Source organism: Vitis vinifera, chromosome 4 (assembly GCF_030704535.1).
Source record: "Vitis vinifera cultivar Pinot Noir 40024 chromosome 4, ASM3070453v1".
NCBI lineage: Eukaryota > Viridiplantae > Streptophyta > Magnoliopsida > Vitales > Vitaceae > Vitis > Vitis vinifera.
In genome coordinates, this window is record NC_081808.1 from 17,241,122 (window position 1) to 17,385,300 (window position 144,179).

At 36.2% G+C, this 144,179-nt stretch overlaps 3 protein-coding genes and 1 long non-coding RNA gene across 6 annotated transcripts; 3 read left to right on the plus strand and 1 right to left on the minus strand.

Annotated features, from left to right (window-relative positions):
* Nucleotides 1–5,313: 5,313 nt before the first annotated feature.
* On the minus strand, nt 5,314–46,151 carry LOC104879150 (uncharacterized). Of its 2 annotated transcripts, XM_010650975.3 has the most exons (9): nt 46,018–46,151; nt 44,170–44,441; nt 30,844–30,945; nt 29,981–30,751; nt 8,113–8,171; nt 7,694–8,016; nt 7,371–7,504; nt 7,173–7,286; nt 5,314–7,010 (listed from the first exon to the last, which is right to left on the minus strand). In XM_010650975.3, the coding sequence occupies exons 2-9, from the start codon at nt 44,350–44,352 to the stop codon at nt 5,700–5,702; spliced, it is 2,997 nt and encodes a 998-aa protein (XP_010649277.1). In that variant the 5' UTR covers nt 44,353–44,441; nt 46,018–46,151; the 3' UTR covers nt 5,314–5,699. The 2 variants fall into 2 exon arrangements, with proteins under 2 accessions (XP_010649277.1, XP_010649276.1); XM_010650974.3 differs by having other exon boundaries at nt 7,173–7,504.
* A 13,165-nt stretch (nt 46,152–59,316) lies between these two features.
* LOC100264986 (sterol 3-beta-glucosyltransferase UGT80A2) lies at nt 59,317–115,938 on the plus strand. Of its 2 annotated transcripts, none has more exons than XM_010650972.3 (14): nt 59,317–59,649; nt 60,921–61,093; nt 62,191–62,427; nt 74,478–74,589; nt 76,265–76,435; nt 89,479–89,542; nt 89,789–89,846; nt 89,951–90,128; nt 111,207–111,343; nt 112,117–112,219; nt 112,315–112,418; nt 114,232–114,279; nt 114,369–114,518; nt 115,591–115,938. In XM_010650972.3, exons 1-14 carry the CDS (start codon nt 59,484–59,486, stop codon nt 115,753–115,755), a joined length of 1,866 nt encoding a protein of 621 aa, XP_010649274.1. In that variant the 5' UTR covers nt 59,317–59,483; the 3' UTR covers nt 115,756–115,938. The 2 variants fall into 2 exon arrangements, with proteins under 2 accessions (XP_010649274.1, XP_019075069.1); XM_019219524.2 differs by having other exon boundaries at nt 59,543–59,649; nt 60,934–61,093.
* Nucleotides 115,939–125,054: 9,116 nt separating this feature from the next.
* Nucleotides 125,055–125,606, plus strand: LOC100247842 (phenylacetaldehyde synthase-like). Its single transcript, XM_002273811.2, has one exon. It carries the CDS (start codon nt 125,055–125,057, stop codon nt 125,604–125,606), a length of 552 nt encoding a protein of 183 aa, XP_002273847.2.
* A 16,462-nt stretch (nt 125,607–142,068) lies between these two features.
* On the plus strand, nt 142,069–142,569 carry LOC132253590 (uncharacterized). The gene is made up of 3 exons (XR_009465452.1): nt 142,069–142,185; nt 142,299–142,374; nt 142,481–142,569. It is a non-coding gene; the product is annotated as an uncharacterized LOC132253590 (long non-coding RNA).
* Nucleotides 142,570–144,179: the final 1,610 nt, after the last annotated feature.

The following is a 144,179-nucleotide window of genomic DNA, read 5'->3' on the forward strand; positions in this document are numbered from 1 at the left end:
ATTTTATTTATTTTAAAAGGGAAAACAAAATAAGAAAAAAAAACCTTGTGTGACTCTTAAAGAAAAAAAAAAGTCTGTGAAAAACCGAGTCTGGATTCGAGGGTCAGGTTACCTATTGGGAAGGTACGGTAGTGAGCCATAACACCCCCCTAAACCTGTATACATACGATCTCTACTAAACGAATTAAGGAAATTGTGGTAATTAATTAATTAATTAATCATGAATACCAAGAAAAAAAAAATCACACAAATGAATACGTACAAGTAGTGAAAATCAATATACATAAAATAATGGTGAAATTTAATTACAAGAATACACCAAATAAATAACAAGAAGATTATGCAAAATGATTTATTGAAATAAAAAAAAAAGATATTTTTTTCAAGAAATTTCAAATGATTTTATTAAAAACAATTTTGAATTAATGATTTCAATTTATTTATTCACAAATATTTTCTTCAATTGATTGATTCAATTTCATTTGTATTCAACTTTCAATTACACTTATTATTGTTAAAAAAAATATTAAAAAAAATCTCAATTTGACAATAAAAAGATTGTTACTTACTTTTACTAGAAAAAGAATGAATTTTTACAACTTTGTTTACAAAAATATTTCAATTTGATTTTATTCGAAGGGAATTAATTTCTTTACAAAGAAATAATTTTCAATCCAATTTTATCAAGAAAAATGATTTCTACAACTTCAATTTGCAAAAATGAATTTTATTCTATTCTTAAAAAAAAAAAATTAAATCCTCTATTTCTAAAATTTACCTTTAATCCCATTTTAATTAAGGAAAAAGAATTTATCTAAAAAGCATTTTTTTGGACAATTTTATTAAAAAACAATTTTTTTGAATTTTATTACAAACAATTTTCTAGATTTTCCTAAAAACACTTTTTTGAATTTTTATTAAAAAAACACTTTCTTTTATTAAAAAGAATAATTTTTGAACTATTATTTTATTAAAACATGTTTACTAAATTGTTCTCTTATTTAAACAAAATTTCTGGTTTGTTTGATATCCAATTTTGTACACAATAACTAAATATATACAAATAAATATTTACAAAAACTAATAAAAATAAAATCAAATAATAGTGGGAAATAAAGCTTGTACCCAAACAAACTTATAACAAGCTCAATATCTTCCTACAACTTTTCAATTCTCACTTTCTTCCATGAAATTTCATGCACCATGTGTCTTAAATTCGTACTCAACCAATTAAATTGCAGAATGGATCCATACAGAAACAAAAATAACCCAAAATGTAAATATCCAGAGATGTACAAAATCTCAAACAAATATTCAAACCTAAATTCAAATTTCAAATTTGTTCAATAAATTTTGTTAATTAAAATGAGCCCAAATTACTATAGGTCTTAGCCCAAAATATCCAAATTAATAATCAAAATATAAACACAATCAACCAAACCTAAAATTTGATAAATTAAAATAAATTCTACTAGGCCTAAATTTAATATTCCATGATTCAAGTCTAATTTAATATACATCACAATTGTCCCATGTCCAAATTAAATAGTTCAAATTGGTCAAGCTCATATCAATTATTCAAGTCATCCAACAAATTTCACCCACATTGTGGGTCCAAAATTCATATCAATTAACAAGTCCACATTAATAATAATACACATAGCCAAAGGAAATAATGTCTCAAGCCTAATCCAATAAGCCCAAATAAATAACCAATAAGCAATAGGCCTATGTCCAAATAAGATAAACAATATGCAATTGACATAATCCAAATATCCCAAATTAATCACCAAATGCAATATATCTACAAATCCAAATTCTATATAAAAAAACAATACATTGTAGAGATCAAGAATTTATTATAATAAGAAAATAAAAACACGTAAATAATAAATAAGGAAATGAAAAGTTACCAAATTTCAAAGAAGAGAAGAGAGTAGCAGTGGAGGTGTGAAGGGGGGTTGCTGGAAGTGGCGCCAACAATTGGCCGATAATAAGCCAACAAATGGAGCGGTGTAGTGGGTTTGGGTGGAGAGAAAGAAAAATAAGAAAAATAAAAAAAAAATTAAAAGGAAAGAGAGAAAATGGAGAAAAATGAGGGAAGGGGAGATGGTGCGTGCTAAAGATGGGTAGATGGGGAGGAAGAAGGGAAAGGAAAGAGAAAAAAAACGAGAAATGGGAAGAAAAAAAATGAAAAATCAAGAAGAAAAAAAAAGGAAAAGAAGAAGAGATGAGAGGGGGGAATGGGGGAAGTGTGGCAGTGGCAAGTGGTCATGGAGTGTGGGGAGGGAGTCGAGATGAAGTAATAATGGAGGGGAAAAAAACGAAGAGAGGAAAGTAGAGAAAAAATAATATAAAAAAATCAAAAAAGAGAAGTTGGAGGGGAGTATGGGGAGTGACTTAGACTTGCAGGAGAAGGGAATGGGTAAGGGGAGTAGGTGGAGTGGGTAGGATGATGAGAAAGAGGGAGAGAGAGGAGAGAGAAAATAAAATAAAAATATAATATAATATAATAATAACAAATAAAAATAAAACAATTTACAAAATAATAAAAACTAATAATTAAAGGGTGTAAGTGGGCCAAACAATTTAGATGTAATCGGGATTTAAATCTAAAGATAAAATTGAGCTCAATATCAATGTGAAAATAAAATTGGGACAAATTTTTGGGTCTACACATCCCTTGCCTTACCCATGTCAACCATGCACCACCATGATTGTTTTAATCTAATTAATGCAACGACACCTCATATCGTGTTCAAGTCCTTTTGGTTGCAACAATGAGCCATGACATTATGCACTTGACTTGTCATTCTTAAGCACTGAGGCATGGCACCTTTGTGTCATGCATCAATCATGTGTCTAAGTTAGCAATATTGTTGTGGCCTTGACATGTCGTGCCTTAATGTCGCAACATGCCATGGCATTGGACCTATGGCCTATGTAGCCACCTTAGTGCACAATGTTGAGTGCCCTCGTGCCAACATCAAGGAAAGAGAGGCTACACCACACCTTATGCCATTATGGCCACGGATTACACACCACACATGTTATGAAGCCCATATGTGCTTGTTAGCAAGCTCATTCATGTGTCATGGCCATACCCAAGGCCATGACTTAGTGGCCCCTTAGTGCAACTAAGGCCTTGCCTTGGTGCCCTCCTTAAGTCATCAAACCCCCTCCCCTTAAAGATCATTTTAGGTCATTTTGGATGTTTTTGGAGGAGATATCAATCATGCTTGAGGAGGAATAGCATATTTATTTATTAATTAATTAAATAAATCCCAATGAGCATCACATTATGTCTAACCTGCTATTGTGTGTGTGGCCAAGCGTGTGACTTATTGTTATGCACTTGGGTTGGGCATGTAGGTTGGTGCTTGTGCGCATGAGCCCACCAATGCACAAGTTGTTGCTTGTGCCGCTTGTGCACGTGGACATGTGTGCGACTTGTGCATGTGAACGTGTGTATGGCCTATGCACATAGGCATGTGCACAACCTATGCGTAACTTATGCATGCAGCCTATGGACGCAAGTGTGTGCATGGCCTATGCATGCCATGCGCTATTGCTAGCCTTAGTGTTGCCCCAACTAGTAATACTTCTCCTTTGCCTCCGAACCTCCAATCCCACCTTACTTCCTTCTTAAGGCCCCCATGGGTGCAAGGCCTACCCATAAAGGCTCTAGTGTCGTTGTCTGAGTCAAGAGGCTAATAGTTCCTTACTTCCACAAGATACAAATTTCTAATTTTGTCATTTTTAGATACTTCTTTTCAGACATATTACCAATATTAAGTAGCAGTAAAAAATTTGTATCTATTTTTCATGATATTATGTATATATGGATAAGATATATCATGGTGAAATCTTCGAAGAAAATTGTGAGTTCCACCAAGGAATCTAATAAGTAAGATTTAAAGTAAGTGTTTATATAATCTTCTTATGAAGAACTTAATTCTTTTGGCATAAGAACAATTGAGAAAGGGGCTTTTAGGTAAGAGGCAATGATACTTTAAATACATGAGTCAATCCTTTTAGTAAGCACCTATGACACTAAGAGGGTGTTTGATAAAAACTTAATACTTATTATTTAATAACTTGATTTTTAAGTTAAACCATTTTTAAATTATTGACTTAAAACTGCCCGCTTATTTTTTACTTTTAGTATAAAGGTTTTTTTGGTAAAATTTAACTTAAGGTTCATACTAAATGATCAAATTAACATATATATCTTCATTAGTTTTAACTAATATTTATTATCATTAATTTTAACTAATTTTATTTTCTTTAATCTTAAACAATAAATTTGTTTATAAAATATTTATATTTAAAGTATTATATATACATATCATAATCACAAAATATTTATTATAAAAAATGAATTATGGATGTAGAGGCATGATTGTAAAATATACCACATTAGATATGGACAAATGATGCAAAATAAATAAATAAATAAAAATAAAAAATAAAAATGGAGATTAAAGATAAATTAACTATTTTGATGTAATACTTGAATTTATTTTTAACTTTAAATCCCAGTATTAAATTATTTTATCAAACATATTTAATCTACTAAGATCAAGTTATTAAATCATATTAAGGAGAGATTTTCAAGCACCCATGCGACATTTGAAATGACATTTACATCACTTCAAGCCTTATAATCTTTAGAATGTCACATTCACTCTTATCTTTTGGAACCAATGTTCTCTATATTCCTGTAAAGTTTCAATCAATCAGTCAATCTATGGAAGTTACTGACTTTGGAGATCTTGAGCTTTTACATGATAGTCTGGGTGGACAGTACAATTTTCTACATGTTTAATACTCCCCCTGTATTCTTTAAACATCAGTCCAAGCACTCAGTTACTGCAAATCCTCTTTTTCTGCTAATGATCTCCATAATCTATGGAATACTTTCAAATCAACAATCACTAAAAACCCCAAGTTAAGCCACTGCTTGAAGGAGTTTTTCGAGTTTGATTTCAGTCGGAATGATTATGCTTGCACAATCTTTAATTGTTTAAGTGCCACATAGTTGCTTAGGTCATAGGAAAAACCTACCTGCACAATCTCAAGTTGTCTAAGTGTTGCACAGGCTGCTTACATATAGTAATAAAGCTGCAATTTTAGCACCCAGAAACAAAGACAAATAGTCACTAATTAGGTAGATTACAGGAATCTATCACCTTAATCAGAAAACCTGAATCAAACCCCATTATAAACAGGTAGAAGCTCATCTTATTTGAGGTGAAACAATCACACATGGAGCAACTATGTGGAAACCCAGGAAACTATCATTGGAACAATGATTGAAATCCATGCAAAAAAGCATGGTACAAGATCAATAAGCAAGATAAAATGTACAGATAGTATTAAGAATAATTGAAGATTAATAGGGAGGGTGATAATGAACCTCCAGGCTTCAGCCTTTCTCGAGAATATCAGTTTGTCACTAAGATCTCTAAGTTTGATGGAAAATCCATAGAGTTGGCCATGGATTCCGCTTTCATAACACTGCAAGATATTTCAGTTTGACATCGCCATCGACATGAATGACTCCAAGCACAGTAACAAAAGTTGGAAACATCCCAAAGTTGCATCTAACAAAGAACTATAGAACTGTACAGCAGGTAAATATACCTACCTTTCTACATATTTGCCAGAATTTTATTGCAGAAGCCCTTCCATTAAAGCTAAGGCCTAGCACTATGATCATCAGATATCGTCTCTTCAGAAGATGCATCACTATCGATGATGATTAAGTTGCCTGGTTTATTGCCTCCACATGAGCACTTGCTGCTTGGTTCAGCTGTTCCAAGCCTTGTTCCTGATGTGAAGTTCGTGTAATGGGCATCACTAGATGGCTGTAGATCATTCATTCTTAAATCACCAAACCTGCTATTCATTCTGCCCCTTGGCCCACTATGCAGCTCGATAGGGTTCGAATAATTTTGGGTAACTCGGTACATCCCTGAATGAGCTCCTGATGAACCAACAGTAGGCAGAGGTGGCTCTGCCAGCCTTGGAGGAGGGGTGGTAATCGCTTCTCTGAGCCAGTGGGGTAAGTTGCCCTTTGCTGCAAAACTAGTTGAGGGGCCATCAGTCAATAAAGATTCGTCTCTTAGCATGGCTTTGCTTTCCATATGGTTGAACAAACCCCTATCATACTTCCCTTTACAATCTGAAAAAAGGTTTCTCCTTGGGTTTCTACCAGATCTCTGAAGCTGTTTGGCTCCATTTTTCTGAATATTGGCCGAGCTCAATGGTGACCTCTTTGGGACATTACCCTCCTTCTGGACATACAAATCTCCAAGTGATAGTTGAGTTTCATCCATTAAATTCTCTCTGTGGATTCCTGTTCTAGGATGCAGGAAGCCGCTGTTCCTGTTTGAAGAAACATCTGGTGGTTTTCTGAGCTTTACTTGTGATTCAAGCATACCATTCAAAAGTTTGGACTGTTCCACTTCCCACTGCTCAGCCAGGTCGCTTGCCACCCTCCATGGTGAGAAGTGCAATTTTGGGTCCCTTAACATGGCATCCCAATTGTCCCTTCCATGTCTCCTGACACCTATCCATAGAAAATCCAACTCCTCTTCTGGCCACAGGGTAGTATGCTGCTCAAACTTATCAGAACAACTGCCACGGCCCTTCAATGCTCTTGCTCTAGCTTCAATGCTCTCAAGCATCAATCTGTGCCTCAACAATGACATCTGACTCGTTGAAGACTTGGCCGCTGCATCTGGAATCATTTCCATGGTTTTAATGCTTAAATTTGGCAATGGGAATGTGGCGGGGCAGCTCTTGGAGTCTCGTCCTGCATTTTTAGGATCTGTTGGCAGAGACAAACCTAGAAAGTGTGGAGATCTGGTTGGAGTCTGTTTTGATTGAACAGTATCGCCTCCTAACCGAAGACTTGTTCTTTCTCTGGAACCTGGATAGACAGTCTCCTCCAGCTGTGTACTAGCCATGCAAACCATATCAATGGTTTTGTCTTCCGAGAACAACTGCTGACAAAATACTACATTATATCTCCAAAAAAACAATAAATAATAACACTTCCATACTAAAACAAGACTAATGAATACCAATATGGTCTACCCATTTAAGAAAGTATCACAACAGAATAACCAACAAAAGTGACATCTTTGGGCTGTGATACTACCTACCTGGAGACATTTATTCTTCGACATAATGGCCATGGGGAACAGAGGAGAACCTTTTCCATAATCTTTACTGTTGGCACCAACTTCTTCCATGGAAGTATGTGTATTTCCAAAAACCTGTAGATGGTGGATGGATGAAGTTTCTCCAACTTTCTCATTTATGGTTTGCAACAAATCCAATGCATGAACCGAAGGAGAAACCTGCTCTAAAACAGTAGAATGGCTTCTGCTTGTCGAGTCCAAGGAGCCCCGAAGAGTGTCTGATGCAGCGTGAACAAGTTGTTTTTGGGGACTTGAATCCAAGGTAACATTGCAGTCCATTGTGCCACACGAGTCTGTCATATCAGTTAATAGAAAATAATTAAGTGGAAATGTATGTCAAGAATCTGCATTTATGGTACAATTGGGTAAGATGGGTTCGAACCCACAATCTCATTGTTGCAGCACAAAAGGTCTAACTAAGGGAGCTACTGGCTCAAACCTGAGTTGAACATGTTTACATGATCTGAGTAAACAAAAATTACCAGGAGGAACAGATAGATCCAAGTAGAGTAGGGAGTCTCCATCTCTTGTAATATTATCAGGTTTTGTTGTTGCTTTCATTTGAGATTCTTCTCCAATGGAAGCCTGAGCTATAGGTGACATTGGCTGTTTATCCTTAACTGTTGCCTCACTATCAGGATCTTGATCTGCACCTTTTGAAGAGGTTTCCAAACAATTTTTCAGGGGATCCTCTTGGAAATTCATGGCAAGGTTGGAGCTCTGATCGAGTACTTGTTCAGTTACATGTGAGGTGTCTCCAAATGTGCATCCCCCATTAGATGAGTCTTCTCCCTTAAATTTCACACTAATAGAATAAAGTAATTGCATGATTAGAATAAATATTATATTACTCAAATATTATAGTCTTGACTATAAAGGAGTTTAGTTAATGTGAGAATACATCTCAATTCCTGGAGCAAATCCAGAATGAGCACTTTTTGAATCAACATCTTCTTCATCCTGTCACAGAACCGATAAAATGATCAATACCAATTACATAGACAGTGATCCCCATCAAATAGGTGTCACATTTACTTGTGGAATGAGCTAGCCTCTTCAGAAAAATCAAGTATTCACAAGGTAAAGTAACAATTCAATAACAGTAAACGCCGATTTAGCCATAGCCAAATTAGATAGGCCCTACTCAACCAAGAAACAAAGGGTCTGTTAGGTAATTGTTCTTGAAAACAAAAAACGGTTTCTTAAATTAGAAAAAAAGTTTGGCAGACTTCTGATAGAAGTTTTTTCATAATTTATTCTGAAAATAGGTTGTTTTTTAGAACAAATTTAAAGTGTTTTCAGTTGTTTTTTGCATAGCACACTACACAACAATTGAAAGGATGAAGAATCATCATACATCAGTGTACAACAACTTAATAAAGAATAAGCCAAGAAAATTGTTTTTCATATTTCAGCTCCCAAACAGAATTTTATTCTTCAAAATGATTGAGAACTGTTTTTTGAAAACATTGCCAAATAGTCAATATATCGTTTTCCGGCTTTATCATCTTACTTAGATGAATAGCACCAATGACTAACCACATAATCGAGATCTTACTGTAGTATCACTTTCAAGATCAATACTTCACCCTTTAGAACTAACATCAACATTCAAAGGAATGGATTTCTAGAAGAAAGACAGTCGAAAAGGAAAAGACACCACTAAAATGCTTAAATTGTTCCAATTTTTTATAATATTTTAAAATGTATCCATCTGGTTCTATCTTGTCTGAGATTTTTCTCTTAAAGTGCACTCCAAAACTGATTAAGCACATCATTGTTTCAAATCACAACACACCTTAGAGCCTTTTCACATATCTAAAATGTTCGAACTTAAAACATTTTTCAATGTGCCCAATAAACTTACAAAAGCCCAGAAATTGACCATCAAAAGATTTGGAACAAAGCACTAACCTACATAAACAGGATAAGACAGGAACCATTATTAGAGGAGGAATTTTGAGTGCTCAAGGATAAAAATCACCTAAAGTACTTAACAGTTCAGGGATTTATTAATTAATAGGCCATAGTAATTAACAAAACCCTCTGATCAGACTGCTGATATAATTTCAGATTTTCATTTTCCCTCATCACATCAAAAGAGTGACTGATTCCTAATGACACATGATAATGGAAATGCTGTTATAGTTTCTGTTATCAGTTTAAAACGATGAGGTGATGCATGTCATTCATACTTTATCTTATCAGCTCAATAGTGCCCATTTACTACGATGCTTGAATACAAAGCTGGCCATTCAATGCCTACTTGGCTTTTAAATGTTGTTTCTGGGATTTGTTTTACCTACAGTCAAAGGACTTATTCATCAAAAAGAATTAGAACTTGAACTGTAGCTTAATCAGAAATGAACCTACTAATTTATTAAGTCAAAAGAATTTAAATAATAATAATAATAGTAACCTTAACAGACTACAGATTTTAAAGTCAAATATAAGATCCTTAGAGAAGAGGTTGGAGAAGCTAAAAGATGGTCCTTGCCACCAAGGATGAAAATATCGGTTTTGACAAATATATTGGTAACTTGATTTTATGAATATATCGGAAAATATTTTGACACAAAATATAGGTAGACGAAAATTGATAAACAAAAAATTATAAAAATGTTGAGAAAAACTCCAAAAATGATAAAAATAATAATAATAATAATACTTACATTGAATTGTTTTAATAAAGAAATTGATATATATTGAAGGATATAAAAGAATGATGATATATAGACATTTTTTTATTGAAAAATGCTGATAATTTTATTTATAAATTTACATTTTTTTTTTGTATTTAACTATTCTATAAAAGATATAATAAAATAACTAAAATTAATTTATATATATAAAGAGAGAGAGATATACAATTTTATGTGCATTTGTAACAATGAAGCAAACTTGCTTAGGTGGCAAAGGCAGCTCACATCATTCTTTGGGTCTCTGGTTCAAAACTTGCACTTTCATGTTTTTGGTAATTTATTTAAATGGTTAGTGTACCCCAAGTGCAATCATGACGGATGAAAGACTTAGGAGTCTGTGTGATATTGGGCCTAGGCATGACTAAGAATTAGGCCAAAGCCCCCTACTGGGTTTAAATATTTTGAGGGAAAAGTGGATGAAAATTGTGGCTAACATACCCTAAGTGGAATCATGATTGATGAAAGACTTGTGTGATATTGGACCTAAGCATGACTAAGAATTAGGTTGAAGCCCAGTATTGGGTTTAAGCATTTTGAGGGAAAAGTGGATGAAAATTGTGGTTGACATGTAATGTTGTGGGCGAAAAAATCGTTGATATATCCAAAATATCAATGCAATATTGAAATTTCACCCATAAATCAGTGATAAAAGGGGAAAAATGTGAAAAATCTCTCATTCAAAATTTCGAAGGTGTTTGTCATGTCAAGGTAGCCCAACACACGAAATATTGATGATATATATATATATTTTAACCGAGGAACCTTTCACGATCAAACCCTTAGAACTCTCCATGGAGACCCAAACCTTGAGATGTTGACCACCCCGCAACAACCAGCATTGGTTAAATTCAAGGTATCATCAATGGCAAGATTCAAACCCAAGACCATGTGCCACTTGCTAGGACCACACTTCCCGATGTTCGCCCTAACCAATTGGGCTACCCTGATAGGTACAAAATATCGATGATATTTTGTTGATAAATCATGATATTTTGCCAATAAATCGCGACATTTTCATCCATGCTTGCCAATAATGGAAGGGGATTTAGTGACAGTTCTTGGGCAGTTAAACATAGAAGTCTAGAAAAGGATCATGAAGATATGACCATTGAGTGAGCAGGATTGTGGAGCTTACTCAAGTTTTGGCCTTCTCTATCTCAACAAATCAAGATGCTAAAAAGCTAGCTAAGAGAAAAACAATTTCTCTTGTTGAACTTCATTGTGGATCTCATACTGCCTTTCATTTTAAAAGACCAATCCTTAGGTTCGAAAGCCTAGGACATTTTTAAGGGGAGCTTTAGATCTTGTTTGGCAATTGTTTTTGAAAGCAGTTTTTTATTCTCTAAAACCAAAAAAAACCAAAAAAAATGGGAAAACACATTTAGCAACTACAAAATTGTTTTCTGTTTTATGTTCTTTAAAATAGAAAATAAAGTGTTTTCAAATAACATCTTTTATTTGGTTTCAATTATTTTCACTTGTTTTTTGAGAGTTATTTTAAAAAATAATTATACAAACATGTAGAATGATTAAAAAGAAAGCACTAGATATAAAATTATTTTTAAAAGCATTAAAAATAGGTCAAAAACTTTCAAGTTCCCAAGCAAACTTTTGTTCTACAAAACATCATAGAACAATTTTCAAAAATTATTCTAAAAAATTGTTTTTCAGAACTGTTTTCAAAACCAATTACCAAATAGGGCCTTACCTTTTTTTTTTTTGGTTGTGCATATTTTCTTTTCCGCACTTCTCACCTTTTGTTTGTATATTCTTTTATTACTCAATAGTCAATACAGTTACCACTACAGTCTCTTGTTACAACTGAAAAAAAAAAAAAAAAAAATACTACATGATCTTTGATTAAAAAAATTAAATAGTTGAGGAAAATCCATCCCCATTTATGATGAGGATCCCCATAAAACACAAAAGTCAAGAAAAAAGAACTAATCTTTAAAACTGAAAGCTTCATATTGTTATTAATTTTGCTCATTCCAAATAAAGAGGGCAATATAGAGTCACTCTCCACATAATCTTGTCATCCCCATTGCCTACATTTGGCCATTTATGGTGAATAATATCAAACACAGGCCAAAGGTATCATGCAGCTGATCCTAAAAGAGCAAACAAAAACACTCAGAGCTCACAGATCACTGAACTCTGAAGCAGTAAATGATCCACTGATTCAGCATCCCTTGTGCATATACAACACTCATTTGTAATAGTAGCCCAATTCCTACTTTTCAAGGGTCCACTGTAGATCACTATTCTTGCTTCATTAGAATTTTTCTATCATGGGACCATACCCATTATGACATCACTTCAAAATCTTCTTTGGATCTTACTTCTTACCAGCTGTACCTCAATTCTAGCATAATGTCCAAAACTTATCATTTCAAATAATGATTTCAATTTATTCTGCTGTATCCAAGTGATTTGTTTTATTAGCAAGCAAAAAATATATTAACAATGCCTATCAAAAGAGCCCACCATGGTACATGGGTCATATACAAGGGCATCAAAAGACAAAAATAAAAAAGAGAAAAATGCCGAAAACCCCTACCCTTACAAAGAGGCCAACCAATCAACAAAGTCTACCATAGGCATTGTCTCTTTAGTTAAGCGCACCCTTACCCACTCCAAACAGATACACAAGAGGGAGGAGTTTAGTGCTTGATCCATTTGTTCCACATCTTCAAACAGTCCAAAATAAGCACAAGGCAGCAGTCTTCCATTCTTTATTTCTCTTTCTTTTTTTTTTCTTTTTTTTTTTTTTTTTTGATAGGCAAAAGAGCAATATATTATAAGCGTCAAAAAAGGCAACACAAAGTATACAAGGAGGATACAAGTGTGCAACAAAGCAAAGAACAAGAAAGAAAAACAAAAAATACTCCCTCCCCTTACATGCAGCTTAACCAATCGACAATATCCAACATGGACATGGACCCAACCTCTAAGCCCCCTTTGGTCCACCCTAAATAGTTACACAAAACAGGATTTAAGCTCTTGATCTAATAACTCAACATTTTGAAATACTCTTCTATTTCTCTATTTCCAAATGGTGTAATACAAACATAAAGGAGCAATTTTCCATGCTTTCTTCCTCTTCTTTCCAATAAAACGACCTTGCCAACTTAATAATGTTGCTTTCACTAAGGATTGCAATACCCAAACAACTCCAAAAGATCCATGCCATCTTAAGAGGGTCCCTTTAATTGAAGATTGCATCACCCAAACGAAGAGAACTAGTTGCAACAAAATTCCTTTTTTGGTGCAATAAAGCAGGTGGTCCATGAATTCTTCCCCATCTTTGCACAAAAACCATCTATTCACCAAAGGTCTAACCTCTCTTTTTTAACTGATCTATTGCAAGGATCCTATCCCAGGCTGCTTCACATGTAAGGAATCTCACTTTCATTAACACCCCAATTTGCTAACCCAGGTTCTTCTTTATAGAACTGATGTTTAAAATATAAGTTTGGAATTACAACTAGTAACAACTGAATCCTTATTATCACATAACTTCAGAAAATCTCATTCTCCTCTAACAATCTGTAATCTATACCACAACAAATAGACCAAATGACCCTGAATTAGCTGAAACCTAGCTCCTGAAATATTGAAGTATCATTTTTTAAAGACAAACAAAAAAAATATGTTAACACCACCTAACAAAAAGCGCACCAAAGTCCATAAGATGTATTGAGGTAGAACAACCCTAGAATGGTTGTTTACAATGAAAGAAGTGAGCTAGGATTTCAATCTTTTATGGTTCAAGGAGAGTAACAAAGAATGAAAATCATGGCAGAAAAGAAAAGCATAATAAAATATAGAAGGAAAAAAAAAAAGGATAAAGAAGAGAGAAAACTTAGAATCTCACTAAGGCCTTCTATGTGTCTCATCTAGAAAAAAAAAATCAATGGTGTTTCAAAGAATTGTAAGGTATGCAAAGAAAAGCTTAATATTATGGATTATCAATACTACATTAATCCCCTTTTGTGTCAATTAGCCTTATTTATAAACTTTAGAAACCCTTGGATTTGAATAAACTGATGAAAAAAGTAGACATAACTTATGTAGTGACTAATTAGGACTCTTAATTGTTTACTAAAACTATTCAATCTTCTAAAAAAAAATAATAATAAAAAAAAAAAGAAACTTTTTTAGAATTAGAGACTTAATTTATAAGACTTCTTGCAATAAAATTTCTAATAAAGAAGACTTCTAGAATTTAAGGACTCAAAATAGAAACTTTAGTATAAAAATTTTATTTTAGAAAATAAAAGATATAGAATTTCTTTTTAAGAAGAATTCTAAAAATTCCCTACATCTAAATAAAACTCATATATTGATAACTAACTAATTATGACTTTAGAGAACCTAAAAAAATTGCAAAATTATCTAAATACCCCTTGTAAAGTAATTTAGGATTTTTTTCATTCTTTCATTTCTTTCTAGAGTAGATCTTGGAGATTCATCCTCATCATGTATATAAAGGACACCAAGAGCTAAAGCAATAAAAAGGGAAAAAGGGAAAAAGGGCATTAACAAAAAAATAAAGCCCTTCCATGAAGATCCCAATCAATCTATGAAATCTATCATGGTTAAGGAACCCCCATCTATGTATCTTCCAACCCACAACAAAAATGAAATATTAGCAAATCATTTGAAAAACAAATCCTAGATAGAAAAATGAAATGTAGGGAACCTTCATTTTCAATTCCAAAGAAAGGTGGACTAAAAGATTCAAAAGATTTCAAACCCATTAGCTTGGTAGTCACTAGAGGTAAGAGATTCTGCACATGATCAGAGTCTTGCTAAGGTTTTGAGAGTATGGGAGTGAGGGACTCCCATGGAGTTCCAAAGGGAGGTAAGAGCTGGTTTGCTGTTGAATCTAAGTCATTCGAAATATCCATTGAAGAGGTCAAAGGAAGGCTAAGAGGAACTATCTGGGAAAGGAGTAAAGGTCTCTCCTCTTGGATAAGATTTGGGGAAAAAGGTTTAAGCCTTCTGTTGGAAGGTGTGGAAGCTTGGTGTAGAGGAGAGTCTAACTCGAAGCTTTTAAAAGTTTGGGATGAAGGAGCAAGAAAATTCAGACTAGAATGTCGCTCTAATGTGGCTGGGAGATTTCTGCTCTGCTCGGTCAGAGATGTGGAAAGGAAAAAGTTCTGTCTAGTTTTTCCTGAGGGAAGTGGCTTAGTAGGGGGATGGTTCTTGCTGGCTAAGAATCTGAGGGCTCTTGGGGTCTCTTCCACAGAAGAGAGGAATAGCTACCAGAGTGTGTCATCCATGGGTAAGGAGGAGAGCAATGTCAACACTTCAGAGAAAGAGTCAGGTTCGTATGCAGAAGTAGTTAAAGGGAAGAAAGGTATGTCAGTGGAGTCTATGAGGGTGCACCTAGGGGAAAAGGAAATAATGTGCAGGGAGGAACAGCTTGGGCGTTGTCTGGTGGGTTGTTTCGGTGGTAGTCCTGTGTCTATCCCGTCACTGCCTTCTTTGAAGAGATGGGCGTATGAGGTTTGGCGACTGAAAGGGGAGTTAAGAATATTCAGGTTGGGTGGGGCCCTGGTGCTGTTTGAGTTTCAAAACAAATGGGAAGCTGATATGGTGCTTCTTAGAGGGAGCAGACATTTTAAGGACAGAGAATTTTTATTGCAAAGGTGGGGACGGGTAGTGGGGTGCACTTGGAAAGAGAGCCATACTAAGGAAGTGTGGGTAAGAGTGGTAGGACTTCCTCTTCATCTTTGGAGTAGGGAGGTTTTCAAGCGTATTGGAGATTGTTGTGGGGGGTTTGTAGCTGTGGATGAGGAAACGGCCCTCTTCTCTCAGCTGCAGTGGGCTCGGATTTTGGTTAAAGACTCGGGAATGAAATGGCCTGGATCGATGGAGGTGGAGGCGGGTAACTCTAGATGGGAGATTTGCTTGTGGTGGGAAGCCATACCGCGGGTGTTGCAGGCTGGGTTAGGCTCTAGGATGCAGAGGAGAAGTGAGTGGGAGGTTAGGGATGAAGGTGGGGGAGCCTCACGCGCTGAATCTAGAGTACGGGAGCCCAAAGCTGATTTTCAAAAAAGGGAGGCTGAAGTGAAGGTGGCGTGTGGCAGTGTAAGTGGGAAGGCTGGCAGAGAATGGGGCAGGAAGGTTGTTGACCCTACAGTGGGCTGTTCAGGGAGTGGGCCTGGGCCCAAGACTGGCAGTGGGGCTTTTTTAAAGGGAGAGGGAGGGCCGTTTTCAAAGGAAGTCATGGGTTGGGCTGAGGGCCCGTCTCACTTTTGCCCCAATTTGTCGGGCTGGACTAAGGGGCTTGAGGAGCCTTGTGGGCTTTTTAAGCCTGAGGCCCATTTGGACCTTTTAAGGGAGCCCGTCCCTTCTAGGGCTTCCCCCGAGTCTGTCGGGACCCTTGCGGAGCTGGAGTAGGAGCTTTTGGTCGTGAGTTGCGCCGGCGACATGGAGCCATCCCTCGGCCATCGGAAGCCCACTGATGACGAGCTTTTGAACGAGGCTTCCAGGTACCCCCGTAACCTCAAATTCCCTAATTTCTCTTTGGGGTGTGGGGTTTCTTCTCTTTCTCCTCCTTTCTTGGGGTCGGATGGTGCTGTGGTGGGGAAGGTGGGGGGGATCAGTGGTATGTTTGGGGCCGTGGAAGAAGAAAGGAGCAGGGACTCTACGCGTGAAGAGTGGCTGGCAGACCTCTCGGTCCACGAAGATGGGAACATGTCTCCGCGAGCGTCGGGTGATGAGGCAAGGGGGCCCGATTTAGCCATTGTTCCTTTTGGAGGGGTTTTAGAAAGCCCATTAGTGGAGACGATGGCCCTTCAGGTGGAAGTGGGGGACGGAGAGGAAGAATGGAGCTCCAGCTGCCTTGCAAAATTTAGTCACTGCTTGGGCATGCCAACAGTTGGGTTTGAGGAGGAAATCCTATACCTGTTGAGGAGAATGAGGGGGAGAATTGAAAAGAAAAATCAGGGCAGGGAGAATAAAAAGACAAAGTCTTCGGTCACAAAATCCAGCAGGGAATTAAAGAAGCTGGAATGGACAGTAAGCTATAAAAGGGCTAAGTTGGCTTCCAATGAAGGCAAGTTTGAAGGGGCTTCAGGATCAGGGATTAAATGAAGATAAAGATATTATCTTGGAATGTTAGAGGGGCAAATGATAATGAAAAGAGGAAAATCATTAAGTCTGTAATAAAATCCAACAAGGTGGACGTGGTGTGCTTGCAGGAGACCAAAATCAAGGATATGAGTATGGGGATTGTTCGTAGTCTTGGGGTGGGAAGACATATTGACTGGAGAGCAATTAACTCTAAGGGGGCAGCTGGAGGTGTTCTGGTGTTTTGGGACAACAGAGTGGTTGATCTGTTGGAGGTGGAAGAAGGGATATTTTCAGTGTCTTGTCTGTTCAAGAATTGTATGGATGGGATGAGGTGGGTATTCACTGGAGTTTATGGGCCGGTGTGCAGAAGGGATAGAGAGGTTTTTTGGGAGGAGCTTGGGTCAATAAAAGGGTTATGGAGTGATCCTTGGTGTGTGGGGGGAGACTTTAACATGATCAGATACCCGGAAGAGCGTAGGAGGGGGGGTGAGTTATCTGCTTCAATGAGGAGATTTACTGAAGTGGTAGAGGATTTGGAGCTAAGGGACTACCCCTTACAGGGGGGTCTCTTTACTTGGCGAGGGGGGTTAAACAACCAGTTTCAATCTAGGCTCGACAGGTTCTTAGTTACAGATGAGTGGGATAGAATGTTCAATGGAGCCAAGCAGGGGATTCTTGCTAGACCAGTCTCTGATCATTTTCCTATCCTATTGGAGGGTGGAGGTTTGAAGAGGGGTCCATCACCATTCAGATTTGAGAATATGTGGTTGGAGGAAAGGGGGTTCATGGATCAGTTGAAGAGGTGGTGGGGCAGCTTATATTTTACTGGGTCTTTTAGCTTTGTCCTGGATGCAAAATTAAGAGCATTGAAAGGGCTTTTAAAGACTTGGAACAAAGAAGTTTTTGGGGCAATTGAGACTAAGAAGAGAGAAGCTCTTAACCAGGTGGCGCACTGGGATGCAGTGGAGAATCATTCAACTCTGAGTCTGGAGGATTGTGAAGCAAGGAAGGAGGCTAAGGAGGCTTATAAGACATGGGTGTTGAGGGAAGAAATTTCTTGGAGACAGAGATCAAGGGAATTGTGGTTGAAGGAGGGGGACAACAATACCAAATTCTTTCATAGGATGGCGAACGCGCATAGCAGAAGGAACTGGTTGTCAAGGCTGAAAGTGGATGATTGTTGGCATACGGAGGAGTTAGATTTAAAAAATAGTGTGGTGGGTGCTTTTAATAATCTGTACACTGAAGAAGGAGGATGGCGCCCTGGTGTTGAGGGGCTGCCCTTCTTGAGATTAGACAGTTGTGAGGCTGTGGGGCTGGAAATCCCCTTTACGGAAGGGGAGGTGTACGTGGCTCTTTCAGATCTAGGCAAGGATAAAGCCCCCGGCCCGGATGGCTTCACCATGGCCTTCTGGTCGTTCAGTTGGGATTTAGTAAAGGCTGAAATAATGGGATTCTTCAAGGAATTTTATGAGAGGGGCAAATTTGTAAAATCTCTTAATGCAACTTTCCTTGTACTAGTCCCAAAGAGGGGAGGAGCTGAAGATTTGAAAGATTTCAGGCCCATCAGCCTTGTAGGCAACCTCTACAAGTTGCTGGTCAAGGTGTTGGCCAATAGAATTAAAAAGGTGATGGGGAAAGTGATCTCAGAGTCTCAAAATGCCTTTGTGGAGGGTAGACAGATTTTGGATGCAGTGCTGATCGCAAACGAGGCTGTGGACTCAAGGTTGAAAGACAATGTGGGAGGGGTGTTATGCAAGTTGGATATAGAGAAGGCTTATGACCGTGTTAGCTGGAGTTTTTTGTTGGCGGTTCTTAAAGAGATGGGGTTTGGAGAGAGATGGATAAAGTGGATTGATTGGTGCATTTCCACAGTGAAATTTTCCGTGTTAGTTAATGGGTCTCCATCCGGTTTTTTCCAAAGTTCGAGGAGGCTAAGACAAGGTGATCCCCTCTCCCCTTATTTGTTTGTGATCGCCATGGAGGTTTTTAGTAGTATGATGAGAAGGGCTATTAGTGGGGGCTACTTATCTGGGTGGAAAGTGAGTGGTGGGAGGGATGAGGGGATGCATATATCACATTTGTTGTTTGCTGATGATATGAAGAATTTCTGAACTCCTTTATTGATTCAATTCGGTACACACCATACACATATATATACACCAATGACTGAATAAGAAAAAATCAATCTAGCTTAATTCTCTCCTAAAATTAGGAAACTGAATCATAAGGAAATATCCTAAATGATCTCTCCTTTTTTATTCCTAAAATACTATCCTAAATTAAAACACCTAACTTTGGCATTATTTCAACACTCCCCCTCAAGCTGGAGAATATATATCATATAATCCCAGCTTGCAAGTTAAGTCTTCGAAGTTAGGCCTAGGTAAAGCTTTGGTGAGGATGTCCGCGGTTTGGTGCTTGGTAGGAACATAGTTCAATTTAACCGTCTCACTAGTCACCTTCTCTGTGATGAAGTGTCTGTCAATCTCAACATGCTTGGTCCTGTCATGATGCACGGGGTTCTTTGCTATGCTTATAGCTGCCTGATTATCACACATCATCAGAATTGGAGATGAACTCGTTTGTCCCAGTTCACTAAGAACCCTTTTTATCCAAATCCCTTCACAGATTCCCTGTGCAAGAGCTCTATACTCAGCTTCTGCACTACTTCTGGCTACAACTGATTGCTTCTTACTCCTCCAGGTAACAAGATTTCCCCAGACAAAAGAACAATATCCAGAAGTGGACCGCCTGTCAATGATGTTTCCTGCCCAATCCGCATCTGAGTATACTTCAGTGTCACGGTTCTCTGTCTTTCTGAAGAATAGACCTTTTCCTGGTGTCATTTTTAAATATCTAAGAATCCTGTAGACTGCTTCCATGTGTTCCTCAGTGGGGCTGTGCATGAATTGACTTACAGCACTCACTGCAAAGCCAATATCTGGCCGAGTATGTGAGAGATAAATCAAGCGCCCGACAAGTCGCTGATATCTCCCCCTGTCTACCGGTGTACTTTCTTTCTCGATACCAAGTTTCTTCTGACTATCCATAGGAGTATCAATTGGTTTGCATCCAAGCATACCGGTCTCCTTAAGAAGATCGAGTATGTATTTTCTTTGAGAGACTACAATTCCCTTCCTTGATCTAGCCACTTCCATACCAAGGAAATATTTCAAATTTCCAAGGTCTTTAACTTCAAACTCTTCTGACAAATACTTCTTCAAATTCTGTAATTCCTCCATATCATTCCCAGATAGAATAATATCATCGACATAGACTATCAATATGGCCATTTTCCCGGTATGAGACTTCTTGACAAATAGAGTATGATCAGCCTGACCTTGTTTGTAGCCCAGCTTCAGGACTGCTTTTGTGAATCTATCAAACCAGGCTCGGGGAGATTGTTTAAGGCCGTACAAGGATTTTTGGAGTTTGCAAACCTGATTCTTTGCCATACTTTCTTCGAAACCAGGTGGTATTTCCATGTAGACTTCCTCTTCTAGGTCATCATTTAGAAACGCATTTTTTATGTCCAGTTGTTGCAAGCACCAATCTTGATTGACAGCCAATGAGAGAAGAATCCTGATAGTGTTCAGTTTTGCAACAGGAGCAAAAGTCTCCTGATAGTCTATCCCATAGGATTGTGTAAACCCTCTAGCTACCAAACGAGCCTTGAATCTCTCGACTGATCCATCTGCTTTGTATTTTATGGTGAAAATCCACTTGCACCCCACAGGCCTCTTCCCAACCGGCAAATCTGTGATAGTCCACGTCTCATTCTTCTCAAGTGCATCAATCTCATCTTGTACTGCCTTCTTCCATTCTGAAATTTTTAATGCCTCTTGTATTGTGTTGGGAACCTGGGTATCATCAAGAGAAGTAGCAAATGCTCTATAAGATGGTGATACCCCTTCATACGTAACATAATTTCCAATTAGATGATCTGTACATCTCCTAACACCCTTCCTCAATGCAATCGGCAGAGTAGAATCATCAATGCTAGGAATTAACACCTCTCCAGCCCTATCCTCACCTATGTTCTCTTCAGGAAGACTTGAATTGGAGTCAATATATTGGCCACATGTTGACTGTGATCCGTGCTCTAATTCCTGTCTTTTCCTCCTCCTGATGTAAACTTGTAAGTTCTCATTAGCAAGTTGTGAGGCTGTAGGTTGAATAGGCATGGGAGACTGGATGGTCACGGGAGAAGGAACATTTGTGTGCTTGGCTGGCTGGACTGATGACGGCATGGGTGTGGACAACTCAGTGGGCGGGAATTGGGAAGGATTTGGTGACTCTGAGTGAACAGAAGGTACACCCTCAAGACGAGACTCCCAAACTTGATGTTCATTCATGCTCTCCCCCTGAACATGAAATTTGGGATAGAAGAAGACATGTTCAAAGAAAGAGACGTCCATGGTGGTGTAAAATCTTTTGTTGGTTGGAGAATAGCATTTGTACCCTTTTTGGGTTGGAGAATACCCTAGGAAAATGCACTTATTTGCTCGAGGAGCAAATTTGCTACGATTTTGAGGATACACATGAACGAATGCCGTGCAACCAAATACTTTGAGTGGTAAATCAGAAGAGGCGACACGGGTGTGAGGAAATTGTTTTAAGAAAAGTTGACGTGGGGATTGAAAGGTAAGCACTCTGGATGGCATACGGTTAATCAAATAGGTAGCTGTGAGAATAGCTTCCCCCCAGAAATAGTTTGGAACATTAGAGGAAAACATAAGGCACCGGGCAACCTCCAAGAGATGTCTATTCTTGCGTTCAGCCACCCCATTTTGTTGTGGGGTGTCAACGCAAGAACTTATGTGGATAATGCCATGATTTTGAAGATAAGTACTGAGACTACAAGTAAAGTATTCCTTTGCATTATCTGACTTGAGGACTTGAATTTTGGAATTGAATTGGTTTTGAACCATAAGATTGAAGGTTTGAAAAATGTGCCCAACCTCTGACTTTTCTTTCATAAGGAAAACCCATGTTACCCGAGTATGATCATCAACGAATGTCACAAACCATCGAGTGCCAGAAATATTTTTTATCCGGGAGGGACCCCACACATCACTATGAACTAGAGAGAAAACAGTCGAAGGTTTGTATGGGATTTGAGGATATACTGTTCGAGTATGCTTTGCAAACTGACAAATTTCACAGTGATAAGATGCTGGATTTTTATTGATAAATAATTTGGGAAACAATTTTGCAAGGTAAACAAAGCTGGGATGACCAAGGCGATAGTGTAACATTATAATCTCACTATCTTTATTGACCTTAGAATTTGACACAGAATTGAAAGACTCTAACATACTCTGAGACTGTACGCAACTTGCTTGAGAGACTTGGTTTGAGAATTGGCCACATGAGAGGAGGTAGAGCCCGGAACACAGTTCAGCACTGCCAATCATCTTCCCCGATTTCAAGTCCTGAAAAACACACGAGTTTGGATAGAATTTAGTAACACATTGGAGATCACGAGCCAATTTGCTAATGGACAAAAGATTACAATCCAAGTTTGGAACATGGAAGACAGAGTCAAGAAATAAGTCTTTAGTAAGTTTTATAGAACCTGTCCCGGCAATTTTTGACTTTGAACCATCAGCAATATGGACGAATGAATGACCATTACTTGGCTTGTAATTTTGAAGAATGGCAGCATCTCCTGTCATGTGATCAGAAGCACCTGTGTCCACTATCCACGGCTTCATTCTTCCTTGACTAGCAGTGAGGGCTATCCCGGTAGTACTGCCACTGCCAACTTGGCTCAATAGTTTCTGTAGCATCTCCATCTGCTCTTTATTGAATGGACTCGGCTCGGGAACAGATGTGCTCTCAGAGTTGGCAGCCACGTGTGCTCTGCCATCTCTGTCAGACCGTGGCTTTGGTTTCCAATCAGCCGGTTTGCCATGAAGCTTCCAGCAAGCCTCCTTATAATGGCCTGGTTTCTTACAATAATCACACCAAGGCCTATCTCGTTTCTGACGATCTCCACCATTACTATTAAATGACCGAGCAGCAAGGGCAGAGCCATCCAATGTTGGGGCAGGTTGCTCTTTGGATCCCATCATCACTTTCTTTCTACTTTCTTCACGCCTAACCTCTGAAAAAGCCTCCCTGAGACTTGGAAGGGGTTTAATGCCCATGATTCGGCCTCTAACATCATCCAATTCCCTGTTTAGTCCTAGGAAGAACTTGAACAGTCTCTTTTGTTCCACAATTTGCCTGTATGTTGCTGCATCATCCGAACATTTCCATGAGTGAGTCTCGAATAAGTCAAGTTGCTGCCAATACCTTGTGAGTGTGTTGTAATACTGAGTAACTGACTGCTCTCCTTGGCGGAAGTCATGTAGGGCTGATTCCACCTGAAAAAGTTCTGAAGTATTTTCAGAACTTGAGTAAGTTTCTTTGGCTGCATCCCATATGTCCTTTGCAGTCCCAAACAGCAAGAAATTTTCTCCTATGTCATTGTTCATGGAATTGATAAGCCATGACATGATCATGCTGTTTTCAATCTTCCACTTCCTGAAACCCGGTTCTGTAGTTTCTAGCATGGCTGCTTCTCCAGTGAGGTACTCATCCTTTCCTTTACCGCAAATGAACAGCAACACAGATTGTGACCACTGTAAATAGTTATGGCCATTTAATTTGTGTCCTGTGATGAGAATAGGAGATGAATCATTGCCACCAAGGTTTGGAATTTCAAATCTGCCCCCTGATTCTGGTGACGTGACGCTGGATACTTGTGATGATGCCATTCCATATTTTGTCATGGACCGGAAAGGTAGAAGAACACTTCCCAAGGCACGTGCAGGGATTGGAGTTGAGAAAAAAATAGCCGGAGGACGCCGGAAAAACTGATCGAAGTGCCCACGGAAGCAAAAGAACCCCAAAAGAGGCACGTGCAGGGCTCGGATGGCAAAACAGGTAAGAAGGGTGGCTGGTCGGTGTCAGACGAGCTTGGAGGAGGAAGCGCGTCGCCGGAAAGTGGCTCACGCGCCCTCACGCGCCGGCGCGTGAGTTGCAGTCGCCGGCCGGAAAAAGCGCGCGTGGACGGCGCGTGGATGGGTTTCTGGTTCCGGTGATTTGGGACAAATTGGAGATCTCCTCCAGGCGCTCCTTGCGGTGTAGAAAAAAACCGTTGCCAGAAAGTTCGCCGGAAGTTGGCCGGAAAAGTTGCCGGCGGTGAATGTTTTCTGACGACGATTAGACCGACCGGAAAGTGTTTTCTCCCTTGACTCTGAGAATAGGGACTGATGACCGGAATGAGAGATGGCCAGAGAGAGAGATGGTCGGAATGAGAGATGGCCAGAGAGATTTGGCCGGAAGGGATTAGGGTTTCAGAAAACTGGCTCTGATACCATGAAGAATTTCTGAACTCCTTTATTGATTCAATTCGGTACACACCATACACATATATATACACCAATGACTGAATAAGAAAAAATCAATCTAGCTTAATTCTCTCCTAAAATTAGGAAACTGAATCATAAGGAAATATCCTAAATGATCTCTCCTTTTTTATTCCTAAAATACTATCCTAAATTAAAACACCTAACTTTGGCATTATTTCAACAGATACGTTGGTTTTTTGTGAGGACTCTTCAGACGAGATGACTTATCTAAGTTGGCTTCTCATGTGGTTTGAGGCGTGTTCGGGTTTGAGGATTAACTTAGAGAAGAGTGAGATGATCCCGGTTGGTAGGGTGCGAAATATAGAGGGTTTGGCTCTGGAGTTGGGGTGTAAAGTGGGAGGGATTCCTTCTAGTTATTTGGGAATGCCCCTAGGGGCAGCTTTCAACTCTTTGGCGGTGTGGGATGGGGTTGAAGAGCGCTTTCGTAGAAGGCTTGCTATGTGGAAGAGGCAGCACATATCTAAAGGGGGTAGACTCACCTTAATCAGAAGCACTATGTCCAGTATGCCTATTTATTTGATGTCTCTCTTTCATTTGCCTAGAAAAGTAAGGTTGAGATTGGAGAAAATTCAAAGGGATTTTCTGTGGGGTGGGGGAACTTTAGCCCATAAACCTCACCTTGTAAGATGGAACTTGGTATGTTTGGAGAAAAGAAAAGGTGGTCTAGGGGTGAGAAATTTATCTTTGATGAATAACGCCCTTTTGTATAAGTGGAATTGGAGGTTTGCTAATGAGAGAGATGCGTTGTGGAGAAGTGTAATTAGCCTTAAGTATGGCATAGAGGAGGGGGGCTGGTGTACTCGGGATGTGATGGGAAGAAATGGAGTTGGGCTTTGGAAAGCAATTAGGAAGAAGTGGGGGTTGTTTGATGGCAGGGTAGCTTTCCATTTGGGTAATGGGCAAAGAGTGAAATTTTGGAAAGACAAGTGGTGCGGTGATGGGCCTCTTTGTGAGTCCTTCCCATCTCTTTTTTCCATGTCCATGTCGAAGAATGCTTGGGTTTCGGAGGTGTGGAATCTGGTTGGTGATGGGATTGGTTGGACTCCTCTCTTTGCAAGGGCGTTTAACGATTGGGAGATTGATTTGGTGGAGCGGTTGTTGCAGAAGATCCAAGCTTTCAGGGTTCAAAGGGAGGAGGAAGATAGAGTGATATGGACAGCTTCAAAGGATGGGGCTTTCTCAGTTAGATCCCTTTATTCTATGATGGAGCCGGGGGGTCTTTCTTTGTTCCCTAGTGAAAGAATTTGGAGGACAAGAGTGCCTCCCAAGGTAGCTTTCTTTGCTTGGGAGGCTTCTTGGGGTAAAGTTTTAACACAGGAGCAACTTCAAAGGAGGGGGTTCTCTTTGGCAAACAGGTGCTTTCTCTGTTTATCTGAAGAAGAAACAGTGGATCATCTCCTACTGCATTGTGTCAAGACGCGGGTCCTATGGAACCTCCTTTTCTCTCTTTTTGGTATATCTTGGACTCTCTCGTGTACAGTGAAGACAACCCTTCTTGGGTGGAATGGAGGGTTTGTGGGAAAAAGACGCAAGAAGGCTTGGCAAATGGCGCCGTTATGTATTTTTTGGTCAGTTTGGAAGGAGAGAAATAGGTTAGCGTTTGGGGATGAGGACCTTTCGCTTCAAAGGTTGAAATATTCTTTTGTATGTAATCTTTGGTTTTGGGTCAAGGGTTCCCTAGCAGAGAGTCATTCTTCTCTTGTAAGTTTTGTAGACTGGATAGGTTCCTAGTTAGGAAAGGTGGTGCGTATACTCCCTGTATACTTAGAGGGCACCGGTTTTTGGTGTTTCCTCTTTTCGATTAATATACTTCTTTTACTTATCAAAAAAAAAATATATTCAAGAAAGTAGTAGGTAAAGTGATATCCAAGCCTTAGAATACCTTTGTGAAATGTAGACAATTGTAGAAGAGGTACTTAGTGAAAATGAGGCTATTCTTTCAAGATTAAAGAGTTCCATTGATGGTGTGATCTATAAGCTAGATTAAGAAGGCCATGACCATGTCAAGTAGGGCTTCCACTTAGCAATCTATTGCAAGATGGGTTTTGGTTAAAAGTGAATTGGTTAGTCAAGTGGTGCATCACTATCACAATATTCTCTATTTTGATGAATGGAAGCCTTATTGGTTTCTTTTTTATTTCAAAGAGTCTAAGGCAGCAAGGTCCTCTCTCTCCTTATTTGTTCATTTTGATGATGGAGGCCTTCAATAATTCAATTGCCTCTTGAAAAGGGCTAGGGAGGAAGGATTCATCTTAAGCTTTAAGGTGCAAGGGATAGGTGGAAAGGGGGTGGATGTGTTCCACCTTTTGTTCGTACACAATTCCATTATCTTTTGTGGTGCATGCTAAGAGTAACTAATATATATGAGCCAAATCCTATGTGGTTTAAGGCAATTTTTGGGCTGAAAATTAATATGGAGAAGAGTGAGCTAATCCTAGTGGGAAGGATGCCTAATTGTGAGGAATTGGCTTCTTTATTAGGGTGCAATGTGGGCAGCTTCCCTCCATCTATTTGGGTCCTTCTTAAGCTACTTCCTGAAAGTCATCAATGGTTTGAGACGTGGTAAAAGAAAGATTCTTAAGAAGTTGGCTTTGCATAGTTAAAATTTGTGGTATGGGTCATTGACTTGGGTTGTCTTGAGGTACATCGATATTGGGCAATACATAAAATATCCTAGTTTAAAAGCTTAAGAATTCTAAAAAAATTATAAAAATTATCATAAATATAAATACAATTAAATAGATTAAAATTAATAAAATAAACTTCTATTATATATAACATTATTTAAATAGTGATAACTGATAAAAACATGCCTTTGAAATGATTTATAATAATATTACGAATTTAAACTTTTTTATTTAATTACCTCATAACAAATATTTTTTATTTCAAAAAGATGAAAATGATAAAAAGGAATGCATTTTTTAACAAATTTATTTAAATTAAATATTTCAAAAATTAAAAATATTTTCAGGTATTAAAAAATAAACATCATTTTTCCCATCAAATATATTCTAAAGAAATTATAAAAAAATAAGAATTTTTATTTGAATGAGCATATTTAAAAAATAAATATGTTTTTTTAATACCTCTATCCATTAATTTCCAATATTTATATTAATATCAATATCCTACTTATTTTATATAAACCCAAATATCTATTATTCAATTCATGTAATCCCAATTTCCATCAAATTCCCATCATCCATTTACATACTAATACCAATTAAATACTCCTTATCCATTTAAAGAAACATAACCATAATATATTCATTTAAACCCATATACCAATATACCCAATCAAACGCCTTTATCCTTCCATGTACAAAACCCATACCCATTTCACCTCTCAATAGACAACTCCATGTTTCTTCTCCAAGATTTTATATATATATGGGTAAATAATTATTGTATTATCAAATGTTTCTTCTCCAAGCTTTGAAGGCTCTAAACTAAACAATGTGAGGATGCAAAAACTAAGTCTGAAGGATGAAGATGCAAACAAAAGGTCCCAACTCTCCTTCTAAAGTTCTTCATTTTGTGGATTTTAATTTTATCCTCTTCTCCAGTCTTTGCTCTCTAACATCATTGTTTTCTCCATCACCTGTCACCCGAATAGCTCAATATCAGCAAGATCTCAAAGTCATCTTGGAATTGCTCAATGATTCACACCGAGACTACCAAGTCATACCAAAGTTGGTCGAGATTTTGAACCTTGTCACTTTGTGGAAGAGGCAATATTTTTTAAAGAGTAGGAAACTTAATCTAATTAAGCATACCCCATCAAGCTTCCTAATTTACTTCATATCCTCATTTGTTATTCCAAGGAAGATACATTTGAGACTTCAAAAAATTCAAAGAGACTTTCTTTGGGGGAAGGGGATCCTGTGAAAACAAAACCTCACTTTGTGAATTGGTCTATTCTATGTATGTCCAAGAAAAAGGGTGTATTGAGCATTAGAGACTTATTTATCCTTAACAAGAGCCTTCTTAACACGTGGTATTGAAGGTTTGCCTCAAAAAGGGAGTCTTCGTGGAAGTAGGGTCATCATTATGAAGTTTAGGGAAGAAATATGCAACTAGTGTTCTAATGTCAAGAGGGATGGGTACGTGGTAAGGTTGTGGAAAGTTATGAGGATGGGATGACTTCAAGAGTAGAACTTGCATTGTAGTGGCCAATGGCAGGAGAGTAAAGTTCTAGAATGACATTCAATATGGTGATTCAACATTCAGTGCAACCTTTCCATCACTTTTTGCATTACCTCTACAAAGTATGCTTGAGCTGAGGAGACGTGGGATGAGGTCTCCATTGAGGGCTTCTTTTTTTTTTTTTTTTGATGGGAAACGACAAAAGAGATATATTGATAGCAAAAAAAAGTACAAGAGAAGGATGAGGAATCCTCCCACCAAAGAAAATCTAAACTACAAGAATACAAAAACAAGAATATACAATGTAAAAATAAACAAACTCTCTGGGTTAGTCTCCATTGAGGGCTTTGGAGACCTCGTCTCTTAAGTTGCCTCCATGATTGGGAGCTAGCTAGTGCAAAAGCTTTCCTTTTAAGGTTTCAAGAGAAGTCAATGGGGAGGGAAGCAGAGGCTAGGCTCTTTTTGTTTGCATGGGTAGTTACTTAGGGGAAGATGACTTCAAATTAATTTAAAAGATGTTGGGCTTTGGCAAATAGATGTTATCTATACAAGAGTGAAGAAGAATCACACTCTTCTTTATTGCACTATAACAAGGACTTTGTGACAATTGAATTTTTCTTTGTTTAGCGTAGAATGGGTTGCTGCCTTCTACACTTACGAGACTTTTAAGTTGGCAAGGGATTTTTATGGGAAAGAAAAGAAGAAATGCATGGAGGGCTGCTCCTTTATGCTTTTTTTGGGCCATTTGGAAGGAGAAAAATTGCAAATCATTTGAAAATATAGAGCAATTGGATCAGGCTTTCAAAAGCTTGTTCTTGTGTTCCCTTTTCTTTGAGGATTTAATTTCTATACTAGATTTTACTCATTGATGAGGAGCTGCAAGACATGAGGGGGTGTTCTTTTGTCTCTCATGCCATTTGGTAGTCTTTGTATACTTCCCATATACCTTAGTGTACCACTTTTTGTTAGGCACTGTTAATACATTTTTTTTTATTTTCTATATGAGCATTTGCTATGGTTTTCTTTTCTTCCTAAACTTCTTCCCAGAAACTCAATAGTGCTTGCTTGAATACTGAAGTCACTAGATACTCCCATTAGCAATGTCCTCGTCCTAGTCTCCTCTGTTTGCTTTTAAGCCACGAAAACGAAATAAATATGTAATACTAAACAGTACTGTACAAAACATAGCATGCAAATAGAGCAAACAAAAAAAAAAGTAAAAGGATTTTTTTTTAAAGAGTATGAATCTTGTGTAAGGTAAATTCCATAGCCTATCACAAACTAATAAAGACATGCCATAAATTTAATTAGAATGTCTTTTGTTTTCTTCTTATCAAGTGACAAAAGATTAACTGCACAATTTCAGTAACCTGCCCAGAAACCTTTCAAGAGAAGGAAAGAAACATACTTGGTCATGAGTGTGACAAGATAAATGCTTCATATTGGTGTTGGGACCCTCCCCTGGTAGCTTCAAATCTGCTGAATGAGCTACTGAAAATCCTTTCTGTGAAGTTGCTTCAGACAAACAGGGAATACCATATGAAGAGTCATTCAATTTGGTAATTAATGAACTTTTCTGCCCAACCAGAAACTTTCTTTCTGCATTTGTACTATCCACATCCCTTTTCCTTTTGGATCTTCGACTGAAAGTAAGCAATGGGGTGGTTACCTTGGCTTGTGTAAGTGAATCAACAAATACTTTACTAGACTTATCTTTAGCTTGTGAATCAGAGCCTTCCATATTTAATGTTTTTGATGCAGCTGTGACTGCACAGCCATAGCTGCACTTCCTTCCATAGGAGGATTTTAAGCCAAGGGTTTCCAAATTCTTTTCAGAGTTCATCCCAACAGAGCAAGAAAGTAAATTCCCTTCAGCAAATCCATCATTGCATGCAGAGCCAGAGTTCACATATGAACACGAGCCTCTCTGAATGTGACTGAACTTCTTAACAAAAGATAGATCTGTAGGTAATGATTCTACCATATCCTTTCTAGAGGTACCCTTGCCTGGACTCCTTATTAGAGCCAATTTATGAGAGTCACATGTCACCTCTCTTGTATCAGAACCTTCTACCTGTTTCTTAGCCTTATTCCTACCAGATTCTTGGACAAGCTGTGATGTTGAAGAATCATGCTCTTTTATGCAACTGGAACACAACCTTTTCCCATGTTGCATATGCTGAGAGAGGAGATCATCATATTATCACATCATCAACTAAATATAAATGCCAAAAAGAGTATGTTCTTCACTTCTATTAAAATTTGGGGTACCTTGAGGGAGGAATTAAGGCATTGAAGATGATTTGATTGAAGACAGCTATCACACTGCAGCGTGTTGTCCCCAACACCACAAACAACACATTCAAGCCATATCTGCATGTAAGGTTGAACAATGAGCAGAAATAGGGGAAATAACTAGGAATTTTACAGGCATGTAGAAGTTGTCAAAAAAGAAAATCAGAAGATGCATCTTGACAAAAGTTAAACTCATAATCAAAACAACAAAAGATTGCAATCAACTTTTTTTAAAGGGATTTCAATCATTTATTTGAATGCTGATATTTGATGAGCCTGATTAAAGTAACCTCAATTTTATGCCAATGCTAAATTAGACAAAAAGAAAAGCAAAATACAGAATGTAAAGCATGGCAAGAAAACTGATAAGGGTACATGTCGCATGCACATATAAAAGACAAAATAAAGCCAATTGCCTATGCAAAATTCCCAAAGCCTATGAAAAATGAATGCTTGGAAACCCTGTCAAATTGAGCACCAAAGCTCAAGTTCCCATTGCATTGAAAGAGACCCATTAAACTGCTAAATTCTTAAAGAAAGATTTTTCTCCAACGGACACAGATACTGACAATTATTTAATATCTGTTGAGAGAGAGAGAGAGAAAGGAGAAAAACCTTATTCACATTCATTGTAATCTCTACTTACAATTGAGAGATATATATATACAAGGCTAGGAGTCCTAACTACCATACATGTGACCTATATTAACAAGGAAAGATAGTATACTATACATACATTATATTCAACACTCCCCCTCAAGCTGGAGCATATACGTCATATGCACCAAGCTTATTACAAATATATTTAATCCTAGGACCTCTGAGAGATTTAGTGAAGATGTCTGCTAGTTGATCATTTGAATTGACAAAACTTGTAGCAACACATCCTGATGCGATCTTCTCTCTAATGAAATGACAGTCAACTTCAATATGCTTGGTCCTTTCATGAAAGACTGGATTGGATGCAATATGTAATGCGGCCTGGTTATCACAGATGAGTTTCATCTGTTCATCCTTTCCAAATCTCAACTCCTGAAGAAGATGTCTCAACCATATGAGTTCACATGTTGCCAAAGCCATAGCTCGATACTCGGCTTCAGCGCTAGATCTGGCCACTACATCTTGTTTCTTACTCTTCCAAGATATTAGATTACCTCCAATAAAAACACAGTACCCTGAAGTGGAACGTCTATCTGTGGGTGAGCCAGCCCAATCTGCATCTGTGTAACCAACAACTTGAGTATGACCTCTGTTCTCGTACAATACACCTTGGCCTGGTGTACTTTTGATATATCGAAGAATACGGATTACGGCATCCCAATGGCTATCACATGGTGACTGTAGGAATTGACTAACAACACTCACAGGAAAAGAAATGTCTGGACGAGTAATGGTGAGATAGTTCAATTTACCTACGAGCCGTCGATATCTCCCGGGGTCTCCTAAAGGCTCCCCCTGTCCTGGTACAAGTTTGACATTCGGATCCATAGGTGTGTCTACCGGTTTACAGTCTAACATACCGGTTTCTTCCAGGATGTCTAAAGCATACTTCCTTTGGGAAAGGACCACACCAGAACTGGATCGAGCTATCTCAATTCCCAAGAAATACTTGAGTTTCCCCAAGTCTTTGGTCTGAAAGTGGGTAAAAAGATGTTGCTTTAGTTTCTGAATACCATCCTGATCACTGCCTGTAATGACGATGTCGTCCACATAAACAACCAGATAAATACACTGCCCCAAGGAGTTATGATGATAAAAAACTGAATGGTCTGCTGTACTGCGAAGCATGCCAAACTCTTGAACAACAGAACTAAAACGGCTAAACCATGCTCGAGGAGATTGTTTCAAGCCATATAGAGAGCGGCGTAACCTGCACACTAAACCAGACTCCCCCTGAGCAACAAAACCAGGAGGTTGCTCCATATAAACTTCCTCAGCAAGATCACCATGAAGGAAGGCATTTTTAATATCCAACTGATAAAGAGGCCAAGAACACATAGCAGCCATGGACAGAAGCAAGCGAACAGAAGCAATCTTGGCAACAGGGGAGAATGTGTCACCATAATCAGAACCATAAACTTGAGTATAGCCTTTAGCAACTAAGCGGGCCTTAAGGCGATCAACCTGACCATCAGGACCAACCTTAACTGCATAAACCCAACGACAACCAACTGTAGATTTACCAGAGGGTAAAACAACAAGATCCCAAGTGCCATTAGAGTGCAGAGCAGCCATTTCATCCACCATTGCCTGTCGCCAGCCTGGATGGGAAAGAGCTTCATGGGTGCTCTTTGGAAGAGAAACAGAGGATATAGCAGAAACAAAAGCAGAATAGGGTGAAGATAATCGATGATAACTCAAAAAATTGTAAATAGGATGAGGATTACGAGTAGAGCGAATACCTTTCCGAACAGCAATGGGTAAGTCATTAGGAGAAGGCAGAGCCGGGGCAGGTGAAGCCGAAGGGATAGGGAGTGAGTCAGCAGGTGCCTCAGGAAAAGGGAGAGGAGCAACGACACGAGGGCGACGATGATAAACCTGAAGTGGTCGAGGGGGCATAGCATCAGGTGGGGAGACAATGGGAATGGGCAAGACTTCAGAAACAGGAAGAGACTCAGAAGTGGTGGAAAAGAATGGTGAGTCCTCAAAGAAGGTGACATCAGCGGAGATAAAGTACCGATGAGTCTCAAGGGAATAACAACGATAACCCTTCTGAAGTCTGGAATATCCCAAGAAGAGGCACTTCATGGCTTTGGCGGAAAGCTTGTCCTGTCCAGGAGTGAGAATATGAACAAAGCAAGTACAACCAAAGACACGAGGAGGAAGGAAATAAAGTGGTTGGTCAGGGAAAAGAAGGGAGTGAGGAATCTGATCGTGTAAGACAGAGGAGGGCATACGATTAATCAAATAACAAGCGGTAAGAACAGCATCCCCCCAAAAACGAAAAGGAACATGATTATGGAGGAGGAGAGTACGAGCTGTCTCAACAAGATGTCTATTCTTGCGTTCAGCTACCCCATTTTGTTGAGGAGTATGAGCACAAGAAGACTGATGAAGAATCCCATGATGAGACATAAACGAAGTAAATTGGGCTGAAAAATATTCCCTGGCATTGTCACTGCGTAACACACGAATAGAAATATTGAACTGGATTTGGATTTCAGTATAAAATTTCTGGAAAATAGAGAATAACTCAGCTCGATTTTTCATTAAGAATAACCAAGTACATCGAGAATAGTCATCAATGAAAGTGACAAAATACTGAAATCCTAAAGTAGACGCAGTCCGACAAGGACCCCAAACATCAGTGTGGACAAGCTCAAAAGGAGACTTTGCCCGATTATTCAAACGCTTTGGGAACGAGACACGAGTATGTTTCCCAAGCTGACATGACTCACACGGAAGCGACGACAAAGTGGAAAAACGAGGAACCATCTTCTGGAACTTGGAGAGACTAGGGTGGCCCAGACGATTGTGAATGAGGAGAGGAGCATCAGTGGAAATGCAAACTGCAGGAGATGAATCTGAGGTGAGGTGATAGAGGCCTTGAGACTCACGTCCTATGCCAATCGTCTTCCCCGTACTCCGGTCCTGCAAGGTCACAAATTTATCAGAAAAGGTAATAGAGCAATTAAGAGTACGAGTGATTTTGCTGATGGAAATAAGATTAAAAGGACATTCAGGAGTATAAAGGACAGAAGTGAGAGGTAGAGAAGGCAAAGGAAGGGCCAAACCAATACCTTTAGCCACAGTTTGAGAACCATTAGCTAAGGTAACAGTAGGTAAATCAGAGGTAGTAGTAATAGAGGAGAAAAGATCCTTATTACCAGATAGGTGATCAGATGCTCCAGAATCTAGAATCCAGGGTCCAAGAGAAGATGTGTGGGTAAGGCAGGCAGAGGCATTACCAGGCTGGGCAACAGAGGCAATAGAAGCCTGAGATGTCTGAGATGCGGAGGAGCTCGGAGGCTGAGGCAGCGGAGAATCAGAGGACTGGGCCATATGGGCAGTGCGAGGAGGTCTTCCATGTAACTGATAGCAACGATCGCGAGTGTGGCCAAGTTTATTGCAATAGGTGCAATGAGGACGTTGGCCTCTACCTCGGGTACCACTGCGTCCTCCTCGAGAGGTAGTTTGAGAAACTAACACAGAAGAATCTGAAGCGCTATCAGATGGCAAAGTCTGAGTGGACGAGATACGGAGGAGGCGAGCAAACACATCATCCAAGGACGGAACTGATGAACTACCAAGAATCTGATCACGAATAGGCTCAAGATCCGGACGAAGGCCGATAAGAGTAAGGACCATGAAGAACTTGTCAAGCTGTGTTTGTTGAGCCCCAACATCAGGAGTAAGAGGCATCACAGTCAAGAACTGCTCCTTAAGAGAGGCAATCTGGCCAATATAAGTAGATAGATCCAAGTCCTGTTGGCTGAAATGGACAATAGCAGAAGCCACCTTATAAAGACGCTGGATATCATTCGTGTATAATCCTTTGGCCTGAGTCCAAAATTTAAAACAAGTTTTATAGGCCTGAAGATGAAGAAGAATTCGGGGATCAACCGATTGCCATAATACACTACACAACTGTGCATCTATCTTCCTCCACTGTACGCGGTCGACCTCAGGGATATCTGTCTCCTGTGTAATCAAGTGATCCTCATATCCTTGACCCATAAACCAAAGTTCAACAGAGGCAGACCAGGAAAGATAATTTTCACTCCCAACTAATTTCTCCGAAGTAATCATAGGAGATCCAGATATGACAGAGGAAAAAATGGAAGCTTTAGTAGCCATATCCACTTATCTGAAGAATGAAGTATGTTTGGATCGAAGAGAGCCCTAATACGGCTTCAGATTGCAGCATGGCACCACCGAAAAAGGGAGACGGCCTCAGATCGCGGTGTGGTACCACCAGAAAGGGAGAAGAACACTTCCCAAGGCACGTGCAGGGATTGGAGTGGAGAAAAAGTGGTCGGAGCTTCGCCGGAAAGACTGTTTGGAGGGCCGACGGAGACAAAAATCCCCAAAAGAGGTACGTGCAGGGCTCGGATGGGAGAACCAGGGAGGTGGGAAGGCTGATCGGCGTCAGGCGAAGCTGGAGGAGGAGGCGCGTCGCCGGGAAATTTCGCCGGAAGTTCGCCGGAAAATTTTGCCGGAAAGTTCGCCGGAAAATTTCGCCGGAAAATTTGCCAGCGGTGAGTGGTTTCTAATGACGATCCGACTGACCGGAAAGTATTGGGAGATGGGGAAGGTGACCGGAAAGAAACACGGTCACCGGAAGGTTTCCCGGAGTTGATGATACGGAAAACAGGAAAGAATTAGGTTTTCTTCCTTGGCTCTGATACCATGTTGAGAGAGAGAGAGAGAAAGGAGAAAAACCTTATTCACATTCATTGTAATCTCTACTTACAATTGAGAGATATATATATACAAGGCTAGGAGTCCTAACTACCATACATGTGACCTATATTAACAAGGAAAGATAGTATACTATACATACATTATATTCAACAATATTCATTCAGTCCCAAACTTAAAACCTTGATTTAAATTAGTAGAAATGATCAGGCAGTACTCCCCAACATGAAATTCTTTTTCCTTTCCATAGGGACCAGGAGATTGGATCTAGCCGTAAGAAGATCCTAGTGAATTTTACGGGCCAACTGGACCAGAAGTGTATCAAGCTCAAGCAACAGAGCTTGGATTGATCTATATTAAGATGTTATACAATACTTTCAAAATCATTCAATTCGGGATTCATTTACAACAAATTCATACCAATCCCCATAGTTATAAAATATTTTTAGACTACTGCAAGACATTTACCTTGAAAAGCTTCATATGAATAGCTTCAGGTACAGAATGTTAGCAATTTTCAGTTTTTTTTTAATAAGCAAATAAGATTATTATTAACAGTGTCTAATCAAAAGAGGTGCACCAACATACACAGGGAGTATGCAAAGGTGCCAAAACAGCAACGAGATAAAGAGTAACAAAAAACACCTTTCTCACATCAAAAAAAGCCCAACCAATCAACAAAATTGAAAGTAGATCAAGAGGCTCCATCTAAGGTTAAGCAATTTTAAGTTAGTAAATCTTTCACCACAAAGCTTAAGTTATTGTTGAGCTGTAGGTGATTTGAGGGAAGACCCAAGTACAGAAATCTCATGTGCTAGGAGGAAACTAGGTCACTCTTCTTAAAAATAAATTTGGTGAAGGAAAAAACAGGGACACCACCTCCAAAACAGAAAAAAACTAGATTCACTATTTATCCGCAAAACAAAATGAACATAATCCTCAAGTCAACTTGTTTTCACAGTCCAAGAAATTGGTGGTAAAAGTTCCAAAAAAGAGTGCTTAACTACATTCAAAAAATTGAAGAGTTAAATAAACACACACACGCAAAGATAGAGATGAGATGAGTACTGATCGAAAAATTAAAACCATTAAAGCGGAAATCTGTACAAAGAGTTCTCCAGAATGGTAGCATTGTCAACCAGCCAACTCAATAAAGCCTTGTCCCAATTATTGATTTCTTAGATGTTTACTACGAAAAATACAAGTTTTTACATGCTCATGAATAATGATTTCACAACCAAACATCCTACTCCCAGCTTATTCAAAATCAAACTGTAAATAAAATTCCCTTGTTTCTCTAATCCTTAGACTGAGGAAGCTCTGTCCTCTTTAGTGCTATTTATGGGCTTAGATAGAGCACTCTCCCCTCACACTCACTTGGAAAATGAATGAAGAATTCACCTATAGAAAGATTGGAGGCCATAGTTTATTTTTTAAGGCCTCTGGAAGCAGCCTATTGCTCTTACAGCCTATTGCTCTTATGGATTTCCTTTTGAAAAGGATCTTTTTGCATAAAAGACAGAATTTATCAACAAAAGGAATTGGATCCATACGGGAAGAAGGAAAAGGAAAAAGACAAAATCGATCAATTGCAACAACATAAAAGGAAAAGTTAAAATTAATCTGTTGTGAGCCATCCTATTATCAACAACAGAAATGACACCACACTCAAACATAAATTAGCTCATTTTAGAACCAAGCAATCACCTTCATCATTAGCTTCCTAGCCACCCAGTCCCAAAAAATCTCCAAAGCAGTGACCTGGTCAAGGACCTTGCCAAACAATCTCATTCTTCCTATGGCATCTCCTCCCTGCGCTAGTGCAGTCAAAGATTGTCTGATCACATTTTGTGCATACTTTGGCTAGCACTTGAAAGGATATTCTTAAGAACTCCAAGGTTTCCTTTTCCCTTAAACATTTAGAAGGTAAGCAAGAAAAACCAACAGTTAATGTGACATTCCCACCACCAAGAACTTGGGGAAGAGCCTTGGATATTTTTTATTTCATTCCAAAGAGAAGAAGAAGAACATTTTACTCGGTGATTAATAAGAACAATCGCAAACTAGCAAGATGGGAGCTACAAAACACACACATAGAGTTACCCTTGTTTAATCTGTCAAGGCAACATTCAAACAATCTCCCTGCCTCAACAAACTTGTAAGAGACTGGACAAAGAACAGAAGTTTTTGTGGAATGACACTGAAGAAAGTAAAAAGGAAATTTCCCTTTGGTTAACTGGGAGAAAACCTGCATTCTCAAGAAAAATGGAGGCATTGAGCTTCAAAGTCCAGGAATTGTAACATCACAATGCCATCAAAACTTAGGCAGAAGATCCTTGAGGAGTCTGAACCTTTGTGGACTAAAATCCTCATGACTAAGTATATTAAAAAGGTAAAACAGCATAGTCCAAAAAACCTCATCTAGAGCCTCCTCCTTTGTCAAGATAAGGATTCAAAAGCAATACGGTGAGAATATCTCATTGTAGTTGCGGATGATAGGTGGATTGGCTTGGATCATTAAGGGAATCTATCAAGGCCAGATTTATCCTCTTAAGCTGATGGTATTTGATGTTCATGCTAACCTGGAAGGCTAGATAAGCCTTGAACAAGCATCATTCCTAACGCTAATTTATTTAGGAATCCCAGCTCCTCTTCTCCAAATCTCTAGGATAACATCATCAGAAGAGTCCTTTAATGTAACTTCCAATCAAATCTTCCCATAAGAAGTAGGTGGACCATCCCAACTCAAAAATGGAATTTGTGAGCTAGACATGGGAGTATGAAATGCGCTGCAACAGAAATTATTCATCTGTATTGCCTATCAAGATGGCCACATGCACAACATTCTTCAAACACCTCACCAAGGATAATATATGCCAACAGTCAGCATTTATTCACAGCTGTGATTAATTATACAACTATATATTATTTTGTATAGTTGTCCATTATTCTATATAGTTGTCCATTATTCTATATAGTTCACTATCCTAAAATAGCCCCATCTACCCTGTATAAATACCCTTGAGACATATGAAAAATTTGTTCAGCAATTTATTAAGTTGGTATTAGAACAAAAGTAGAGAATTTTCGTTGCTGCCTAGCCTACACTTCTTTCTTTCTTTTTCATCCTCTTCATTATCATATCATGTCTGCAAAAACAAATGTGAGTATTTCGTTACCATATTCACTGAAAGAAGCACGGTTATCTAGAGTGGTACAAGCTTAAGCAAGTTGAAAAGAAGAACAAGAAATCAACTCAAATTGCTCTTACCAATGCTACTCCTCTAGCTTTTGTTTCTCAAGTTTCTTGATTATCTTCTCAAGAAGGTAATTCTGGTTTGGCCTTTATTTCTACTACTTCTAACCCTTGGGTTATTGGTTCAAGAGTCACTGATCATATGACTAGTCATTCTTCCTTATTCGACTCTCTAATGCCTTCATCTGTTAAGTCTATTTAGGTTGCTAATAGGACTCCTACAACAATTTTAGGAGTCCAAAATGTCTCACTTTCCCCCACACTCTCCATGTCCTTTGTCTTATGCGCCTAGTCTCTCTAATAATTTTCTTCAAGATTACCAAACATCTTAATTATCATGTTACTTTCAATTCTATCAACTGTGTGTTTCAAGACAATCTTACGAAGATGACAACTAGCATTGGTAAGGAGAGGGGAGGTCTTTACTACTTGGAGGGGGTAAGGGAGTTACAATTTGAATTTGACCATATTTTTCAAGTAGCAAAAGAGACGTTTGATAGAGAAAAAATTCTTTTATGGTATTACCAATTAGGTCACCCAAAATTTTCTTATTTGGAATGTTTATTTCATCAGTTGTCGCAAAAATTTTTAATTTCTAGTTTAAGGTGTGAACAACGCATTTACGCTAAAAATCATCGTGTACCTTTCAAAATGCATCTCAATATAAGTCTAATTCCTTTCACTTGTTTTTTCACAAATACCTAGGATCCTTTTCTACTCCTGCTTCAAGTCATAAATACTTTCTATTTATTGATGACTATACTAGGGTGAGCTAGGTATATTTGCTTAAGTCTAAGAATGATGTTCTACATGTAATTCCTCAATTTTCCAAAATGATTATCACACAATTTAATACTCAGGTTAAGGTCTTTCACTACAACAATGGTTGTGAGTTTGTGAATCAGTCTCTTGCTGATTTATTCAAAGAACATGAAATCCTCCACCAGACGTGTACATACGCGCCACAGCAGAACAGCACAGTAGAGCGTAAAAACCGCCACATTCTAAAGGTGCCCAAGCTTTATACTTTATTATGCATGTTCCAAAACGTCTAGGGGTTGAGGGTGTCATGATTGTTGTCTTTCTCATCAACCGAATGCCTGCTCGTATCATTGATTATCAAAATCCTTTACGAATGTTATCACAGTTTCACCCTATTCCTTCTACTTTGAACCTTTATCCTAAAGTTTTTGGTTGTGTATGCTAATGCTCATATACACTCTTATCAAAGGGATAAGCTTGATCCTCATGCTCTTAAATGTATCTTTCTTGGTTACTTTAATTTCCAAAAGGGCTATCAATGCTTTCATCCTCTTATAGGCAAATACTATGTCTCTAGGAATGTTCAATTTTATGAAGGGAGTCTTATTTTTCTAGGAATGTGTCTTTGGTTCCTCTTCAAGGGGAGATTAGTAGTAGGGAAAAGGAAAGGTTATGGTTAGAGGAGAAGAGGTTATGGATTTCAAGTCAAGAGGGATTCAACTGATTTAGGTAAGGGGGAGTCTTTAGATGTTCCCAACCCTATGGCAGCTAAGTTTGAATCTGAGGGAAGAAGGGATGAAAAACCAACCAGATTATTCCAACAAGGTTATACAAGGAAGAACAAAGATGCTATTGTCATACCCCTTTCAAGCTCTAATACTCCTCTTAATGATACTACCAAGGCATCGGATGACTCTTCCAATACTGATCCTAAGGTACATGTTCCTTCTCCTTTAACTTCCAAAACTGCTACCTTGAATCCACAAGTTGGTGATCAATGTAGGAGATATCCTTTTTGTAATCATAAAGAACCTAACAAGTTGAGTTTCTCAAAATCATCCTCTAATGTTATCTATACCATTTCTGATTTTGTCTCTTATCACTGTCTATTTAAGACCCACCTTGCTTTTGCTCTTTAGTTGTCCTCTATGTCTATTCTTAGTCTTTTTCAGGAAGCCCTTAAAGATCCCAAGTGAAAGTCTGCTATGGTAGAAGAAATGAAGGCTCTCCAAAAGCACTCTACTTGGGAGATGGTCGAGCTCCCTCAAGAAAATAAGATAGTGGGATGTAAGTGGATGTTTTCAGTCAAGTACAAGTCAGATGAGACAATTGATGGGTACAAAACTAGACTAGTTGCTAAGGGTTACACTCAAACTTAAGGAATTGACTATCAAGAGACCTTTACCCCTGTGGCCAAGATGAACGTTGTTAGAGTCATACTCTCTTTTGTGGTCAATCTAAACTGGCCATTAAGACAGTTTGATGTAAAGAATGCCTTTTTTCATTGTAATCTATTAGATGAGGTGTAAATGGATCGCCCTTCGGGGTTTACACCAAAAGGAGGCAAGGTATGCAAACTTAAAAAGGCTTTGTATGGATTGAAGCAGTCACCAAGGGCATGGTTTGGCAGGTTGAGCTATTCAATAAAGGAGTATGGTTTTAAACAAGTTATGGCAGATCGCACTTTGTTCTATGAGAGAGATGGTGATGACATTACTTTGCTTATTGTTTATGTTGATGACATGATTGTTACAGGTAGTAACTCTACAAAAATAGAGAAGATTTGAAACTATCTAGCTAAGGAATGTAATGAAGGACTTAGGTGCTCTAAAATACTTCTTGGGCATTAAGGTGTCTCGGTCCAAGCAAGGACTTTTTCTCTCACAATGGAAATATAAATTAGATCTCTTAGCTGAAATCGATAACTTTGCTTGCGAACCTATAGATACTCCCATTAAGATAAATCATAGCCTATCCATTTATCCTGATCAAATCCCAACGAACAAAGAAAGACATTAGAGACTAGTGGGGAAATTAATCTATTTAACCCACACTAGACCTGACTTATCATATGCAATTACTATTGTAAGTCAACTCATGCATAATTTGAGTGACAAACAAATGAATGCAGTAAATATTATCTTGGCCTATATGAAGTCCTCTCCAAGCAAACACATTATGTTCTCTAGACATGGACATCTAGATATTGAGAGCTACATAGACTCTGACTTTGCTGGATCCATATTGGATAGAAAGCCTACTTCAAGGTATGTGTCATTTGTAGGAGGAAATTTGGTGACCTCAAGGAGTAAGAAACAAAATGTGGTCTCATTGTCTAGTGCAAAAGCTGCATACAAAGAAGTTCATCATGCAACTATGGAGCTTATTTGGCTAAGAATTTCAACTCTAGTTTTGTCCTAAGAAACCTATGGTACTCTTTTGTGATAACATGACAGCTATTGAGATTATAAATAATTCGGTACAACACAATCAAACAAAGCATATTGAACTTGATAGGAACTACATCAAAGATAACCTAGATTCTAGCATCATAAAGGTTCCTTACATCAAGAGTGCAAATCAGTTAACGGATGTGATGACCCATGTTGTTACTAATAAAGTCCAACTTTATCAAGTCCAACTTTACCACCCTCCTTTCAAAGATTAGTGCAATATAAGCTTTCCATGTCTTAGAACAATGACTTCTTCTCTTTACCTATCTCAAGATAATTAAAAAGGAAAATCCATTCCCAAACAAAGAACTTGGTAGCAAGCCAAGTTCTTGCTAAAGTCTCCATAGTTGTAATATGAACAAAATGGAAAAAAAGAAACTCTCTTACTTTGTTACCATATCTTCCCCTAAAATCTTTGCTAAAGTCTACAATGTTAGACACTACATCAAGAACTTGGCTTGGTCTTGGTCAATGTTTTAAAAGGCTAAAGGCAATCTTGAGGCATTTTGCCTAAATGAGGCAAGACGTTCAAGACAGAATGAGGCGTAAGCCTCAACTTAAACAAATAGATAATAAAAAAAATCAAAAAAATAAAAAGTTACTCATAAAGCATAAGAAAATTGAATAATAAAAAAGATATAACTTCAAAATGATAAAATTTATTATTTTCCATTGTTAATAGTTTCTAATTAAGTTCCTTTTTCTCTAAAAAAATAAAAAAAATAAAAAAAAATTAGCTCACTCAGGAGTTTATCAAATAGTTCTCAACATTACTATTACTATCACTAATAGGATCTTCCAAGGAATATAATCATATCCAATTGTTATATTATATTGTCCATTGGTGTTAATATCCATCCATCTTTCTTCTTTGTCCACCAATTGCAATAGTATATTTGTTTATCTATCAATAATTAGATTTTATATGAGATCAACCATTAAGACAGTCACCAATTCCATTATTCTTTTCAATCTCTCTTTTTTCCTTCCATTTAAAAGATTAATTGGAAGTCAACCAAGCCCTTATTTTGTAAAAAGTTACACCAAGTAGGGATCCAATACAAAATTCATGAAATCTATATCAAAAGTTCATAAAAGCATAGATGATAGAACCCACTAAAACTTACTGAATATTGATACTTAATTATTTTATAAAATATATACCAAAAGCCTGCAAAGGCCAAAAACCCTTTGGATATTTGAGGCTTAGGCTTCAACAACCTTGAGGCTAAGCTTTGATAAGGTGAGGTTTAAGCCTCAATTACACTAATTGAGGCCATAGCCTCAAGGCTCCTCGAGGCGTTAGCCTCAAATAGTCTTTTAAAACACTGGTCTTGGTCTAGAGCACCAAAGAAGCCATTAAAAAATCATCAAAAATTTAAAATAAGTCATGTGTCACATCAACAAAAAAAAAGGGTCACGCAAGAAAAATAAACAAGGCCTACATGATTCAAGTTTATATAATCTCACCTCTGGATCTATTTTCTGATTTTCTGATATGCACTCATTGCTCAGTTCGTTATGTTTTTTTGGTCCAGTTGAACAAGTACCAATTGGCCATTCAGAAGCTGAATTAGGACACCCACTTCCATGGTTAAGACTAGATGAAGCTCGCTTTCTCTTGTATGTTAAAAACACTTTACTGCCAGACATTTAAGCTTTCAAGCAGAATTCCTGTCACTATACTGAGGTCTAGAACCTTGTGGCACCAGAGTACAGTTCATTCATCAAACAAAACATATCTGCAAGCATTGAAACTCTCTGGGCATTAGTCAAAAGATAGTTCAGGGCAGGAAAACAATGACAGGACTTGAAAAAGAAATTGAAGACAAATTGATTGGGTAAAACCATAAAAGCACATTAACGCATGGTAAGCAATATCAAAGTTACTTCACATTCCCAAAGACATGTTAGTAGTTTGAATTCATCCAAATCAAATTTCAAAGTTCTGCTCATTATAGCTTTTCATTTAGACTTCTATTATAGTTTAAAAAGAAAACTCAGTGAAAATGTGATCGTGCACAAGGTGCTCCACCAATCACAAAGACATTTTCACTATAAACCATCCATATGAATTAAATACAGAACAGCTGCATTTTAGAGCCAAATGTTGAGGGACCACTAAGACTTTCCAAGACCCACATTTAAATGTGAAAATGATATAAACAAAGGCATTTCTCACTTGGAACTCATGAAATATCAGAGAAATGACCAGGTCACCTATTCAATTAATGTGCCTTGATGAATTCCCGGTCATACCTGACCATTTTTCAGGGACAAATTCATGTGCATTTGCAACCTCTCTATGGTTCATATCAACAAATTGGCCATCAAGCGTGATCACGTGCATAATGCAATACATGTTTATGCAATTTTTTCCTCACTATATGAACTCATGAAATATGAATGTGATCACATTCACATTCATTGGATTTATAATGCAACAACCATACTCATGCAATATTTTCAACCCTATTCAATAACTCAACCTCATTTTCATCCACAACATTATTGGACCCACATTTATTCCCCACTCAGAACACTCACTCAGGTCTTCTCTTTGGCTGCTAAGAAAAGAAATTAAAATTTTTTCAGCTTAGGTAACTCATTATTCTGAAATTCCAGAACAAAAACATAAAATAAAATAAAAATACACACAAAAACAAAAAATAATAATAATAATAACAAATAATGAGCCTAAACACAAGCATTGCTGTATTTCCTTCTTTTTCTCCGTATTCTTTAGGAAAACAAACAGTAAACTACAATTGTAATTCATCGTATTTTCAACCTGTCCCTAATTGACATTCATTAAGAAATTTGCCTCGAAATTCATCAACTCAAAAATGGCGAAAACTATCATGCTCTATCCAATAATCCAATTTCATTTTTATCCAAAAAATATTACACCCACATTCGTTCACCACTCACAACACCCACCAAAGTCTTCTGTTAGGCAGCCAAGAAAAGAAAGTAAAGCTTCTTCCACATTGGTATCCATTGTTCCGGAAACCCAGAACGCAAAAAAAAAACCAAAAACCGATCCTGGACATGCCTATTGCCTCGTTTCCTTACCTTTTTCCCGCGTTTTCTCGAGAACCAAACAGAGGCAAATACAACCACAATCAATTCAACTCAAAAAAAAAAACAAAAACCCAAAACACCTGATTGACAAATAAACATCCTGCATGCAAAGAAAGAAGAAAATAAAACCAAAAAGAAAATAGAATCAAAAAATTGATGGGTTCCTTTTTTTTGGTTGAATACAATAAAAAATCAAATACAAGAGCGAGTGCAATGAACAAAAAGGAATCAAACCATGGAACAGCAATGAAGAACGACGTTATATGGCGGATTGAACCCTTTCTCTCTCGTGGGTGTGTGTATTCCCCTTTATTTTGCTGGCATTTGGGAGAGAGAGTGAGCATTTATCAGTGAGTGATTGAAAACGAAACGTTTTGTTTTTATTTTTTATTTTTTATTTTCTGTTTTTTATTCTTTTTACGTCGTTGTCCGGTGGACATTAGCCATTGGGCCCACCCCCGTCCCATTCTTCTCGCACGTGTCGACTCCAAGCGTGTGGAAATATCCAGTTCGATACCATGCGTGTTTAGTTTTTGCGAGTTTGGATTAAATTTAAAAAAGGATAAAAAGCAACATGAAATTACAAATATAACCTCTTACCTTTTTTTTACCAAAAAATATTTATTTTGGATAAGAATACCCTCATTTTTTTCTTGAAAAAATAAAAAAAAAATTAAAACACATATAAATAATAAAAATATCAAAGGATATTTATGTTAAAAATTGATTATTCTTTGAATTCAAAAATGGGAAAGGTTAGTTTTACTAATTTTGGATCTTTTTAGCCATTTTAATCAATTAATTCAATTTAAAATTCATCGCATGTTCATTTCATACTTTTTAAAATAATTTTCAAAAATCAATTTTTTAATAATAATTCCTAGAAATAATTTTTAATTATAAATAAATTCTCATTCAATGACTCATATATATGAAAATAAATGTTTTTGTCAACCCTCTATATAAAGGCATTGTTTCTTTTTATAGTTTTGAGCAAAAATAATTTATTTAAAAATAAAAATTTCATAAAATAGGTCTTTTTTCAAAATGATTTCAAAATTAGTGTGTCTCGTACCTACAATTTAAAAGTAGTTAAAATCTTAATTACCAACTATGACTTTAAATTTAAATTTAAAACTACAGTTGATGACTATGATTTTAAAACTAAATTTAAAACCATAATCATTTGTTATACTTTTATATTTAAAAAATTCAAAATCATAATTACTAACTACGATTTTATGATGTAAAAGAAAATTTCGGACTTGTATGCCCAAATGACTAAATGCCCAAATGACTAAAATGCACTAATTTGAGAATAATCTAAGTTAATCTACTTTATGTTTTTTCAAATATAGTATTTTGCTCAAAACTCCATTTGTAGTGTATAAAAGTTTTTTTATCTATATATTCTTCATGTTCTTAATATTTTTTATTAGAATTTATTGAAAAACCCTAAAAATATTTTAAATTAATTTTAAAAACCATTATATTTTCAAAAAAAAAAAAAGTTTTCAACAAATATTTATCAAATGTGCTCTAAAAGTTTAAAAATTGGCTTCTATTCTAAATACTAAAATACTATTCTTAAAAATAATTGTCAACTAGGTCTTGTGCTTCTTTATATCATTGATTTTGAAATTTTGTGAAACTATAGAGTTTTACATGCTAAATTTTCACATAAAATTAACAATAATGGGTTAAATTTAATTATGTTGAATGATAAAAACCAACTATTTTCATTTCGAAATAGCATTATTTATTATTATTGTTAAGTATAAAAAGTAAAACATGAAAATTCACTTCCTTTTTTGTTATTGATTTTATAAACATGTTAAAATATATTTAAAACAAATAATCTCAATTTAATTTATTTTTTCAAAAAAAAATCTTAATTCAATTTTGCTTTGAGCAATCTCTCCATAAAAAACATTAATATTAATTTTGTTAGCCCATGGGTTCTTGTAATCACTTTTTGATGATAGCAAAACCATGATTAGTATACTAATGGTTTTATAATCAAGATAAATTTCAAGTCTTAATTGAGGAATTCAATAGGAAAAACAAGATACTCATCAAGGGTTCAAAGGATGCAAGTTTAAGAGAATATGAAAACTGTTCAAGTCTAGGATTTATGTGTAAAATGAATAAATGGGTGCACCTAGGTCTGTCATACTAAACCATGCATCTTTAAATACTCAATTTATGCATTAAAGTTACTCATCAAGGACTAGTCGAGGGGTAGGTCTGCCCAGTTAAGGTCGAACGGTTACCTATTGTGCATTTAATGTCCAACGGCTAGTCAATTAGTCGAATGAAGTTCGACCAAATGAGACCATTTTTTAGTATTTTTATGCCCCAGGGTAGAAACCTATAAATAGAAAGCTTCATTTCATTTATAAGTAAGAGAACACTTGCAATCAATTATCTAACTACATGTTCTTCAATTAAAGTTCTTATTTCTTTATTTGGTGCATTTTTTTCCTCACTTACCTTCTAATGCACCTTTGTTATTCATCCTAATCTTTCTTATGTATTTAAGTATTTATTGAGCTAGGTTGAGAGTTTATTTCCTTCTTGTTAAGTGAAATTGTTAGCATTGAAAGCTTCAAGTTGATGAATACTTGAAGAGATTATGTAAGTGTCAACTGGAGTCAGAATTCAAATGTAAAGACATTGAAAGTTTGGTTGAAGCTTCAAGAATAGTAGAACCCTCACTTGGTTGGAGCTTGAGGATAATGGATGCAAGCAAGGGGTGTTGAACCACTACAAAATTCATGGTTGCTCTCTCTAACTCAATCTCTTTATATTTGTGCCTTATTTTGACAAAATTAATAGTGATTGGAAAGTTTTTCAAAAATCCAAGTTACCTCCCCTCTTAGTTGATTTTTCTATTTAGATTAGCCTTAATTTCATAATTAGTATCAAACCTAAGCATTTTGTTTAAGACTTAACTATGTAAAAGGAAAATGACTAATCCATCAAGTTCATCCCATATGAAAGGTGTTGCAACTAAATGACTTCCATTTTTTATAGGAACCGATTATCCCTATTGGAAAACTAAAATGACATGATTTTTACAATCAACTGATCTTGACCTTTGGGATATCATTAAAGATGGTCCTACTATTCCTTCAAAGCTTGTTGATGAAGTTATGGTTCTAAAACTCAAATATGAATGGGATGAGCATGATAAAAGAAATGTTTAATTGAATGCTAAAGCTATTTATTTCTTGCAATGTGCTATTGATAGAAATAAATACAATAGAGTTTGTCAATGTAAATTGGCTAAAGAAATATGGAGATTGCTTAAAGTAACTTATGAAGAAACAAATCAAGTTAAAGAATCAAAAATCAATTTACTTATTCATAGTAGCACACACGCTTTAAGAAGTGATTTTCAAAAAACTTTGAATGCAAAAACTAAGAAGATTTAGGTTGAAAAATCCAAGCTCACTAACCCTCAAGGATCTAAAAAAATACGAGTACCTAAATCCACTTGAGTTATGTGTTATAAGGCTTAAAGAAGGACAAGTGGTTCTTAGATAGTGGATGCTCAAGACACATGACCAGAGATGAATCCAAGTTCGTTTTCTTTACAAGGAAACGGGAGGATATGTTACCTTTGGAGACAATGCAAAAGGAAAGATCATTAGACATGGAAACATTGGTAATGACACATTCTCTCTCATTGAAAATGTTTTATTAGTATATAGTTTAAAATACAATCTTTTAAGCATTAGTTAACTTAATTTGTGACAAAGGTTTTAAAGTGATTTTTTTAAGCATCTCATTGCATCATTAAAAAAAAATTGCTTGGGAATTCTCTTCTCCTTCCAAATTCTGAAAAAAAAAAAAAAAATCACCGATAAGTGATTGTGCTAGGCTTTTGAGATTTGAATTTTTGAAGATATATAGGAAATGAATATTGCAACTAGGTGTAGTGTCGTTGATGATTCAGGATGCTTTAGAGTTCTCTAAAAGGTTTAAGTTAGACTTTATGATATTTCTAGGTCTATGAAGGTTCGAAGAGTTTAGGTTTTAGTGATGGTACTGTGGATAAGATTTTAGCGAAGTTTCCTCGAGTAATCATGTTGAATGAGAATGAAATTCAAAGGAAAAATCCATTCTTGTTGGAAGTTAAGATTCCAAAAAATGGGATTAATGGGATTTTTCGTTTTGAGGTCATTGACACAATGTGAAGATATAGTGTGGTGGGTAGAAGAGTGACTATTGTTGGTGGAGGATTGCAAAGTTTATCATTGGTGGAGGAATACAAACCTTGTCATTGGTCGAAGACACCAATGGACGTGAATTCCATCACTAACTAATGTTTGCGGAAGTGAAGATAAAGCATGCGAAATGGAGGAGTGGTTATGGTTGTGGTCAATGGAGGACTGTGGAGCTTGCTATCGATGGAAGAGTGCAAAGCTTGTTGTTAGTGGATGAGTGCAAAGCTTGCCATCGACGAAGAGAGGAGATGAAAAGAGGTTAATTGAACATATAAGATGAAATGTTCTAAGGTTTCTTTATCTTATATTATTTTGTTCATATTTTTTTTAATCTTACGTGGAATGTATATGTGACATGCTAACATGGCTAGCGAGTTACATGACATAAGCTTATATGGAAGTCGCTTCTGTGGCTATTCCAAGTTGGCCACTCCAAGAATTAAGTTTGTGGGTATTTTTAGAAATCTTTGCCTAGCACTCTTACAATGCATGTATTAGGCATTATTATTATTATTATTATTATTATTATCATTATTTTTCACTTAAGCTGAAAAAAAAAAATAGGAAAGTTTATGTTCTCAAAAGCTTATTTTTATAAATAAATAAAAAAATGGAGTATGGTTACTTAATTCTCCTAGTATTTTTTTTTTCTTTTTTTGGAGTTAAAACATAAAAATAAGTATAAAAAAATCATTTGAATTTTAAAAAATGATTAACAAAATAATTTAATATTTGTTTAAATATATTTTTCTTTTCCATTTTTAAAATTGGAAAATATAAGGGCCTATTTGACCATGTTTTTTTACACTTGTTTTTAAAAATTATTATTAAGTTAAAGAACAAAAAACAATTTTCAAGTGTTTTATAAAAGTAAGAATATTCGACAAGCTTTTAAAAACATTTTTTTTAAATAAAAAACAAAAAACATGTTTGGATAAGTTGTTTTTAAAAACAATTTTTTTTTTGTTTTGATTTTGTAAAAACATTGCGAATTCAATTTATATAATATAAATTAAATTTAATTCAAGTCTTATTAAAAATTAAAATAGTTATGTAATTACAAATAAATTTAAAAATAAATAGTTTTTAATAAAACATGAATACTAAAATTATAATAAACTCATAAATTATATTTTTTATAAAAAAAAAACTATTTTAGTGTATGTTAAAAATAAAAGGCAATTTTTTTTGTTAAAAATGAATAATAATAATATAAAATAATAATTTTAACAATATTTTATTTAAAATAAATAATAAATAAAGTTTAACTTTTTAATAGTGCAAATGAGTCAATTTTTTATTTATTTAATATTGAATTACAAATATAATATTCTAAAATATCTTTATTTAATCTGTTGTTAATTACATCAATTTTTTGAATTAAAAATTATTCTTAAAAATTTTTAAATTAATTAAATAATTTCAATTATTAATTGTGTCTTACTTAATTTATAATTTATTTATCTAAATTTAAAAAATAAAACATCTGTACGTATAAGAGAAATAGTAAAGTCATGACTCATAATATTTTACTTTTAGTCTATTATTTTTTTTAATGATTAAATCAGTTTTTTGAGTTCCAAATTATTTTTAAAAATTATTAAACCTATTAATAAATTCAATACAAAGTGTCATTTGATTTGAAGTTCATTTTTATAGTGAGAAAAATTATAAAAATATAATTATGTGTTGAAAAAATAATATTATGAACCAATTTTATCCATAAATTTCTAGTATAAATGAGTTTATTATCTAAGTTTTAAATTATTTTTAAAAATTACTAAACTTGTAAACGAATTCAACACATTAAATTTTGTTAATTTAGAGCTTATTTTTCTAGTTAAAAATATATATAAAATAATAATTTTATATATAAGAGAAACAATATTCATTTTTTATCAATTTTTGCCCATAAATTTCTGGTATTTATTATCTCAATATTTTACTTTGAAATTATTTTTAGAAAGTACTAGACTCATTAATGAATCCAATAAATTAAGTTTTGTTCAATTTGAAGTTCATTTGCCAAGTGAAAAAAATGATTATAGGTAAAAGAGAAACAATAAAGTCATTATAAACCAATTTTTGTTTATAAATTTATGGTATTAATTGGTTGAAGTTTTAAGTTATTTTTAAAAATTACTAAACTTGTTTATAAATGCAACACATTAAGTTTTGTTTAATTTTGAATTCATGTGACTAGTGAAAATTTCAGAAAATAAGAATTGAATATAAAAGAGAAACAATAAAGTTGTTTTAGACCAATTTTTGTCCATAAATTTTTTGTATTAATTGATTCACTATTTGAGTTTTAAATTATTTTTGAAAATTACTACATTCATTAATAAATTCAATGCATTAAATCTTACTAAGAAACTAACTCAAATATTTAAGATAAACTTTGGCCTATGACTTACTAATGTTATTACAAACTTCGCATTTCGCACAATGTGTTCCCACTCGATGGCGAAACTCGTTTTTTATTTATTTAGTGAAAAAGATGATTTTTAGAAAAGACTTAGAGTTACCACTTTTTTTTGTTTTATTTTTAAGGGAAAACAAAATAAGAAAGAAAACCCTAGGTGTGACTCCTTATTTGGAAAAGACGGTATGTGAAAAACCAAACCTGAGTTTGGGGGTCAGATTACTTATTGGGAAAGTACGGTAAAGACCATAGAACCCCTCTAAGCTCCTAAAAATGGGTCTCTACTAAATAAGATGAAGCAAACATGACAATTAACTAAAAAATCAATGGATATCAAAATGACCATAAATCAAAAGTGAGTCATGATAACGAAATAATAAACAAAGTGAGAGTGAGAGTATACCTTGGTGGCAGGTAATAAAGCGCTATCATGAAACAGGGTTAGTGGATAATAATGACTACAAAATATATTACATGCATATCAAATAATAAGAAAAAGATCAAACAATATTCATTAAGCATAACAGTTGATAATCAAAAGAGAAAACTCATATGTAGGGCCCCCACCAAAGCCCAATTTATCTTGCATGAATTAGTCTCACAAATTCCATTATTTTGGAATTATGAAAAACTCATTCTTGCTTATTTAAAAAAACAAGAGAAACAAAAAAGTATTTGAAAATTGAAGAAAATTTGTATAAGTGCATACCAAAATGAGAATAGCAGCAAACTTATTAAAATCAAGATTTTTAATGACCTAAAACTCTAATAAAGGATGAAAAAGTTGTAGAATTAAAAAATATTTGAAAAATTGGAGTGAAATTAAAACTATTTGAAAGAAAACTAGAGTTTTGAAATTTATTTGAAAATTGAAATCTCGAAAATTATTTGGAAATTGGAGTTTCGACAATTAAATCTAAGAATTGGAATTTTGGAAATTAAATTTGAAAGAAATTGGAATTTCAAAAATTATTTGAGAATTGGAGTTTTGAAAATTAAATTTAGGAATTGGAGTTTTAGAAATTAAATTTGAAGATGACATTTTTAAAGAAATAAATTTAGAAATTGGAATTTTTGGAAATTTTGAAAAATAATATTTTAAAGATTAGATTTGAACTTTTGGAATTTTGGAAAATTTTGAGAATGGTAGTTTTGGAAAATTATTCGAAAAATGAAATTTCAAAAAATTAAATTTAAAAATTGGAACTTTGGAAAATTATTTCGAAAATGAAATTTTGGAAAATTTTAAAAATTGGAGTTTTGGAAATTTATTTGAAAATGGAATCTTTAAAAAAAAATTTGGAAATTGGAACTTTAGAAAATTGAACTTTGATATCAAAATATGAAGAGATAATAAATAAATAAATAAAAGAGGTGTGACAATTGGGATTGGCCAAAGGTGGTCATGCAAATTGGAAACATGCAGGGGTGGGCTCGGATGCAACTATGTTTATTCTACTGGCAGCTCGTCATCATCTAAATCACATGGACTTCTTGCTTGAATCGGTCATCACACTGCCTACATTACTTGAAGAGACACATGCCAGTTGTTGGCTTATTTGTCCATGAATGATAAGCTCCCTGTTTTCTTCTTCCCCAAACTTCTACCAAGCAATGCACCCCAAATTATGACATTGGGTTTTATAGGCATTAAGTAGATCATATCCTCTGCTTTGTCGAGTTCACCAGAACGGCTGAGAAAATCAACCACACACCCATAGTGTTCAACCTTGGGACAAACTCCATACTCCTTGTCCATAGTATTGAAACAATTAAGCCCCTTCTCAACCAACCTTGCATGAGTACATGCTGTAAACAATCTCATGAAAACAACATCATTTGGCTTTACTCCACAGTTGAGCGTTTCATAAAAGCATCCAAAAGCTTCATTTGCATGTTCGTAGATGGCCAACCCACATATGATTTGTACTCCATGAGATCACATCTCTCTCTTGCATCTTATTGAATACCCTTCTAGCCTCCGTTGTGCATTCAAACCTTGCATACATATCTGCCAAGGCGGTTCCATCATAAACATTGAACTGAACACCATTGTTCTCAATGTAAGAATGAACCCATCTGCCAGCTCACAGTGCCCCAAGCTATCCACATGCAAAGAGCACAAATCTGCTCATTTCCCATTGCAGACATCACACTCACAACCAAGTCTTTCCCCTCAGCAAAGCCATCCTTGATTTGGGTCATCAGATCGTCATCAGTTGGTGGGAGGAACCGTTGGGACCTTGCTGCGCGCTGTACTCCAGAAACCCCTACAACAACTCTATCTCACCTCGTCGGTCCATAGCCGTTATCCTTGTCCTCATTGTCTTCTAGGTCTTCTTCCACATGACTGTAACCTTTAATAGAGCCCGGTTCATTACCTTTACCTCTTGTACTACGATCACTACTTGTAGAGTTTGAGCCTGCTGCTATAAAGGTTGAGATGAATCACCATGAAGTGTGCCAAGTATCAAAGAAAATAACATGCAGCGTAGCGGTTCTACACCCAGTCCATTAAACCCGAGATTTTGCCTAAGCGACTTCCAAGCCTGACCTTAACCACTACGTTAGAACCTCAGCTCAAACACTAAGTTAGGCTCCCAAAAGCTCTTTGTCACTTACCATCTCGGGGTCATAATGAACTTATGCTTTTTCACCTAAAGATTTTGAATCAATGTGGATTGGGAACCCACATTTTCAATAGTCCCATGGATTATCTCCCCATGAATGGCCTCTCTGTATTTTTCTATTAGGTACAAAGCAGATATAGCATGGTCTTCACAAAAATTCATGGCACAACTGTTGTTTCTAACTTGAGCCCTATCTGAATGAGTGTTCATACATCGATTGCTATCTAAATGTGAGTTTAACTGATCCGTACAGGGCTTAGAATATGCAGAAAGCTCTAAGAAAAGAGACAAACTAGAAGATAGAGTGAAGAAATTTACTAGGAACACTCATGAACAAGTGCAAAAGTGTGGAGATAATATCCAAAAGGAACAAAGAACTAACATACAAAAAATGAGTGTCAAAATGAGCCACATTGCAGGATCATTTAATGGGCTTCTGGTGGTAAAAAAAAAAAACACTAGCATATTCAAAATGAAATGCAGACAATATGAAACAGAGCAAGCAATAACATAGCCTCAATAATCTCAATCAGAATCTGACATGAATGATAAAATAAAAACCAATAATGGCAAGCATATGAGCAACCTAGAAGTCATTAGAAACATCAAACATACTTGGCAAGACTTCTCCCGAGCAAGCTCTGCTCGTCTTGAAACACTCCTTCCACCCGAAATGCTAAGATGTTTCTTCTTCTTTTCCATAGACCCGTTCCCCATTTCTCTCTCAATCTCTCAAATATCTCTTCCTTGAATCCACCGACCTCCCTCGACTCCGTTTAGCTCTCTTCTTTTCTCCAGAACTCCCTTTATAGCTCTCTGTTGTTTTTTCTTAGGTACTTAGGTCTCCGTTTTTCTCTCTAAAAAAAACGTCATCTCTCTCTCTCTCTCTCTCTCTCTCTCTCTCCCCCCCCCCGCTGCCCCTCCAATGCTACCCATTTCATCCACGTCCCTCTTTGTCAATCCCTCATATGTCACCTCCTTGAATCAATCAACCCCCCTACTTCTATGTCAATCTTTCAGATATCACTTCCATTTCCTGTCAGTTTCCACCCGTTCCACTGTTCTTCGTTCATCTTTTGAAGCTATTCTGAAAAAAAAAAAAGTCTTCATCTCAACCACCACTATGGCAAGGTGGTGGTGTCCTTGGCCATGCATCCCATGCAACTCTGAGCATGGAAACCGTCCCCCCACTCCTCCAAAAATGAAGTGTTGTCCAACTCCCTCTGGGATGATATGAAATACTTTTTTGTGCTTTTAATAAAAACAATAACAATAAAAAAAAGGCAAATGGGACTTAGTCTGCAAAAAAAAGAGTCTACAGTCATCGATTTCCATCAATTTTTAATATTAATTAAGTCGGTTTTTTAGTTTCAAATTATTTTTGAAAAATAATAAATTTTATATATCAAATATAATTTGATTTGAAATTTATTTGCTTAATGGAAAAGTGTTATAAAAATTAAAAGAAATTCAAAAAATGTATGCGTAATTTAAAGAAATGTCATATTTTAAGATTTTTGGTATTAGTATTAAATTATAGAGAGAGAAAATGGATGATGTCATATTCAATTTTATTTATTTATTTTTATATTTTCCTTTTGTTTGTGAAAACAACTTTTACTTATGCTCTAAAAATTATTCTTTATTTCACTTTATTTTTTAAAAATAGTTTTTAAAGAACAATGACCAAATAGTGTTAAGAATTTATAGAAATAATTTTCTGTTTTTTAAAATAGAAAATTATTTTTAAATCACATGGCTAAACATATTGTTAACCCAATGGTTTTCCTAATTGTGTCTTGATTATAACAAATCATGGTTAAGTTACTAATTTGTTTGAATTATAAAGAATTTGAGGTGTTAATTTGAAAGTTCATCAAATAACCTAATGAATACACGATCAAGAAAATTGGAAGACCTTTAATAATAGGAAACATATGTAAGATGAATGCATGAGTGCACTTAGGATTTTCATATATTTTCATGAATATTTTAAAACTCGGTTTATGCATCAAAGTAACATTTCCATTTAAATTTGAGTTCTATCAAATGAACCTTAAGCAAAACGTTTCAAAATTGGCGGATTAATTTACTTAAAGACCTTGCCTAAGTGTCAGAAGCAAAAAGACAAAAAAATATTGGTTTTCGGGCCAAAAATGGTGAACCAATTAGGTATTGGCCAACCGGCTCAACGGGCTAGGGTACCAATCAACTGGTTATTCCTTTTTGGTCGAGATCCGATTAAGAGATGCAAAAAACCTTCTTTCTCTTTCAATAGCCTTTCATTCCCAGTCGAGTGATATGCTTCATCGTTTAAGGTCCGATCGAGGGCAACTGTCACTTGCCAAACATTAAATGTTCTAACGGCTAGTGAACCGATCGACCCCCAACTTGACCTGTCGAGGCTACTTTTTGGCATTTTGGCTCCCAATGTAAGAAACCTATAAATTGAGAGCTCCACTTCATTTATAAAAGAGAGAATACATGCACTTGTTTGTTTACATATTTGTTCTTGCCTTAAAAGTTCTCATTCTTTTCTGGGTGCATTAAATCTCCATTTGCATATTCTTTAGTGCACTTTTGTAATTCATCCTAGCCTTGAGTTGTATTTGAGTCATTGTTAAGTTAGGTTGAGAGATTCAAACTTATTATTTGAGTGTTAAAACCTTCAAGTGAGTAGAGACTTGAAGAGATTGTGTAAGAGGCCATTGGAGCTGGAATCCAAGTGTAAAAGTGATTAAAAGCTTGGTTGAAACTTCAAGTATAGTAGAATCCTCACTCGGTTAGGAATTTGACGAAAGTGGATGTAGGCAATGAAGTGTTGAATCACTATAAAATCTGAGTTTGTTTTCTTTAATCTTATCTCTTTATATTTGTGCTTCTTATGCTTAAATTTATTGTGTTTGAAAAATAATTTTTTAAACTCTAATTCACCCCTCCCCACCCCCTTCTTGGGTGTTTTCTATATTAAGATTAACCTTTATTTTCTCACACACTCTTAGTAAATTTTATATATGATAAAGAAATTTTAAAAGCTATATTGAAAAATAATTATTTAAAAAACCATTAACAAAAAATTTGAGGTATCAAACAATTTTTACTACCTCATATTTTAAAATTTTTGAAATTGATTTTTAAATACACTAGGTAAATCAACGATTGTTGTAAAAGATATTCTATTTCTATATAGAAATTTTTTTGGGTAAATTTCATTCACCTAAATACCGACAGCCACCATTAATGCAAAAATTTGTCAAATACCTCCCTTATTGGTTGCTGGTTGGGTTGGTTTGATGGCTTTATATTTAGTAATTTTTTATCCCTTTGACCTCGTTCTTGATCCAATGTGGAGACAAGGTATGTTCATTATACCCTTCATGACTCGTTTAAGAATAACTAATTCATGGAGCGGTTGGAGTATCACATGTATGACTATAACAAATCCGGGTATTTGGAGTTACGAACTTTTCTTATTTGTTATTTGAGTTAATTTCATTTATCTCCTTGAGATTTCAGCTAAATACATTTATTTCCTATAAGTTTGACATTTCATCAAATATCTCCCTTTTTTTGTTCATTTCTTATTTGCATTCATCTTCCATCTGACTTCAAATAAGGAAGGTGATGAAATTTCAAACTTATACGAGCTAGATGATTTAGTCAAAACTTCAAGGGAGGTGAATGAGATTAACCATTGCTATTTTAATATTCTTTAACGGTATTCAAAATTAGAGAGATATGTGATAAAATTTGAAATTAAAGAGATTTTTATACATTAATTATTTTTTATAAGACAATACAACATAAATTAATATTTTTACCATTTTAGTACATTAATGTGATAGAATTCAAATCCTATTTTAGTTGTTTTAAAAAAAATTGTTTTTAAGAATAATTTTTAAAATCAAATTTTAATTATTTTTAAGAATATACATTTCGAATCTCAACTACCTAATAGTTTTTTTTTTTTAATTATCCATTTTCAAAACAAATTATTAAAAAAATTATTTTTTATCAAAAGTTTGCCCCATATATATATATATATATGATTTTTTTTCCTTAAAAAAAAGAAAAGAAAAAACAAAAAGCCAGGGTGGCATTGTCTCGAGCTTTGTTCTCGACAGCCAAGTCGGGGCGGGCACGTCATAAACTTGACATTCAAGAAACCAGCCACGTGTCAGAACTTTTCTGACGTGGCACAACAAATCCCATAATTTAAAAACTTTTCCTCCTACTCCTTTCTTTTCTGTAAAGCCAGAGAGGGAGCATCTTCTTCTTCTCACCTTTCCTGCGACCCAACTCCACCCACCCTGAAACCCCATGTGTGAGTGGCCATTTTCCAACCCACCAACGCCTTTTTCCACCTCATTCATACCCTCTTTCCCTCTCTACAAAATCTAGCCACAGCTGGTGATGGCAGCCACTGAGGAATCATCTCTTCCCGTTGATTTTGAGGTGGAAATGGCAGCCGTGGAGAACTCATCTTCCTTTGATTTCGAAGTAGAAATTTCTGAAGAAGAAGGCAAGGAGGACAGCAGTTCCTCAGGCGGCAACCTCTTTTCTTCTTCAGGAGTAACGGGTATTTTTTTTTATTTTTGATTGGAAATCTGTTTTCGTTATGTAATTTTGGTGTCTTGCTTGGTTGTTTTCTGGGTATCTAGGATGATGTAAGGGAAGAGAGAAAATCATGAATTAAAGGAATGGATGGGATTATTATCATTATTATTAGATTATCTAGAATGATTTCGTTTGAAATGAAAAGAGGCAAGCACTAATGGCCTCCACATCGAGTATGGGTGCACCAAGGACGTTAAACTAATGGTTTTTGTGATGTAATTTTGGCTTTCTTGTTTGATCATTTTCTGGGTAGCTGGATGATGTATGGGAAAGCGAAGGGGTGAATAGCAATTCTAGTAGATTAAACTAATATGGATGCGGAAATTGGCAAATGGGATTTGAGATGAGAGGGGTGTAGGTGCGATTTGGGTTGATATGACAAGGGGTATCAAGGGCTTTGTCGAGTATTAATGTGGAAAGGATATTTCAATTAATGCTGTTTGTTTTGGCCTGAAATGAAAAATGGGCAATTTTTTAATATTGAGCATGAATCTGGTAAGAATATTTTAAAGGTAAGTAGACTAATGTTAGTTGTTTTAAGGGGCAATTATGAGCTTGCCATTGAGTATGAAGGCTGTAAGGGCATTTTTTTGAAAGTCAAATGGAATAATGGTGGTTATTTTGGTTTGAAATGAACTGGGCCAATGATGATCTTGTTATTGAGTACAGATGCGATAAAGGGTGGTTTTGAAATTAAATTGAGCAATACGAATATTTGGTTTGAAATGAAAAGGGGCAATATTAGCCTCATCATTAGGTATTGATATAGTAAAGCTCTCTCTCTCTCTCCGTGTCTTCTTTTCTTTTCTTTTTGAAATCAAATGGATCATTTGGGTTTGAAAATGAAAAAGAGGCAATTGGCAATGATTGCCTTGTCTTTTAGTATTTATTTTTTTGGTACGAGTACTTAGCTTGTTGGTGGTTGGGCTTGATTTTTCCTTTTTAATCTGTTCTATCAGTCTTTGATAGAGAACAAAAGTCTAATGGTTGCGGTCATTGGTTCAAACTCTCAACATGCTTGTATTTAAATTATGGTTTCAGAGCTGGAGTTTCTATTACACACCAATTAGTCCTAAGAGGAGTCAATGTTGCAATCCATCAAGAATGTTTGAACTTTATGTTGGCATGTTCTATCTCTTTCATCACCGTTAGTGCATGTGCATCAATGCAGGGGAGCAATGTTTTTTGTTTTTTGGTGTTTATATTTTCTATTTCTGAGTCTCCTTTACTCAGGGATTACTGACAGGAATTTGCCCAGAGACAATCCTATTCGTCCGGAAACATCAACTTCTGGAAAATCAAATTCATCTTCAAGTCAGCTTACCAATACTGAGACATTGAGAAAGAAGAAGAGATATAGTCAATTTCTAACATTTATGGATGGGAAAGTTCCTATTAGAAAGATGGTGAGCATAATTTTAAGCTTGGGTATAATTTCCATCACCTTGTTTTATTTGTTTCTAGTGATGATGGTGGATTCCTAGTCCATTTGTTGTATCTGACTGAATTTTGATTTTGGCATGAGCTCCTTATATTATTGTAAATTAATTATTTATTCAATTTTAGTATTAGGACAGGTGATTTTCAGTTATTTCCTCTTGTTTTTGCCAGACAAATTATCCACAAAGGTAACAAAGTCCTGATACCCAAAAAAGGAAAAAAACAAAAAAAGTGGGAGCAGGTTGATTCACTGCTTTTTTTCTTTCTTCTTTGATCAGGTCAAAATCTCAATGTTCAATGGGCTTTCACACCAAGCTGCAGTTTTGAGTTTGGTTAAGAACAAAGAGATAAAAGGGAGAAAAGAAAAGAAAAATAGGAAAGCAGTGGAACTAGAGAAACTTGAGGTTTTTCTATATCTCAATACATTAATACTAAATGCTTAATAATTGTGAAAAATTACAATCATAACCTTATGTGTATGATATGACACATAAAAGACTCTAACCTAAGCAATGATGAGATGAGTAGTAAGCCTTTCTATTTCTCTCCAAAACATTGTAACAGTAACTAGAGGGCTTTCACTTAACTCTCCTACCCAATTTTAGTTCTATTAGGGTGTCCACAGTTACTTCCTAGAATCTCTGTCTCCTTCAACAAGTTCAGGATGCACTTTTTTTTTCTTGTTTTGTGAGATGAATATACTTTGGTCAAATGACGCAGCTGGAATCTTGGGAAAATCTCTAATTCCTAACTGTTAATTTCAAATTCTATTATCAAGCTAGTTTTAGACCTCTTCATCTCCACATCAATGTTACTTGTTCTTACAATATCATCTCTCACGGTTCTTCTTCGTTTTCATTCTTTTATTTTATTTTTGGTTTTTGACATCATGAAACAGGTGATCAGAAAGTTTGACTCATTTGAGAAAGATTTGTTTAGTGATCTCTTCTTATGATGATTATAGCCATTCAAAGTTTGACAGGATTTATTATTTTTTTATACAACATTCTTTTTATGCCCAAGTGTTTGGGATTTACAGTGAACCCATTTAAAAATTCTGCAGAGGAAATTATTGAGAGAGCTTGCTACTGTTAAAGATGGAACTGTCCGGTTTGAAGTACCAGAAGATATGAAATCCCAAAGCCTTGATTTTGGAGCAGGAGGTGCTTATAATGACAATATCATTGAAGAACATGTGGATGCAATAGACAATCATGTACCTCCACTTCAAATAGTAATGCTCATTGTTGGAACACGAGGAGATGTACAGCCATTTGTTGCCATTGGAAAAGGCTTACAGGTGATACACAGTTTTCTTTCTTTTTTTTTTTAAATCTTTTTTGCAAGCACATCCATTAGAATTTACTTGATTCCATATATTGACTTAAATCAAATTGTAGTTTAAAGTTCAGGATCATATGCTATCTATATGCTATCTCTATGCTAAGACCCAGTCTATTTGGTCTTAATAACCTCTTCTAGAGAAGTTGACATCGCCGTTGTTGCTATATTAGGTTCCTTACATTGGCCCTTTTTCTCTTTTCCGTCTTTTTTATTTTCTTTATATTTCTCCTTGTAAATCCTCTCTCTCTCTTTTTGTATAGGCCCTTTTGCTTGTAAATTGTACCAGCAGAAAGCATTCTCATCCTTCATTTCAAACTCTTTCATCTATTTGTAATACTACATCTGTTTCTTATTAAAAAAAGAAAAGAAACGGTTATACTATTGTGGGTATAAATGGACTTTATGCTTGTTTGAAATAGGGTTTAACTTTTGTCTTTAGTAGGAGAAGAAATAGAAGCAGAAACAATTACTATTGCCGTGCAATTAAATTTATGTTTGGAAACCATATTTTAAAATATTTTTATTAAAACTAAGGACAATTTTGAAAATTTTAAAATTTTAATTAAATTAAATTCTCTTTTCTATATTTGAGAGTTCTATCCAAACACCCTTCAAACTTTGCATTTGACTATGAAATATTTTTATTTATTTATTTTTAATTTTTTTAGTATTTAAAAAGCTTTTTCAAATAGCACTTATCTATGTGAGCAATGGTTTTTTGATTGTTTGGTTTCTTTGTTGATTTTTGGTGTGTTCATGTTTATGAAAGAGGAAACCCAACATTTTGTTCTTTAACAAAAGAAGGAGAGCCTAAAGGGGGATTTGGCTTGCTTCTTTTTGTAGTGCGAAGGGGTGCAATGGGTCCTTGACTTTTGAACCTTGTGCGTTGGCGATGTCCTAGAGAATAGAGGGGAAGGAGTCAATCGTTGAATAAGTTGTATTGGTTGAAGTTGCATGATTCAAAGGTATCTTCTAGTAGTTTGTTTCCTCATTGGGTGATGAGATCTCTTTGTCTCCTTTTCCTTTCTCTGTTAATAAGCGTTCAGTCTCGAGTAGGGGTAATAGCATGGTCTCTTAGAGGGAGTTGGGAGGGGGATGTTTGCTAGTCTTGCTGGTACAATAAGAGGACCTTTGAGGATGGTCCTCTAAGGTGGCACATCGATGGCGATTCCTAATAATTTTTTAAGACAATTAGGGGGAATCAATGATGTAGATAGAAGAGGGGAGGTGGGATCAATGCAGGAGAACATTAGCAACTTTTAGGAAGCAGAAGAGTAACCCTCTGAGTGGCCTTTCAACAAACTGACATCTTTTGAAAAATTTATGGGGATGCTAATTGAGGTTTTTATTTATTTATTTTTATTTTTATAATAAGTAAGCAATGATAGAGAGAATGCTAGTCAAGGGTTTTGAAATGCAAATTATCTCTTTGTTAAGGAAGATGGAGACCAAAAGAGGTGGTAGAGGTTTGATGTTGGGGGTGAAGAGGAAGCTAACCTCAACTTCTTGCTTTGAGAGTGAGCTTTGGAAGTTGGAATGGTTGATCAATTATAAACTCTTCCTATTAGAGGGGTTAATGAGATCATATGTGGGAACGGTCTTGGGAGCTAGCACCTATTGGTTGATGAAGTTGAGGATTCTTTTTTAGAGTGTTAGAGGGGTTAATGATGGGAAGAAACAAAAGTTAATTAAGCATATGATTAAATCTCAGAAGGCGGATTTAGTCAACTTACAAGAAACTATGGTGCAAGAGTCATCAATGCAGATGGTTAAGGATTTGGGTGTAGGAAGATTCTTGGAATGGGGAGCAGTGGAAGCTGAAGATTGGAAGAAGGCATTCTAATGTTTTGGGACAACAAGGTGTTGGAATTGATTAATATGGAAGTGGGAGTGTTTTCTATTTCTTGGCAAAAATTGTGAAGATGACTTTGTTTGGATGTTCATAGGGGTGTATTGGCTAATTCAAAAGGGAGCAAGAGGATTGCTTTTTTGGAGCTGGGTGCTATATGATGTCTTTGGGATGATTCTTAGTGCTTAGTAGCTGATTTTAATATGGTTAGATTCCTTTGGGGAAGGAGTACTAAACAAGGTTGTCTTTCATGATGAGGCTTTTTTAGGAATTTTTTTTTTGATAAGTAAACAAGATATGTATTAGAAAAGGCTAAACGCCACAAAGCATACAGGGAGTATACAAGACGGCTAAAGCCTCAAAAAAAAAAAGAAAAAGGACCAGAAAGAAACTACCTCCCCTTAAGTGGAAGCTATCCACTCCAAAAAACCTATGAGGGAGAAAGACTCCTCACCTAGATACACTTTGGCCCAATTCCACAAGTTACAGACAAAAGAATACTTTAATTTCTGAATATTCAACTCACCCCCCCTAAAAGCTAACCTATTCCTCTCCTTCCAAACCGTCCAAAAAATACATAACGGAATGGATTTTCAAATCTTTTTCCTTTTCTTCCCTACAAATGAGCCCCTCCAGGAGATTAAAGTCTCCTTTACAGTTTCTGGGAGGACCCACTTAACATCTATCAACCCAAAAATAATATCCCAAAGGGCTCTAGTCACTATACAGTGTAAAAGAATATGATTTACATTCTCTTCTTCACAACCACACAGAAAGCAGCAATTCGGGAGATGCACCCCTCTTAACTGGAGTCTATCCAGAGTAAGCACCTTCCCCCACGTAGCCTCCCAAGCAAAAAAACAGACTTTAGTTGGCACCCTATCCACCCATATTCTCCTTGCGGGAAATACTGTGACATTAGGCTTGTCCAACAGCCTGTAAGCTTCTTTGATTTTGAAAATACCATTTCTTCCCTGCCTCCACACAACTGAATCATCCTCCAAGGAGGGCCTGTAACCCCTCAAAGTATGAAGCAGCTCTCCAACCATATCCATCTCCCAATCATTGAAGTCCCTCACAAAAACAAGCTTCCAATCCCCTTGGCCCGAATCCTGATCCCACATCTCCTCAATCGTAGCATCCCTATGCACGGCAAGGACAAAGAGTTGATTGAAGCATTGGGACAATGGAATGTCAGTGCACCATCTATCTTTCCAAAATTTGATTTTGGAACCCTTCCCATCTATAAATGCCAAATTTTCCCAGCACCAATCAGATTCCTTCATGATCTCCTTCCAGACCCCTACTCCAGCCGCCCCACGGACCTTCTTTGGCCTCCAGCCATAATCCTCTTGCCCATATTTTGTAGTGATCACTTGGTTCCAGAAATTATTCTTTTCACAAGCGAACCTCCAAATCCACTTTCCCAGCAAGGCTCTATTCAGAGTGGCTATTCTCCTTAATCCTAGCCCTCCCTTGTGTTTCTCTGTACAGACTGCATCCTATTTAACTAGATGAACTTTTCCCTCCAAGTTTCCTCCCCCCCATAGGAAATCTCTTTGGGTTTTTTCCACTCTTTTAGCAACAGACTTAGGCATTCGGAAAATAGACAGTTTGTAAATTGGCAAGCTAGCCAAGGTGCTTTTTATGAGAGTGATTCTCCCCCCTTTGGATATGTACTGTCTTTTCCAAAGCGCAAGTCTCCTCCTGATCCTCTCTTCCACCCCATCCCACATAGAAGTAGCCCTATTGGGGACCCCTAAGGGGAGGCCCAAATAATGAGAGGGCAAAGACCCCACCCTGCCACCTAACTCAGCTGCCAACTCAAGAATATCCTCCACGTCTCCAATTGGAATGATCTCACTTTTGGCTAGATTAATCCGAAGACCCGAAGCCGCTTCAAACCAAAAGAGAATCCAGCTTAGGTGAGAAACTTGCTCTTTGCTCGCCTCACAAAACACAATTGTGTCATCAGCAAAAAATAGGTGGGAAATATTCAAGGATGTTCTACTGCCACCCCGTATATTGCACCCTGAAAGATAACCCCCCTCCACTGCTCTCCTGATAAGGACGTCCAGAACCTCCATTCCCATAACAAAGAGATAAGGGGAAAGGGGGTCCCCTTGACGAAGCCCTCTAGTGCTAGGGAAGAACCCAGCTGGCACTCCATTAACAAGAATGGAAAATTTAGCAGAGGAAACGCAACTCCACATCCATCCCATCCACTTGGGCCCAAAGCCCATTTTTTGGAGGACCTTCATTAAGAATTTCCAATTGATGCTATCGTAAGCTTTTTCTATATCCAATTTGCAAATAAGACCCTTTTCTTTCCTCTTCTGCCACGAATCTATCACCTCATTAGCAATTAAAGACGCATCCAGAATTTGTCTTCCCTTTTCAAAGGCATTCTGAGCAATAGACACCACCTTACCAATCACTTTTTTGAGCCTATTAGCTAAAACTTTAGCCAACAGTTTATAGAGCCCCCCCACCAGGCTGATAGGTCTAAAGTCTCCAAGATTCTCCGCCCCGCTTTTCTTAGGAATCAACACCAAAAAGGTGTTGTTAAGGCTCTTAACAAAGGAACTATGCTCATGAAACTCTTTAAACATCTCCATGATCTCCTCCTTGGCAAAGTCCCATGCATCTTGCCAAAAGGCAACAGTAAAGCCATCCGGGCCAGGGGCTTTATCCCCATTCATCTCCATCAACGCCGAGTGAATCTCATTCTCTGCAAATGGGGTTTCCAGACTCTTTGCTTCTTGCAGGCTAATACAACCCACCGGAATGCTACCAATATCCGCCTGCCAACCCATGTCTTCAGTAAGCAACTGCTGAAACGAGTTCACAACACCTTCTCTCACCTCCTGCTCCTCTACTAGCCACTCCCCATTAACCTTAATTCTGTCCATAGCGTTGTGTCTTCGATGTGCACTAGCCATTCTATGGAAAAACCCCGTATTTTTATCCCTGTCCTTTAACCAAATCTCCCTTGAGTGCTGTCTCCAATGGGCTTCCTCCAACAGGACCCATTTCTTAAAGGAATCTTTAGCTTCCTTTTTTAATTCAGCTTCCTCCATAGACAAAACTCTCTCACTTTCCACCCGATCCCAAAAATCTATTTGATGTAAGGCTGAAGCTTTATTAGTTTCCAGCCTCCCAAAAACCTCTTTGTTCCACATATTCAGCTTCTTTTTAATTTCCTTCATTTTGACGGCCAATCTATAACTAGCGCTGCCCCTGACTTCAATTCCTTGCCACCAGGTTCTAACAATGTCATTAAATCCCTCAACCTTAAGCCACATATTTTCGAATCTAAACGGGGTTGGGCCTCTTCTTATCCCACCTCCCTCTAACACAATTGGAAAGTGATCAGAAGTTGGCCGAGATAACCTGCCCTGCGTGACGCCACTAAACTGATCTAACCAGCTAGGAGAAACTAAAAATCTATCTAGTCTCGCCCACGCCTGATTATTCAGCCCCCCACTCCATGTGAACTCTCCCCCCTGAAGGGGCAGGTCCACCAGCTCTAGATCATCCACAGACTTTGCAAATCTCCGCATGGCTGAGCTGATTCTTCTTTGGCTGCTCATTTCGTGTTGGAACAGAGTGATGTTAAAATCCCCACCGAGACACCAGGGATCATCCCAAAGGCCTCTTATTGCCCCAAGTTCTTCCCACATACCCTCCCTTTCCACTTTGGTGAAAGGGCCATACACTCCCGTAAAAACCCAAGTAGCCCCATTTTCTATGGTCTTGAATCTACAGGACAAGGAAAACTGACCCTCTTCCCAGTCCAGAATCTCCAGGACCCGCTTATCCCAGCATATCAAAATGCCACCCGCAGCCCCTTCCGCATTTAGGGCTCTCCAATCTAAGAATCTCCCCGATCCCAGACTTCTCACTATACCCTCCGACATCTCCTGAATCTTGGTTTCCTGAATGCACATTAGGTCCACCCTCTGGTTCCTTATATAGTTCTTAATGATTTTCCTCTTAGAGCTGTCATTAGCTCCCCTCACATTCCAGGTAATAATCTTCATCTTCATCGGGCAACTATCAACTGGTTCCCCTTGCCCTGTGAAGGAGCTTTCTGCTTATTCCCCCCATCGTAATTGACAGAGCATTCCAGCCTCTTCAGCTCCCTTTCAAACTTGGTCTTTTCCAAGAGTTCTTTACTGTGAATCTTTTCCCGCCTCTTTCTGATTTTAATCAAAAAGCTCAAAATCTCCTTTTCCAGTCCCTCTGTAGAGAATCCCAAGAACTGGCTAAATTTAGCTAGACTGCCTTCCTCCCATAGATCCTCTTTCTCATTTTCAGTATGTTGAGAACCAAAGCCACCATTGTTCCCCTCCTTGCCCCTAGCCACGTCTCTGTTCTTGTTGACCTCTCCCAATTTCCAGGATCCATCTACATTCTCAACGTTCCCCTCATATACTGTTAACCAAGTCGACATATCCCCCCTTAATTCCTCCTCAATACCCCCTGGGCGATCGAAAGACTCCCCCTCCGGAGCCCGATCAGAATTAGAAAATAGAAGAAGAGGTGTACCCACAGCCCGTTTACCTTTAGGATGGGAAAGTGAGGCTTTTTTAGGAAATTATGGAGAACTTGAATTTAATGAATCTTCCTCTTGTTGGAGGGCCATTCATGTGGTGTGAAGGGTAGAGTTTCTTGGTCTCTTCGAGATTGGACCATTTCTTAGTGTTGGAGGAGTGGGAGGATAATTTTTTGAGTTTGACTCAGAGTGTCTTATCAAATCAACTTCCAATCACTCATTGTTGTAGACGATGGTGAGATGAAGAGGGTCAAATCACCTTTTAGATTTGAAAATATGTAGCTTAAAACGGAATGATTCAAATATCTTGTAAGAAGCTAGTGGTTGAGTTATAATGTGAGTGGTTTTTATAGCATATTTTGGCATTAAAGTTAAAGGCCCTTAAAATAGGATCTAAAATTTTGGAACAAAGAAGTTTTTGGCAATATCACAACCAAACAATTGGAGGCATTGAACCATATTGGTTTTTGGGACTCTAAGGAGCAAGAAATAGTCCTTTCAGTTGAAGAGACAAAGGCCAAAAGGGTGGTAATGTAGGTGTTTAAGAAGTGGGCCTCAATGGAAGAAACTATGTGGAGACAAGAGAAATTTGGTCAAGAGAAGGGGATAAAAACACCAAATTCTTTCATAAAATGGTCAATGCGTGTAGTAGAAGAAACTTTTTTTCAAAGTCGGAGTAAATGAAGAATGGTTATCTAAAGAGATTGAGGTGAAGGAAAGGGTGTCTAGGGCCTTTCAAACCCTCCCTTTTGAAGTGAGAGAATGGAGATTGAGCATTAGTGAAATGAGCTTTGAAGCCCTAGGGATCGATGATTCTAGGAGCTTGGAGGTGCCTATTTCAAAGAAGGTTTTTTTTGCCCTCTTCAATTTGCTTGAGGATAAAGCTTCTGGCTAGATGGTTTCACTATAGTGTTTTAGTAGTCCTCTTGGTGAAGAACGAGATGATAGTTTTTTCAGGGAGTTTTTGGATTAAGCCACTTTTTAGTGAAATTTAGGGTCTGTTTGGTAACTATTTTTGAAAACAGTTCTGAAAAATAGTTTTTAAGAACAATTTTTGAAAACTATTGTCTGATTTTTATAGAACAAAAGTTTGTTTGGAAACCTAAAATGTTTTTAACTTGTTTTTAATATTTTTAAATATGTTTTAATAATAATTTTTATGCCTAGTGTTTTATTTTTAATCATTCTACATGTTTGTATAATTATTTTTTAAAATTACCCTAAAAAAATAAGTGAAAACAATAGAAAATAAGTAAAAGATGTTTCTTAAAAACACCTTGTTTTCTATTCTTAAGAACATAAAACATAATACAATTTTTGGTTGTCAAACGTGTTTTCCTATTTTCCTGTTTTGGAGAACAAAAAACTGTTCTCGAAAACAGTTTTCAAATAGACCCTTAATTTCCACTTTCTATAATTTTGATCTTGGAAAAAGGTGGAGTAGAAAACTTGAAAGATTTAAGCCCATCAACTTAGTAGGGGGATTGTATAAGTTTCTAGCAAAAGTCTTGATCAATAGACTTAAAAAATTGATGAGAAAAAAGGTTTTAGTCTATTAGTATGCTTTTTTAGAGGGTAGATAAATTTTAGATACAGTCTTCATTACTAATGAGATTGTTGATTCAAGGTTAAAGAGCACCGATAATGGAGTTATTTGCAAAATAGACATCAAGAAGGCCTACGGTCATGTCAATTGGGACTTCTTGATTGTGGATTTAACAAAAATGAGTTTTGATCAGAAGTGGAATAGAGGGATAAAATGGTGTATATTCACGATAAGCTTCTTAGTCCTAGTCAATGAGACTCCTTTTGATTTCTTTTAGAGCTCTAGAGGTTCAAGGTAAGGAGATCCCCTTTTCCTTATTTATTCATATTGGAGATGTAGGCTCTTAATAAGATTTTAAGTAAAACTAGGGAACGAGGCTTTAAGGTGGGTGGAAGGGGTGGGGAGGGGGTGAATGCCAATTGGAATAATTGAGTTAGGTCTTCATGTGGTTTGAGGTGATCTATGGATTAAAAATAAACTTAGAGAAAAGTGACCTAATACTAATTAGGGTTATTGCTAATGTGGAGGGGCTTAGCTTTCATGTTGGATTGTAAGGTGGGAAAACTGCTCATTGCCTTATTGGGCCTCCTTTAGGAGCTTCTCACAAATCATTGAAGGTGTGGGATGTAGTGGAGGAGAAATTTTGGATAAGGCTCTCGGTGTGGAAGAGGCAATACCTCTTAAAAGGAGGGAGACTTACTTTGAGTAAAAACATGTTGTCAAGCCTTCCAATTTACTTCATATCTTTGTTGGCTATTCTAAGAAAGGTAAGCTTTAGGCTAGAGTAGATCCATGGAAACTTCCTATAGGGCAGTAGAGCTCCTAAGAAAAGGCCTTACTTGGTAAATTGCTTTATTGCTACTTGGACAAAAAGCATAGTGGTTGGTATTAGAAATCTATTTTCTTTAAGCCTGGTTTTGTTTGCTAAATGGAGTTAGATTTGTATTTGAGAGAGTCCATGTGCAAAAAAGTGATAATAGGAAAGGTTGGGGAAGAGAAAGGGGATCTTGTTTGAGGATGTTTGGGATGGCTATGAGGTGGGGTTGTGTAGTATAAATTAGTAATGGGTAGGAGGCCTTTCAAACATGGTTCAAAGTCTCGGTATCGGTCATTGACTCGGGAGGTCTTGAGGCGTATCGGTCTCAGTGTCTCGAATTGGTATTAGACGATACAAAAAAATAGTAATTTAAAACTAAAAAAATTTAAAATAATTATTAAGATTATCAGAAAAATAAATACAATTAAATACACTAAAAAAATAAAAATAAAATAATAAAATAACATTTATTAATGTAATATTATTTTAGTATAAAAATAGGCATTCAAATTAGTTAAAATAATATTTAGAATTATTTTTTATTTAATCACTCTATACTAAATTTAATTAATTATAATTTTTAAAGTTAATTATATCCTGTGATTTTAACATTATTATTAACAAATTGTTAAATTCTTATATTATTCTGGTATCCAATTTTTTAATCTATGTCTAATTTTATATATTTTTTTAATATCAATATCCATGGTTGATTTATTTCATAAAAACCCAAATATTCTTGAAAACAAAAATTTCCACATACACAAATTTCTATCAAATACCCATACCCACAACCAATTTAACCCTAATACCCAATAACCCAAATTCCCATGGTTCCCACAAACTACCCATTAAGCAACCACTGCTTTAAATTGCAACTAGCCATTACCCATGAATACCCATTTCCCAATTTGTGAGATGCCATGGATGAAGTTGGAGTAGCAAAGAAGATCCGACATGCTACTCCTCTCTCTCATTTCAATCTTCTCGATTTTCATAATCTTTCTTCTCCTTTCCAATCTCCATTTCTTTTCTTTCATTCTTAGCACAAATCCCCAAAGGTAAGGAGAGGGTTTGCATGCATCACTGCCATCGCCAACTTTAGCATTGGTCTCTGCAACATCTCGGAGCCATGAATCATCTCAAAGCCATAGATTCGTTTCCTAGTTGGTTGATCTGTTTGGTGATTCAACAAAATACTGAACTCGGTTATCGATATCATATCAGATATGGACGAGGCAGATATGACTTGGCTGAGATGTACCGGTCTTGACTGAGATTTTGAACCTTGCTTTAAAAGCATGTCTCATTTCATAGTTGGGAATGACAAAAGGGTAAAATTTTGGAAAGATCAATGGTGTCTAGACATGTCTTTGAAAGTCTTTCCTAATGCTATTTTGTATGGCCACTGCCAAAGATGATTGGGTAGCAGAGGGAGTGGAGGGAGGCCAATGGAGTCCTTGCTTTTCAAGACAATTCAATGCTTGAGAACTTGAGGGAGTGGATGTCTTTTTATGGAAATTGTATATGATTTTAATTAGAACCAATGAAGACAATTAAATGATCTCAAAGGAAACAAGTGTAGTAAGTTCTCTATCAGATCTTTCTGTGCTTTCTTAGCGCAGAGAGGAAGAGAGCCTTTCCCTACAAGCATAGTTTGGAATTCTTGGGTACTAATGAAGGTAGGCTTCTTTGCATGGAAAGTTGTTTGGGAAAGGATTCTGATGCAAGATCAACTCAAAGGGAGAGGATGAATAATGTTGAATAGATGTTACATACATAAAGGTGAAGAAGAATCGACCGATAAGCAAGAATTTAATGGCAATTGGATTCTCTGTTTGGCATGGTCTAGGTGACACATCTATAGTTAGAGCAAATCTCTTGAGTTGGCATGGCTCGTTCATGGGGAGGAAATGGGAGAAAAACTTGGAGAGCTACTACATTATACTTGTTTTGGACTTTATGGAAAGAAAGAAATAGGATGTCGTTTTAAGACACCAAATAGTCGGATCAAGCAATCAATTATCATTTTATGTCTATTGTTTCTTTTTTGGAATAGGTCAGGGTGTACATAGATGACCATTCAATGTCCATGATAGGCTTTGTCGATTGGTTGAATTCCAAGTTAGGAGAGGAAGGCTTGCCTTTAGTGTTCTCTTTCCTTGGCTAGCCTTTAGGGGCATATTGTATACATGGTGTGTATCTTGGTGCGTCCTTTCTTGGGCACTATTAATATATTTTCTTTTATTGCCGATAAAAAAAAAAGAGCTTATGACGTGTAAGGGTCTTATCGGCTATTAGCATGTCTGACAATTGTGATATGTCTACCTATGTTGTCTTTACTTTTAGAGTTTTACAAACAAATCCAACTTTATTTTTGTTAAAAGAATATTCTAGAACTTATGTGTGAGATATTCATTCGCGGGGAAATTAGCTGTTTGTATTATGATGGTATTGTCTGAGATTACTAATTGAATATGACTCTAAATGGCCCATCCAGATGAATGTACTTATTTGAATGTAAGGACCTCCTTAAGTATAATGTGATCTATGAGATATTCATTTTGTTAGAGAGAACTTGTAATAAAGGTGGAGTTGGCCCCAAAGAACAGTGTTTTAATTTACAACTAACTTTTTCTAGTAAGAAACAATTTTATTACTAAAGAAAGGAGGGAACAGAGAACAATGAGAAATCCACTGAAGTAAAAACCACAGTAAATGAAGTGATACTGATAAAACCAAAGAATAGCCAAATGAAATTAAACAGAAGTACAGGAAACACAATCAAAGGGGCTGTCATCGACAGAAATCTTGGGTGATCTAGCAACCTCCCTCTTTGCAAATCTATTGGCCACCTGTTTGTATGGTTTACTTCTCCACCTAACTCCCTTGCCAAGGACTATATATCATCCTCAATCAATGAGCAAGCCCCAAGGGACCTCCTCTTTCGAAGTTTTCCAAGAAATAACCATTGCAGACCTTCATATCAATTTCTATGTATTTCCTGCTAAGTTATATTTCTGAGTGACATTATTGTATAATGCTGGATATACAGTATGTACTTCATCTGTTTATTATTTATTTTTTTTTTCTCTGCTACAGTTAACATAAATTCCAAGGATTCTTTTAGAAATGACGCTTCGTTGAGTTAACACTTTTAGATTAAATATTGGATTGACATGGGTTTAAAAACACAACCTATGGGCAACATTGATGAAGTTGGAAAATTCTTCCAGGCATGTGGTCATAGAGTCAGACTGGCAACTCATTCTAATTTCAAAGAATTTGTCTTGAATGCTGGGTTGGAGTTCTTCCAATTAGGTGGAGATCCAAAAGTTCTGGCTGGTTGTAAGTGACCTACTAGACCATGTTTTTAATGCTCTTTCTCATATCCTGTTTGTTTTCGCATTTAAGTTCTCTCATCTGATTTTTCATCATACCATAACTGTTGACATTGTAGTTTTTTTATTCAACATGTTTATTCAGGAATGTCCAACCTTCTCTTCTTGAAATTTGTTAAAAACAGATAATGCCCTTTTCTTGTTAACAAGAGATGTTGTAACTTTATTATTGTTGTTTTCTGGTTCAATTAAAGCAAATCTTGTGTAGGATTCCAATTAAGATGATCTCTTCTCTCTTTGCATTTTTCAAATTTAAATGTGATACAGGTTTGTGAAGAAATTTGAGGGAGAAAAAAATACTTCTCTTATTTTTCACTCAACATACAAACTGATTCTTGCATCAATATTTATACATGAATGACTAAGTTCATCTGCCTTTGGACAAAGAAATCTAGTCCTTGATTTTAGGAGAAAGTCTCTCATAAAATCAGGAAATAAAATTATAATAGGAAACAATTGTATGCAGTACAACTGTGTGGTACAGCTCTGAGGTACAGTTGGTGGTACAGCTGGCAGTACAACTGTACCTTCCGGATTTCCACAGTTTGAGTTTCAACACAAGATACAGATTGCCATTAATTTTTATAACATATCTGAACATGCACATGCATGTTTGTGCACATGCAAGAGTGTGCGAGAGATATCACATTTTTTTGATAGGCGAAAGAACGATTCATTTAAGACACTAATAAAAAAGGGGGCAGATTCTAAAGTACACAGGAAACGTAGAAAGGTCCCTTAAGGATGAGAAATAGGAAAAGAAAACACACTATTGCAATCCCACACAATCCACAAAATCAATGAACAGATGAGAGCAACCTGCTCTCACACAAAATCTGGACCAAATAAAAAATGTTTAAATAGAAGCATCCTTTAGCAATTGAATCAACAGCTCTAAGCCTTCAGTAGTTCTCCCATTTCTCTTTTTCCAAATAAACCAGAACTCACATAATAGGGCTAACCTCTAAGCCTTTCCTTGCTTTTCCTCACAAAACCCCTGTTCTATTCTAGGAAGACATCTTTCACTGTACAAGGTAGCACCAATAACATGTGAAAAAGCAAGAATAGTAGGTGTCAAAGACTACGAACTTCACCATAGTGAAGATGGATATGTGTGGAAAGATGGGAATGTTATTGATTAATTTAGCAATGTACAAGGGAAAATACACAGGCTAACAACAGTCAACAAAATCCACACAAAACTGGGATACTTGTGACAACAGCGCTGTAGGAAATAATTGTAACTTTCTTGTTTAGGGTGCTTTTTTCTTGTTTGTTTTCCATTCAGTAATGCTTTCTCCATACTTCAATGTCATAGAGATATATTCTTTATTCTTAAAATTCAATATTTTAGTAGTATCTATTATGTTTTCTGGTTTGGCAGTACACAGAAACACACACACCCATGTAAATGTATGACTGACTAGAATATAATATGAGTAGATTATTCTTTCAGCTATGTTTAAGAATTTAGTTTAGAAATCTAGTCGCTTAGACATTTACTTCCATGATATTTAGAATTTAATTATAACTTTTCCTGGTGAAGTTTATTTATTTTTTCAATTGGCATAACTTGATACTTGAACTTTATTATTTACTTTATATTAAGTTCATGTTTGCAGATATGGTCAAGAATAAAGGCTTCTTACCATCAGATCCATCAGAAATACCAATCCAGAGAGGTCAAATTAAGGAGATTGTATGCTCTTTACTTCCAGCATGTGTGGAAGACGATCCTATCTCGAAGGTTTCATTTGAACCGGATGCAATAATTGCTAATCCCCCGGCATATGGTTAGATCTAGTCACTTTTTGATTTTCCTTTTTCCAATATTATTTCTTATTTTACCAACTATAATGCTTATTATTCTGTTGTTAAGCATTTGAAAGAAAAATTGTTTGTTTAATCACAAAACTCCAAACTATATATCAGTTGAATAGAAGTTCTTCAATGAAAAGACTTATATTTTTCCCTTATTTCTGAACTATAATGGTTGACTGTTACTTAGTTATTGAGCCATTTTAATGGAAGATGGTTTGATTGGTTGTGAGAGTATAAAGGTTATATCAGCTGAATACCATTGTAAGTGCATGTCGCACCTAGGGGCCTTAGAGAAGTTGGCTTCTAAAGGAGCTTTTACAGCTACTGATCCAATCTTAGGCTTTGTTGAGGCCAAATCCTAAGGTGGGTATTCAATGGAAGTAGGGACACTCAAATAGGGAAATTAAAAGCATTTTCATTTATAGAATTTCGGTTTGATGGATTCTAAAGTATCCTTTCAGTCCAAGGGCAACTGTTAGGCCAGCCAATATGTAAGGGTACCAATTCTAGAATTTGAATTGGATTCTCAAAGTAAAAGGAAATAGGGTATCTTTGTATCTCAAAAGGAAGTGTTTTAATATGTTGAATGGGATGGGGTGCTGGGGTGTTAGCCAGCTAATATCTCTTCTGATTTGAAACGTCGTTTAAGTGAAGAGTTTTTTTTTGATAAATGAGCACAAAATATATTAAAGGGCAAAAAGCCACAAAGCATACAGGTAGTATACATAGCAGCCTAAAAACAAAAAACACATGAACAATCGACCTCACTAGCCCTTAAGGAGCCGCTAGCCACTCCAACAAGCCTAAAAGCGAAGAGGACTTCTCTCCCATATACACCCTTAGCCCAACTCCACAAATTACATACAAAAGAATTTTTGAGTTTTTTTATAGCTAAAGAGCCCCCCCTAAAAGCTAATCTATTTCTTTCCTTCCATACCGTCCAAAAAATACACAATGGGATAGAGTTCCAAATCTTTTTCCTCTTTTTCCCCACAAAAGGGCCCCTCCAACTAAATAACACCTCTTTGACTGTCTTTGGGATCACCCACTGAGCCCTAAACAAGGCAAGGACGATCTCCCAGAGGACCCTGACCACTATACAATGTAAAAGAATATGATTTACATTTTCCTCTTCACAGCCACACAAAAAGCAACGATTAGGGAGGTGCCACCCCTGTTTTTGGAGCCTATCCAAAGTGAGGATCTTCTCCCACGTGGCCTCCCAAGCAAAAAAAGCAACTTTGGTTGGAACCTTATCCACCCAAATGCTCTTTTTGGGGAAGGCGATGGCACTAGGAGCAGCCAACAAATTATAAGCATCCCTAATCCGAAAAGCACCATGACCCCCTCCTTTCCATAACACTGAGTCCTCTTCTGAAGAAATCTTGAAGTCCCTTAGCATATGAAACAACTCTCCTATCAAATCCAGCTCCCAGTCATTAGAATCTCTAGAAAATCTAAGATTCCAACCTCCTTGACCAAGGCTTGAGTCCCACACTTCATTAACTGTTGCGTTCCTATGGACCGCCAAGGCAAATAACTGGGGAAAATTTTGGGATAGCGCCGCGTTGCCACACCAATGATCAGTCCAGAACTTAACCTTAGTCCCCTCACCCACCTTGAACCCTATGTTATTACAACACCAGTTTGCCTCCTTGAGAATCTCCTTCCAAACCCCCACTCCAAACGTTCCGCGAGCTTCATTAGTCCGCCATCCAAATCCCTCTTGGCCGTACTTCACCTCAATCACCTTCTTCCAAAGGATTTCCTTTTCAAAGGCAAATCTCCAAATCCATTTACCCAACATGATTAGTAATTGAGAGATCTTTATAGGAAAATTTTAGATACTAGTGGGACAAACCTTTTTTTTTGATAAGTAAAAAGAAGTATATTTAACGAAAATCGGAAACACCAAAAACCGGTGCCCTCTAAGTATACAGGGAGTATACACACCACCTTCCCTAACTAGGAGCCTATCCAGTCTACAAAACTTACAAGAGAAGAATGACTCTCTGCTAGGGAACCCTTGACCCATGACCAAAGATTACATACAAAAGAATATTTCAACCTTTGAAGCGAAAGATCCTCATTCCCAAACGCTAGCCTATTTCTCTCCTTCCAAACTGACCAAAAAATACATAAAGGCGCCATTTGTCAAGCCTTTTTGCGTCTTTTCCCCACAAACCCTCCATTCCACCCAAGAAGGGTTGTCTTCACTGTACACGAAAGAGTTTATTTATTGCTTACACCCTATCATGGCATATGGAGTTAGCATGATTAGTAAATTTATGCATGGTTCATTGGAGGTTTATGTAGAGGTTGCCTACAAGATTGTTAGGTGCTGCTCATATCTAATATTATGCTGAAATGTGAACTTACAAATATTTTCCATGCGATCCATCATCACATGTAGGATTAATTAGTGACATGTGGACGCACCCTAGGGGCCATGCCATTAGTAGCCCTAGACTATGCAAAGTTGTTGACGACATACAATGTCATTTTATTCCATGTGACTCCGATAAACATGGTTTTCTAGTCTACTTCCTATATGATAGTATAGTGACTACCTAGTGCAGATGCTCACAAAATGTGGATGCTCACCTATGGAAAAGGCTAAAAGCAAGTTACTTTGCACCTCTGGGGATGGAAGAGTGATATTAAAAGGTGAATGAATGAAGTGCCAATCCTAACGTGCTAAGCCAGGAGATGAGAGACTTCCCCACGTTTGTTGGCTCTATTTAGCACTTTTTTAGCCTATTAAGAAGGGGTGGGTGAAGGGAGGAATAATCCCTACTAAAACCTTAAGAGATCTAGCACATTTTTAGTAGATTCATCAACGTATGATTAATAATCTATGCCTTCATGAAAGCTAGGTTGTGAAATCATTCAACAATGATCATATCCTTTTTGACAATAGATAAGAACCTCCTGTCTCCAAAGAAATGCAAGAAATAAGCCATGTAGAATCACCTTCCACTAGAATCAAGATTCTAGAAGAAGCACCTCAAAACAAGATAAGAATTCCTACTTTTATGACCATTTTAAAATCAAGTTTGGAGAAAGCATGCACCACCTCACCTGTGTAATCTTTGATGACAACCTTAGTACTTAGTTGATCTAGGTTCCCTAAAACGTAGATATTAATGTTAAGTTTGACGTTGCCATCAAGAGGACCATAAACAATCAACATCTTGTTTTCTTTTCTTCTCGCTACACGTTGCATTTCAATATAAAGAGATGGGACTTAATGAAAGACTCTAAAATGATAATCATCATAGATATCTAAAAAATGATAAAAAAAAAAAGAATTATCCTGTTATAGGTGTTAGATAGTGTACAATTATTTCAGTTATTTACTTTTCCTTTTCTTTCCTTATTGTATTGTGGGTCCCACTAACATGTATATATATACTAAAGTCCAATGTGTATTATTAACAGTTTTTAATAACAAAAATTAGGGATTCTCCCTTTTCTCTCTTTTCACATGGTATCAGAGCCTAGGGAGAAAAAAAACCTAATTATTTCCGGTTTATCTGTGAATCAATTTTGGGAAACCTTTCACTGACCGTGTTTCATTCCGATCACCTTTCTCATCTCCTAAAGCTTTTCGGTCAACCGTATCGCCGTCAGAAAACCCTCACCATCGTTAGAAAACCCTCACCGCTGTCGACTTTTCCCGGCGACTTTTCCGGTGAAGTCCTTTTCTGACACCGACCATACCATTAGGTGCTCAAGAAGGAGATCTTCAAGTTTTGTCAAGGCACCGGAGGGAGATTCTCAGTCACGCGCCGACAACTCGCGTTTCTTCTTCGGTGGCCTGAACCTCACGCGCCCGCGCATGAGGGCACGTGGAGCACTTTCCAACAACACGATGCCACCTCCAGCCTCGCCTGACGCCATCTAGCCACTCTCCATCTATGCTTGTGCCATCCGAGCCCTGCAAGTGCATTTTTTGGGGTTTTTTTGTCTCCGTCAGCCCTCTAAACAGCCTTTTGGGCGACCTCCGGTGACTTCCTCTCCACCCCGAGCCCTACACGTGTCTTAGGAAGTGTTCTTCTACCCTTCCAGTAGTGCCACATTTGTTTTTCTTTACTATTTGGTCTCTCACAGCCGCGAATCCTCGGTTTTTCTTCTTTTAGCCGCGATTTGAAGTCGTATTAGGGCTCTCTTCGATCCAAATATATTTCATTCTCCAGATAAGTAGATATGGCTACTAAAAGTTCCATTTTTTCCTCTGTTATATCTGGATCTTCTATGATTACTTTGGAGAAATTGGTTGGCAGTGAAAATTATTTGTCCTGGTCTGCCTCTGTGGAGCTTTGGTTTATGGGTTAAGGTTATGAGGATCACCTTGTTATGCAGGAAAGCGGATATCCCTGAGGTTGATAGAGTACAATGGAGAAAGATAGACGCACAATTATGTAGTGTGTTATGACAATCAGTTGATCCTAAGATTCTGCTTCATCTTCGGGCCTACAAAACATGCTTTAAATTTTAGAATCAGGCGAAAGGGCTATACACAAATGATATCCAACGTCTTTATAAGGTGACTTCTTCTATTGTCAATGTCAGACAACAAAACATGGATTTATCTACTTATATTGGCCAGATTGCCTCTCTTAAGGAGGAATTCTTGACTGTGATGCCTCTTACTACTGATGTTGGGGATCAATGAACATAGATTGACAAGTTCTTCATGGTTCTTACGCTTATTGGCCTCTGTCCAGATCTTGAGACCGTCCGCGATCAGATTCTTGGCAGTTCCTCCGTTCCATCCTTGGATGATGTGTTTGCTCACCTCCTTCGTATCTCCTCTACTCAGACTTTGCCATCTGATAATACTTCAGATTCTTCTGTTTTAGTTTCTCAAACTAACTCTCAAGGAGGATGCAGTGGTAACCGAGGTAGAGGCCAAAGTCCTCATTGCACCTATTGCAATAAGCTTGGCCACACTCGTGATCGGTGTTATCAGTTACATGGGCGGCCTCCCCGCACTGCCCACGTGGCCCAGTCATCTGATCCTCAGCCGCCTCAGCCGCTTCAGCCTCCAAGTTCCTCCACATCTTAGGGTATTTCCCTCATTGATAGTGAATATGATGATTATCTCCGTTATCAGGCCACCAAGTCAGCTTCTGTTGCCTAGACTGGTAATGCTTCTGCTTGTTTTACCCACACATCTTCTCTTGGACCTTGGATTCTAGATTCTGGCGCTTCTGATCACATATTTGGTAATAAGGATTTTTTCTCTTCTATTACTACTACCTCTGCCTTACCTACTGTTACCTTAGCTAATGGTTCTCAAACTGTGGCTAAAGGCATTGGTTTGGCACATCCTCTCCCTTCTCTACCTCTCACTTCTGTCCTTTATACTCCTGAGTGTTCCTTTAATCTTATCTCTATCAGCAAAATCACTCGTACTCTTAACTGCTCTATTACTTTTTCTGATAAATTTGTGACCTTGCAGGACTGGAGTACGGGGAAGACGATTGGCATAGGACGTGAGTCTCAAGGCCTCTATCACCTCACCTCGCCTTCAACTCCTGCAGTTTGCATTTCCATTGATGCTCCCCTTTTTATCCACAGTCGCCTAGGCCACCCTAGTCTATCCAAGTTCTAGAAAATGGTCCCTCATTTTTCATCTTTTTCGTCGCTTGCGTGTGAGTCTTGTCAGCTTGGGAAACATACTCGTGTCTCGTTCCCAAAGCATTTGAATAATAGGGCAAAACCTCCTTTTGAACTTGTCCACACTGATGTTTGGGGTCCTTGTCGGACCGCGTCTACTTTAGGATTTCAGTATTTTGTCACTTTCATTGATGACTATTCTCGATGTTCTTGGTTATTTTTAATGAAAAATCGAGCTGAGTTATTCTCTATTTTCCGGAAATTTTATGCTGAAATCCAAACCCAGTTCAATATTTCTATTTGTGTGTTACGTAGTGACAATGCCAGGGAATATTTTTCTGCACCATTTACTTCATTTATGTCTCAACATGGGATCCTTCATCGGTCTTCTTGTGCTCATACTCCTCAACAAAATGGGGTAGCTGAACATAAGAATCGACATCTTGTTGAGACAACTCGTACTCTCATTCTCCATAGTAATGTTTCTTTTCATTTTTGGGGGGACGCTGTTCTTACAGCATGTTATTTGATTAATCGTATGCCCTCATCTGTATTACACGATCAGATTCCTCATTCTCTTCTTTTCCCTGACCAACCACTTTATTTCCTTCCTTCTCGTGTTTTTGGTTGTACTTGCTTTGTTCATATTCTCATTCCTGGACAGGACAAACTTTCTGCCAAAGCCACAAAATGCACCTTCTTGGGATACTCCAGACTTCAAAAGGGTTATTGTTGTTATTCTTCTGAGACTCATCGCTACTTTCTCTCCACTGATGTCACTTTCTTTGAGGACTCACCATTCTTCTCCACCTCTGAGTCTCTTTCTGTTTCTGAAGTCTTACCCCTTCCCATTATCTCCCCACCTGATGCAGTGCCTTCTCGCCCACTTCAGGTTTATCATCGCCGTCATCGTGTCGCTGTTCTTCCTTCTTTGGCCGAGGTACTTGCTGACTCACTTCCTATCCCTTCGGCTTCTCCTGCCCCAGCTTGGCCTCCTTCTGCTGACTTACCCATTGCTCTTCGGAAAGGTAATCGATCTACTCGTAATCCTCATTCCATTTACAATTTTTTGAGTTACCATCGATTATCTTCACCTTATTCTGCATTTGTTTTTGCTATATCTTCTGTTTCTCTTCTCAAGAGCATCCCTAAGGCTCTTTCCCATCCAGGCTGGTGACATGTAATGGTAGATGAAATGACTGCTTTACACTCCAATGACACTTGGGATCTTGTTGTTTTACCCTTTGGTAAATCTACAGTGGTTGTCGTTGGGTCTACACAGTTAAGGTTGGCCCTGATGGTCAGGTTGATGGCCTTAAGGCCCACTTAGTTGTTAAAGGCTATACTCAAGTTTATGGTTTTGATTTTGGTGACACTTTCTCTCCTGTTGCCAAGATAGCTTTTGTTCGTCTATTGCTCTCCATGGTTGCTATGCGTTCTTGGCCTCTTTATCAGTTAGATATTAAAAATGCTTTCCTTCATGGGGATCTTGCTGAGGAAGTTTATATGGAGCAACCACCTGGTTTTGTAGCTCAAGGGGAGTTTGGTTTAGTGTGCATGTTACGCCGTTCTCTATATGGCTTGAAACAATCTCCTCGAGCATGGTTTAGTCGTTTTAGTTCTGTTGTTCAGGAGTTTGGGATGTTTCACAGTACAACAGACCATTCCGTTTTCTATCATCATAACTCTTCGGGGCAGTGTATTTATCTGGTAGTTTATGTGGATGACATTGTTATTACAGGCAGTGATCAGAATGGTATTTAGAAACTAAAGCAACACCTTTTCACCCATTTTCAGACTAAAGACTTGGGGAAACTCAAGTATTTCTTAGGGATTGAGATAGCTCAATCTAGTTCTGGTGTGATTCTTTCCCAAAGGAAGTATGCTTTAGACATCTTGGAAGAAACCGGTATGTTAGACTGTAAACCGGTAGACACTCCTATGGATCCAAATGTCAAACTTATACTAGGACAGGGGGAGCCTTTAGGAGATCCTGGGAGATATCGACGACTTGTAGGTAAACTGAACTACCTCACCATTACTCATCCAGACATTTCTTTTCCTGTAAGTGTTGTTAGTCAATTCCTACAGTCACCATGTGATAGCCATTGGGATGCCGTAATCTGCATTCTTCGATATATCAAAAGCACACCAGGCTAAGGTGTGTTGTAGGAGAACAGATGTCATACCCAGGTTGTTGGTTACACAGATGCAGATTGGGTTGGCTTACCCACAGATAGACGTTCCACTTCCGGGTATTGTGTTTTTATTGGAGGTAACCTAATATTCTGGAAGAGTAAGAAACAAGATGTAGTGGCCAAATCTAGTGCTGAAGCCAAGTATTGAGCTATGGCTCTGGCAACATGTAAACTCATATGGGTGAAACATCTTCTTCGGGAGTTGAGATTTGGAAAGGATGAATAGATGAAGCTCATCTGTGACAACCAAGCCGCTTTGCATATTGCATCCAATCCAATCTTCCATGAAAGGATCAAACCCATTGAAGTTGACTGTCACTTCATTAGAGAGAAGATCGCATCAGGATGTGTGGCGACTAGTTTTGTTAATTCAAATGATCAACTAGCAGATATTTTTACTAAATCTCTCAGAGGTCTTAGAATTAAATACATTTGTAACAAGCTTGGTGCATATAACATATATGCTCCAGCTTGAGAGGGAGTGTTAGATAATGTACAGTTATTTTAGTTATTTATTTTTCCTTTTCTTTCCTTATTGTATTGTGGGTCCCACTAACATGTATATATATACCCAAGTCCAATGTGTATTATTAACAGTTTTTAATAACAAAAATTAGGGATTCTCCATTTTCTCTCTTTTCACAGTAGGAGGGAAAAGTAACCTTTTACAATTTACCATGTACTTAAATTAAGTTAATTATGGACCAACAAAAAAAATCAAATCTTTATAATTAATTTAAATTGTGACCAATTAAAAGTTGCCACATGGCATAATTTTTCTACCAATGAAATAATGTCGTGTACAACATAAGCCTCATGCAAAGAAAAAACAAATTGATTTCTATTTAAATAAAACATGTATATGTTCTAAAAATTAAAATAATTATTAGAATAAACAAAAATGATAAATTTGATAGTTGAAAAGACAATTATCTCTTCCAAATCTGCATAAATATTATTTTTAATTAAAGAATAATATTTAGGACTACCGAACATGATATTTCAAATCTCTCTAAATATTAATTTTAATTAAGGAATAATATTTCAAAGGAATCATAAAATTGTCCAAATATGGTGCTTCCAATTCTATAAATAAGATGATTCTAAAGCTTTTGAGACAGAAGTTGGAAGATGAGTTGAAGGGAAGCTCTTCAAAGGAGATCTAAAGCTTCTTCAAATCTTCAAAGGAGATTTCAACGTATCTTTGATTTTGTCAAAGTGTCTTTAAATTGTCTAGATCTTTAAAGCCTCAAGTTTCAAACTTTAAGATCAAAATCTACACAAGATCTCTTTGATTTGAGATCAAGCTATTGAAGTCCTTAGTCAATGTTGTTCAAGTCAAACAAAGGCCCAAGTTAAGCCAAAGCTTAAGTCACACTAAGACCTAAATCAAGACAAACTTAAACCTTGAGTCACACCAAGACCTATGCGAGACCAAGCTCTAAGTTACGCCAAGGCTTAAATCATCCCAAGGTCTAAGTCAAGCTAAGGTCCAAATCACACCAAGGCCCAAGTCCAGACAACACTTAAAATTAAATCAAATCAAAGCTTAAATTAAGCTTAAGCTATTTGAAATCAAGCTTCTTTTAGCCCTCAATTAGCAACTAGGAAAGAAAGAATTAGAGGACAAAATAAAGATCGTACCTACATCATTTGAGGCATGCTCAGGTCTTAAGATAAATCTGGAGAAAAGTGAGTTGATTCCTATTGGGGATGTCCATAATATGCAGGAGTTTGCCGAGGTTTAGGCTATAAGGTGGGCACCCTTCCAACCACTTACTTAGGCCTCCTCTTAGGTGCTCCTTACAAGTCCAGTAGAGTTTGGGAAGGAGTGGAGGAACGTTTCCAAAAAAGGCTTGCTTTGTGGAAGAGGCAGTATCTTTTGAAAGGTGGAAAGTAGACGTTGACTAAGAGCACTTTATGCCCCTCTTTGTTATCCCCAAAAGAGTGGCAGCCAAATTGGAAAAGATTCAAAGAGACTTCCTATGGGGAGGAGGGGATTTGGTGAAAAAGCCTCATTTGGTTAAGTGATTGATTGTTTGTATAGAGAAACAAAAGGGGGGTTTGGGTTTTAGAAGCCTTTCTCTTTTCAATAAAGCTTTATTGGGGAAGTGGTCTTGGAGATTTGTTAGAGAAAGGTACCCTATTTGGAAACAGGTAATTATTGGCAAGTATGGGTTACAGGAGGGGGGTGGTGCACAAAGGAGGTGAGAGGGACGTTTGGTGTAGGGGTTTGGAAAGCAATTAGAAATGGTTGGGAGGTCTTCAAAGACAAAACAAGTCTTTAGGTTGGTTTGGGGAATCGGGTGAAGTTCTGGAATGATAGGTGGTGTGGGGAAACGTCTTTGAGAGAGGCGTTCAGGGGCCTTTATGCTATCGCTTCCTCTAAGGATGCTTGGGTGGTAGATGTTTGGGATGGGGGTAGTTGGGGTCCGAGGTTTATTAGACAATTCAATGATTGGGAGTTGGAGGATATTGATGCCTTTTTTGGGAGGTTGCACAACTACGTCATTGCTTTGGGTGCCACTGATGACATGGTTTGGTTAGGGACTAAGAATGGAGTTTTTTCTGTTTAGCCTTTTTACTTCTCTTTGGCTAGTAGGAAAGCGGAACCTTTCCCTCATTGTACAATGTGGAACTCTTAGGCCCCTGTAATAGCTAGCTTTTTTGCTTGGGAGACAACTTAGGCTAAGATATTGGCACAAGACCAACTTAGAAGGAGGGGATGGAGGATGCCAAACAAATGCTATATGTGCAAGGCTGGAGAGGAAATGGGAGATCATATTCTGTTACATTGTTCAAAAGCAAGCTTATTGTGGCAGTTGGTCTTTGCTCTATTTCATGTGTAGTGGGTGATGCATTCATCTGTGAGAGGGGTGCTCTTAAGTTGGAATAACTTCTCGATTGGCAAAAAGAGGAAAAAGGCTTGGAAAGTTGCCCCACTTTGCATTTTTTGGTCTATTTGGAAGGAAAGGAATAGGAGAGCCTTTGAGGATAGGGAAAACTTAGATCAAACAATTAAAAGTTCTTTTTTATATATCTTTTTTGGGATTGAGTTGGAGTGTACATGGGGGATAGTGTTACTTCTTTGATAGATTTTGTGAATTGGTTAGGCTCTCTGTAGGGTGCGATCGTTTTTTGTGCATTCTTGCCCCTATTGGTTTTTGTATTTGTGTACATTGTGTACACCTTTTTTAATATAATACTTCTTTTACCTATTAAAAAAAAAAAAAAAAAAGATCGTACCTATATCATTCTTTAAAGTAATAGAAATCCAATTTGACTACACAATTTTTTTTTTTTTTTAAAAGAGAAATTTGTTTGTAAACCTGCATATCCTCCCCCAACCCCTTCTTATCCTTAAAGATCCCAACACATCTCTTTTGCCAAATCAACTATATCAAAGTAGGGACAATAGATAGCCATAGAACTTTATCTTTTCTCTCCTTACGAAATCCATAACAAAGTAATTGACAACATTTGTTAAAGAAAGAACATCCATAACTGAAAAAGAAAAAAAAAAACATAGCAATTAAAAAATTAGATGGTCCATAGATTTTGTGTTATCCATTCATAAAACATATTTTCTAAGGTTGCTACCTTAGAAGGGTTGATAACCTTGAAAGGCTTACAAAGTTAAAGCATATCGTTGTATTGAGTTTGCTATCAACCATGCAAAGGCTTTGACCTTAGGTGAGGCATATTTTTCTGAATGAATTTAGTTAGGTGGAAAATTGTTGAATTAGTCACCAATTTAGGAATTGGAATAAAGACCTAGAAGAGAATGTGCCTCTTGTGCCTAGGTCCAACATCTTTCGTGTCTAAGTAGACACCTTCCAAGATTGGAGATTAGAGAAGGAAATGAATTTGGTGATTTCTCTATCATTAAAATTTCTCCAAGAATTGAAGTTCCAAGCGAGAGAAGGAGAAGCTTAGGACTTGAGCAAACATTAAAAATTTCCCCATTTCAAGATTTTGAACATGTGAAGGGAAAGGATGTTGAATGGTTTGATTACCAATAGTAGTTTTCTCAAAAACTTGTTTTAAAACATATTGAAATATTTGTTTGATAGAGAGAAAAGAGGAAAGCCTTAGAGTGATGGCTTTCCAAGAGTTGTTAAGCTACTTTCTTGTTTTTGGCAAAGCCATATGTCAGGCCAAAATCTTATGGGCACATCTATGGCTAATAGGAATCTCAGGGCTTGTTTGGAAACTATTCTTGAAAACAATTTCTAACTTACAAAATACATATGATAAACTTTTGATAGAATATATATATATATATATATATATATATATATATATATATATATTTTTTTTTTTTTTTTCTTTTTTGAGAATTTGTTTTAAAAAGATGTTTTTTAGAATGAATTTGAGGTGTTTCTAGTTGTTTTTTTAGTGTTATGAACAATAATTGAAAAGATGGAGAATGATTTGGGAACTTTACATATAAGTGTATAGTAGCTTCATGGAGAATAAGTTGGAAAACTATTTTCATATTTAAGTTTCTAATAGGATTTTATTCTTAAAAACAATTGAGAATAATTTTTAATAATTGTTCTCAAAAACTATTTTTTAAGAACTGTTTTAAAATATATTGCATGTTGGAATCAATCAGTTCACAAGCATGTGTAGCTGTATTGCTGTAGGACTCCCAAGTATAGTTTCCTTCTGAAGGGGTTTGAATCCAAGATTTGTATCATTTGGGTGGGTTACCAATATATACATATGTTGAGATTTAAGATAATTCATAAGATTAATATTGTTAAGCATAAACTTTTGGAAATAATGGCTAGGCTCATTCAACTTAAGTTGTCATCCATCGGCTGGACGAGTAAAGCATGGGGATGGCATGATCTAGAGTGGCTTTGGTTGGACTTCACAACCCCACTTAAGCTTGGGGCTATGTTAGAATTTAGTTGAAAATCAAATTACTTTTGCTCTATCATTTGACCTTTTTATGTTCTAGGAAAATCTAGCTTGACACACTATTACAAGTGCTCATGGGCCTTAGTTTCTGGGCTTTTTCCTGTCTATACATGACTATGCATAATTCTTCAAAATTTGAGTAAGTATTTCTTGTTATGATTTTCTTTCTTACTTATCCTTCTTGTTCTAAAATACTTCATATTTTTTTATGCATGTTGGAATCAATCGGTTCACTACTAACATGAGCAACTATACTTATCCAGGACATATGCATGTCGCGGAGGCACTAAAAGTACCAATTCATATGTTTTTCACAATGCCATGGACGTAAGTCTTGTTTGGTTGATGTAATTTTAACATGAAAAATGTTTACTTAGCAATTATGTTGCTTTTGATTAAAAACTTCCCACTTATTTTGTACATCATTCATTTTATTGTTGTACATTTCTTTATGGAACTAGACTGGTTGATACTTGAGATAGTTATCCTACTGCATTAAATGCTTCATTACCACGTAAAATTAGGAGTGTTTTGAATTTAGTTTCATGGTGATATTTGATTCCCTTTTGTCAGGCCTACTAGTGAATTCCCACATCCTTTGTCTCGTATCAAGCAATCAATTGGATATAGAGTGAGCTTTTTTTTAAGATCTTCTATTGATTGTTCTTGATTTATACCCAAACAATATTGCTCACTCATTTCTATTTCTCATTTAAAGTCCTACTCTTTTGTCAGATTTCATATCAAATTGTTGATGCAATGATTTGGCTTGGGATACGAGACATTATAAATGATTTTAGGAAGAAAAAGCTGAAGCTAAGACCTGTGACATATCTAAAAGGATCATATAGCTCTCCTCATGATGTGCCTTATGGATATCTCTGGAGTCCTCACCTTGTTCCTAAACCAAAAGGTCACTTTTACGTATTTCATTTATATATGATAGCGTTTTTTATTAAATTGCTACTCCAAGGTATAATCGTCAGCCCTGCACTTATTTCTCATATCGATCATTTAAAGCATCACAATAAAACCAACAACATTCAGGAGCACATTGTTTTGTTTGTTGGTTAAGGAATCTTATTTTGGGATATTTGTTGCTGCAGATTCTTTGCTCTAATGCTGGGGTGTCTGATCCTTTTCTTTTAACAAACTGTTGATTTTTTTTTTTTTTTTGGGTCTTATTTTTACTAAAATACATCCTTCAGATGCTGTGCTTATATTTTGCTAATACTGTAAGTTACCTGTCGTATTAAAGAACTCATTCAATGTTCAGTGATTTACAAGGTATTGGCACCTTGAAATGTTGTTAGATGGTAATGAACATACAAGGCATATGGCGATCTTAGGAGGTGTTTTTCTGAATCTAAGGAAGGTGATATAGTGATGATTTGTATATGACCTGAGCATTTTCCTAAAGTTGCATATAAGAAGCTACATTCCAAGAATGCTGGTCCATACAAGATTATGAAAAAAAATCAGTGCTAATGCTTTTGTTCTTGAGCTGCCTGATGATATGGGTATTAGTAATGTGTTTAATGTGAAGACTTGACATTACATAAAGGTCATTATGATGGTTTCCTTCAAGATGAAATAATTATTCGATTGCCATCATCACCAAGCTTAAATGAAGAGATTTAAGATGTGCTTGATGATTGAATTGTATCCGCAAGATGGGGAGGCTACGAAAATAAATTGCTCTTTTTTTTATTCCACTTGGAATACATCTGAGGAGAATTCAAATGAAAGTTTCAACATTTTTTATTGTGGAAGAATGGAATTAGGAAAGTTGTGATTTTGTAGAGAGAATTGGACAATCCTATGATCAAAGGGATGTGTTGTAATTGACTTAGGAAAGTTCCTAATTTAGGTGCTAGGATTTTTTGTATGTATATATATATATATGTGAATCTTCGTACAAAAAAGGATTAAAGAAAAGAATTTTTTACGTTGTATTCCTTCCATCTCTCTTCTACACGGTATTAAAGCTTTAGGCTTGTAAATCTGGGTGGAGAAGATTTTTTTTGGGCCACCTTCATTGCCTAGTGGAAGAGTAGAATGGTCAATCTTAAAGTTTCCTCTTGTTTGAGTCGAGCCATTGCAGCTGTTGAATATAATGTATTTATAGTATACAATCTTTCTTTCCTTTCTTAATATAGGTCACATATATGGTAGTTAGTTCAACCTAGCCTTGTATATATATTTCTCTATTGTAAGAAGTTAATCATATGAATGAGAATTAAGGTTTTTTCTCTCTCTCTTTCAACATGGTATCAGAGTCAAGGGAGAAAACTTTATTTTTTCTGGTTTACTTGTGTAATTAATTCCAGGAATCCGTACAGTGACTGTGTTTCATTCTGGTCACCTTTTCCATCTCCCAAACCTTTCCGATCAGCCATATCGTGGTCAGAAAATCCTCATCATCGTCAACATTTTTCCGGCGATATTTTCCGGAGACTTTTCTGACAGCTTTTTCTTCCGGCGATATTTTCCGACACCGACCACATCATCAGGAGCACAAAGAGGAGATTTGCAACTTTTCTCAAAGCACCGAAGCCAAAAACCGATCTACGCGCCTCCCACGCGCCGTTTTTCTCAGGCGGCCTGAATCCCACGCGCCGTCGTGTGAGGGCGCGTGGCCCACTTTCTGGTGCCGAGCTTCTACCAGTAGGCTCGTCCGGCACTGTCTTGCACTTTTAAGCCTCCATCAGTCCTCTTCGAACCCTGTTTCTCCATTTTTTGGCATTTCAGCCTCCGCGGGTCTTCTTTCAGCCTCCGACGGCCTCCGACGACAGCTCCCTTCCTTGGCCGAGACCTGTGTGTGCCTTGGGAAGGCCTCTTCTTCATCTCCAGTCACTTTTCTCCTTTGTTTGGGTCCCGACATACCAGGTTCTTCTTCCACAGCTGTGATTCAATCTCAGGTGAAGTGGATATGGCGACTAAAAATCCTATTTTTACATCTGTCATCTTTGGATCTCCTACTATCACATCGGAAAAATTGATTGGTAGTGAGAATTATCTCTCCTAGTCTGCTGGGCAATAGAAGCAACAGAAGCTGATGTGGCTGCCTGATATCGGAGATAGGCATCATAATCACTACCAGTAAGGGTGTTACTCTGAGATGTGGAGCTCGCAGCAGAGGCAAGTCGAGATAGCAGAGGATCAGATGACTGAGCAATGTGGGCAGTGCGAGAAGGCCGTCCATGTAATTGATAGCAACGATCTCGAGTGTGACCAAGCTTATTACAATAGGTGCACTGAGGACGTTGTCCTCGACCTCGATTGCCACTACGTCCTCCTCGAGAGTTAGTTTGAGAGGCTAACACAGATGAATCTGAAGGACCATCAGTCGACAAGGTCTGAGTAGAGGAGAGGCGTAAGAGATGAGTGAACACATCATCCAATGATGGTACTGATGGACTAGCAAGAATCTGATCTCGGACAGACTGAAGATCTGGACGGAGGCCAATGAGGGTTAACACCATAAAGAACTTGTCAGTCTGTATTTGTTGAGCTTCAGCACCATTAGTGAAGGGCATCAAAGTTAAGAACTCCTCCTTAAGAGACGCAATCCGACCAATATAAGTAAACAAATCCATGTCCTGCTGTCTCACATGAACAATATAAAAAACCGCCTTATAAAATTGTTGAATATCATTCGTGTATAATCCTTTAGCTTGAGTCCAAAATTTAAAGCAGGTTTTGTAGACACGAAGATGATGTAAAATTTTGGGATCAACAAATTGCCATAATACGCTGCATAATTGTGCATCGATTTTCTTCCATTGCACTTTGTCGACATCAGGTATAGCATCCTCAGGTGTAACAAGATGATCCTCATAACCTTGTCCCATAAACCTGAGTTCCAATGTCTCTGTCTGCTTTACTCAGTCTCCTTCTCTTGGCCCATGGATTCTAGATTCTGGAGCATCTGATCATATAACACATTTTCTCCCCTATTACTACTACCTCTACCTTACCTACTGTTACTTTAGCTAATGGTTCCCAAACTATGGCTAAAGGTATTGGTTTGGCTCATCCTCTCTCTTCCCTACCTCTCCATTCTGTCTTTTATGCCCCTGAGTGTCCTTTTAATCTTATTTCCATCAGCCAAATAACTTGCACTCTTAACTGTTCTATCACTTTTTCTGATAAATCTGTGATCTTGCAGGACCGGAGTACGGGGAAGACGATTGACATAGGGCGTGAGTCTCAAGGCCTCTATCACCTCACATCACCTTCATCTCCTGGAGCTTGCATTTCCACCGATGCTCCTCTTCTCATTCACAGTCGTCTGGGTCATCCTAGTCTCTCTAAGTTCCGGAAGATGGTCCCTCGTTTTTCCACTTTGTCGTCGCTTGCGTGTGAGTTGTGTCAGCTTGGGAAACATACTCGTATCTCGTTCCCAAAGCGTTTGAATAATCAGGCAAAGTCTCATTTTGAACTTGTCCACACTGATGTTTGGGGTTCGTGTCGGACCACGTCTACTTTAGGATTTTAGTATTTTGTCACTTTCATTGATGACTATTCAAGATGTACTTGGTTATTTTTAATGAAAAATCGAGCTGAGTTATTCTCTATTTTCCAGAAATTTTATGTTGAAATCCAAACACAATTCAATGTTTCTATTCGAGTGTTACGCAGTGACAATGCTCGGGAATATTTTTTTACACCCTTTACTTCTTTTATGTCCCAACATGGGATCCTCCATTAGTCATCTCGTACTCATACTCCTCAACAAAATGGGGTTGCCGAATGTAAAAATCGACATCTTGTTGAGACAGTTCGTACCCTCCTTCTCCATAGTCATGTTCCTTTTCGTTTGTGGGGGGATGCTGTTCTTACAACCTGTCACTTTGATTAATCGTATGCCCTCATCTATATTACATGACCAAATCCCTCATTCCCTCATTTTTCCTACCCAACCTCTTTATTTCCTTCCTCCTCGTGTCTTTGGCTGTACTTGTTTTGTTCATACTCTTACACCTGGACAGGACAAGCTCTCCGCCAAGGCTACGAAATGCATCTTCTTAGGATATTCTCGACTTCAGAAGGGCTATTGTTGTTATTCCCCTAACACTCATCGTTATTTTCTCTCCGCTGATGTCATCTTCTTTGAGGACTCTCCATTCTTCTCATCCTCTGAATCTCTTCCCATTTCTGAAGTATTGCCACTTCCCTATATATCCCCTCCTTCAGATGCGCTCTCTTGTCCTCTTCAGGTTTATCATCGTCGACATTGTGCTGTTGCTCCTCCTTTCTCTTCAGTTGAGGTACCTGACGACTCACCTCCTGTCCCACCGATTTCTCTTACCCCGACCGTATCATCTGCTGACCATTTGCCTATTGCTCTTCGGAAAGGTAATCGATCTACTCGTAATTCTCATCCTATTTATAATTTTTGAGCTACCATCGATTATCTTCATCTTATTCTGCCTTTGTCTCTACTTTATCCTCTGTTTCACTTCCTAAGAGCACTAGTGCGACACTTTCTCATCCTGGGTGGGGACAGACAATGGTTGATGAAATGACTGCTCTGCACTCCAATGGCACATGGGATCTTGTTTCTTTACCTCTTGGTAAATCTACAGTTGGATGTTGTTGGGTCTACACTGTTAAAGTTGGTCCTGATGGTCAGGTTGATCGCCTTAAGGCCCGCTTGGTTGCTAAAGGTTATACTGAGATTTATGGTTGTGACTATGGTGACACCTTCTCTCCTGTTGCCAAGATTGCTTCTGTTCGCTTATTTCTCTCCATGGCAGCTATGTGTCATTGGCCTCTTTATCAGTTGGATATTAAGAATGCTTTCCTTCATGGTGAACTTCTCGAGGAAGTGTATATGGAGCAACCACTTGGTTTTGTTGCTCAGGGGGGGTTTGGTTTAGTGTGCAAGTTACGCCGCTCTCTATATGGCTTGAAACAGTCTCCTCGGGCATGGTTTGGGCGTTTTAGTTCAATTGTTCAAGAGTTTGGAATGCTTCGGAGTGAAGCAGATCATTCAGTTTTCTATCATCATAACTCTTCGAGCCAGTGCATCTATTTGGTAGTTTATGTGGATGTCATTGTCATTACAGGCAATGATCAAGAGGGTATCCAAAGACTAAAACAACACATTTTCAACCACTTTCAAACCAAAGACTTGGGCAAACTTAAGTACTTTCTGGGACTTGAAATAGCTCAATCCAGTTTAGGTGTGGTTATGTCACAAAGGAAGTATGCCTTAGACATCTTAGAAGAAACAAGTATGTTAGAATGTAAACATGTTGATACTCCTATGGATCCAAATGTCAAACTTGTACCAGGACAGGGGGAGCCTCTAAGAGATCTTGGGAGATATCGACGACTTGTAGGCAAACTTAACTACCTCACCATCATTCGGCCAGACATCTCTTTTCCCGTGAGTGTGGTTAGTCAATTTCTACAGTCACCATGTGACAACCATTGGGATGTTGTGATCTGCATTCTTTGATATATTAAAGGAACACCAGGCCAAGGTATGTTGTATGAAGACAGGGGCCATACCCAAATTCTTGGTTACACAGATGCAGACTGGGTTGGTTCACCCTCAGACAGGCGTTCCACCTCAGGGTATTGTGTTTTTATTAGAGGTAACTTAATATCCTGGAAGAGTAAGAAACAAGATGTAGTGGCCAGATCAAGCGCCGAAGCTGAGTATCGAGCTATGACTTTGGCAATATGTGAACTCATATGGTTGAGGCAACTCTTTCAGGAATTGAGATTTGGAAAAGATGAATAGATAAAGCTAGTCTGTGACAATCAAGCCGCATTACATATTGCATTCAATCCATTCTTTCATGAAAGGACCAAACATATTGAAGTTGACTGTCACTTTATTAGAGAAAAGATCACATTAGGGTGTGTTGCTACAAGTTTTGTTAATTCAAATGATCAACTAGCAGACATCTTCATTAAATCTCTTAGAGGCCTTAGGATTAAATACATTTGTAACAAACTTGGTGCATATGACATATATGTTCCAGCTTGAGGGGGAGTGTTGAATATAATGTATTTATAGTGTACAATCTTTCTTTCCTTTCTTAATATAGGTCACATATATGGTAGTTAGTTCAACCTAGCCTTGTATATATATTTCTCTATTATAAGAAGTTAATCATATGAATGAGAATTAAGGTTTTCTCTCTCTCTCTTTCAACAGCAGCAAATCAAATTGTGAATGTAGCACCAAAGTAGTTGTTGTTGTCACCGTTGACGTCCTTACAAAGTCATTGTGAAACTGAGATCGTGCCCTCGGCTTCACACCAGTGACCTTAGCAACAACTGTCATCGTCATATTACAGATCAGAGATTGCGTCATTGCTCTCTACCTCGCCGTTATGTTCTCTGCCTTGTCATTGCCCTTTGTCGTCGACCTTATCTTGACCTCGCACTGTTATCCTCTCAACCTTGCCATCGTGCCATTGTCTCAGCCTCGTTGTTGCCTTTGGATCTCCCTCACACCATTGGCCTTGCCTTCGCCTCATGCCACCACCTTTGCTTGCCAGCTAGGGTTCCAATACGAGCCTCTCCTTTCTAAGTTTGGCTATTTAAGTTGAGTTTTTTAAGTTTGCCTATTTAAGTCTTTGTCTTATAGTTTTTTCAAAAAAAAGAAAAAAAAAAAAGGAAAAAGAAAAAGAAAAAATGTTTGAGATATCAAAAACTAGCGCTGTCACTGCTCAATCTAAAGTAGTGATTACTGGTCATAACATAGGAGAATTGCAGAATATTCAAGCAGCATATATGCTTAATGAGAAGAATTATTTAAAATGATTGTAGCTTGTTCGTACCTTTCTGAGGGGAAAGGGAAATTAAGTCATTTCCTGGGAATTGGACCAAGGAGAGGAGAACCTCGGTTTGATGCCTGGGAGGAGCAAAACTCAATGATTATGGTATGGTTGTAAAACTCAATGATGCTTGAAATTAGTGACACTTGTATGTTCTTAACAACTACTAAAGACATCTAGGAGGTAGTTCACCAGACATACTTGAAGACACTAGATGCAACACAAGTGTACTAAATTAAAGTCGAAACCAGAGTAACAAAACAAGGAAACAAGACAATCATGGATGCCAATATGTTGAAAAATTTATGACAAGAACTTGATCACCATCCATGCATTGAGACAAAATGTCTTGAGGATGTAGCAATCTTAAAGAATTATATTGAAATAGATCGAGTCTATGATTTCTTAGTTGGTCTCAATGCTGAGTTTGACCAAGTTAAAGTTCAAATTTTAAGTAAAGAGCTTCCAACTTTGAATGAGACTATCTTTATTATCCGAGTAGAAGAAAGCAGGATAAGTGTTATGCTTGAACATCAGAATATGGAAGGCTCGACTATGGTTGCTAACGAAGGGAGTGATCAGAAGGCTAGCACTGCTAATAACAAAAAGATTGATTAATCAAGAGCTTCAAACCATGATAATAGGGATAAATTATAGTGTACTTACTACTAGAAGCCTAGACATACATGGAAGAAATGCTGGAAACTTCATTGTAAGCCAACTACATCCAACAAAGAGTGGGGTAACAATGGAGGGCAACAAAGGAATAATGGGCAAGCAAACTTGTCTTTTGTTCAACCAGTTAAACAAGACGAATTCAATTAGGAGGAGATTGAAAAATTGAGAGCTTTGTTGGGAACTCTTGAGAAACCTTCAAGTAAGAAATCTTCAAGTATTTGCTCACTGACACTTCTAGGTAAGTTTCCTATTTCCATTGGATTAAAAGTCTTGGATGAAACCTTTGCTAATTCTTAGGTTTTAGATTCAGGTGCCATATATCACATGACTCATTCATCACACCAATTTAACAACTATAACCCTGGTCGAAGTAGTAGGAAAATCGCCACAACAAATGGTTTATTAACCATTGTCGCAAGTGTAGGAGATGTCCAAATTAGTCCTACACTCACACTTAGAAATGTGCTTCATGTTTCCAAGTTGTCCACTAATCTTGTCTCTATACAAAAGCTTACATAAGAGTTAGGTTACAATGTGACTTTTTACCATACTCGCTGTATATTTTAGGACTAGGACTTGGGGAAGATGATTGGACTTGCTAAGGAACGGAACAAGCTTACCACCTTGAGACATCAAGCGAGTCATTATTATCTTTTCCTTTTGAGCACCACCTCATCAATAAAGAAAAAATTTGGCTTCATCATCGTAGACTTGGACATCTGTCACTTAGAACTTTTAAGATTGTGTTTCCTTTATTTAGGAAATTAGATGTTGAGAGTTTCCATTGTGATGTATGTAATCTTGCTAAACACAAGCGTTCAACCTTTCCCACCAATAATAATAAAAGAAGTTCAGAGCCATTTCATCTAATTCATAGTGATATTTGGGGTCCTTCCCATGTTCCTAATATATCTGACACATGTTGGTTTGTGTCTTGTATCAATGATTGTACTAGGGTCTCTTACATTTTCTTACTTAAACATAAATTTAATGTGAGTTTTGTTCTTCCAAACTTTCATAATATGATAAAAAACCAATTTGGTGTCACTATCAAGGGGTTTTGGTCCGACAATGCCAGAGATGATTTCAATCAAGTCCTAGCCCCATACTTTCAACATGAGGGAATAATTCATGAGTTATCATGTGTCAACACTTCACAACAAAATGGAATTGTTGAGAGGAAAAATGACCACCTTCTTGATACAACACGAACTTTTTTGTTTCAAAAACATGTGCCTAAATCTTATTGGGGGGAAGTTGTCCTAACAATCACACATCTTACAAACCAATTGCCTTCTAGAGTCCCATGGATATACTTTCATCGTTTTATCTTAATATGAGAACCATAAACTATTTCATTCCTAAGATATTTGGGTGTGTGTCCTTTGTGCATGTTCATAGTCCAAACAAGAGAAAATTAGACCCAAAAGCAATCAAATGTATTTTTGTGGGATATTCATCAACTCAAAAGGGGTATAAGTGTTACCATCCACCATCCCCCCCCCCCCCCCCCCCCCCCCCCCCCCCCTTCCCCTTTTTTTTTGGTCTTAGCAGATGTTACTTTCAACGAGAGTGAGTCCGATTTTCCTGCTCCTTATCTTTAGAGGTAGAATTCTATCAAGGAAAACAAGGATTGAGATTTGTATCTCATTGATCTCTTACTCATTAACCCTCCTACAATCTTTGGTCCAATGTTTGATATAGCATCCGTACCCTACTTCTTTGAACCCAAGTCATTGCCGCTTGAGTCTACTCCTGAGAATTGAATGACTGACAAAGTGTACTCAAAGAAGAAAGTTGCAATCCCTACACTTATATAAGTTTAAGAATTTGAACCAGCTTTTGGAAGTGAGGTAATAGTTTCTCATTTTTCCTCACAAACCGAGTCAAAACTTTAGTCTGAAAAATTTATAAATCAAAATCTTTTTATTGCCATCAGGAAAGGAACGAGGGAATGCACTAAACACCTTTTGTATCCACTTTCCCATGTTGTATCATTCGAAAAATTGTCTCCATCCCATAAGAGTTTTCTCATAAGTTTGAACAATATTCATATTCCTGCCACTCTATTCAAGACTTTATCTAATGAAAATTGAAGACAAGCCAAGAATGTGGAAATGGAAGCTCTAGAGAAAAATAAAAACTTAGGAGTTGGTAGATTTGCCTGCAGAAAAAAGGCTAGTAGGATGTAAGTGGGTCTATACTATTAAGTATATACCAAATGAGACATTAGAGAGGTATAAGGTGAGATTGGTAGCTAAAGTATCCACTCAGATATATGACGTGGATTATGTAGAGACATTTGCTCTGGTTGCTAAGATGAACATAGCCAAAATTTTGTTATCATTGGCAACAAATTATAATTGGGATTCACAATAGTTCGATGTCAAAAATACATTTGTGAATGGAGATCTAGAAGAAGAGATTTATATGAAAATTCCTCCAGGATTTGGAAATGACCTAACCACTAAAAAAGTGTGTAAATCAAAGAAAGCTCTATACGGGCTGAAACAGTCTCCAAGGGTTTGGTTTGGAAGGTTTGCAAAAGTAATGGAAAATATGAGATATAAAGTCAGGGAGATCATACATTGTTTATCAAGCATTCAAATTCAAGGGAGTCACAACTCTTTTGGTATATGTAGACGACATCATCATGACGGGAAATGAACTAAAGAGGCAGACTTTGAGATAATGCTTAACTAAGGAATTTGAGATTAAAGAGTTAGGAAGGTTGAAATACTTCATAGGAATTGAGGTTGCACATTCTAAGCAGGAGATTTTTATTTCTCAGTAGAAATATGTAACAGACCTTCTCAAGGAAACAAGGAAGTTGGTGTGTAAACCGGTAAGAACACCAATAGATCCTAATCATAAGCTTGGAGAGACTAAGGAAGATACTACGGAGATAGAGAGATGTATCAATGTTTGGTAGGAAGATTCATTTGTCTCTCACACAAGACGGGATATAACATATGCTGTGAGTGTGATTAGTTAGTTCATGCACAATCCAAAAGAGGTTTATTTGCAAGTTGCTAACCAAGTATTGAAGTACCTTACGGGGTCTTCAAGAAAGGGCATCCTATTTAAACAAGGTTCGAGACTAGTATTTAAAACATACACAGATGCACATTATGCTGGATCTGTGGTTGATAGAAGATCAACTATTGGGTATTGCACCCTTCTTGGTGGGAATCTGGTGACATGGAGAAGTAAGAAACAAAGTTTGGTGGCAAGGTTCAGTGCATAAGCAGAATTTCGAGTAATGACCCAAGGAGTTTGTGAGTTACTATGGTTGAATACTATTTTGGAGGATTTGAAGATTAAATGGGATGAGCCAATGAGACTTTACTAGGACAATAAATTTGCAATCAGTATTGCACATAATCTAGTGCAACATGATTGAACTAAACAAAGAAATTGATAGACATTTTATCAAGGAGAAGTTAGATAGTGGATTGATTTGTACTCCTTATGTATCTATTGACCACTAACTTGTGGATATACTCACAAAAGGTTTAAGCAGTACAAAGTTTCAAACAAGTGTATCCAAGCTGGGAATGGAAAACATTTATTCACCAACTTGAGGGGGAGTGTGGAAGAATGGAATTAGGGAAGTTGTGATTTTGTAAAGAGAATTTGACAATCCCGTGATCGAAGGGATATGTTGTAATTGAGTTATGAAAGTTCTTAAAATGCTAGGATTTTTTGTATATATATATGTGTGTGTGTGTGTGAGAGAGTCTTTGTATAGAAAACGATTATGGAAATTTTTTTTTTACCTTGTATTCTTTCCATCTCTCTTCTACATTTATGCTTCTTTTAAGAGTGTAAATTGTGATTCCTTTCTTCCCAAGTGTGATTGCTTAGGAAACCTTGGATGTAATTGCCAAAGGTTTTTTTCTTTTTTCTTTTTAATTTATTTATTCTAGTCATCTTTTAGTTTTCTCTCCTTATTCTATAACACAAGAAGGTTGTATAGTGTTAGAAAATTTAAGATTATGCAACACTTAATATAGGACTCCCTTTCCTAGTTGGAATATGACTCATTTTCCTAATGTAGTTAGAAGTTACATAAAAGAAAGCAGAAATTTCACCCAAAAAAACAGGAGGCAAACTAAAACCAATCCTAATAAAATAAATACACTCCAAACAAACCCAACCATAAGCTACTAGTTCAGCCAATGCCAAAAATATAAAATCACAAAACTATCCTTGCTGAAATAATCGTATAATAAAACCTAAATTTATCACATGAGGTCCTAAGAGGAACTTAAATGCTCATTTGCATCTTAAATTCAGGCTTGGGCATTTGAACCATTTTTTTTCCTTTTCTCTTCTAAGTCTTCAAATTCTGACATTGTTCCCCATCACTTTATTAACAATTAAAAGAGTATATTTTTTTTTACTATCCCCATCATCTCTTTTGAACCTTCTCTGCTTAGCAAATTGGGTTTTGTATCTCCATTTGACCTCTAGTTCCTTGTTGCATTTTTTTTGTTTTTGGGATAATAGTGGATTTCATTGACACCATCCGTTGGAAAGATGATGTCAATCAGTATTGCACATAATCTAGTGCAACATGATTGAACTAAACACAAAAATTGATAGACATTTTATCAAGGAGAAGCTAGATAGTGGATTGATCTGTACGCCTTATGTATCTATTGACCACTAACTTGTGGATATACTCACAAAAGGTTTAAGCAGTACAAAGTTTCAAACAAGTGTATCCAAGCTGGGAATGGAAAACATTTATTCACCAACTTGAGGGGGAGTGTGGAAGAATGGAATTAGGGAAGTTGTGATTTTGTAGAGAGAATTTGACAATCCCGTGATCGAAGGGATGTGTTGTAATTGAGTTATGAAAGTTCTTAAAATGCTAGGATTTTTTGTATATATATATATATATATGTGAGTCTCTGTATAGAACATGATTATGGAAATTTTTTTTTTACCTTGTATTCTTTCCATCTCTCTTCTACATTTGTGCTTCTTTTAAGAGTGTAAATTGTGATTCCTTTCTTCCCAAGTGTGATTGCTTAGGAAACCTTGGATGTAATTGCCAAAGGTTTTTTTCTTTTTTTTTTTTTTAATTTATTTATTCTAGTCATCTTTTAGTTTTCTCTCCTTATTCTATAACACAAGAAGGTTGTATAATGTTAGAAAATTTAAGATTATGCAACACTTAATATAGGACTCCCTTTCCTAGTTGGAATATGACTCCTTTTCCTAATGTAGTTAGAAGTTACATAAAAGAAAGCAGAAATTTCACCCAAGAAAACAGGAGGCAAACTAAAACCAATCCTAATAAAATAAATACACTCCAAACAAACCCAACCATAAGCTGCTAGTTCAGCCAATGCCAAAAATATAAGTCACTAAACTACCCTTGCTGAAATAATCGTATAATAAAACCTAAATTTATCACATGAGGTCCCAAGCGGAACTTAAATGCTCATTTGCATCTTAAATTCAGGCTTGGGCATTTGAACCATTTTTTTCCTTTTCTCTTCTAAGCCTTCAAATTCTGACATTGTTCCCCATCACTTTATTAACAATTAAAAGAGTATATTTTTCTTTACTATCCCCATCGTCTCTTTTGAACCTTCTCTGCTTAGCAGATTGGGTTTTGTATCTCCATTTGACCTCTAGTTCCTTGTTGCATTTTTTTGTTTTTGGGATAATACTGGATTTCATTGACACCATCCGTTGGAAAGATGATGCAATTCGTGGATTGACAAGTGCAATTGTTCCAAAAACTGGTCAAGCTTCAGGATTTGGTGTGCATTATTGAGTAGATTTTAGATCTCCTCTGTTATCATACATAATTCACCAGAATCCAGTGGATCAAAGGAGTATATTTGGAGATTCTAAACTGCTGGAAAGCAATATTTTGATCATTCCATCATCCATGTGAAATTTATCAAGGTTGTCCGTATCATCTTAGCTACCTCTAGATTCTCTTTGATTTTGCTTGATTAACATGAAATTTCCTAAAGGTTTTTTTCCTTTTTTATAGAACTTTTTACAACCACTTGGTAAAATTTAAGCTATTTGGCAGTTATTATTCGTTGTTCAGTTACTGTGTTTTCCAGATGCAGCTCTTATTTCATGTTTTTTCTGTTCTTATGGCCTTCTGTCTGGATGTTTCATTGCTATGGGCCTGACTGTGGTCAAACTGTTGTTGCTGCAACTCTTTCTTCCAAAGTTATTGCTCATCGGTGGCATGATTTCTTCCATAACTAATGTCTTTGATGTTACTTCTTCTCTCTTTGGAGTAAGTATCTATTTTGGAGTTTGGTCTTGTCAATTTGTAAGGATCAGAAAAGTTTTTTTCCTTTTAGGATGAACAAGCACCATCTTCTCCTTTGAAGTTGGCTTATAGAACATTCAGTCTCTTGTTAGGCATTGTTGCAAGTATGGTAGTTGCAGGTGGCATTTCTCCAGGTTGGTGGGAGGTTGGATTCTGTCCTATGGCTGAGCTATGAACTTGTTGAGGGGTGGAGTTTGGTTGCAATATCTTCTATTGTGGTTCACTGAATAGGTGATTTGGAGGTTGTTGAGTAGCATGGGGAGGTGAAGCAGGGGGTGTGTTTGCTGGTGATGGTTCTGACTTTGCTTCCCTAGTTTACAGGGGGCTTTGAGTTTTGACCCTGTGGTGTCAGGGAAATGAAATCTACCATCTGAAGAATCTCATTACAGGGATTCCCTTCTTTATAACCCTGCCAAACAATAAAAATTGTAATGAAATTGAAATTCATATCTGCAATTGGGCTATTGAAACGGATATTTCAGAATTTTTTCCTTGCTATGGATGAGATTTATGGCGAATGATTCAAGAAGGAAATAAAAAACAAAGATTGTTAAGAAGTAATCTAAGAGAGATGGGAATATTGTGCAATTATAGTATAGGAGGGGAAGTGTGATTAATTGTCAATGCTAAGGCATTCTGCTAGAGACAAATGGAACATCTGTTGCATCCAAAGGAGCTTTGATGTTAAACTGAACTTTTGAATATTGCTTCTTTCAGTTCTTAATAATCTCTTTCACTCAATTTTAACTGTTACAAGATTTATTCCAGTTCGATTTAATTCAGGCATGCACATGCATTGAAAAGTAATAATGAGGAAGGACATGAAATCCTAGGTCTGCTGAAGGTATTTTGTTCAATTTGTCATTAGAAGAACAGACGGCCTATATGAATTTGAAGGGCTTGCAAATATTATATTTTAGGTCCTAGCTGCAGTTGATATATTTTTTTTTTTCCTGTTAAGCTTCTTATTTGTCAGAGGAATTAAATTCATGCTTTAGTTTACAGATGGTTAAAAATGGATGGTAGGGAAAGCTATTGATGTTGGTGGCATCTTGCCATAAACTACTTTATGGAGTCCATTTCCAAATGTTGAAATTTCAACATTATCCTTTCTTCTAGGTTCTTTTAGCACATATCAGTCAACATTAGGTTGGAGAGCATTTTGGCTGATCCAGGGTTGAATGGGTAGGTGTATTCTTGAATAAAATTTTCTTGCTCAGAAGAAATTGTTTCTTTATGCTTTGGTTTTTCTCTCTTTTATATGAGGGCTATCTTCATGTGAAAATTGGACAGTGCCTGAACTTTCTAATCAGATTTGTTGCTTTGATTATGCCTAAAATTTTTCCTTCCGTTTTTGTGTGTATCTGCAAATTGCTGACTTTAATTTAGAATACTTTTGTTGAAATTTGGCATTCAAAGTTAGGATTTTAATTTAGGAAAGTATTTTAGGAATAAAAAAGGAGAGATCATTTAGGATATTTCTTTAGGATTCAGTTTCCTATTTTTAGGAGAGAATCAAGCTAGATTGATATTTTCTTATTCAGTCATTTGTGTATATATATGTGTATGGTGTGCACCGAATAAAAAAAAAAGGAATTCAGAAATTCTTCATGGTATCAGAGCCAGCTTTCTGAAACCCTAATCCCTTCTGGCCGCCTCTTATTCAGGCCATCATTCATTCCGGCCAAGTCTCTCTGGCCATCTCTCAATCCGACCATCTTTCTCTCTGGCCATCTCTCATTCCGGCCATCAGTCCCTGTTCTCAGAGCCAAGGGAGAAAACCTAATTCTTTCCAGTTTCCCTGTGTCATCAATTCCGGGAAACGACTTTTCGGTTGGTCGAATCGTCGCCAGAAAACATTCACCGCCGGCGACTTTTCTGGCGACGTCTTTTTCCCACACCGCAAGGAGCGCTTGGAGGAGATCTCCAATTTTTCCCAAAACACCGGAGCCAGAAAACCACCCATGCGCCGGCCACGCGCGTTTTTCCGGCCGATGACTACATCTCACGCGCCGGCGCGTGAGGGTGCGTGAGCCACTTTCCGGCGACGCGCTTCCTCCTCCAGCCTCGCCTGACGCCGACTAGCCACCCTTTATACCTGTTTCTGCCATCCGAGCCCTGCACGTGCCTCTTTTGGGGTTCTTTTGCCTCCGCGGGCCCTCCGAACAGTTTTTCCGGCGTCCTCCGACTATTTTTTTTTTCAACCCCAATCCCTGCACGTGCCTTGGGAAGTGTTCTACTACCTTTCCGGTGGTGCCACGGTTGTTTTTCTTTTCCATTAGGCCGATATCTCTGGTTTTTTCTCTTCCCAATTTCTAGCAACCATATTCGGCTGTCTTCCTCATCTCCATGACAAAATACGGAATGACATCATCACAAGTATCCAGCGTCACGACACCAGAATCTGGGGGCAGTTATGAAATTCCAAACCTTGGTGGCAGTGATTCCTCTCCTATTCTTATCACAGGACACAAATTAAATGGCCATAACTATTTACAGTGGTCACAATCTGTGTTGCTGTTCATTTGCGGTAAAGGAAAGGATGAGTACCTCATTGGAGAAGCAGCCATGCCAGAAACTACAGAACTGGGTTTCAGGAAGTGGAAGATTGAAAACAGCATGATCATGTCATGGCTTATCAATTCCATGAACAATGACATGGGTGAAAATTTCTTGCTGTTTGGGACTGCAAAGGACATATGGGATGCAGCTAAAGAAACTTACTCAAGTTCTGAAAATACTTCAGAACTTTTTCAGGTTGAATCAGCCCTACATGACTTCCGCCAAGGAGAGCAGTTAGTTACTCAGTATTACAACACACTCACAAGGTATTGGCAGCAACTTGACTTATTCGAGACTCACTCATGGAAATGTTCGGATGATGCAGCAACATATAGGCAAATTGTGGAACAAAAGAGACTGTTCAAGTTTTTCCTAGGACTAAACAGGGAATTGGATGATGTTAGAAGCCGAATCATGGGCATTAAACCCCTGCCAAGTCTCAGGAAGGCTTTTTCAGAGGTTAGGCGTGAAGAAAGTAGAAAGAAAGTGATGATGGGATCCAAAGAGCAACCTGCCCCAACATTGGATGCCTCTGCCCTTGTTGCTCAGTCATTTAATAGTAGTGGTGGAGATCGTCAGAAACGGGATAGGCCTTGGTGTGATTATTGTAAGAAACTAGGCCATTATAAGGAGGCTTGCTGGAAGCTTCATGGCAAACCGGCTGATTGGAAACCAAAGCCACGGTTTGACAGAGATGGCAGAGCACACGTGGCTGCCAACTCTGAGAGCACATCTGTTCCCGATCCGAGTCCATTCAACAAAGAGCAGATGGAGATGCTACAAAAACTATTAAGCCAAGTTGGCAGTGGCAGTACTACCGGGATAGCCTTCATTGCTAATCGAGGAGGAATGAAGCCGTGGATAGTGGACACAGGTGCTTCTGATCACATGACAGGAGATGCTGCCATTCTTCAAAATTACAAGCCAAGTAATGGTCATTCATCCGTCCATATTGCTAATGGTTCAAAGTCAAAAATTGTCGGGACAGGTTCCATAAAACTTACTAAAGACTTGTATCTTGACTCTGTTCTCCATGTTCCAAACTTGGATTGTAATCTTTTGTCCATTAGCAAATTGGCCCGTGATCTCCAATGTGTTACTAAATTTTATCCAAACTCGTGTGTTTTTCAGGACTTGAAATCGAGGAAGATGATTGGTAGTGTTGAACTGTGTTCCGGGCTCTACCTCCTCCCATGTGGCCAATTCTCAAACCAAGTCTCTCAAGCAAGTTGCGTACAGTCTCAGAGTATGTTAGAGTCTTTCAATTCTGTGTCAAATTCTAAGGTCAATAAAGATAGTGAGATTATAATGTTACACTATCGCCTTGGTCATCCTAGCTTTGTTTACCTTGCAAAATTGTTTTCTAAATTATTTATCAATAAAAATCCAGCATCTTATCACTGTGAAATTTGTCAGTTTTCAAAGCATACTCGAACAGTATATCCTCAAATCCCATACAAACCTTCGACTGTTTTCTCTCTAGTACATAGTGATGTGTGGGGTCCCTCTCGGATAAAAAATATTTCTGGCACTCGATGGTTTGTGACATTCGTTGATGATCATACACGGGTAACATGGGTTTTCCTTATGAAAGAAAAGTCAGAGGTCGGGCACATTTTTCAAACCTTCAATCTTATGGTTCAAAATCAATTCAATTCCAAAATTCAAGTCCTCAAGTCAGATAATGCAAAGGAATACTTTACTAGTAGTCTCAGTACTTATCTTCAAAATCACGGCATTATCCACATAAGTTCTTGCGTTGACACCCCACAACAAAATGGGGTAGCTGAATGCAAGAATAGACATCTCTTAGAGGTTGCCCGGTGCCTTATGTTTTCCTCTAATGTTCCAAACTATTTCTGGGGGGAGCCATTCTCACAGCTACCTATTTGATTAACTGTATGCCATCCAGAGTGCTTACCTTTCAATCCCCACGTCAACTTCTCTTAAAAATATTCCCTCACACCCGTGTAGCCTCTTCTGATTTACCACTCAAAGTATTTGGTTGCACGGCATTCGTTCATGTGTATCCTTACAATCGTAGCAAATTTGCTCCTCGAGCCAACAAGTGCATTTTCCTTGGGTATTCTCCAACCCAAAAAGGGTACAAATGCTATTCTCCAACCAACAAAAGATTTTACACCACCATGGACGTCTCTTTCTTTGAACATGTCTTCTTCTATCCCAAATCTCATGTTCAGGGGGAGAGCATGAATGAACATCATCAAGTTTGGGAGTCTCTTCTTGAGGCTGTACCTTTTTCTCACTCAGAGTCACCAAATCCTTCCCAATCCGCGCCCACTGAGTTGTCCACACCCATGCCGTCATCAGTCTAGCCAGCCCAGCTCACAAATGTTCCTTCTCCCGTGACCATCCAGTCTCCCATGCCTATTCAACCTATAGCTCCACAACTTGCTAATGAGAACTTACAAGTTTACATCAGGAGGAGGAAAAGACAGGAATTAGAGCACGGATCACAGCCAACATGTGGCCAATATATTGACTCCATTTCAAGTCTACCTGAAGAGAACATAGGTGAGGATAGGGCTGGAGAGGTGTTAATTCCCAGCATTGATGATTCTACTCTGCCGATTGCATTGAGGAAGGGTGTTAGGAGATGTACAGATCATCCAATTGGGAATTATGTTATGTATGAAGGGCTATCACCATCTTACAGAGCATTTGCTACTTCTCTTGATGATACTCAGGTTCCCAACACAATACAAGAGGCATTCAAAATTTCAGAATGGAAGAAGGCAGTACAAGATGAGATTGATGCACTTGAGAAGAATGGGACATGGACTATCACAGATTTGCCGGTTGGGAAGAGGCCCGTGGGGTGCAAGTGGATTTTCACCATAAAATACAAAGCAGATGGATCAGTCGAGAGATTCAAGGCTCGTTTGGTAGCTAGAGGGTTTACACAATCCTATGGGATAGACTATCAGGAGACTTTTGCTCTTGTTGCAAAACTGAACACTATCAGGATTCTTCTCTCATTGACTGTCAATCAAGATTGGTGCTTGCAACAACTGAACATAAAAAATGCGTTTCTAAATGATGACCTAGAAGAGGAAGTCTACATGGAAATACCACCTGGTTTCGAAGGAAGTATGACAAAGAATCAGGTTTGCAAGCTTCAAAAATCCTTGTACGGCCTTAAACAATCTCCCCGAGCCTGGTTTGATAGATTCACAAAGGCAGTCTTGAAGTTGGGCTACAAACAAGGTCAAGTTGATCATACTCTATTTGTCAAGAAGTCTCATGCCGGGAAAATGGCCATATTGATAGTCTATGTCGATGATATTATTCTATCTGGGAATGATATGGAGGAATTACAGAATTTGAAGAAGTATTTGTCAGAAGAGTTTGAAGTTAAAGACCTTGGAAATTTGAAATATTTCCTTGGTATGGAAGTGGCTAGATCAAGGAAGGGAATTGTAGTCTCTCAAAGAAAATACATACTTAATCTTCTTAAGGAGATCAGTATGCTTGGATGCAAACCAATTGATACTCCTATGGATAGTCAGAAGAAACTTGGTATCGAGAAAGAGAGTACACCGGTAGACAGGGGGAGATATCAGCGACTCGTCGGGCGCTTGATTTATCTCTCACACACTCGGCCAAATATTGGTTTTGCAGTGAGTGCTGTAAGTCAATTCATGCACAGCCCCACTGAGGAACACATGGAAGCAGTCTACAGGATTCTTAGATATTTAAAAATGACACCAGGGAAAGGTCTATTCTTCAAAAAGACAGAGAATAGTGACACTGAAGTATACTCAGATGCGGATTGGACAGGAAACATCATTGACAGGCGGTCCACTTCTGGATATTGTTCTTTTGTCTGGGGAAATCTTGTTACCTGGAGGAGTAAGAAACAATCAGTTGTAGCCAGAAGTAGTGCAGAAGCTGAGTACAGAGCTCTAGCACAGGGAATCTGTGAAGGGATTTGGATAAAAAGGGTTCTTAGTGAACTGGGACAAACGAGTTCATCTCCGATTCTGATGATGTGTGATAATCAGGCAGCTATAAGCATAGCAAAGAACCCCGTGCATCATGACAGGACCAAACACATTGAGATTGAAAGACACTTCATCACAGAGAAGGTGACTAGTGAGACGGTTAAATTGAACTACGTTCCTACCAAGCACCAAACCGTAGACATCCTCACCAAAGCTTTACCTAGGCCTAACTTCAAAGACTTAACTTGCAAGCTGGGATTATATGATATATATTCTCCAGCTTGAGGGGGAGTGTTGAAATTTGGCATTCAAAGTTAGGATTTTAATTTAGGAAAGTATTTTAGGAATAAAAAAGGAGAGATCATTTAGGATATTTCCTTAGGATTCAGTTTCCTATTTTTAGGAGAGAATCAAGCTAGATTGATATTTTCTTATTCAGTCATTTGTGTATATATATGTGTATGGTGTGTACCGAATAAAAAAAAAAGGAATTCAGAAATTCTTCAACTTTAAAATCATTGTTGCTTCATATGTGCGTGTGTATGTGTGTTTGTGTGTGTCTATGTATGTACGTTTTTATATATTGCTCAGTAGCAGGCATGCTGATGCTACCAATGTTTATTTGAAGGATTTTATGCTAATCAGTCTAGTTTTCTCCACCTGATTTGCAGATTGGGGACATAATATTGATGTAGTTGGGTTTTGTTTCCTTGACCTGGCATCAAATTATGTACCCCCAGAGTCACTTGTGGAATGGCTTGACCTTGACAATAAACCGAGGCCTATCTATATTGGATTTGGTAGTCTTGTGAGTTTCCTTTCGCTATTATTTCTTTTAGATATTATATTAACATTTTGATTAGAAAAATGGCATCACATACAAGTAAAAAATAAAAATTCTACTAAAATATATTTAATTTAAAAATTTGTTTTCCAGAGAAGGAAATTTCTGATCATTCTTTATCTGTATAATTTTGTGGGCAAATTTCAAAAGCTTCAATATTACTTATTGGGCTGGTTGTTTCAGGTTTCTCATCCTAATTACCAAATTATGCTTCTTTCTCATCTGTTACTTGAGGGATGGGTAATGGTGCTTGAATTGAAGAATTAAAATATAAATATAATATTTTCTATGTGAAATAGACAATTTCTTATTATGTGCTTGTCTAGATTACAGTCTGAATTATTGGGCACTCCAACTGTTAAGGTTCCTTGTATAGTGAATCTGCTGTAGTTCACTATGATAGTGGGATGAAGGAAGTCTCCTATGACTTCCCCCAAACTAGTATAATGAATATGAAAGTTTGTGTGATTAAAAAGATTGATGAAGACTGGTCCACTAACTACTTGGTACTGGTGATTATTCCCTTCACCCATAGTAATATATGCTTTACTTACAGAGAAAACGTAATGGGTTGAAATTATTTGCATGCGATTAATAATTATCTGAGTATTTTTATGCCTGTAATACTCTTAATGAAATAAATAAAATGTCATTTTTGGTTGTCCCTGGCTCTATGGCTACTTGTCCATGTGCATTTTTTCTTATAAACATCATCTTGACTCCTGAGTTTGCAACAGCCCTTGCCAGAACCAAAGAAAATGACGAATGTAATTGTTCAAGCTCTGCACAAAACTGGACAGAGAGGCATCATTAACAAAGGCTGGGGCGGTCTTGGGGACTGTAAGTCTGTGGTTCCAGTTTTGACCCATTTCATATCTTGTAAAAGCACTAAATATCTTCCGTTACTTAGAACTAACTATTTTAAGTTATGACAGTGGATGGTTTAGACTTGGATTTATCAGAACAACAGCTAAAGGGCCTTGTATGTGTACTGGACAATTGCCCTCATGATTGGCTATTCTTACAATGCAGTGCTGTGGTAAAATTTCAACATCTTCTTGATTGATTTCAGTTCAGTTGAAATAGTTCAGCATTAGATTTGAAATATTGTGTTTCCCCATGTGAACATCAGGACATGTTTACATTAATATGATAAATCATGATTACCATGGCCAGAGGTTTGACAGCAAAATCAATTGCTTCGTTCCACTAATGGCAACTGTTTAATTTTAAATCTTGTTGCTAATGTTGTAATGATGAGGGATAGGAAACATGTGCTTTTTCTCAAGGCTGACACTCTTTGGTAACAATGCCCCCTAGAAACCTGCTAGCTTGGTCCAGGCATCCTGACTCTGCTTTACTAATTCCCGTCAATATATGAAGCACAATCCACATGTTTCTGATCTTCTGCACAAACCATGCTTTATTGACAGCTAACACCAATATCTGATAATGTTCTTGGACTCTATTTTAAAGCATGGAGAGTTCTCTTAACAAGACAGTTGGACTTGATATTTAAGGTGAGTTGCATTAAGGATGTTCTTTTCTAAAGACTCCCATCAACAAGAACGAATGTAGACCCATTGTATCAGTTCTGCCTAATCTGCATCTATATAAGCCTTGTTGCACGTGGCAGTGCCTAGCGAACAGGAGGCACTTCCTAAGAGATAAGGAAGCATATCCACACAACATTCAACCAAATGAAAGTTTTTGGGGCTCATAGATCTGTTAGCCACACTGACAAGTGACCAAGTAAGCAGTTGAGGTTGAGATCATGAGATATATCTATATATATATATATATATATATATATATACATATCCGAGTGTAGAATTTTCAATTACTCAAAGTGATGATTATTAGTAAGATGGTAATCTGTGCAGTCTTATTGTGAGAGCAGTTCCTAATGCTTCCATAGCTTCCCATAGATTTTCTATGAATGCAACAGAACAGCTGGATCAATGATATTTTCTTACAACGAAAACCAATTTAATTCTCAATTTTTTCTTCCATCATCTAGATCCTAAAGAAACTAAGGAATAGTAATTTGGAATTAAAGCAGGCACCAGTTTGGGGAAAGGGAGGACACATCATCTAGTAAGTTTGTTGGCTGTGTTAATTCCTAATGCTTTAGTGATCAATTGTAAATTGTTTTCTACATTTTAAAAACCCTACATTCCAGTAAAGATACCCTTCTTGCCTTTTTTGGAATTTTCTTTGGTGATTTTCTAATGTATTGGTAAAGTTCAATTCCACCTAAAATATACATCTATTGAGTGGTGTGGTGGAATTCTCTAGGTTGGGAAAAATCACATACCTTACTGCTGAAGCGAACCATCTGGACCCATTTGATGCCACTTCAACTTTGTAGGAGTAGATGATAGGCAATAAGAATACTATGAGTTTATGATTTTTTTAGCTGAAGTTAATAGCAAGTTTGCTTCATCTGCTGATCTGAAGATTACTTGTTATGGTAATAAAGACTCCTTCCATGGGCAATCTTCAATAACTGTTTCTTTTTTTTTTTATCTATATGCTTTCCTTCATCTAGTCATCGAATAACTGGGATCATTATACTTGTATATCCTTGTTGGGTATGAGGAGTATTTCCAGATTATCTTCTTGTTTGTGTTAATTATATGCAAAATCAACTGAGTCTGACTACAAGTGGTAATATAGTATTATGTTTATACTGTATTGAAAATGGGATTGTGTGGGAGTTCATGTGGTATGGATATTGATCATCTGTCAATGCATATTTCTTTGATTCATGTTCCAGACATTCATGGTAAATTTTTGTGGTTTCCCACTGGTATGAACTGTGAGTTGGTGTTTCTTCTGCACAATTTCAGGTGCATCATGGGGGTGCTGGAACAACTGCTGCTGGTCTTAGAGCTGCGGTACCCACTAGTACTGCATTTGCTAAATTCTTGATTTTCGTGATTGTTCATTGGCTTATTGAGGCTTCTGCCTTTGCTTTGCTATGTAGTGTCCAACAACCATTGTCCCTTTCTTTGGGGACCAGCCATTCTGGGGAGAGCGGGTGCATGCCAGGGGAGTAGGTCCAGCTCCCATCCCAGTTGATGAGTTTGGGCTTGAGAAGTTGGTTGATGCAATATACTTCATGCTAGATACCGAGGTATTTTCAATCTCAGTAATGTGTAAATGTCAGGTTTAGGGTATTCCCAAGCAGTTACTAGGGCATTATTTTTTATGCAGCTAGTTTCATATACATTCTAGAAACAATGAGGCTGATACATGCATGAAAGGGACCATCTACTGCTTTAAACCATGTTGTTGCTGGTATTGTTAATTTTTTTGTCTCCATGCAAACTATTTGTACTCGTCCTTGTCCAACACCTAACCTGTCTGATTGGGCTTGCGCATGGCATATAAAGCTTAACCTGTTAAGATGTGAGCCCACAACATATATTATATGTGGCATGTTAAGCTTAAGCCATTAGGGCTAACACTAAGCCCACAATGTTTGTCGTACCCTAATTCCCCACACCAGAGGCTGCACTTGATCCGTAATGTATATTATGCTCTAACTCACAATGCATATCGTACTCCAATATCTCAATCTCGCACCACCCCATACCTTAGGTTGCATTGGACTCATAGTTTATATTATGCTCCAATTCCCCCTCTCACGTGCAACCTCATGTCCGAGGCTACACTGGGCCTACAACGTATATTATGTACTAACTTTGTCCTCATGTATGGTCCATAACTGCTCTTAGAAAGGATAACTTTAATTAACTAAAGCTTTGTTTGAAAATTTCAACTATTAGGATTTGAACCCAGCATGTTTCAATAACGGTGATGCTAGAGAGGAGGATAACCCTAAATATAGGCTCTGTTTGGAAACTGTTTTAAAAAATAGTTTTCTAATACAGAAAATACGTAAATAAACTTTTTATAGAAAATAATTTTTTGAAACATATTGTACACAAGTGTAGGTGTTTTCAATTGTTTTTTGAACAACAATCGAAAACATAGAGAATAACTTTTATATTGTACACGGGTGTCTAATACCTTAATAGAGAATAACTTGAAAAAACTATTTTTGATATTTGAGTTTCCAAACAAAATTTTGTTTCTCAAAACAATTGAGAACTATTCTTCTAAACTGTCTTTTGAGAATTGTTTTTGAACCTCTCTCATAATTGCTAAGCAAAAATATAAGCTAATTATGGATTGAAATGCAGGTGAAAGATCGTGCATCTAAATTGGCAGAAGCCATGAAAGACGAGGATGGGGTGACAGGTGCGGTGAACGCCTTCCACAAGCATTTTCCTCGCGAAAAACCCGAGAATGAGGTGGCTACTCCATCAGGATTATGTTCTATAACTCAATGTTTTCGTGGCTTTTGAGCTTTCAAGCTGTTGTTTCATCAACTTAATTTTCTACCATAAATATTTTTGTTCAAGAATCATATTCCATACGTCTTGTACCGTACCATTGCCTAGTTTTTGCATGTGACCCTGGATTCCACTAATTTTGTTATGCAGAAATGGCTTTGTTTTCTCCATTGGAGAACAAAAGTTTTATGATCATGGTTTGAGAGCCTGAGATAAAACAATGGTGCAATGAGATTCCTTATATCCTTAGATGGTGTTTATTTTGTTAACTTTTTGCTGAAAATAATTTGTTTTCAAATTTTAGGTAATTTGTTTTTCTATTTTTTCAAGATTTATTATAAAATTTTAGCTGAATAGAAAAAGTCAAAATATTTGATTTTTTTAAATGAAAAAGTAATATGTTGATTTTTTTAAATTTTTAATGCTTAATAAAAATAAAATATTACAAAATAAATAACTTAATGTTATTAAGTATCATTTAGTTTTAAGTTCCATTTAAAATAAGTAAAGAAAAAATAAACACCACCTTAGGCAATGATTGATTCCTTGAGAAAGAATATGAGGAAGATGATTTTTTTTTCTAAATGCCACCAAAAAAAAAAAAAAAAAAAAGAAATGAAAATGCTAAGGAAAAAGATTTTCCATCTTATTTTAATTAGTCAAAAAAGTTTTCTCTATAGTTAATTTTTTTTTTCTTGATTTTTTTCATGGACATTCAAATGAAGGAAAGTATTTTTAAAAATTGTTTTTTTTTCCTTGTAATTTTCTTTTTTCTAACCAAACATTGTCTAAAAAAAGGTTGAGAGAGAAGTCTTATTTGTTTATTTATTTATTGAAAATTTTAGCACTAGAAGAACTAAGAGAAAGTAATAACTATCTTTTGTATTATATTTTAAAATTTGAAAGTTCTTATCTTATCTTGATTAATGGAATTACATGAACAAGTAGTTCAAATGTGATAATTCTAAACACTAGTTTTTAATCAGAGTTATTTAATTTGTTGTTGAATATATCGATGACGAACAATAGTTGAATAATTTCATGCATAAAAGTAATAAATCGCACAACTTAACACAATAAATGATGTGGAAAAACCACCTATTGAATTTTTTAGAAACTTCGTACATGTAAAAAATCACTGTAATTGGTTGATTAACTATAAATAATCTACTAATTTAAAAGAAAGGTATCCCGTTTCACTTGATTTAATGTACTTCTTAGGATTTTATCATTGAAAAGATTTTTTTCAAGGAAGATCTTGAAAAATTGAGAAATGAAGTACAAAGATAAAATAATGATTAATATCTTGTATGTTATATTCGACTTAATCAAATTAAGTATTTATACCAATAACTTAGGGGTATTGATTTTGAAAAATAAATATAATATTAATTTTATAAAAATACTCCTAAAATGCAAAGATTGGATTGAAAAACACAAATAGTATGTCCAATGTTTGATTGCCCCATAGGGGACATTTGAGCATCATCAACTTGGAAGTCATCGGAAGTTGATAGAAAACTGATGAGAAACTCAAAATTATGATGCATGGGACTTGTAAGAAATGAAAAAAATTACCAACATAAATTAATATACCAACAATATCTCCCATGACAATTTTGTGATAAAGCAAAATAGTACGATGAGGACTCCCATACTCTCACACTAACCTCATTAAACCTATGTCTAAGACAGTGTTTTAACCTCTTTTCACGCAAAATTTACCACCTGTGATTTATAGACATGCAAATGTACTACACACACGAAAAGTAATACGTAGCAAGGAATAATAAAATATGTTTATCAAATACTAGTTCCTTTTTTTGTCACAGGAATGACCAAAAAGAAAAGGAATAATCAAGGACGAAAATATCGAGATATATCGACGATATATCGTGCATTGGAAAATATGAATATAATATATAAGTAAGATATATCAACTAATGGAAATATCGGTAAATATCGACGATATATCAATAATCATAGATATATTGGCGATACAAGCAAAAATCGACCTTGGATGAAAAAAAATAAAAAACCGTCGAAATTTCGGTAATATATTGGTTATATCATAGATGTATAGATGAAAAATAAGTCAAAAATTAAATTATTATAAATAAGTTAATTTTAATTATATTTTGTATACTAATTAAATATAGGACAAATATAAAGTCATAAATAAAATTATCAATACTTAAAAAAAAAAGTCATTTTGTATCAAAATATATACTGATATTTTTAAATAAAATATATAATTTTTAAAAATGTACCAATATTTTTAAATAAAAATCATAAATGTATTTAGATCACATAATTAGTATATTTTTAATAATTTAGTTTTAAATTAATTATTTAATTTTATTTTTATATTCAAGTGTAATAATAGTCTATTGAGAATAAATTAACTTAGTAAATTTTTAAATTTGTACATTTTTACAATTAATTAGTATATTTTCAATAGATGTAAGTAAATTAACTTACTATAGTAATATATTTTAACCACATAATCAGTACATTTGGAATAATTTAGCTTCATAATGAATGTAAACTTACAAAATTTACATTTCTTATCAACCAACATAATATAATTAAATTTAAAATCATAGATCATATCGTACATATATCAATTTCTTCAACAAAACAACTTTAAAATATCTATTATATTTCTAATTTCATTTCTAAGAGTTTTTTTTTTTACATTCCAAAGTTTTGATCCAAGGCAAAAATATGGGGATATATAAATGATATATTGTGCACCGAAAAATATGGATACGATATATAAGTAAGATATATCGACTAATGGAAATATCGACAAATATTGACAATATATTAGTAATCATAGGTATATTGGCGATACAAGCAAAAAACGTCCCTAAATGAAAAAAAATCATAGAAATTTCGGTAATATATCAGTTATATCATAGATATATAGGTAAAAAAATCGGTCAAAAATTAAATTATTATAAATAAGTTAATTTTAATTATATTTTGTATACTAATTAAAGATAGGACAAATATAAAATCATAAATAAAATTATCAATTTTTTTTAAAAAAGTTATTTTTTATCAAAATATATACCGATATTTTTAAATGAAAACATTTTCTTTCAAAATGTACCAATATTTTTAAATAAAAATCATAAATGAATTTAAATCACATAATTAGTATATTTACAATAATTTAGTTTTAAATTACTTATTCAATTTTATTTTGATATTCAAGTGTAATAATATTCTATTGAAAATAAATTAACTTAATACATTTTAAAATTAGTATAACATTGAATTTAAATTAATACATTTTTATAATTAATTAATATATTTTCAATAGATGTAAGTAAATTAACTTAGTAGTAATATATTTGAACCGCATAATTAGTACATTTACAATAATTTAGTTTCGTAATGAATGTACACTTACAAAATTCACATTTCTTATCAACCGACATGATATAATTAAATTTAATATCACAAATCATATCATACATATATCAATTTCTTCAACAAAACAACTTTAAAACATCTATTATATTTCTAATTTCATTTCTAAGAGTTTTTTTCTTACATTCTAGAGTTTTGATCAATTTTTGACCCATCGATGTTGTGTCAAAATATCCATTGATATATCTCTAATATATTCGATATATTCATAAAATCTAAGTACTGCTCTATTCGTAATTACCAATATTTTCATCCTTGGGAATAATAAAGGAAATAAAAGGAAAATACATCAAATAATTAAAACTGCATAACCCCATCAGATGAAGGAAAAGGACATGAGCTCAGTCTTGGTTGATAAAATCAGTTGATGGGGGATATAAATGGGCAAGGGACATACCTCCCCATAAAGTGAATAAGCAACAGGTTCACACTCAACATGTGAAAGGGTTGGGACATTTGGAACCGTGGGTGGAAGAGCAATGCCCTAGCATGGAAGGATCCTTAAGACCTAAGAGATCAATCTTGGAGTTGCAACAAAAGCAAAGCTATACACGGAGACAACATGCATATTCTCATAAATGTTTGTGTAGGACATCTAGATATAATGAGGATATGCAATCCCCTTAATAGATGCAAGGGTCGGGCTCCTACCCTTGGTCATGGAAAATGGAAAATATGGAGGATAGTAGTATGAAAACAAGCTAATTCAACTTAGTTATACACCTAAGGATGGGGGTTTTAAATTGGGTGTTAGTTCTTTTTTAGAAAAATCAATTAAGGACAGGTTGAGAAGAAGAAAATGTTCAAGTAAGAGTGTACTTTGAGCCATAAGTTCAAGAGGATTGATTGAAATCATAATCCAATTATAAAGTTTGAAGGCTTAGATTGAAAACCTTATTAGTGGAACCCTTACTCAGTTAGAAGTTTAAGGAGAGTGGATGTAAGCCGAGTTATGCTAAATCATTATAAAATCTTAAGTCTGCATATCTCCTTTCCCTATTCTCTTTATTTATTTTTAATTTGTTCTTAAATTGATTTTTATTATATTCTTACTTATATTTTCTCTTGTATTATATAAGTTTAAATTGGCAGAAGTGATTATCACCTAATTCAAGCCCCTCCCTATAGATTGATTACCTTAAGTTAGTATAGGTAGAAGAATAAAAAATGAAAATATCAGCTTTAATGAATATATCAATAACTTAATTTTACGGATATATAAAAAAATATCGATGAATATTTTGACATAAAATATCAGTGGATAAAAAATGATCAAAATTTCATTAAAAATATTTGAAAAAACTCTAAAATTGATAAAAAAAAATATATATAATAATACATGTATTGAAGTTGTTTTAACAAAAAAAAGATATATATTAAAGGATATAATGTATTTAATTTAGATATATTAAAGAACATTCAAGCGTCCATTTGTGTAGTGTTTTAACTTCTAAATCAATTAATATCATATTTCTCCCTCTATTTTTTGTTGTTTCAAGTGCACAAAGCATGAATCCTACATTTGAAACTTCTACTTTGACAAAAATCACAACTTATCAAATGATAATTTTCACAAGATCACTTAAAGAACCCTAGGTAACATTAGGAAACATCTAAATGTTCAAAAATTATTATTTTTAGAAAATAATCTAAAAAAAATCAAAGTGACAAAACTAGGATAAGAATCAAAGTTCACAAAATTATTAAATGAAGCAAATTTATTATTGACAAGAAATTGAAAGATCAACACCATAGTTAAAAATAACTACTATCTACTTGCAATCATCAATTATAAACCTCATTATCTTATCAAATTAATTTAGGGCCCGGTGCGACATTCAATTCCAACACATGGTGGATTGATTCTGGATCCACAATCCACATTTCAAATTCCTTGCAGGGTATGCAAAACCTAAGGAAGCCAGTGACAAGTGAGCAATTCATCTTATCCAGAAACAAGATGGGCTCGCATGTGGAAGCAATGGGGACATGTTATTTAACTTTAAATGGTGGCTTTGTTTTAGAATTGCAAAAGACCTTTTATGTACCAAGTTTCTCATGAAACTTGATTTCAGTTTCTAGACTTGTACCGTTTGGATATTCCTTTCATTTTTCAGAAACATCTTTCAGTTTGATTTATAAATCTGATTGTGTTGGGAATGGTATTTTATCTGATGGTCTTTATTGCATATTCTTACAAAATGATACCACTCATAATTCATTAAATGTCCAAACTGGCATTAAAAGATGTGTTGTGAATGAGGATTCCTCTACATTGTGGCATCGGAGATTAGGTCATATCTCCATAGATAGAATCAAAAGGTTGGTGAATGATGGGGTACTTAGTACTCTAGATTTTACTGATTTTGCGACTTGTGTGGACTGCATTAAGGGAAAGTAGACCAACAAGTCAAAGAGAGGTGCTACTAGGAGTTCTATTATACTAGAGATCATACATACTGATATATGTAATCTTGACATGGACTTTCATGGTCAGAAATACTTCATCTCTTTCATAGATGATTTCTCACGATACATGTATCTCTACATACTTCATAACAAAAATGAAGCTTTAGAAGCCTTTAAAGTTTTCAAGGCAGAAGTAGAGAAACAATGTGGTAAATAAATTAAGATTGTGAGATCAGATAGATGTGGAGAATATTATGGTAGATACTTGGAAGATGGACAATCACCTGGGCCATTTGCGAAGTTTCTTCAAGAACAAGGGATTGTTACCGAATACACCATGCCTGGTTCTCCAGACCAAAATGTATCAAAAAGAAGAAACCGAACCTTATTGGACATGGTGAGGAGTATGCTTAGCAGCTCAAAACTTCTTAAATTCTTATGGACTAAAGCACTTAAGACAACAGTGTATATATTAAACCGAGTTCCAACCAAGGTTGTCCCAAAGATGCCATTTGAGTTATTGAAAGGTTGGAAACCGAGTTTGCGACATATGCGCGTTTAGGGATGCTCATCTGAAGTGAGAATTTATAATCCACAAGAGAAAAAACTGGACCCAAGGACTATTAGTGGGTATTTAATTGGATATGCTAAAAAGTCTAAGGGGTACAAATTTTACTGTCCATCTCACAGCACTAGGATTGTGGAATCGAGAAATGCTAAATTTCTTGAATATGATTTGGTCAGTGGGAGTGATCAATTCAGAAACATAGTTTCTGATATTGATCATACAGAGTCTCAACCTTCCACTTTAAGTGATAGATTGTTTATTGTTCATAATACCCCTCAAGTACAATCGGGTGTAGAACAAACAATCGTTGAAGTTCAACCAGTCGTTGAAGTTCCACAAGCTGTTGACGACATTCCAGTAGATCAAGTTGATCAGGAGTTGCCTAACACTTCTGAACAACAAGTTGAACCTCATACTTCCTTAGAAGATATTGGTGTAACCTTAAGAAGGTCTACTCAAACTAAGAGGTCAACAATTCTTAATGATTATGTAGTGTATCTATAGGAATGCGACTACAATATAGGAACCGAAAATGATCTTGAATCTTTTTCACAAGCCATGAGTTGTAAAGAATCAGAATTGTGGTACAATGTCATGAAGGATGAGATGAGTTCCATAAAGTGCAACGATGTTTGGGACCTTGTTGAGTTGCCTAATGGTGCAAAAACCATTGGTTGTAAATGAGTTTTTAAGACAAAGAAAGACTCATTAGGCAACATTGAGAGATATAAGACCAGACTTATTACAAAAGGATTCACTCAGAAAGAAGGAATCGATTACACGGAAACCTTTTCTCCTGTATCTAAGAAAGATTCCTTGCGCATTACATTGGCACTAGTAGCCCACTTTGATTTGGAATTGCAACAAATGGATGTGAAAACAACATTTCTTAATGGAGAGCTAGAGGAGGAGGTTTACATGAAACAACCTGAAGGATTCCCCTCTAGTGATGATGAGAAATTGGTTTGTAAGCTTAAGAAATCCATACACGGTTTAAAACAAGCATCCCGCCAATGGTATTTAAAATTCCATAACATAATTTCTTCATTTGGTTTTGAAGAAAATGTTATGGATCAATGCATATACCTTAAGGTCAATGGGAGTAAAGTTTGTTTTCTTGTTTTATACGTGGATGACATCTTACTTGCAATCAATGATAAGGGTTTACTTCATGAGGTGAAACAATTCCTCTCTAAAAATTTCGACATGAAGGATATGGGTGAGGCATCTTATGTCATTGGCATTAAGGTCCATAGAGACAGATTTCAAAGTATCTTAGGTTTGTCTCAAGAAACCTATATCAATAAAGTTTTTAGAGAGATTTTGGATGAAGAATTGTTTGCCTAGTGTTTCTCCTATAGTGAAGGGTGATAGGTTCAATCTGGACCGATGCCCGAAAAACGATCTTGAGAGGGAACAAATGAAGAACATTCCATATGCTTCTGTAGTCGGAAGTCTGATGTATGCTCAAGTCTGCACAAGGCCTGACATTGCATTTTCTGTTGGAATGTTAGGATGATATCAGAGTAACCCTGGTAAGGACCACTGGAAAGCTGCAAAGAAAGTGATGAGATATCTTCAAGGAACCAAAGATTACAAGCTTATGTATAGATGGACAAACAATTTAGAGGTTGTTGGCAACTCAGATTCAGACTTTGCTGGCTGTGTTGATTCACGTAAATCAACATCTGGATACATTTTTATATTGGTCAGTGGAGCTATATCTTGGAGGAGCGTTAAGCAGACCATGACTGCTACTTCTACTATGAAAGCTGAGTTCATATCTTGTTTTGAGGCTACTTCACATGGTGTATGGCTTAAGAGTTTCATTTTCGGGCTTAGAGTTATGGATTCAATATCTAGGCCATTAAGTATATATTGCGACAATTCAGCTGCAGTCTTTATGGCGAAGAACAATAAAAGTGGAAGTCGAAGCAAACACATCGACATTAAGTATCTAGCCATAAGAGAATGTGTTAAAGAAAAGAAAGTGGTTATTGAACACATTAGCACTGAATTGATGATCGTTGATCCTTTGACTAAGGGCATGCCACCGTTGAAATTCAAGGATCATGTAGTGAACATGGGACTTAGTTCTCTTGTGTAGTTTCTATTATACAAACTCTTATTATGATGTTTTCTCATATTGATGTGCACTTTTATTTAATTTTGAGAAAATTCAACTTCATTGGACCAAGAATAAACATAGGGTTTATTCATTAAGTAATATTGTCATATAAAGTATAATGTTAAGAAATGAGTACACTGTAATACATGGAAGGTAACACTCGTTAAATAGAGGACTTATCGTTATGATTCATGTATTTGTTACTTAATGGGGATAATTGATGGATTGAGATAGGACATTAGGTTAAAGTGTGGACTAAGTGGGAGAATGTTAGCTAATACACGTTCCAACACACGTTCCAGCACTTCATGATGTGGTCCAGCACTTTGACCACGTCCTCCACCATTCCTCTTTTGCTGCGGTTAAGGAGCACGTTCCACCAACTGCTCAACGTGGTGGCAAGAGCAACGTGGTTTGATGGAAGCCACTTTTATAAAGTTTTTAGAAAATGGTCCCGAACTCGCTCTGCTGTTATCTTTAGAATATACACCATCAAAACAAAAGAGAGATTAGAGTTTGGAAATCAACACTTCACCAATTACAGAAAGCTAAACAATGGTTAGAGGTAAGTATGATCCTAAATTCACTTTCATTTTTCAAAAATGATTTTTAATGGTAGAAGTTTCGTATGCTTGGATTGATTATTTTGCATGAAATCTTCTCACAGGAAGTGCCTGTATATGTCCCGAATTCAAGCACCATTTGAATGGGGTTGAACTTGCACACTCGATTAGTATGAATCCCCACAAATGGCTCCTCACCAACATGGACTACTGTTGTCTATGGATTAAAGAACCAAAGCTATTTGTGGATTCATTATCAACTGCTTCTGAGTATCTGAGGAACAATGCAAGCGAATCAAAGAAGGTCATAGACTACAAAGATTGGCAAATAGCACTAAGCAGAAGATTCAGGGCCATCAAAATTTGGGTGGTGATTCGAAGGCATGGCTTAGACAACCTCATGTTCCATATACGCAGTGATGTAAACTTGGCCAAGCGATTTGAGACACATGTAGCCAAAGATCCCAGATTTGAGGTTATGGTGCCGAGAAGGTTTGCACTGGTGTGCTTCAGACTGAGGCCCAAAGAAGAAGGGGAGGGCACAGAGCTGAACTTAAGGCTACTAATGGCTGTCAATGGAAGTGGAGGTGCATTCATGACTCATGCAGTGGTGGGTGGGATTTATATCATACGCTGTGCAATTGGGTCCACGTTGACTGAGACTAGGCATGTTAATAGTCTATGGAAGCTCATTCAGGAAAAGGCTCAACTCGTACTAAAGGAGTCTGGTTTGGCATTGGAGGAATACCAGTAGCATAATTATTTACTTTGTTGGGAATAATGCTTGTCTTATTCCCATTTTCGAAGGATGTGATGATATATGGAAAATAATTGATCTTCAGTAGAGATCATATCATAATAAGAATTAAGAGTGTATGTGGGTGGTTTATGTTAATTATAAAATACACAAAATAAATAATAAGAGAATTATGCAAAATGATTTATTGAACTAAAAAAAGATATTAAAAAAATAATTTTCAATATATTTCAAAGGATTTTGAAGTAATGACTTCAATTTATTTATTTACATAAAAGAATCAATTTATCTTTTCAATTTCATTTGTATTCAATTTTCAAAAAGGTTATTTACACTTATTGTATCAAAAGAATTATCAAAAGAATTTATTACAAAATTTCAATTTGGGTACAAAAATTATTTTTACTTGCTTTTACTAGAAAATAGTGAATTTTTACAATTTTATTTACAAAAGTATTTTGATTCATTTTCATTTTAAAAAAAAAGTGATTTATACAAATTATTTTAGAAGACATAACTTTATTTGAAAAAGAAATTTTAATTAAAAAGAAAAAAAAAATTAAATCCTCAATTTTTGAAAAATACTTTTAATCCCATTTTAATTAAGGAAAAATAATTCATTTAAAAAAATATTTTTTTTGGACAATTTTATTAAAAATTAATTTTTGGGACAACTTTATTTACAAAACAATTTTTGGACAATTTTATTAAACAAATAAATTTTTGGACAATCATTATTAAAAACAATTTTTCAAAATTCTATTAATTTTTTTTTTGGATTTTTCTAAAAGCAATTTTATGAATTTTTATTAATAAAAAAAACTTTCTTTTATTTAAAAAGAATATTTTAAAATTATTATTTTATTAAAACATATTTATTGAATTCTTCCTCTCATTTAAAAAAAATTTCTAGTTTGCTCGATGTTAAATTCTATACACACTCAATAAATATATATGAATGAATACTTACAAGAACTAATAAAAATAAAATCAAATAAAAGTGATAAATAAAATATGTACCAAAATAAACTTACAACAAGCTCAATGTCTTCTGACAGCTTTTCTAATCTCACTTTCTTCTATAAAATTTTATGCTCCACGTGTCATCAATTCATACTCAGCCAAAATGTAAATATTCAGAGATGTACAAAATTCCAAACAAATATTCAAACCCAAATTCAAATTTCAAATTAGTCCCATAAATTTCACCAATTAAAAATTGGTCAAAATTAACAAATATAATTCAATAAAAATATCTCACATATCTTAAATCCTAATATAAAGTTTTCAAATTAATAGCCAAAATATAAGCTCAATTAATCAAACTTAAAACATAATAAATTAAAATAAATCTCATTAGACCTAAATTTAATATCTCATGATTCAAGCCCAACCCAATTTAACATGCAAACCTAAATCCACAATCAAAATCAACCCAATTTAATATTTAAACCCACATCCAAAATATATTACAATATTATATCATATCCAAATTAAATAATTCAAATGAGTACAACCAAATAAATTATCAACTAATTTAGCCCAAATTAACAAATTCCAAATTAATTCACCAACAATAAATTAACTCAAATTTCATATTAATTCAACAATCCAAATTTCACAAACAACATGTGGACCCCGCATTTCGGCTCATGCGTTTCCCACTCAATGGCAAGCTCGATTTTTATTTGAAAGAATGATTTGTTGATTAAAATGACTTGGAGTCACCACTTATTTTTGTTTTATATTTAAAAGGGTAAACAAAATAAGAAAGAAAACCCTAAGTGTGACTCATTGTTTTGGAAAAGGTGATCTTTGGAAAAGGTGATCTGTGAAAAACCTGATCGGGCTCGGGGGTCAGGTTACTTATCGGGAAGGTACGGTACGGACCATAGCACCCCTCTAAGTCCCTAAAGTTGGGTCTCTACTAATACAATGAAGCTGACGTGACAATCAACGAGAAAGTCAATGGATACTCACCTAAATCATGCACAATATGGGAATCAAAACACGCAATAGAGATTGACTAGAATGAGAGTGGATGCGTACCTCGGCCACGAACCACAATGCGCTATCAAGAAACGGGATTAGTGCACAATTAATGAATACAAAATATAGCCTATGCATATCGGAGTGCGAAACGAAGCTCAAGCGAAATACATTAATCACGACAATTGACAGTCAAAAAGGGATCAAACATAGGGCCCCCAACAAAGCCCAATTTATTGTTCGCGAGCTAATCTCACGAATCCCGTGTTTTTAGAATTATGAAGAAATTATTATTGCTTATGTAAAAGCAAGAAGATCAGAAGATTATTTAAGAACTGAAATGAGATTAAAACTATTCGAGTGAAAACTGGATTCTTGGAGTTTATTTGAAAATTAGAGTATTTGGAATTAAATTTAAAAGATAAGAGCTCCGGTAATTAAATTGAAATTTGTTAAAGAAAATGAGAAGCGAACTTTAGGAAATTGATCTGCAAGAACATGGGTTTTGAAAGTTGAATTTGTAATAATAATAATAATAAGGAATGAACTTTAGGAAATTGAACTGCGAGAATATAGATTTTTAATAATAATACTAATAATAATGATAATAATAATAATAACAATAAATGATAATAATAATATGGATAAACAAAAGGGATTAAAAGGGCTTTGGAATTAGAAGGGCTTAGGGTGATAACAATAATGACAATAATAATAATGATAATAACAATAAGGTTTTGAGATAATAATAATAATAATAATAACAAGAAGATTTTGAAAGTTGAATTAACAATAATAATAAGAATAATATTTTAAAAGTTGAATTAATAATAATAATAATAATAATATTTTAAAAGTTGAATTAATAATAATAATAATAATAAGACTTTAAAAGTTAAATTAATAATAATAATAAGGTTTTGAAAGTTGAATTAATAACAATAATAATAATAATAATAATAATAATAATAATAATAATAAGATTTTGAAATAATAATAATAATAATAGGGTTTTGAAAGTTGAATTATTAATAAGGATAATAATAATATTTTAAAAGTTGAATTAATAATAATAATAATAATAATAAGATTTTAAAAGTTAAATTAATAATAATAATAATGATAAGATTTTGAAATAATAATAATAATAATAATAAGGTTTTGAAAGTTGAATTAATAATAAGGATAATAATAATATTTTAAAAGTTGAATTAATAATAATAATAATAAGATTTTAAAAGTTGAATTAATAATAATAATAATAATAAGATTTTAAAAGTTAAATTAATAATAATAATAATCATAATAATAATAATAAGGTTTTGAAAGTTGAATTAATAACAATGATAATAATACGATTTTAAAAGTTGGATTAATAATAATAACAAAGCCCAAACCTAGTCCATCAGCAACCTTCAAGCCCAAAACTAGTCAAGCCCAAGTCCATCAGCAACCCTCAAGCCTAAACCTAGTCAAGCCCAAAAACCAAAACTTCATCTTCTTCCTAGCTTCCCTCCCGCGCCTGGCTCCAGCACTGACAGCCACCTCCTCGCGGCGGCAGCGGTGACACCACCATGTCGGAACAGCTGCCAGAGAGCGGAAGCTGACGCGCATCCCCTTCCCGGTGCATCCGCGTGCTCCTTCTTCTCCACAGCTACAGGGGCGACGGTAGAGATGGAAGCACCACCAGCAGCTGGAGCGGCGGTGGAGCCGGAGTGCTGCCCCCATCAGCACCAACGTTGGCAATGAGATGAAGATGCTAGTTGGGGTGCAATGCCGGGTATCGCGTTAGTGTAGGGAACGGGTTGAAGATGGTGACTTTAAGGGACATATATATGGGTAGGAATGGTGTAGATAGATATGGGTGTGCTGTTAAGGCAGAATGAGAACGTGAACGGTGAGCTTAATGGGTATTTGAATGAGCAAGGCTGGCATGCGCACATGGGGCTTCATGTGCATGGGAAAGTTAGCAATAAACGGGTAGGAAATACATGGAATGGATAGTGGCCGGAATGAGAGATGTGAGACGTGAGTGGTGTTGGACATAATGGGTATGCGCGGCCATAAAAAAAAACAGAGTATCAATAGCAAAGGAGCCAACACAAAAAAACAAAGTATCCAAACACATGAGCCTCATCTTATATTGAAGTCAGAAGGTTCACGTACAGGTGGGAAAGCCAGGTTGAAACAAGACCCAAAGATATGATTCAAGCATCCAATGGAGAGGTAAAAAGGAATCGGATCACTCTTAAATGAATTTCATATGAAGAACAAGGCACATATTATTGATAACACAGTCACAACAATAACAAGGAAAACAACTGCAATAGGTATGTGGTCCAGAAAATGCACCTGAAAGGCTTCCCTTCAGCTGGAAATGAGCAAGAAGACTGCTGTGCTTTTTCTCCTCCTCGGCTAGCAGCCTTGTCCCCCTAGCCCTGTTTTTCTATCTTTCTTGGCAAGCCTCTACTTGCTTTCCCGTCCCATCTCGCTGTAAAAAAACCTGCCCATCTCGTCCTATGGCCGCCTTGTTTTGGCTGCCACCCCCAGCTCATTCTCGGATTCTGAAGAAGAGAGAGAAAAAAAGAAAAGCAAAAGAAAAGGGAATAAAATGATAATCTAAAAAAAGAAAAACCTGCTGCGGCTGAGGGGTCTACACAACAATTACTATTAAAAGAAAAGAAAATAATAACAATAACAATAACAATAACAATAACAATAACAATAACAATAACAATAATAATATTAAATAATAATAATAATAATAATAATAATAATAATAATAATAATAATAATAATAATAATAATAATAGAAAATGAGTGGGATGGGAAAGTGAGGGAATGAGAAAAAATGGGAGTTGTCGACCAGTAGTGGCTTGTCGAGTAGGAGCTCGCCGATGGCAATGAGGGTTGATGATATTTTTGAAAAAGAAAAACACAAAAAATAATAATAATAATAATAATAATAAAAAGGAAGATAATAAAAGAAATAAAAAAAATGGAAAAGAAGAAATGGGTCGACCTATGTCTTTGCAAGTGTTTGGATAGAGAACAAAAATGAAAAATAGGGAAGAAGAAAATAGGGGGGCTTCGGTTGTGTGGGAGTGAGTAAGGAGAGAGAGAGAGGAGAAAAAAAATGGAGAAAATGGGGGAGGAAAAATAGAAAGAAGAGAATTCGAGGGGTCCTGGCGGGATGTGGTGTTTGGGTAGCCAAAATAAAAATAATCAAGAAAAATGGGGGAGTAGGCTGTGGTCGTATGTGGAGTGAAAGAAAAATGGGGGAAAGAGCTGAAAAACGGAGTGGGAAGATGGGGTTGCCGGACACTATGGGAGTCAACGAAGAAGAGGAAAAAATTTGGTGAGAATTAGGTGGGAATGGGTCGGTTGTGGTAAGGGGAGTTGCAGAGAGGGTAGGAGAAAAATTGGGGGGAGGGGGAAGGAAAAAAAATAGATGAGATGGTGGTCGATGGTATTGGGAATGAGGGGAGGTAAGGGAGGAGAGACAGGAAACGGGTGGGGTAGGTGGGGAAGAGAGAGGAGAGACAAAAAAAAAAAAATAATAATAGTAATAATAATAATAAAATAAAAGTAATAGTAATAAAATAATATACAAAATAATAAAAACTAATAATTAAATGGTGAGTGGGTAAAAAAAATCATATGTGATTGGAATTTAAAATCTAAGCACAAAATTGAACTCAAAATTAATATAAAAATAAAATTAGGACAAATTTGATTTGTAACCATAAGTAGCATTCTTAACTTTCTAAAACCTTCAAGCTTAAGAGTTTTCTAAAAATATAAGCAATTAATTTTATCACAAGACTTGCCGAGCTTTGCATCTTGATCATTGAAAAGTATATTTAAAAATTGAAGTATTTAAAAATAATGATAAAAATTATGCAATCGAGGTATAAAAAATTTGGAAGTACAAATAATAAACCAAGATATTAAAAAAATAAGATGAACCGCTATTATTGAATTATAATTACACAAAATTTTATTTATAGAGACTTATATCTACAAAAGAAAAAAAAACCAATAAAAAAAATATAGAACCCATTAAGAAAATATAAAAATTAAATCAACCACTCAAAATAAAAATATTTTAATTGATTTTTAAAAACTAAATTAAATTCTAAACTTTTTGAAATGTGTCATATTTATGAAGTTTATTTTTCAACTAGCTTGTTTAAAACTTAATTTGTTACTCAAGTATGTGGTATTTTTAACCTTCTAAAATCTTTGAATTTGAGAGACTTTGCAAAAATATAAACGCCCTGATTTTCGTTACCAACACTGATCCCATGCCACCGCACCCGATTTGGCAATAACGCCACTGCTGCTACGCCCTATAATATTTTTCCTCCCTTCAATGTTTTGGCTGCTAGTTCCTCTGTATTCCCTCAATTCAGCAAGAAAAGACCCCGAGGAAGTGACGATAATTCTGGCGATCGGCGACGTCAGCGCCTCGTCAAGAACAGAGATCTAGTTAGTGTTGTATAAAAAACAGAGGTATTGACCTAGCCAAAAACATGCACTAAATCCCAAAATAATTTTATTTTGTAAATAGTAGGCCAGACTCGGCTGGATGCATGTGACGACTGCGAGGTGCATTGATAAAAGGGAGAATTGTGTTTTGGGCCCAGCTGGGCCCAAAAATTAAGAAATGGTCCATCTAACCGACCCATTTAAGCTGAAAACCCATAGGAAGTGTCAAAATTAAAAAGAAGGATATGCACTTTTATTAATTCCAAAAATAACCTTTGCTGATTATGAAAAAAAAAATATAATAAACAAAAAAAGCCAGGTTGGAATTTTGCCCTATGTCTCTTCAGATTTCAAGCCTCCGTTTTCTTCTCTTCGTCTGCGGCTCTTGGGAATTTTGCCCTAATTTTGCTCTCTTCAGCATTTCAAGCCTATAAGCCATTTTCTTCTCTGCCTAGAAGTCGTTTTCTTCTCTGCCTAGAAGTCGTTTTCTTCTCTGTCTAGAAGCCGATTTCTTCTTTGCCTAGAAGCCGTTTTCTTCTCTACCTAGAAGTCGTTTTCTTCTCTGCTTAGAAGCCGTTTTTTCTGTTCCTCCCGAGTTTCTCCATCGCTTGCATCTCAATCTCTGTGGCTTTTTGGAATTTTGCCCTAATTTTGGTCTCTCTTCAGCATTTCAAGCCTAGAAGCCGTTTTCTTCTCTTCCTCCCGAGCACTTCCATCGCTTGCATCTCAATCTCTGCGGCTCTTTCATTTTTTCTCGCATTTGGCTCTCTCGAAAATTTGAATAAGGTATGGATTTCAGTTGGGTATCTCTTGTTGCATATTTGAGGTTAGTAGATTGCCTAAATTTTGGTCTCTTCAGCATTTCAAGCCTAGAAGCCGTTTTCTTCTCTTCCTCCTGAGCACCTCCATCGCTTGCATCTCAATCTCTGTGGCTCTTTCATTTTTTCTCGCATCCGTCTCTCTCGAGAATTTGAATAAGGTATGGATTTCAGTTGGGTCTGTCTTGTTGCATATTTGAGGTTAGTAGATTGCCTAAATCTCGACCTAAATTTTCTTAGTCCAAATCTCTAAACTGTGTTCAACTTGATCTCCGGAGTTCAAGTTAGTGTTCCCATTCAATAATTGACTTCTTGGTTTGCTACTATTATTCGGATGCTGAGAAAGTAATGAGAAAAAGAAAGGAAAAATTTTGAACCATAAATTTTCTTTAATCCTTGAGAATACAGAAAATGCACTTTACCTGCAACTCATGATTCATGGCTTAATCAATCTGATTATATTTTTGTAATTTTTTTTAGATTTTTTTTTCATGCTATTTGTATATTTTAAATTCAAAAAAATATTTGTGAAAAATTGTCATATATACTTGAAAATAATTTATAATTGTTTAATTGGTTGCTAGAAAACCAGGAGAGGAAAAATGGAAAGGGGAAATGGATAACCTAAAAACCCTAAAGTTTTCTTATGGTGCATTGGCTTGAGATGTAGGCACAAGTAACAAATTTATCTCTTTTTATCTATTAGTTTTTTTGACCCTTAAACCTGAAATGTGTTAAACTATTGCTTATGGTTTTGTATGAATCATCTAAAGTATGACATGATAGTTTAAAAGAGAATTCTATATTTGTTACATTTTTTAGGCTATTATCTCTTCATATTATTTTGAAAAGCAACGCTTTATAATTAATATTTAAATATCTCCATTCTCTTTGAATAAGTTTGTAGGCATGTCTGATATAGTAGTACCAACAGAAATTGTCTAAGGGTTTGAGTGAGAATGAGAATTTGTTTTCTACCTAGTGTAAGTATAGGTTAGAGCTTAATAAAACGTGGGGGATTATTTCCTATTGAATGTCTTATAGTTCCATAATTCCAATGTTTTTGGTGTATATATATATATATATATATATATGTTCTGCAGTATTATGTCGAATCGGACACGATTAGATTATTAACATAGGTAAGTAGTAGTGTCAAATTGGGTAGCACTAAAGTAGTTGGAGAGAGAGGTTTTTGCTTATAAAAATGTGAACTATGAATATATAAGTAAAGGGGAATGATAGGGAAAATAAGTTAGAGATTTGTTTTTTTTTTTCCTTTTAAAGCCTTTCTTAGTTTTTAATTTAATGATTTTTTTAATCTATTAATTTCAATCTTTTAATTTCCATTTCAGTTTTACATTTCTCATTTTTGTTTTTTATTTTTATTCTTATTTTTAGTTTTGTTTAGGTTATGTAGTATTTATCAGTCCAAGAGAAGAGAGAAGCTCGGTCTTCATATCTTAGTTCAACTCACCGTTTGTTTATTAGTGCCTATCTTAAAATAATCTTACCGTTGACAATGGTTAGAATAATCAAAAGGAGGAACAAAAATTATTTTTTAAGACTTTAAAGTTACATTTTTTTGTATATACATTTTTTAAAATATAACTTTTTTGTATGGGAACATAGTATATTGTGAGATGAAAAAACTTTTAAGATCACATTGAATATGCATTATTGTTTGTTCAACAATATAAATTTGTGCTTTATTTCAATAGGTTGATGGATGACACAAATAGAATATACTGTTATATTTTCGTGGGAGGCAAACTTGTCCAAAAAAATGATGGCCTTTGGGAATATGTTGGTGGAAGAAGCAAAGGTATTCACATTTATAAAGGAATGACATTTGAAGAATTCACTCAGAAGGTCTTAGAAAAATTCGACATTTCCCTTCATGTGATGAGGATGCACTACACCCTCAAGTTTAACCCTAGAGTCATCCAAGATTTAGAAGATGATGATGACTTGGATAACGTGGATTCCCACAGTGATGACTTTGCAAATGTGTACATAGTCGAGTCACCCGGTGTGGAAGCCATAGAGGCAAATATACCGAATACACAGTTGGCACTTGGGTAATGCGTTTTCACTTGGATGTCTATTTAAAATTTTATGAATATCAATTTTACGCATTATGTAGTCTAATTTTGGTTATGAATGTAAATGCAGAGGTCCACATCCTACGTTTCCTTCGTCTAATGCATCATGCGATGCAAATCCTAATACTATGATGTTATCAAGAGGTTTTGCATCGCGTTGTGCAGCTACTGAGTACACCCCTTTGGAATCGAATCGGTTTCGTGAGGCAATATTAGGTTCCGGACATAAATTTAAGAATGCAGATGAGTTTCAAAATGCAATATACCAAATGTCATTAGCTGGAAGGTTTCAATACAAGTACAAGAAAAATTCACCTACACATATGTCAGTAAAGTGTTCGGTTGAGGATTGTCCTTGGAAGCTAACAGCTCATGCTGTTAAAGGAAATGAAATATTGCGAGTTTATACTTACCAAGTTAATCATAATCATATAGCTCAAGATGAGTGTTCATCTAAGGTGCGGGTTTCTTCCAAGAGAGGTGTTGTTGTTGTTGAAGACGTGTTTAGAACAACTCCAGAATACCTTCCTCGACAAATTTGCAAGGATTTTGAACGTGATCATGGAGTTCAATTGACTTATAACCAAGCATGGCATCTTAAAGAGAAGGCAAAAGAGCATGTATATGGATCTCCACGTGCGTCCTACGCGTATTTACCTTGGTTATGCCATAGGCTAAGGGAAATTAACCTTGGAACTATTGCCGAGTACACTTCTCATGAAGGTCACTTCAAGCAATTGTTCATTGCCCACGCATTTTCAATTCAAGGGTTCACCATGGGGTGTCGACCAGTATTGGCTATTGATTCTTGCCACCTAAGTGGTCCATACAAAGGAGCTCTTTTGTCTGCCATTGCATATGATGCAGATGATGGAATGTTCCCTCTAGCCTTGGGTGTGGTTGGTTCAGAAAATTATGAGGATTGGTATTGGTTCTTGGAGAAATTGAAGGGGATCCTAGATGGTCAAGAAGTAATTATTATATTAGATAGACATCAAGGGATATTGCGTAGTGTTTCGGAGTTGTTTGGGGTAGAAAATCACGCCTATTGTTATCGACATGTGAAAGAGAACTTTTCAAGCTTCTTCAACAGGCAAAACATTAGGGGAAAGAAAGGGAAAGAAGATGCTTTGTTGCTTTTAGACAACATTGCATATGCTTGGTTGGATATAGACTACAATGAGGCGTTTGAAAAACTTGTGCGTTTTAATGGCGACCTAGCAAGGTGGGTTGCGGAGAATAGTCCGGAGCATTGGGCGATGTCAAAGTTCCTTAAAAAACGTTGGGATAAAATGACAACTAATATTGCAGAGTCTTTCAATGCGTGGTTAAGAGAGGAACGCCACCAAACAATTTATACGTTGCTGATGATGCACATGGATAAGCTTGTAGCCATGTTGGACACCCATATGCGTGGTACAGATAAGTGGAAGAGCGTGGTTGGACCCAAAACAGAGGAAAAGCTAATGTCAAATATCACAAGATCTGCTCCGATTACTGTGATGCCTTATTTGGGTGGGACGTTCAAGGTTTTTACTGGAGAAGTTTATTTGGTTGTGGATATGCAGCAACATAAGTGTACATGTCTAACATGGCAAATGTCCGGGTTGCCATGTCCACATGTATGTGCTGTGATCCGTACATTGAGACACGATGTGTATGACTATATCGACCCATGTTTTAAAGTCTCACCCAACAGTTGATTTACTCGGGTCAGTTTCAACCATTACCAACACACAACATGCCTAAAGTTTGTGAGGCTGGGACTTTGCAAGATGGCCAAGGCAACGTATTTCCTAGTCTCCAACCCCTGCAAGTGAGACGTCCTCCAGGAAGACCCCGACAAAGGCGTATTGAGTCACAATTTAGCCATAAGAGAGCTATTCATTGCTCTCGATGCAATGGCATAGGTCACAATCGGTCTAAATGTAATAATCCATTGCCGTGACATGTTCATTTCTTTGCTTGTAAGGTTTTCATTTTGTGTACGATCCCTCATTGTTCCATTATTTGCTTTATGGTCATAGGGTTGTTGCTTTTGGATGTTATGTATTGTCCTTATTATAGACACGATGCACTACCTTTTCATTTTATTTTTTATAAGACTACTTTTTAATTTTCATGATTTGGAGTTGCTTTCATTACTGATTTAATTTGAACTTGCACTTTCAATGTGGTATCCTTTAACTTGATGTATACTTTCACTTCCCTATTTTAAGTATGTCCTACTCACATCATTGGATGCGTGCATTTTTCTTATCACTTAGCTGAACTTTCATAGTATTGTACTATACTTACTGTCTAGTTATTCAGTTGGTCAGTTTATCTGTGCATTACATTCTACTTTTCTATGCCCAATGATGCAGTTATAATATTAACAATGGCTGGTAATGGCTTAGATGGTTCTGCTGCCAGTTCACTCCCACTCTCGGTATGGTTCATCATACTTGCTTATCTTTGTTGTTTTTTGCATTCTTCCGTTGCCAACATACTATTTGAGAGGTTTTCGCTTCTCTAGTACAGTGCCACAAGAACTTATAATCTATAGTCATGCAATTTTAATGTATTGTCATAACATAAATCAGAATGCATGTTGGTATCAAAATGGGTGAAATTTCATTTTATGATATTTTACATATTTGAATTGGTGTGAACAAATTACTCCTTTGTTTATATATAATCTGAAATCATTTTATGAAATTTTCATTTTCAGATACCTTTTAAGTTAGTATATATATATATATTATGCATGAAATTTAAGTGATTTCTTCATGTCCCTTATTATAGTTACCATGTATCAGTTATGTTGGAAAGTTCTGTAATGTTGAAGTTTTAACAATTCAACGTTTATTTATTAAATACTATTATATCAGCTTTGTAAGTTGTCGGGTAATATTTGTGTTCAATTTGGTAATATAGAAAATGTGGTTCACTAACACCATATACAATTATGCTTTAGGGATCTAATGGTCTTCGCTATACAGCTGTGGGGATAGGCAAAAACCATGTCCTCTAGGATGAGGGAGGAGGGTAGAGGAAGGGATAAAGAGAGGTGTTCTGGTAGGAATGGTGATGGGGATGGGATTAACTCTTTAGCCACTTGAGTTATAGGTAACCCTTACCTCTGTAGCCACTTTAGCCACGTCCCCAGGGTAAAATGATCACAATTATTTATGGGGACCTCAATGGTATTGAGACATTAGGCTTCTTTTTGCTTCACTTTCTAAGTGATTTAAATATGAAGGTGGAGAGCCATGCCTTGCCAATTTCTCAGTGCCTTGGACTCTGGACATACCTTTTTTTCGGGTGGCAAATTCTGTATTATTTTTTGTCTCTAAGATTCAAACAATTGACTTAAGCAAGGTGCATAGCTCTCTAGACACTTCATATACCAGTATTTTGAACCAGTTACAGAAATTCATTTACGGTGATTCACGCACTGACCAAGCAAACTGATGTGGCAAACTTGTACCCAATGTGGCTTTTGCCAGGAGCAGTACAGACATTTAAAATTGCTCATGTATATCTTCTTGCAGAATCCTTACAACAATGAAAATACTTCTATAAGTTAACAGAAAAAAAAAACATAAAGTCATAGCACATAACTTTTATTCTCCAACATAAAGTATGGTTTCCAAACTCCTCTTCATTCATTTAATTCTCCAACACTCATGGATTCATCTTATTTATTCTTGTTTTCAAGTGTAAACATACTCTTTGTTTACTATTCTACAAAAAAGTATGTAGTAGCATTTCATAGTGTATCATTACCTTATTTTAAATGCCCACTTCCTCTTTTCTGCAAATTTTAGATTATTATGCCCATTGAATCAGATTCAAGCCTCAAAACTTTCACAAGTTTAGATTAATAGTCCTAGGTTTCATTTATTTTCCCATGAATCCTCACTCAGCTAACAACTTAGGTATGAATGAACTTTGGTCAAACACATGATTCGTGGTATCAAATGATAGTGTACAATTCTTCAATGATAGTTGGTACCATGTGGGAATACTCTCAACAGAAACTTGGATTCCAAACCTTGTCCATGTTCAAAAGGAGCAAGTTAAATAGGATTATTCATTGATTTGTTGATGTTTTCTTTCTCTAATATAATTAGTCAATTTATTTCCATAAATTGATTTGATTTCTTTCTTTTATATATCATGTAGTATTCTCATATTTATTTTTTTCTTTTATAGTCTATTCTGTACATTTTTACTGTTATTGCCTATTTTATATAGCCTTATTCATAAATTTTCAATCCTCCATCTTATAGGATATCTCACTGTTAGTAGCACCCAACCCCATCTAATGTCTTACCCTGCTGTATATTATTTCTAAAGACAAGCAGACAAATCTTTGTAACTTTGAGAAATGACAGCTTTACTTTTTCACTTATTTTATTGCATTACCAACTGCAAGAATGTTGCTATTCCTAACATGTCCATGTTTTCAAACATTGCATGCAGGGCACATTAATGTTTACACGATGCTCAGCTGCAAGATTTAAGAAACTGTGCAACCGATTACCAGAGGCAAAAATTCAAGCCATAAGAGACCTCCAATTTGGAGGTCTCTTAAACTTAAACTGCACAGAGGTGCGCCACAACCTCTGTATCTTTCTAATCCAACATTTCAATGTTGGATTTAGACGGATAGAGTTCTCAGCCCAGAAACACTATCCTGTTACAGCCACCGATGTTGGCCACATTTTCGGCCTCCCAACAGAAGGACGGAATTTTCAGGTGACCTCTACATCATCAGATCATCCATTTGGGACTATTCGGGCATGCGAGGAGAAACTCCTAGACTTACCTATAGGCGAGGAGTTCCGTAGAGCATTCATTTACTACGCATGTGCCACATTGTTGGCCCCCACGTCTAGGCTCAATGGTTGCCGTAACTTATGGCATACCATCCATGAGGATGGATTCCGAAATGACGTTAATTGGGCCCAGTTTGTGCTTGACCAACTGGTTGAAGGAATTAGGCGATACCAACAATCTAAGACCTCTTGGGTACATGGCTGCGTTTTATTTATTCAGGTAGTGAACTTATTCAGTCTTTGTCTTCCATTTTGTTATATAATTTTATTGCACAACATATTCACATTTGCCTATTGATGTTTCTATTTATTTTGCAGCTGCATTATGTCATTAAATTCCAAATTCCTTCAGTCCAAGTCCCCATTACAGTGCCCCCAACATTGGCATGGACTGATGATTTGATTAAGCGACGACTAGTCGCTGAGATAAAGGAGTTTGGAGCATTCAGACATGCTGAGATTTATTTTGTAAGTTATGCATGCATAAATATATTGTCATTACTAGCATAACACTCATTATTTAAGTACTAATCTTCAGTGCTAATTATAGGCGTCCTAGAGATCTCCAACCGTAGAGAGAACTATGGAGCCAGAGACTAATGTGGACCATGACACAAATGTTGATGCTGAAAATAGTGATGTAAGCTGTGAATTTTTCAAAAACTTAATAAATGTTCATTTCATTGTCATTGTAATTTATTTTTACTTCTTAACTACAAAGAAATATGTTGTTGTCACATTTTGTTCTCAAAGATTGACATCAATATCATGTCATAGGAAATATGGCATCAATATCATGATGTAGAACGAGCAATCGACCAATATCAACGGGGCATTCAGCAGCAGCTGAGAATAATGCGTGGCCTTATGCATAAGTTAGGGACTCGCAGACATAGTGGGGTAAATTCAGATACGGGTAGTCACTCTAGCTATGCACCAACCAACACTCCCACAGCCGATGACCATGCATTTCCTGGTGATGAGTACATGGTTTCGCATGCTGCATACCATGTGCTAGACACACCAAATCGCGTTGTCGCCCCTGAGTATGAGTTGCAGCCCAGTGTACCCATTAATGTAGTAAGCGGTAAGTGATAAAATTTATGCAGACACCCATATGGTTAACAACCCAAGTACCCAATCACAATGTATACCTTTGTTGACTAGTTCTAAATCTCATATTGCAGATGGTGAAGAACAACCAGAAGGTAATGTTGTCCCCACAAATAGAAACGTCCGAAGACGCCGAGTGCGTCGAATGGCTCCAAACCTGTTGTCCCCATACATATCCCAACCACAAACGAAACAATCTGCCATCAAAATCGACCTAAAACAAGGAGCTGCACTGGTATTTGGAGACGATTTGGATGCAAGGTAACATACTTGAGTGACACTCCTCTCATTGTATGATAGTGAAAACACAAAAACTAAATTGTATTTTTTTGTAACAGTGAGGAACTAGTGTCTATGCATGACACTATCCTAACCAGAGGCAATTTGGGCTGCTTCGAAGGGAATGGGTGGATAGGAAACGACGTGCATATCATTTCTTATCCCTCTTTATGCATTATTTTAAGTTTGAAAATGAAAGTGTGGTTCTAATATAATTTGTTGCTTACACTTTTATGATATACGGAATCAGGTCGTCGATGCCTACTGTAGATTGTTGCAGTATCAACATGAACCGAAGTCGAAACTTTTTTTATCCCCCTACATAGCTGTAATGATGACTATTCCATTAAATCCTTGCTTATCTTTATTTTTTGTCTTGAACCAGGCATCACCTACAATGACAAACCTGATATTATCCCGTATTTGACATGCAGGAAATGGTAATCCACTCCCAGGCAAAACACTTAGTGAGGGAGGCAGTTATTAGACGCTTTGAACCACATCTGTATCAGATTGATATTCCATATGTCAATGTTAACGAGGTGGATTCCTATGTTTAATGCTTGGATTTGTATTTTTATTGCATGAATGTACAATATTTAGATGTATGTTTAATGACAGTCTATTGGTGCAGGTCTTCTTACCGGTTCTCATAAAGAACCATTGGACATTGTATGTATATGACTTAGAAAACAGGAGAATCCAACTGCTAGATATTCTCGTCCTGGTAGAAAGAAGACAATGTTGAGTGGAGTTCAACAAAATCTGGTAAAGTAACAAGCAACAAGTAATAATTTGTTAGGTATGTCTTCCCATAAAAATTTCAATTGTTGCGTTAATAAATGTTTCAGGCCAAGGTTGTCCTGTGGTTGGCTGCCCACAAAAAAGAGGTATCACCTTATGATTTGAGGACATTCAATTTCATAACACCTGATGTACCCCTCCAAACTAATGAGTGAGTGTTCACCTTGCAGTCCGGGATATTGTATAGGATTGCAATTTATTTGAAGTTCATCTCTTATTTATAATTCCACACTTAATAACGTTTTGGTAATTAGATTGACGTAGGCACGATTGCGGAGTTTTTGTAATGAAATTCATGGAATTGTGGTCAATGGGGGGGTTCTCCAAATCAATCGATGTGGTACGTAGGAGGAATTATCTATGACTATCTCATTATTGTTAAAATAGTTAGAAAAGCCTAATTAATTAATTTGCTGATTTGTTGCTATCAACATGAATGAACGCAGGGGAAATTGAAACATTACAGGTTGAAGATCATGGGGAGTATGTTGTTCTCAGCACAAAATGCACACCGAGACCGTGTTTGGAGAGATTAAAGGGGATTGTAATTTGTGATAAGACTGTATAAAGTTAGCACATTTGTATGTAATTTATGGTGGACAAATGTAGTTATTTAATTTTTTTTTTTTTGGTGCCATATGCGGAAATGAACACTGGGATTATGGGATTAGTCAGAGTTTGATTGTTTTTTGACTTAAGTTGATTGTCATTGCATTGTAAGTAAATAGGGAGAATTAAAGATGATTGTACATTATACACGAAAAACCAACTCCTGACATTGTATTGCCAATATTATGGCTTATATATTTAATGAAGGTTGTGATGAAGTCGCATTTTCCCTCACTATCTCAAAACATCTAATAAAAGGCATCGACATTACAAACTATAAAAAACCTTTGCATCAACAATCTCGTACATATCATTTACAATTTATTCAGTACAATGCAGGTATATATATGGCGATCCCATGAACCGGTCTAGGTGGACCCGTGGACCGGAAAGCATGAAGTGTTCGACCGGTCGATATTTTGCTTCAGCCGTTGATCAACCGGTCGAACCATTCTTTAGCCGGTCGCGCACACGCTACTGGATGAGAGAGGGTGGATTTTGGCACCCTTGTCCGGAGATAGACCGGTCGATCAGTTTCGGTCGACCGGTTCCTGGAGGATTGGACACACTACTGGATGAGAGAGGGTGGATTTTGGCTCTACATCCGTCTTGCGACCGGTCGACTATATACGGTCGATCGGTTTGCACGATACACTTGCAACCTAAAAAGTGCTTTTTTTTATAAATATGTAATAAAATTTAAAAATCATTTTAAAAATTTTTTTATATATTAAAAAATTATTTATAATATTTTTATTAGATAAACATCATAAAAACACTTGAAAAGTAATTATATTAAAAGCATTTTTTATTAATGTATTAGCTCGTATAAAGAAGGGGCTCAAATTAAAGTAAGAGGTTATTTTTAAATTTGGACAAAATTTTAAGAAATGATAAAACAATATACAAATTATTAATACTTAATTTTTTTAGAAAACAAATGATTTCTTTTCTTAAATGCTAATTTTTCATATAGTGGATTTTTTAACTTTGGAAAATATAAACAATAAATCAATGGAAAAAAAAGTAACTTTTGAAAATTTGATGTTTTCTCAAATGCTAATTTCTCATATATAGTGGAATTTTGAATTTTGAAAAATAAAAAAAATACATAAATGGTAAAAATAAAAAATGAAAAAATATAAGATTTGATGGTAAATATTAGCTAAGTTGAAATTTGAATAATTTTATTATTATTGTTATTAATTTTATTCATAAAAATGAGTTTGTAAATATACAAATGATATATGATTATGACTGCATTCAAAAAAAAAAATATTTTATATTTCTTTGTAAGAAAAACCAAATTTAAAAATTTGACATTTTTGTTCCTTTGTCCCATAAATTTTTGGACTTGAATGGAATATAAATAACCCATTTAAAAAGACATAATCATAATGGAGAGAAGTGAATGGACTCTCCAACTTCAACATATATGAATACAAAATTATTATTTTTTAAAAATTACCATTAAAATCAGATTTCTCTAAAACCTACAAATCAAAATGGATTTTCAGGGGAACCAAACAGACCTAA

What these genes read in the sequence shown, in the direction of transcription:
- LOC100264986 (XM_010650972.3), top strand. Translation starts at nt 59,484, where the DNA reads ATGGCAGCCACTGAGGAATCATCTCTTCCCGTTGATTTTGAGGTGGAA. An exon ending in AGCAATCAATTGGATATAGA is followed by an intron (nt 89,847 to 89,950) that starts GTGAGCTTTTTT and finishes CTCTTTTGTCAG; the next exon opens with ATTTCATATCAAATTGTTGA. An exon ending in CTGCTGGTCTTAGAGCTGCG is followed by an intron (nt 114,280 to 114,368) that starts GTACCCACTAGT and finishes TTTGCTATGTAG; the next exon opens with TGTCCAACAACCATTGTCCC.
- LOC100247842 (XM_002273811.2), top strand. Translation starts at nt 125,055, where the DNA reads ATGGACTACTGTTGTCTATGGATTAAAGAACCAAAGCTATTTGTGGAT.
- LOC104879150 (XM_010650974.3), bottom strand. Translation starts at nt 44,352, where the DNA reads ATGTCTGGCAGTAAAGTGTTTTTAACATACAAGAGAAAGCGAGCTTCA. An exon ending in TTTGCTCCAGGAATTGAGAT is followed by an intron (nt 8,017 to 8,112) that starts GTATTCTCACAT and finishes TTATTCTATTAG; the next exon opens with TGTGAAATTTAAGGGAGAAG. An exon ending in GGATCTATCTGTTCCTCCTG is followed by an intron (nt 7,505 to 7,693) that starts GTAATTTTTGTT and finishes CTGATATGACAG; the next exon opens with ACTCGTGTGGCACAATGGAC.